Source organism: Scyliorhinus canicula, chromosome 7 (assembly GCF_902713615.1).
Source record: "Scyliorhinus canicula chromosome 7, sScyCan1.1, whole genome shotgun sequence".
NCBI lineage: Eukaryota > Metazoa > Chordata > Chondrichthyes > Carcharhiniformes > Scyliorhinidae > Scyliorhinus > Scyliorhinus canicula.
The window spans coordinates 53,266,011-53,410,189 of record NC_052152.1 but is presented as its reverse complement, the minus strand read 5'-3'; the positions used below and the strand labels follow the sequence as shown (position 1 = coordinate 53,410,189).

Below are 144,179 nucleotides of genomic sequence, written 5' to 3'. Positions count from 1 at the left end.
CAAAGTGATCTCTGGCTTTGTTTGGGCGGACAAGACTCCGTGGAGTGGAGTCGGGGAGAGGGCGGGCTGGCGCTGCCAAATTTTAGTAACTATTACTGGGTGGCGAATATAGCCATGATCAGAAAGTGGGTGGTGGGGGGAGGGATCGGCATGGGAGCGTATAGAGGCGGCTTCATGCAAGGGCACCGGTTTGGGGGCGTTGGTAACTGCGCCTCTGCCGTTCCCGCCGGCATGGTACTCCACCAGCCCCGTGATGGTGACGGCCCTGAGAGTCTGGGGGCAATGGAGGAGACATGTGGGAGCAGAGGGAGCATTGGTCTGGTCGCCAATCTGTAATAATCACCAGTTTGCCTCGGGAAGTATCGATGGGGGGTTCCAGATATGGTTGAGAGCAGGGAGGATGGGGTGTATGTTTATAGAGGGGAGCTTTTTGAGTATGAGGGCGTGGAGGAGATGTTTGGGCTGGCGAGGGGAAATGAATTCAGGTATCTGTAGGTGCGGGACTTCCTACGTAAACAGGTGTCAACCTTCCCGCTCTTACCGCTAAGGGGGATTCAGGACAGGGTAGTTTCCAGAGGGTGGGTGGGTGGGAGCGTCTCGGACATTTACAAGGAACTTATGGCGTCAGAGAAGACGCAGACCGAGGAGCTGAAGCGCAAGTAGAGGAGGAGCTGGGAGGAGAGGTAGAGGATAGTCTATGGGCGGACGCGTTGAGTAGAGTCAACGCATCCGCAACATGTGCCAAGCTCAGCCTAATAAAATTTAAGGTCGTCCACCAGGCTCACATGACAGTGGCCCAGATGAGCAGATTCTTTGGAGTGGAAGACAGGTGTGCAAAATGTGTAGGAGGACCAGAGAACCATGTCCACATGTTCTGGACATGTCCGAAGCTTAGGGGATTTTGGCAGGGGTTTGCAGATGTCATTTCCACGGTGTTAAAAACAAGGGTGGCACTGAGTCCAGAGGTGGCGATTTTCGGGGTGTCGGAAGACCCGGGAATCCAGGAGGAGAAAGAGGCAGACATTCTGGCCTTTGCTTCCCTGGTAGCCCGGAGACGGATACTATTAGCTTGGAGGGTCTCAAAGCCCCCACATTCGGACATGGCTAGCTTCCTCGGTTTGGAGAAAATCAAGTTTGCCTTGAGAGGGTCAATGTTAGGGTTCACCCGGAGGTGGCAACCGTCGTCGACTTCTTCGCGGAAATTTAATCGTCAGCAGAAGAGGGGGGGGGGGTTAGTTTAGCTTTGAGTAGGGGGTTAATAAAGGTGGGACCTGTAAGGGAGGGAGATGGGCCGAATGGCCTTACTTCCGCTCCTATGTCTTATGGTCTTATAGGAATTAAGGGCTATGGGGAGAGAGCGGGTAAATGGAGTTGAAATCAACCATGATTGAATGGTGGAGTGGACTCGATGGGCCGAATGGCCTTACTTCCGCTCCTATGTCTTATGGTCTCATGGTCTTTTGCACTATGTTTATAGTTTCATGTACATTGTTTATTGTATTGTTGGTATAACACCAAAAAATACCTCAATAAAATGTTTATTTTTTTTTAATGTATCCTTTTTGGAGGATTATGATTTGGTTTAATCTAATATGATTAAGGTTTATGCTTTCTTTTTACTTATAGATCAGTTCGAAGTAATAAAATCACCATTCTAAGAATGCTTCAGGACATGGATAACATTGAGCAAGAAAAGGCTTTGTCAAGCAGGAATAATGAGTAAGGGGTCAATGGTCTTACAGATAAAAGGATAGCTTCTCTCACACACAAATAAGCCAACAATCAATAGATTAGTAGAAAACTGAAAAATCAACTTGCATCAAGTCCCATCCACCCACCGTCCCGGTGCTCACTGACCTACATTGGTAATAGTGAAGCATAAAAAGACTTGCATTTATATTGTGCTCTTCACAACCATTAGGGCTGGAACAGGCCAGTACGATTCTCAGTTCCCATCGGCAGAGCACCCCCTGCTCATGGGTTTCCCAGTGACTTGAGATGTCTTCAATGGGAAATCCCATTTCCAAGCGGCGGGAAGAGAGAATTCCACCGTCAATGAACGGTGCGCCACCAAAAAACAAACTCCCACAATCAGCAATATGGGAATGATAGATAATCTGTTTTCTTTTGTGCTGCTGCTAGTGGGACAAATATTGGTCAGGATACCTCCCCTATATTTCTTCAAATTAGTGGAATCTTTAACATCCACCTAAAAAGGCAGAAGGGCCTAAATTCAGTGCCTCATTTTAGTGTTAGCACTGCACATCCTCAGTATTTCATTGGAGAGTCTGCCTATATTTTTGTAACTTCTGGAGTGAGACTTGAACCTTCTGACTCACAGACGAGAGTGCTACCAACGGAGACACGGTTGGCATAGCAACACCTCAGATTTTAAAATTCTCATCCTTGTTATCAATTCCCTTCCTGGTCTACAGCCTCTCCATCTCTGTCATCTCCTCCAGCCCCAGAAATACTGAAAGACGTGCTTGTTAGGTGTATTGAACATTCTGAATTCTCCTCAGTGAACCCGAACAGGCACCGTAGTGTGGTGACTAGGGGATTTTCACAGTAAGTTCCTAACTTGTGACACTAATAAAGATTATTAGTATTAATATTTTGAGATATCTGCATTCTTGGTATTCTGACCAGAGCATCATCAATTGTAATTCCTTCAAGGTTTGTGGCTATGCCTTCAGTTGGCAAGACCCTAGGCACTAGAATTTCCTCCCAACACCTCTCCGATATTTTGCTTCTCTTTCGTCCTTTAAAGCATTCCTTAAAATCTATCCCTTTAACCTGGCTTTTAGTTACTTGCCTAAATATCTAAATGCTCCTGAAAATTTTGAATTTGGTGAATTCACAGTGGCTTTAATGTTCTTTATTGTGGAGCAGACCTTTCATTTCATCTCCAGTGCCAGCAAAGGACAGGCTTTGAGACATCAGGCTTTTCAAATACAAGACCAACAACTGTCTGCTCCTGTAACCAGACCTCCACCAGACACTCTTCCACTTCAGTAATGTTGCACTGTGCTCTAGTTATTCTTCCTGTTCACAGAAAAACACCATGGGACTTTCTACTGTAATAAAAGTGCTGTACAACTGCAAGTCGTTGTTGTAAAGTGTAGGAGAACTCATATCACACCACAATGAATCATTAAGATTTCAAGGATGGGTGTGAGTGGCTAAAGTCCTATAAAAATCATAAACTCTCCTTCATAATTTGTAGCCTGACTCAAAATCAAAAGGATTGAGAATGATTAAGTCTCAACTCAGAGTGAAAGCGAATAATATCATTTATTTCCAGGTAAGAATGTTACCTCAGATAGTGAGTGTGTCAAGATTTGATCAAACTCTATTAAGGTGAATTGTAAACAAACAAATTAGTGTCAAGTCAAAGAACATGACAAAGTTGTCTACCACAGGATCTGAAAAGCAATAATATGACAGGAGGCAAATTGAAGGTCTACAATGGACGAGGAACTAAATCTCAGTTCAGGAATGCAGGAAACTGTTTCTGGGATTATCCTACCAGTAGTACAAGTAACCATGATGACCGTCAAAGAAGCACTTCAAAAGAACTTAACCGGTGTAGCCAGTAGTGAGGTGTTGGTCAATGCAATGACCAAGACAGGGGAGCCGTATACAACTACATTGACCCACATAACGATGTTGGTGGATGGAAAAAATATGAAGTTAAAATCAGTGGCAGCACGGTAGCACGGTAGTACAAGTGGATAGCACTGTGGCTTCACAGTGCCAGGATCCCAGGTTCGATTTCCTGCTGGGTCACTGTGCGGAGTCTGTATGTTCTCCCCGTGTGTGCGTGGGTTTCCTCCGGGTGCTCTGGTTTCCTCCCACAGTCCAAAGACGTGCAGGTTAGGTGGATTGGCCATGTTAAATTGCCCTCAGTGACCAAAAAGGTTAGGAGGGGTTACGGGGATAGGGTGGAAATGAAGGCTTAAGTGGGTCGGTGCAGGCTCGATGGGCCAGAATGGCCTCCTTCTGCACTGTATGTTCTATGACTAAGTAATGAAAAGTGGACAGCAGGATCATAGTGTGATGTTAAGAAAATAAAGTTAGTTTTAAGGGATGTATATTTGCATTAGTAAACATTAGAAATAAGGTATAGTTTTAAGTGGGTTTAATTTAATATTTCTGTGCCTGGGAGGATAAAACCTATAGTTAGATTCATGCTGGACAAAAGTGTTTGTATGGGTGGGTGTTGGTTTCAATTCCAACTATGAATCTATTGTGTTAGAGAGGGCTACGGCATGATGAATAAATGGAACTAGCAGGGGTTGCTTAGCAACTTGAGACCCTTGTAAAGATTTTAAAAAGCTTTTAACTGAATTTGTGGGCAGTTGGAGACAGGGCCTCAGGGAGTGAACATGTCTTAATCCTGCCAGAAGAAAGATTGGACAGGATGGGAGCTGCAAAGAGACAGGTTTTCTAAAGTACACGTTATAGTCCATATAACCAAGTAATAACAAATTAGGACATAAAGAATGTTTAATGCGGCTGGAGCTAAATGAACAGAGACCAAGGTATTGTTCAGAAGAATTGAAGAAAGAGTAAACAAAATTTTCTGAGTTAAAGAGACAATTGTAGTAATCAGACTTAAAGTGGGACAGCAGCCTTAAAAGGTGAAAAAAAGACTGATGCCAATTTAATACAGTCTGGAATTAAAAGTTAAATAAATTGTGAGCAGTTTGCAAAGCAGTCAAGACAAAGAAATTCTAAAGGAGTTGGTGTAATCCAGTCCAGGAAGACTGGGGGCGGGATTCTCTCAGCCCAGGGCCGGGCCGGAGAATCCCCGCGACTGGTGCGAATGCGCCATGCGCCCCAATGCTGGCACGAGATTCTCCGCAGAGCGGAGAATTGGCACCATTGGCACCAGCTTGGTTGGTGTACCGCCGGTCAGGGCCGCTCTACACAGCCGGATCGCCGATTCTCGGCCCGAGATGGGCCGAGCAGCCCTCGTAAAAGCGGCGAGTCCCACAGCCGCCGTCCACACGTGCTCTCAGCCGGCGAGAATTTGGCATGGAAGGGTCGTGGGGGGCGGCATGTGGTGGGGGGAGGGGGGTGCGATCCCGTGGAGGTCCTCTGATGTGGCCTGCGATCGGGGCCGACCGATCGGCGGGCCGGCCTCTCTGGCTGGCGGCTACCTTTCTTCCACGCCGCCCTGTGTAGTCCTGCGCCATGTTGCGTCGGGGCCGGCGCGTTGAAGGAAATCACTGTGGCATACGCACGATGGCGCTGGTGCCACTCTGCATGTGTTGGCGCCGGTGCCACTGCACCAGCGCTGATCCCACCGGGATCAGCAGCTGGAGCGGCGTGAACCACTCCAGTGCCGTGCTGTAAGGGCCATAATTGCTGATCCTGAGGCTGCATTGACGCCATCGAGAAACTCCACGGCGTTTCCGACGGCGTCAACACTTAGCCTCAGGATCACAGAATACCCCCCTGGATTCATTGTTAGAAGTGGAACAGAAGCTTTGTTTAAAAGCGTAATTTGGAAAACCTGGTCTGGATTTTGGAATGCAAACTGCTTACGGAAAGCATTGAATAATAAAATCCCTACAGTGCAGAAAGAGGCCATTTGGCCTATCGAGTCTGCACCAACCATTCAGAAAACCACCCTACTAAGGCCTAATCCCCCCCACCCTGGAACTCCACTTCAAGGGGCAATTTAGCATGCCCAATCCAAGGAACCTGCACTTCTTTGGACTGTAGGAGGAAACCAAAGCACACGGAGGGAACCCACGCAGATGCGGGAAGAAAGTGCAAACTCCACAAAGACAGTTACCCGAGGTCAGAATCGAACCCAGGTCCCTGGTGCTGGAAGTCAGCTTTGAGGCAACATAATTATGAGAGAAGAATTTAAAGCTTTTCTGTGGGATTGGAGTTTTGAAACTGTCATGTGACAATCGTCTGGGTGGATTCTGAGGAAAAAAACTCAGACACTAACTTGAGTTCAGAGTGGAGATTGTGTATTTGACCATAGCCAATCGAGGTGCTTAAAATGGACTTTTGTGTTAATGGGTCCATTGTAGTTTAAGATGTGCTTTTCAATCAGTGTTCATCTTAAAATCAGTGTGTATTTGTTAATCTCGGCAGAGGGGTAAAAGGACTATTGTATAATAATCCAACTTTCCATGTTTAATAAATGGTTTTGTCATTTTGTTAAAACTAATTCCCGATCTTGTGACTGTTCCTCCACGATCTATAAAAGAACGTTACGCCGTTTTGAGCCAGGGTTCGACTCTGGAATCTTGCTGCCCAGTTATAACATCAACAGGGGTCATAACAGTGAGAAAGAAGAAATCCAGAAAAATCTGTCTGTGATTCTGTAAATTGAAGAACTTATTCCCTTGCTGGAGGGAGAGGAGCTTTTCAAATTAGCATAGATGGCCGGGTAAAGAATAAAGAATTCCTGGAGAGAAAGGGTGGAAGCTGCTGTGGCATATCGCTCACTTCTGTGTGGCGAGAACTGCAAGTGATTTGATCGTGAGAAAGTTTTCTTGGAGAAGATAAAGCCTCAAACCTGAACCTGGATGTAATGGGACTGGCCAGGGTCAGTTAATGCTGTGAGCATCTCAGAGGAATTTCAAAATTGCTTGTGCAGGGGGACTCAGGGTTAATATGGGGTGTTTGCTACTGGCTCCATGGTTTTAAAGGTGAACAGTGATGATATCAACTGTTTTGCAGAAACTGATCCGGGTTTCTGTTTTGGGTTTTGAACTGGTTTCCTGTGGATTACCACTCCAGACAACTGCGGCTGGATTCTCCTCACCCCGACGCCAAAATCGTGTTCGGCGACAGGGCGGAGAATCCGTTTTCCCACATGGAGTCAGGACAGGCATCGTTTCCGCTATTCTCCACCCACCGAAAAGCGGCGCACTCGCGGCGAGTATCCACCGCCTCAGGCCATTACCTTAGGCCCGCTCCGCTATTCTCCGTCCCCGACCGGCCGAATTCCCGACGGCGTGGTTCTAACCTGGTCCTGCCTTTCGGGAAACTCGCGAGATGTCTGAGGACTCAGTCTGCAGTCGCCACAGTCAGGGAAAGGCCAATCAGAGGGCAGGGGGGCATCATCTGGGACAGGGGGGCATGATTTGGGACTGGGGGGCTATGTGTGTGGGTGGTCTGGGTCAGGCGAGCCACTGATGCCGGGCACTATTTCACCATTCCAGGTCCGTGGGCTGAGTCCGCCACGGAGCATGGGCCGGCTGCTGGAGGCCGCCGTTGTGCGCATGCGCGGCCTCTGACCCGGAAGTGCGGAGGGAGCTGCGAGCTCCATGACAGCTGCCTGCTAGCCCTAGCAAGACGGTGAATCTCTGGCCTTTTGACACCAATTTTTCTGGGGTAAAAGACCACAGTTTTCACAACGGCGTGGAGACATAGTCCCAAAAACGGAGAATCCAGCCACTGGCACTAAGAACGCCAGAAGCTAAGACACAAGGGCAGGAGTAGGCCATACCACCCCTCAAACCTGCTGCACCAGTAAATAGGGTTGAACTTTTATATCAACTCCAATTTTCTGCCCTCCCCATATCCTTCATTCCTCTAAACTCCAGAGAAGCGAAGACCCATTTTATTGTTTTGGTCAACCTTTGCTGATTTTTAAAACCCGCTCAATCCTCAGGCTTACTCTTCAGCCATGGTAGAAGCCTCTTCTTTTTTTTATCTAATACTCTGCTTGCTGTCTCATGAGCCACAGTTGTACCAATTTTCCAGTGCAGTTTTGATTCCACAAGGGAGTGCTTATCATTTTAAATCATTCCTGAGATGTGAGGATCACTGGCAAGGCCAACAATTATTGCTCCTCCCCAATTGCCTATCAGCAAGTGGTGAAGCTGCCTTCTTGAAGCTCTGCAGTCTGTGCAGTGAAGGAACTCCCACCGTGCTGATGAGGGAAGAGTTCTAGGATTTGGACCAAGCAATGGTGAAGGAACGATGATATATTTCTAAATCAGCATAAAGTGTAACTAGAAGAGGAACCTGCAGGTGGTGGTGCATTCTCGTACTTGCTACCCTTATCCTTTTAGACGGGAGAGCTCATGGGCTGCATTCTCCAGCAGCAGGATCCTCCCCTTCGCCAGTAGCGCACTCATGCCCACGGATTTTCCGACGGCATGGGGTTCCCACAGTGGGAAACCCCATTGAACGGCTGGCGGGATGGAGATAGAATTCTTTGTCCCATATCCGGTACTTCCGTGTATGCCCCAAATTCACTCCGACTATGCAGTTCTTGCTGTTCTCAACCTTTTCCTGTGGACCTTCTTCACTATCCGATGTACTATCTGAACTGGCACTGTGTTTCTGTGCCCTCCATTTTTGAACTTCATGTTCCCAATCCATTGTCTTGACTCCCTCCCCTGAATGCTATACATTCAACCAATATTTATACTTTCCAGTGGCCTTCCCTGCTCTACTAATAACAGTTGCATCCTTCCAGTGACTAGACCCTTCAGGCAAGTATGTCACTTTTGCACCAACTTTTGGCAGTTGTCCTTTCGGAAAAATGGCCTGTTCTAATTCATCGGAAGTGTTGTGTTCCTCGAAAGAAACCCTGTCTATATCAGTTAACTGGTCCTCATAGTTTTGTAACACGTGCGTGCCAGATGACTCTGGTTCCTCGTCATGTCTGTCTGCTCTGTCTAAATTGGAAAATTTGTAATCTGTACCCATTATCCTTGATAAATGTACCCTGACAGTTTGATTGCCATGTTGCAAAATATTTGTTTTGCCATCTATACCCATGACCTTCTCTGGGCCTTTCCATTCATTAAAATTGTCTCTATTGTAGTATATTATGTCTCCTTGCTGAAAAACAGTATCTGATGGCCGTACATTATGTCTGAAAGTTCTGCGAATTCTTTCAGAGACTTCTGCTTCCATAAAAGCTTTTCTACTGCTATGTAATGCATTTAAATGCTCAGGAAAGGCAGAGCGAATTGTAGTCCCTTCCCAAGCTGGAGGCTGGTCACCTAAAATGGACGGAATTTTAGGTTTTCTACCAAACACTAATTGATAGGGACTATAGCCCCCAACCATCTGCAATGAATTCTTTGCATGTATCGCCCATGCTAAAGCTAAATTTAGCTTGCAGTTTGGTCTATCTGCCAAAATTTTCTGGAGCATGTCATCTATTACCGCATGGTTTCGTGCACACACACCATTACTAAATGGGCTTTCCGCAGCAGCATTCCTAACTCTGATATTCATGTTTTCACACATATCCCTAAACTCATCATTAGCAAATTCTCCCCCATTGTCCGTAAAGAATTTTGCTGGTGGACCCATTCCTGTCCCGATCCATTTTTCCACAATTTTGTCCAAAATTACTCTCTTTTCTACAAAATCTACAAAATGCAAAATAAATATATTATTTGCTTTATCCCAGATCTTAAGGTCCATTGCCACAATGTCGTTAAAATCCATGGCCAAAGGTAGAGTTACTATCGGTCATGCTGGTGTCCTTCTGTACTACCTACAAACTTCACAGCAATCACTAACCTGTTCTATCAGTTTAGTATAGTCTTCATCCCTTACCCCTGCATCCTTTAATAAATTTTTCAGCCTCTGCGGAGATGGATGTGCAAATTGCCTATGCAGTTTTGATACAACAAGCTTTTTACCAGCTAAAGTCCAATTTTCAACTGCCATTAACACATCCTTAACAACTGTACTTGAAATATTATTTGTCAGTAATGGAATACAATAGTGTCCTGACTGTGTAAATTGTAAGTCCACCGTCTTTCCAAAAACTGTTGCCTTATCCTGTTCCATATCCAGTTTCATGTGTGCTTTCTTCATCGATGGTCTGCTCAGAAGCAAAGGTATCTCACTTGATACAACATCCGTGCTAATGAAATGATTCACTCGGCAATATTGCAAGGGATCACCACTCTTTTCAGTGACTTCAGAGTATTATCATTCCCAAACCTGAAATTTGTGGAACTTTCAAATTCCTTAACCTTGTTGTGATTTTCAGCATTCAAGGAGTCCAGGTAACATTTTAACCAATCAAATCCACATACAGTAGATGTGCAGCCACTGTCCAATATGGCACAATTGAAGGATTCTGCAACCAACACCCTCATTACTGGTGTAAAACTGCTTGTTAATAGGACAATGCCTTCTTTCTGGTCACTATCTTTTTCCTCTTCTGACTCTTCCGTGTCATGTGTCGCTTCAAATACTCATAATAACGAGTTGGCCAGTTGAAAGCATAATGGTATAGAGAGTCACATCGAAAACATCGATTTATCATACCCCGGGCATTTCTGGGGTTCATCCTCCTATTGTAGGTTCTAACTGGGTTTCTGCCTTCATAATTTCCAGGTCCCGATCTCCTTCTATAGTCTTGGAACCTCTTTGTAGCAGTACGATTTCGCCATCCTGTTAGTAGTGTATCTTCCATATTCTGCTTTATTGCAGACTGACCTATTTGGGTCATCAGAGCCATCGGAATCGAATGTTTCCCCAGAAACTTTTTAAAAGTTTTTGACATCTGATCGAATAAGGTATCCTTATCCGCAAACTGAAACCCTGTCAAAACCAGGAGCCTATCCATGTTCCTCACTCTAGCACAGTCAAGTAATTTAAAGGCCAACACAGACTGTGGAAATTCAGGTTGTGTTTCTGCAGCCTTTTATATAGTCTGCCAAATTCCATTATATAGTCTTCTATGGAGAATTCCTCTATTTTCCAGAACCTATCAAAATCCGACCATGCTTCACACACACTTAACAAGTTATCCTTTTTATAAATCTTATCCATATAATGTAATAGTCTCCAGACCTTCTTCTGAGTCTAACTCTTCCAATTCCAGCTCAGAAAACACCTTGTTTCGGATTTTACTGTCATTAGGTAGGGAAAGAGCCAGTGCCATACCTTGTTTTTTTTTCCCAAGGCAGTTACCTTAGTCCACATAACTACTGCACTTCTCCATTGATCGTACGATCCCCTTTCAGAAAATAAGGGAGGATAGTCATATCCAGCCATCCTTATCCTAGGTTCAGCCATATATCTTTTTTTTCTCTTCTCACTCACTCCTTGGTTTGGTCTGGAAAAGTTGTATCTTTCAACCCTTCACATTTGCACAGCAACCGTCCTCTGCTACCATTTGTTAGATATTCAGCTGCTGTTGTATAAAGGGTCAAAGGTTCTTCTCCTTTGCACAAACACCTTTATTTCACTCTAACAGACTCTGCCCAAAACGCTATCTTCACATCACTGGACACAAAGGCTCTTTACATATCTGTCAATTATTGGATACTTAACATAAATGGAACAACTAATTGGAATGTTTCTTCACCCATTACTTAACACTCGGATCGTGGGTACGCTGCTGTACACAGAGTTAGAGACCTGCTCGGGTTGTGTACACACTGCTCTACACAGGGTTAGAGACCTGCTCGGGTCGTGTGGTTGCTGCTGTATACAGGGTTAGAGGCCTGCTCGGATCGTGTGTACGCTGCTGTATACAGGGTTAGGGACCTGCTCGGCTGGACATTGAGGCCTGTTACCTGGATGTCATGTGTCACTCACTTTTCCAGGTGTTAGTAGCTCATTAATGTGCTTTCGGTGCCCATGTCATCTGAATGAATCCCTGATTGCTGACCTCTGCGCCCACCTTTATCCATGCCACCTTGACCTGACTGGGAGAATTTATTTGTGCAGAAGGAGGGAAGAGCTCATCTCTTCTCTCTGCAACAGCCTCAGGAGAGGCATTGGAAAACGTTGGGCTGCCAAGGGATGCCGGCTGAGACCAGTGTTGACTCACTGAGCACCCTGCCGCAACATATCTCCAGGCAATATCAAACCCTGTTACAGCTGCTGCTTACTTCTAAAGTTCACGCTCTGTCACAAGCTCTTGTCCCAGATCTCCCCTGGCATCTCTAATTGGGCACCAAACTCACCTGCAGGCCAGTTAGAATATGTTTTGCATTTTAAAATCATATTCTGTCACTGACGCAGTGCGGGGATCCATAAATGGTCCAGCCACCAGTTCCCAACGAATTCAATTGTGCATCACATAAAATTAAGTGGCCCAGAAGTTAAAATAATAATAAAATAATAATCTTTATTAGTGTCACAAGTAGGCTTACATCAACACTGCAATGAAGGTACTGTGAAAATCTCTTAGTCACCACACTCCGCGCCTGTTCGGGTACACAGAGGAAGAATTCAGAATGTCCAATTCACCTAACAGCACGTCTTTCGGGACTTAACCGCAGCACCCGGAGGAAACCCACACAGACACTGTTAACTGTTAACCGTGAACCTAAGAGGACAAGCCAGAACCTAATCTGTGTGGGGGTGGGACAGTCCTTTTTTATTCCTGGTGTCTTGATCCTTTTAATATGGCGATTTGCTTGGCACGTGTATCGTGTGGTGAGTCAGGGAATAGGTCAGACCAGTTTTGCAAAGTGATCTTCTAACTAAAATTTAGTTACTAAATGCTTCCTGAGCCAGCCTTGGATACCTAATAAACAGTCTGAAATGTGTCAGATTTCTGGGCCACTACACACTACTATCATTGCTATTCCCTCCAGGATTGTACAGAGTAACTAAGCACTCAGCAAAGCTCAATTTACTACTAGTGTACCATATACAAGATATAATCTATGCTGTATACCGTGAACACGTGTCAATGTGTTGCAACTGAAGAACATATACAGCGGATTATTGCATAGAATTTCAGTAACCAAAAGATAGCTATCTTGGCACAAGTGATAGAAGCATATTAAATGAGCCCACAAAACCATGCAGGCTATATGACCATACATAAATTAGAGGCAAATCATGGTCATATTTGGTATCTAGTGCCTGCAGGGATCACTAATGATGGAACCATCAATTCACCAGACACGTGTTTCCGATATGAATATAGGCTTTAATCGACTTACTACAGAGCCAGCCTGTTACCCGTTGATGAACTGTCAGTGAACTGCAGGCTGACTCTGGTCAAGGGTATTTATACAGCAGCACTAGGGGGAGAAGTCATGGGTGGAGCCAAGGGTGGAGCCCTGTACAAGCTCCTGAGCATTCCCAGAGCTACTCCCCCTAGTGGTCGGATAACGCTACTGCGCTTACAAAGACATAGTGTGAATTATCATATGACATTCACCACAACTAAATAGTCATCAGATGTGGGAAACTGACCAATCTTTTTGCTTCCTTAGCCTTGAGAAGGTAAGGCCATTGATAGCATCCCCACCAAACACTGTCAACCCCATTATGATCTCCTAACCAAGGATTCAACCTGAAACCTCTTGACCTCTTTGGTTAAGTACACAGCAAATATTTTATTTCCCATTAAAGATAAAGCAGAAATACTGAAAAGTGGAAGTTATATTTATTCCATAAAGTAAAATTATTGCGGCAACTTCAACCTAGATCACACATTTTGCACAAGGAAATGAGATTGTCCTATTCCAATTCCTTTTTTTGTAATTTCTTTCCTTTAATGTCCAAATTGGAAGTTGGATGATAGTTTTTCCTTATGGCTTAATAAATACCTACAGGAAGTTGGTTCAGGAGAAATGGATTTTATTCCGGATCCTTGGCAAAACATGACAGACAGAAAACCATCGTTCCTCTGTTTCAGCTAGATTTGCACCTCAGTCCTGGAGCTTAAACTGACTATTTTCTAACACAACATATGGCACAATCATCTAAAGGGGAAAGAGAGCCTACATTTCATCTGTCGTATTGGATTGCACTGAGGTTTCAGAAAAGGAAAGAACTTTCTTCCCACGCAAAGTACCATTTTCCTTTAGCACTCGTATCCTTGTGTTGACAAGGTTGATTGAGCTAACTGGAGTTTAACTTCAGTGCTGGAACAATGCAGCTGCCATCCTTTTAACATCTCTACCACCCTTGAAATTGCGATCAGTATAACCCATGTGACAGAGCAAGCTTTTATAAGCTACACAAATGGACAGATTTCCAAGTGAAAGTCCTCAGGCTAAAAATTCGATTAGGCCTGTTAGCGGGTGCAGAGATTTTGATGCATAATTGCTTCACGTCTAGTCGAGTTGAGGCAATTTGTATTGCTCATCTCAAGGATTGCGCTCTGCAGACAAGTGTGAAATGCACTGCCGATTGACTGCATGCTCAGTATGGAGGCGTGTGTGGCTACCATGACTGAGAGCAAGCCTGCACTTCACAAGGGGAAGGGGCACTCATGTCACAGTAGCCACTGGAACTGTGTCAAAAAGGCTTTGAAGGAATACAGGTGGCTGCACATGAAACATACAGCCAGAGAGAAGGCTACCAGATTCTCTGATGTGGCACTGGAAGCCTCCCACAAGGAGCCAGGAGACTCCCCAAGTACACCCTGAGAAGGGAATGGGAGCATATGGCCATGGAGGTGAATGGTCAGAGACTGGCTCTGAGGATCTGGAAGCAATGCTGGAAAAAATTCAATAATCTCACAGGCGTAGTTAAGGTCAATCTTAAATATCTCTTACCCAATGCACCATAAACACCATTGCTCATCCATCAGCAGTCAGTAACCATGCCTAAATTTAGATGCCTCTCCTCACCCGCATACATTTACTGTTGCTGTCAGCCTCAGACCCTAGCTTCCAGATATTGTTGTTACTTGGCTTTGGCAGGCACATCACCCAAATAAATTGACTGACATTCTTCCCTTTCTCTTGCATGGCAAGGTCATACATAACTGCAGGGAGCAGCAGAGAAACAGCAGGTGACAGGCACTGACTACAGAACTCTTTGAAGGAGATGGTGTTCCTCATTATAGCATCCGGCATGTTCAGGATCATGGTAAGCCCCTGTCTTACACAAATTCTCAAATTTCTCTTGCCCCTCATCCTCTTAACTGATAAATAGGCATATGATGTGGATAGAATGACCATGGGCCTACTGACTTCCACCCAACTGACCTTTCCTTACTCCAAATGTGCCTTTGTGCACCAGATAGCCAAATCCTGCTGCCTTGCCAGCCAGTGCAGCCTCAGCAGGAAAGGCATGAACAAAAGTAGACGCCTAATGAAGAAACATTTTAAATTGTTTGAAACTTACAACCAGCAGCTCAGATCCTGGAACTTGGCGTAACTTAAAGGGCGGAATCAAATCAGGATCAGCATGTGGAAAATCACCAGGCATGACTGAGCTGCAGGCAAGCCAGGAGGACAGGATAGTACATATGCCAGCTCAACGGAGGGCAAGGACACATACAACTTCAGCTTCAGGGGATGCAGATGGGGCACAAGAGATCACTGGTGAGAATGCGCATGGAAATGCTTTGTGCATTGGCAGACCAACCAGACAGCCTGTTGTCATTGTCAAGGAGTGTGGAGGTGTCTGGCTCCAACTTGGCTAAGGGCCTCATGCATGAGCTTGAACCAACCTTTTCAGTGTGGTAGTGGTGGCCAAGTCTGTGACAGAATTTTCAGGCCCACCTGCGACGCAGCATCTGATAACCAATGTCTTGGCTTCCGTTGGAGCAGAGACAGAATCCATCCAACGTGTAGGTGATGCAGTGGAAGCTCAGCCTGAGATCATGAAATCCTTGCGTCTTGCAAAACCATCCCAGCATGGATCTCAGTACTCAAAGGGGCTTGCAGGGCATCGCAGCAGTCCAGCAAATTGGTGTTCCAGCAGCTTACTAGGATGGCTGGGGCGAGTGCTATCATTGAAGATGAAAGGCAGACGCCGATTCTTCTGACTGCCTGTGGGACCCCCACTTTCAGCATCATAAAGAGCCTAACATATTCCGCGGCGCCAGACTCCAAGACGTTCGAAGAGCAAGTGGCACTCGTAGCAAACCACTACTGTACAGAGGTACTGATTCAATACAGCCGAGAGGACTCCAGGGGTGTCTGTTACTGAGTTCTTGGCGGGATTAAGCAGACTGGTGGCATTTTGTACCAATGGGCCATCCCTACAGGAGATGCTGTGGGACCGCCTTGTATGCAGAGTAAATAATAGGGTGACCCAGCGGAAGCTGATCTGTTGTTGGACCTAAAAAAGAACTTTGAGATCTCACTCTCATGGGGAAGTGAAGAGAAGGGAGTCCAGGAGCTCCAGGGGATGTTAGAGATGGAGATGAACAGCACAGGACACTCTCCATTCCAACGAACAGCACCCCATAGAACTGTGACCCCGAATACCGTCGGGGCCAGGCTCATTGGCCAAGGGCCACTACAGCCAAGAGGGACACCTCCCCGGAATCGATCGAGGATGTTCCAAGGTGGTACAGCACTTATGGATGGCGAAGCGGCAGGGATTGGAAACCACAGGTCAGACAGCAAACTCACCGCTCTACCTGAGGGAGACGTCAGTCCAGAGCTAGGGCCTTTCACTTCGAAAAACCTGAGGAAACCCGAGCCATAGTGGGCACGATGATAATCCTGGTTGCTCATGGATTACAGTCCATTAGAATCATAGAATCCACAGTGCAGAAGGAGGCCATTCAGCCCATCGAGTCTGCACTGGCTCTTGGAAAGAGCACCCCACCCAAGATCAACAACTCCACCCTATCCCCATAACCCAGTAACCCCATCCAACACTAAGGGCAATTTTGGACACTAAGGGCAATTTATCATGGCCAATCCACCTAACTTGTACATCTTTGGACTGTGGGAGGAAACCGGAGCACCCAGAGGAAACCAATGCACACACGGGGAGGATGTGCATACCCCGGACAGACAGTGACCTAAGCCGGAATCAAACCTGGGACCCTGGAGCTGTGAAGCGATTGTGCTATCCACAATGCTACCGTGCTGCCCCCAATAGTGTCAATAGCTGTCAATAGTAGTGTGGGGCCCTGGACCCAGTCTGTTGAGTCGTGACGGGCTACAACGTCTCCTGTTGGACTGGCAACAGATATTCCGGTTGGGCACCGGAGGACTTTACAAAGTCTTGGGAAAGTACCCAGCGCCACGGAAAGGGAGCACCTGGACAATCTGGAGGAAGTCCTCCGCCGGTTTTCCGAGATGGGTGCCTGCAGCAAGAGCAGAAACTGCGTTTTCTATGCCAAGGAAGTTACATACTTGGGTTAAAGCGTGGATCAGGATGGGCTGCACCCGGTTGAGGAGAAGATGCAGGCAATAAAGCATTCCCCCACCCCGGAAAATGCAACAGTTATAGTAGTTCTTAGGTCTCATAAACTAATACGGGAAATTTATTCCTGGCCTAGCGACCATCCTCACCCCACTACATGCATTTCTGAAGAAGCCCCGAGAATGGATGTGGAGAGCACCTCAGGGTGAAGCAGCAGCTAACGTCGTTGGGGTCATGGACACATTATGACTCCTCCAAACTCCTATTTGTGACATGTGACACCTCGCCTTACGGAATCGGAGCAGTGTTGTTTCATCACGTGGCTGACGGTAGGGAAATGCCGCAATTACGCTCACATTGAAAAATAGTGTTGGCCGTCATATTTGTGGTGAAGAAATTTTCATCAATATATGTATGGAGAAAGGATGGACATCCGAAACGTCAGGGAAGGTGCTCTTTGGATTCCAGGGACAATGGTACAACAGACCGGACCAGTTTTGTACCAGCTGAAGGTGCGCAAAAGAAGTGTGGTAGCACCTTGACCACCCCAGGAGCCTGTGTTCGGCCATGCTCCATCAGAAGAAATGTCTTCCAGCCACATTGCTGCAACACATGGAGGCCTCAGGGTGTCTCCCTCTGGGGTCCCTGACACTGAGATGAGTGAGGTGGTGGACTCTGACTCTGAGATGGAAACCCAGGCATTTGTGGCATCCGACGGCGACCTTGCCATGTATCAGTTGCAAGCTGTACCCCCCTAGTGGTCAACGTGAAAAAGGCATTCCCAAAATGCTACATCCCGCTCCCCCCAGCCCCAACCCAGCCCCGCAGCCACTGGAAGTGCTACCGTGGGCAAAGAGGAGCAGATGACCTCCTGCTCTCCCTTCGTCAGAGGTACTTACAGAGAGGTTATAACCCCCACAAGTCCCACGGGGATGACCCAATTAATATCCCGTGAGCCTTGTAGAGGACGAGCTCCTTCACTAAGGGGCAGAGGCCCATCAACAGGCTAGTGAATCCAGCACCATAAATGTCGGCCCAGGTAGGAGATGAGCTCCAGAGAAGTCCTAACTGGGACTATTACGTGTAAATATGTTCTTCTGGGAATTAAACCATTTTCTGATTCCCCTTTCTGGGTTCCTCCATGACTACTAAACCACTATTAGTGAAAGCAGGCTTTCTGCTGACTGGCCTCAAAACTCCTCTGGCTTGCTTGTCACAATCCAACACCACTCCTTTCCTAATCCTAAAGCTTTCAAAATGTCTTCAACAACTCATGGCATAGTACTTCCACTCTGCAGCAGCAGAAGTAAGTCAACAGCGCCGGCCCTAGGGTTGCTGGTGCCCCGGGCAAGCTGAACTTCGGCGCCCTTGGGGGCGGGGCCGGGGGGTAGGGGGGGGCGGGGCCGGGGGGGGCTGGGGGGGTAGGGGGCGGGGGGCCGGGGGGGGCGGGGGGACGGGGGGGGTAGGGGGGCGGGGGGCCGGGGGGCCGGGGGGGTAGGGGGCGGGGGACCGGGGGGTAGGGGGGCGGGGGGCCGGGGGGGTAGGGGGGCCGGGGGGGTAGGGGGCGGGGGGCCGGGGGGGTAGGGGGCCGGGGGGGTAGGGGGCGGGGGGTTAGGGGGGCGGGGGGCCGGGGGGGTAGGGGGGCCGGGGGGGGTAGGGGGGCGGGGGGCCGGGGGGGTAGGGGGGCCGGGGGGGTAGGGGGGCGGGGGGCCGGGGGGTAGGGGGTCGGGGGGCCGAGGGGGGGTAGGGGGGCGGGGGGCCGAGGGGGGGGCGGGGCCGAGCCCGAGGTGGGGGGGGCCGAGCCCGAGGCGGGGGGGGGCCGAGCCCGAGGTGGGGGGGGCGGGCCCGAGGCGGGGGGGCGGGGCCGAGGGCGGACGGAGGGGGGGCCGGACGGAGGGGGGCGGGAGGGGGGGGACAGAGGGGGCGGGGGGGCGGGAGGGGGGGGCGGAGGGGGCCGCCCTGGGGGAGGGCGGCCACCGCGCATGCGCTGGTTGGCACCGGCCCAACTGCGCATGCGCGGGACCCGAGTCTCTGGCGCCCCCTAGCACATGGCGCCCCGGGCGACTGCCCGAGTTGCCGGTGCCTTGGGCCGGCCCTGTAAGTCAAAGAACCTCACCCACCCATAGTAATACCTTTATAAAGTAAGAAGTCTTACAACACCAGGTTAAAGTCCAACATGTTTGTTTCAAACACTAGTTTTCGGAGCACTGCTCCTTCCTCCTTCCTCTTCATTCACCTGAGGAAGGAGCAGTGCTCCGAAAGCTAGTATTTGAAACAAACATGTTGGACTTTAACCTGGTGTTGTAAGACTTCTTACTGTGCTCACCCCAGTCCAACGCCGGCATCTCCACATCATGGCCTTTATAAAGTGCCAACAGGAGTGAGGGGATGTCCCAAATGTTGCTGAACGCATAATTGTTGGAAAGGTTTGAAAGAGGGTGTTAACAGGATGAAAATGTGGGTTAGGCACCAAATCAGCATTAGACACTGTTCGATGTAGTGATCTGCCATGTCTGCTTTCTTCTGGCACATACCTGCACGAAGTACCTTACAATCATGGCACAGCACGCAGGACTGTGCCAGAAGTGGCTGAAAGCCATTCTGCCACCCCTTAATGATCTCTGCATTTCTGTAGCGCCTCCACAAATGGCACCATCAAATTTTATAGCCTACTATTTTCTCTTTCTCGACCAGAACAGAGCTCTTTAAATTCTGATGGTGCTACAGATTGCAATGTTTCCACTGATCTTTGTTGGACATATTTTGCTATTAACTAATTAAATGCCTCGTTTATATCACTTACATGGTTACAAATACATTTATTGAGGATTTGAGCTGCTTGATTATTTTCAATTGCTTTCCTTTCGTTTTCGTCCTTTCGATATTTTTCCAAAGTAACAATGTTCAGCATTACCAGCAGCCACCTTTGCTGGGTTTCCTCTGGTAGGAGAGAGTTTGGAGCACAGCATTGATCTCTGAAACTGTCATGTCTAGAGGGCTGGGAGTGATTGATTTTTCAGTGCTGGAGTGTATTAATAGCTTTGATCATTGTGGCACAAAGATTAACCAATTGGATTCCTAACAAAGTGCTTATGATGTGCTCTCCACATACTCACAGAATCACTGGTTAAAGAGTCTCCTGAGTTTTCATATGGCATTTTTTTAAACATGTAGTTGACAGACCTCAAACAAATTCATTTCAATTCTCCTTTGTACCTTAGCACTGGATAATTCAACATGCCTACTAACTGTTTCCGAGATCTTCTCAATTTATCCTCACGTTTAATATACGTAAGAAGGTTGCAATTTAATTCAAACTTGCTGAATGTAACATCTTTTTGCAAAACTAAGAACTCTCCATTGACCTGCAAGTACTAATTCCCTCGGGCAGCACGGTGACGCAGTGGTTAGCACTGCTGCCTCACGGCGCCGAGGTCCCAGGTTCGATCCCGGCTCTGGGTCACTGTCCGTGTGGAGTTTGCACATTCTCCCCGTGTTTGCGTGGGTTTTGCCCCCACAACCCAAAAATGTGCAGACGAGGTGGACTGGCCACGCTAAATTGCCCCTTAATTGGAAAAATGAATTGGATACACTGAATTTAAAATAATTTTTTTTAATAAAAAAAAATACTAATTCCCTCATGCCAACCCAGCTATGTCATTCTGAGGTAACTTTGAATTTGTCACAATATTAGATCCTAAATGCCAAAACACATGCCCAACACTTTCCATTTCCTGTTTTCTACCATGGCTCATAGTTTTTGAATTGCCTTCAGTGGCAAGGAAATAATGAAAAAAATGAAAATCGCTTATTGTCACAAGTAGGCTTCAATGAAGTTACTGTGAAAAGCCCCTAGTCGCCACATTCCGGCGCCTGTCCGGGGAGGCTGGTACGGGAATTGAACCGTGCTGCTGGCCTGCTTGGTCTGCTTTAAAAGCCAGCGATTTAGCTGAGTGAGCTAAACCAGCCCCTGATAGCGCTCAGCATTCACCATGGCTAACAACTGCCCAGAAATCTCTTGCAAGCTTTTGAACTTGGAACTTGCTGCCCGATCCAGCACACTCCTTCTATTGGAGATCTAATGATATTCCCTTGGGAACAGCAAGATTTTTTAAACAATCAATTTGAGGATCATTTACGCCAGGAATGGGCGACAGGAAAGCAACTGAAATGCCTGGAAGATTGGAAATTAGGAAGATTCACAAAGAACGACTGAAATTGCAATATATCTTTCCAGGTCAATGACCAGAGACACTGGTCTACAGTTTCCCTGTGCTCAAAAAAAAGATGCAGCAGGCTGGAATACAGGCAGGTTTGCTTGATTGCACATGGCAATCTAGGGCAGAGGAATACCGAAAGGAGAGTTGAAATTCTGGAGGTGGATTTTTGGTGAAGACATTCAGAGAAAACATTGTTTGAGAGAAGATTCCAAGGTATGTCCTTTGAGAGTGGAGTTTGGAAACACTCGTAGGAAAGCCAAAGTTCCAGTGAGGCCAGTTAGCTCACGGTGTAACAAGCATCTGGGAGGACTTGATGTGAAATCCACAGAAGTTATATCAGTGGCATCTGTCACTTGGTTTCAGAGTTTGGTATGTCTGACCAAATTTTGCCTGTTAGTTTACATGGGCTGTGTACAAACTGATAACATTAGAGGATAAGATACATTTTATAACTAGTGTTGTCCTTACAAATCTGTATATACCTGTATCAGGTTAAAAGTTAATCAGCAGTCTTGTGGCCCTCTGCATCTATGTCCAGTATTAATATCAGCTGCATTCATAACAGTTGAACACTGTTAGGCCCTCTATGATTATCAACACAAAATCTGTGTCAATGTTTTAAAAACATTGTACAGAGTTTTCATAAATATTGTTGATATATTTAAAAGATAATGAGTGCGATTTACCATCCGCGTTCCGCCAGAATCGGGACAGGATGCGGCTGGTAGATCCCAAGAGAGACCTCTCCTTGGATTCCAGTTGAAATGCCTGGCAAGATCGAACGAGATCTCGTGAGACCTCACAATCTGGGTCCCGTCCACAATGGGCGTGACCCAGCTTCACATATTTAAAATAATAATAATCTTTATTATTGTCACAAGTAGGCTTAACACTGCAATGAAGTTTCTGTGAAAATCCTCTGGTCGCCACATTCCGGCGCCTGCTCAGGTACACTGAGGGAGAATTCAGATTGTCCAATTCACCTAACAAGCACGTCTTTCGGGACTTGTGGGAGGAAACCGGAGCACCTGGAGGAAACCCACGCAGACACAGGGAGAACGTGCAGACTCCGTACACACAATGACCCAAGTGGGAATCAAACTTGGGACCCTGGCGCTGTGAAGCAGCAGTGCTAACTACTGTGCTACTGTGTTCACTTAGCTATGCTGCTGCCGGATCTAACTGGCACCCGGCATCTATCAGCCTCGCTGAGGAGACCCCAGCCAGGTGCCGTTTGGCACTGGTCCCCACAAACGGCACTGAGGGTGGTCTACCAGGTGATCGGAGGCCCCAGGATGGTCAGCTTCTGGCCAGGCTGGCACTCTGGCACTGCCGGTGCCACCTGGGCACCTTGGTACTGCCAGTCTGGCACCCTGGCAGTGCCACCTGGGTGCTAGCCTGGCATTGCCAGGGCACCCAGGTAACATTGCCCGGCTGAGTGCCAGGCTGGCAGTGCCAAGGTGCCAAGCTAGCATTTTGCCCGCACCTGGGATCAGGCTCGGGAATGCCCTGCTGGTAAGTGGTGGGGTGCAAGGGGCTCGATGACTCCCCAACAGGTGAGTTGGGGCATTGGGGAGGTCCAAGGGTCGAGTCAGGGGTTCAAAAGATCGGGGGTCGAGGGATCAGGCTGCCATCTCATCCTGCACCGATGAGTGGATTTTAGCATCCCCAACCTTTGAAGTGGGCTTGATGCACACCCGCATGATGCGATCGCAACTCCATTATTGGAGAAATGCAGAAATGGAATTTGGACAAGTCTAGAGGTGGCTCGGTGGGGTACAGAAAGAGTAAGGTCAGCACCTAGATTTAATGATGCATTGCTGCAATTACTGCTGGGTACAGTCAGGAGCAATAATGGGACTGTAAAACCTGCTGCTGTCAAAACAAAAGACATTGTTGAAGGCAGATGAAGAGATGAGCCACGGAGCACTGTGATCATGCCTCTTAGAGGGGCAGCACGGTGGTACAGTGGTTAGTACTGCTGCCTCACAGTGCCAGGGACCCGGGTTCAATTCCTACTTTGGGTGACCGTCTGTGTGGAGTTTGCACATTCTCCCCGTGTCTGCGTGGGGTTCCTCTGGGAGCTCCGGTTTCCTCCCACAGTCCAAAGATGTGCAGGTTAGGTAGATTGGCCATGCCAAATTGCCCTAAGTGTCCAAAACTGCCCTTAGTGTTGGGTGGGATGACTGGGTTATGGGGTTATGGGGATAGGGTGGAGGTGTGGGCTTGGGTAGGGTGCTCTTTCCAAGAGCCGGTGCAGACTCGATGGGCCGAATGGCCTCCTTCTGCACTGTAACTTCTAGGATTCTATGAAATGCCATGGTAGGGCTCCACACATACCAAGCTGGTCCAACGGGTGGTCCACCAGGTGCAGAGAGAAGCAGGAAGGGAGGAGGACCTCCTTGTGAGTCTGGTCAAGCTGGACATTAATATGTCCAGGCAGCAGGTGGTCGAGAGGTTAGATGGGGTTGCCTGGGTGGTGTGCTCTTTTGGAGGGTCAGTGCAGACTCAATGGGCCAAATGGCCTCCTTCTGCACTGTGGCAATACTATGAGATTTTATGCTGTGGAGGAAGCAGGAAAAGTAAGTATATTTGTGGATTCACCTGTAACCCATGCAGTTCAACCACCACTAACACCATCCTCGCGCCCCCTCCCCACCCCATTCAGCCTAGACACGTGAATCACATCACATCATTCCTCAAACCCACTACAGCTTGAGCACAACCCATCCTTGACTTGATATGACCTTCCACATCTCCCCTGTATCTATCCACCAACTAGATCCAAATCACTGAGCAATGCAATGCAAAGATGCCATGGTCACCCTCACTGAATGCATCAGGTGGCTATGTGACCTTCAGACACTCATGGTGGGTATCTTGGTTCACCCTTTGTTGAAAAAGAGAGCATAAAACGCAAGCAAGAGGGAAAGAACAGAGCTAGGTTTCTACGAATAGTCCAACTAAAAGATGAAAAGGAGGATGGCATGGAGATAAGTGTCACTTGAGATTTAGAAAACTCGCAGATGCCTAGAGAGTAATTAGAAATACCTCTGATACACATTTTCGCCAATGACAGAACAAGGAAAAGATAGAAAGAGTATTCGCAACATGGTCATACCTATATTTCACCCCTTTTGTCTTCCAATCTTCTTCTCAGGAATACTTTATTCTTTCTGAGGGTGCATTATCACAGCATGTATTGTCAGGTACCAATAGAAACACTCACACTTTGGTGAGTTCAATTACGGAGTTAGTTGGGTTATCACTTAGTGAATCATATTTCACAAATGAGCTCTGGGGGCCAGAACAACCATCGCAAATGCACATTGGTGTTGTGGGGTGTGCATGAAGGGTGAGGGGGGTGGTGAAATCTACTTCAAACTCTGCTCCGCTTGACACAGATATTCAACTTCAATGAGCATCAATGAGAAGGAGAATGCTAGCCACTTGCAGACCTGCTATGCACGATCTCTGTAACAGCAGAGAAGGTGGAGGAGTCCTCCTTGAACAGCAGTAGATTGGTGACCCAGGAAATTATGAGAATGTCTACCGTGGAGAGAATGGCTGTCTCCATGGAACTTTTGACAGGGCTCACAAATGGGGCCTGAGGGTGGTAACCACAGCAGGCAGGAAATAATTTGTTGCCTTAAAACAATACAACAAAAACATGCCCGCAAAGTATTATTTAACTGAGGTATTATTTAAATGGTGATAGTTTGGGAAATGTTGACGCACAGAGGGATCTGGGTGTCCTTGGACACCAGTCACTGAAAGCATGCATACAGGTGCAGCAAGCAGTTAGGAAGGCGAATGGTATGTTGGCCTTCAGTACAAAAGGACTCGAGTAGAGGAGCAAGACTGTCTTACTGCAGCTGTACAGGGCGGGAGTGAGGGCACACCTGGAATATTGTGTGCACTTTTAGCCTCCTTATCTAAGAAATTATATGCTTGCCATAGCCATAGAGGGAGAGCAATGAAAGTTTACCAGACTGATTCCTGGGATGATAGGATTGTCCTATGAGGTGAGATTGGGTTGAATGGGCCTATATTCACTGGAATTTAGAAGAATGAGAGGGAATCTAATTGAAACACATAAAATTCAGACAGGGCTGAACAGGCTGGATACAGGGATGTCATTTCCTCCGGCGATGGGTCTAGAATAGAGTGTCACAGTCTCAAGATACGGGGTAGGCCATTGAGGACTGAGATGAGAAGAAACATCTTCACCCAGAGAGTGGTGAATCTATGGAGTTTTCTACCAGAGAAGTCAGTGGAGGCCAAGTCACTGAATATATCTGCAAAAGAATCCGATTTCTGGGCTCTAAAGGCATCAAGGAGCATGGGGAGAGCGTGGGAGTATGGTGTTGAGATGGAGGATCAGCCATGATCACATCGAATGACAGATTAGGCTCAAATGGTCAAACTCCATAGGTTCAGGAAGGCAACCAGGAGATTCAGTGAAGAATTACTGTACCCATCATTTTACCTCATCTCTCATCTCTTGCCCTGCAAGGTCCATGTTGAACAGTTTTTGACAGGGCTCCTGAGGGGCTCCACAACCCAGTGAGCATTGGGCAAAATAAAGCACATTAGCAGTCAGTGCAGGGTTTGGAGTCTGCCTCTCCCTCTGCTAAGACATATGGATGCATCACAAAGTAATAGGAACTATCAGTTAAAGACATTGTAATTCACCAAAAAAATGGGTTATGGGCATCGCTGGCTGGGCTAGCATTTATTGCTTTGAATGGAATTGGTTACGAGGCCATTTACGATTTAACCAGTCACATACAGACCAAACCAGGGAAGGATAGTAGAATTCCTTCCCTAAAGGGCATTAGTGAACCAGATATTTTTTTAATAACAATTAACAATGATTTCATGGTCACCATTAGACATTTCATTCCAGATTTTCATTACATTCAAATTTCACCATCTGTGACGGTGGGATTCGAACCAAGGTCCCCAGAGCATTGCCCTGGGTCTCTGGATTACTGGTCCAGTGACAATGCCAACACGCCACCCCCTCCCTCAAAAGGTTTAACATAACGTCATGGCTTTTTACAATGCCAAATAAAATTCATTTGTTAGCATCACTTCTCATTATTGCATCCTGAGTGCCAACTCACTCTGTCATCTGTTTCAGGATAAGTGTCAGCACATGACGGGTCCCATGGTGGATTATGCAGAAGCTGAAAGTTGATTTTGTTTCAAGTGAGGGGGTCGCGTTTCCTTTCATTTGTTACTTGTTTCGGTCAGAACAACTCGCTGAACTTACAAGGCTATCTCTGCAAACCTGTGCAGCAACTCTGATTTGGTGATCGGCATCCCATCTTCATATCCCTCCTCATTTTCTATGCTGTCCTTGATTTGAAGATGAGTGACGAGCCCATTGCCCTCTTCCATTTGCACCTATTTGCTGTGCACTGTTGTGAAGGACACAGAAGTGCGTTATTATTTTACACTCCCTCACAGTGAGTATTAAAGGCCACCAATCTAGACACTGGAACTGTACCTTCAACTTTCTGATGGCTTTCTTAAGGATGGCTTCCTTAATGACAGAACTGATGGTCAAGTGACTCTTATAGCTCCCTTGTGCCCCGAATGGCGGGGTTCCTCCCTGGTGTTAGCAATCAAGTTTAAAGTGGATTTTTTTTTAATGTATTCGTTGACGGGATGTGGGGTCACTGGCTGGGTCAGCACTTATTGCCCACCCCTGAAGGCATTTAAGAGTCAACCACATTGCTGTGGGTCTGGAGTCGCATGTGGTCCAGATTAAGTAAGGATGGCAGATTTCCTTCCCTAAAGGACATTAGTGAACCAGATGTTTTTTTACGACAATCAACAATGGTTTCATGGGGAGGAATTCTCCGACCCCCCGAAGGGTCGGGGAATCGCCCGGGGCCTTCGTAAATCCCGCCCCCGCCGTAGCCGGAATTCTCCGCCACCCGGGAATCGGCGGGGGCGGGAATCACATCACGCCGGTCGGCGGGCCCCCCGCGATGATTCTCCAGCCCACGATGGGCCGAAGTCCCGCCGCTGTCAGGCCACTCGCGCCGACGTGGTTTAAACCATCTCTGGTGCCAACAGGAGCAGATGGCGCAAGCAGGCCCTGGGGTCCTGGAGGGGGGGGCGATCTGACCCCGGGGGTGACCCCACGGTGGCCTGGCCCGCGATTGGGGCCCACCGATCGGCGGGCGGGCCTGTGCCGTGTGGGCACACTTTTTCTTCCGCCGCCGCCACGGCCTCCACCATGGCGGAGGCGGAAGAGACCCTCTCCACTGCGCATGCGCCGGAGTGGCACCAGTGGCCGCTGATGCTCCGGCGCACGTGCAGACTCACACTGACCGGCGAAGGCCTTTCAGCCAGCCCCGACGCCGGTCGGCCAAACGCCAAAAGCGAAAAGTGCAGAGGATACTGGAAGTCTGCAGAGGGATTTGGATAGGTTAAGTGAATGGGCTAGGGTCTGGCAGATGGAATACAACATTGACAAATGTGAGGTTATCCATTTTGATAGGAATGACAGCAAACGGGATTATTATTTAAACGATAAAATATTAAAGCATGCCGCTGTGCAGAGAGACCTGGGTGTGCTAGTGCATGAGTCACAGAAAGTTGGTTTACAAGTGCAACAGGTGATTAAGAAGGCAAATGGAATTTTGTCCTTCATTGCTAGAGGGATGGAGTTTAAGACTAGGGAGGTTATGTTGCAATTGTATAAGGTGTTAGTGAGGCCACACCTGGAGTATTATGTTCAGTTTTGGTCTCCTTACTTGAGAAAGGACATACTGGGGTTGAAGGGGTTGGATTATGAGGAGAGGTTGAGTAGACTGGGACTGTACTCGTTGGAATTTAGAAGAATGAGGGGGGATCTTATAGAAATATTAAAAATTATGAAGGGAATAGATAGGATAGATGCGGGCAGGTTGTTTCCACTGGCAGGTGAAAGCAGGGGACATAGCCTCAAAATAAGGGGAAGTAGATTTAGGACTGAGTTTAGGAGGAACTTCTTCACCCAAAGGGTTGTGAATCTATGGAATTCCTTGCCCAGTGAAGCAGTTGAGGCTCCATCATCAAATGTTTTTAAGGTAAAGATAGATAGTTTTTTGAAGAAGAAAGGGATTAAGGGTTATGGTGTTCGGGCCGGAAAGTGGAGCTGAGTCCACAAAAGATCAGCCATGATCTCATTGAATGGCGGAGCAGGCTCGAGGGGCCAGATGGCCTACTCCTGCTCCTAGTTCTTATGTTCTTAAGACCCCCCTAAGCCTTCTCTCCTGTATGGAGAACAAATCCAGCCTAACCAGCCTCTCTTCATAGCTAAAACACTCCAGCCCAGTAAACATGCTGTTGAATCTCCATTGCACCTTTTCTACAGTGGTTAGCACTGTTGCTTTACAGCACCATGGTCCCAGGTTCGGTTCCCGGCTTGGGTTACTGTCTGTGTGGAGTCTGCACATTCTCCCCGTGTCTGAGTGGGTTTCCTCCGGGTGCTTCAGTTTCCTCCCACAAGTCCCGCAAGATGTGTTGTTAGGTGAATTGGACTTTCTGAATTCTCCCTCTGTGTACCCGAACAGGCGTCGGAGTGTGGCGACTAGGGGATTCACAGTAACTTCATTGCACTGTTGATGTAAGCCTACTTGTGACAATAATAAAGTTTATTATTACTTCTTTAGTATACTGCACAGAGTGCTCTAGCTGTGGCCCAATGAGAGTTTTATACAGTTCCATCACAACTTTCCTGCTCTTATATTCTATGCCTCAGCTAATAAAGGCAAGTATCCCATATACCTTTTTAACAACCTTCCCTACCTGTCCTGCTGCCTTCAGGGGCCAATGGACATGCAAGCCAAGGTCCATCTGGACCTCTGTGCTTCTTAGCATCCTGTCGTTCATTCATTGTATATTCCCTTGCCTTGTTTGTCCTCCCAACATGAATCAACTCAAACTTTACAGGGTTAAATTCCATTTTCCTCCTTGCTATTTACCACACCATTAATTTTTGTGTCACTTGCAAACTTACTGGTCATACCCCTCACGTTTCTATCTAGATCATTAATGTACACTACAAACAGCAAAGGACCTAGCAGCGATCCATATGGTACACCACTGGGCACAGGTTTTCAGTCACAAAAACAACCATCAACTAATACCCTTGCCTCCTGCCTCTAAGACAGTTTGCCCTGCAGTCCATGGACCCTTACATTCCTGATCAGCCAAACGCCTTACTGAAGTCCAAGTCGACTATGTCAACTTTACAACCCTCATCTACACACCTAGTCACCTCCACAAAAACTTCAATCAATTTTTTGGACACAATCTCTCTTTGACAAAGCTATGCTGACTATCTTTGATTAATCCTTGCCTCTCTAAATGGAGATTAATTCTATCCCTCAGAATTTTTACCAATAATTTCCCTACCACTGATGTTAGACTCACTGGCCTGTAAATACCTTGGGCTGGATTATCTGCAGCCCTGCGCCAAAATCAAATTCGGTGCGGGGCGGAGAATGGCGATTTACGATGAAATCGGGACCGGCGCCGCTGAAGCGATGCTCCGGTCCCTGGAGAATCGCTCGGGAATCGCTCGCATGCGATCTACATGGCGCGGCTGGGGGGTCCCCCTGCGATTCTCCGTGCAAAACTGGGCAAGTTCCCAACGCTGTTCTAACCATGTATCGGCCATCAGGAACCTTGCGGGGGTATCGATCACCAGGGGGGGCCTCATGAATGGCAGGGGAGCGATCGGTCGGCAAGGATCTGTGGGCGCATGCAATCTCGAGGGGGGCCTACATTTCGGACCTGCCTCTGCGGTCCAAGTCTGCCATGTCTCACAGGGCAGACGTTGCAGGCCACCGCAATGCGCATGCGCGCAGTCCTGACCAGAAGTGCGGGGCCCCGTATCCGAAGCCAGAGCTGCGAGGAGCACTTCGGGGCCTTGCCAGCCCCTGCAAGGTAGGAGAATCGCTCAGGACTTTCTTAAGGAAAGTCCAGAGTGAAACACCAGCATTTTTACACTGGCGTGGGGACATAGCCCCAGTTTTGGAGAATCCAGCCCCTGTTTTTTCCCTACTTCCCTTCTTGAATAATGATACTACAATAGCTGTCCTCCAGTCCTTTGGCACCTCACTTGTGACCAGAGAAAATTTGAAAATTATCAGAGCCCCTGCGCAATCTCCTCTCTTGCCTCACACAGCAGCCAAGGATACATCTCATCTGGGCCTAGGGATTTATCCACTTTTACGCCGCTAATACCTCCTTCCCTCTCAATGTTAATCTGTTTAATTATGTCAAAGACTCCCTTCCTGCTTTCTAAACGTAACATGGTTCTTCTCCGTAGTGAACACAAATGCAAAATACTCATTTAATACCTCACCTACATCTTATGGCTCCACACACAGGTTGCCACTTTGGTCTCTAATGGGCCCGCCTCTTCCCCTGGTTACCCTGTTGCCCTTCATATTCTTCTAAAATGCCTTGGGGTTTCTTTTATTTTTCCCACAGGTGTTTTATATTGCCTCCTCTTTGCTTTCCTGATTTCCTTTTTAAATACACTCCCTACACTTTCTATACTCTAAGCCATCCACTGTTTTTAGCAACCCCCGCCCCCACTTATCTGCCATAATCCTTCCTTTTTGCCCTTATCCAATCCTGTATTTCCCTTGACATCCAGTGTTCTCTGGACCTTTTGGTCCCACCCTTTACCTTACAGGAACATGATGGTTTTGTAATCGCTCTATTTCCTTTTTGATGTGGATTTTCATGGAAGTAGATTTTCCCAGTCCACTTTGGCCAGATCCTGACTTATCCTATTAAAATCCCCAAGTCAGAACCTTTATTTCCGATCCAAATTTGTCCTTTTCTATATCCACCTTAAATCTTACTGAGTTATGGTCAGTTTTACCAAAATGCTCCCCCATCGACACTTTTACCAGCTGCCCGTCTTAATTCCCTAAAATTGGTCAAGTACAAGTCCCTTCTTGTAGGGCCTTCTACGTGCTGGCTCAGAAATCATTCCTGGATGCATTTTTATAATTCCACTCCCTCTAAGCCTTTCACAATCTGCCTTTCCCAATTAACATTAGGGAAGTTGAAATCCCTTACTATTATTACTCTATTGTTTTTACACTTCTCTGAGATTTGCTTATATAACTGCTCTTCTATCTCTCCCTGACTGTTTGAGGTCTATAAAACACTCCCAGCAATGTGATTGCCCCCTCTGTGTTTTTTAAGTTCCACCCATATGGCCTCAATTTAGAAACCTGCTAAGAACTCCAACCCTATTACTTAATAATAGCTGTTGGGAGTTTCTTATTTTTAATTACATTTTTCCATTTTAGGTTGTAAATTCCCAGTGTACAACGCAATTTGCATTCCAGCTTCTGGGGGAAGAGGAAGTAATCCAGTTCATGCGATAAGTACCATGGACCAATGTTCCTGAAAAATTCAGATCAACAATTTTTTCCTGAGATGCTGATAGACCAAAATGAATAACTTTACACTTACCCATATCATACACTCTGTTACCTTGTTGTCCACACAATAAACTGTCATAGGGCTCGACCTAACCAAATTGGGACAGAGTCCCGTGACGAGCACAATTAGCTGAGTGTTTCCCTTTACTCGCAGCATCGAGAAACACCACGCTACCTATTTGGGGTCTCAGTGGGGAACTCCCTGCTGATGCTGCATTTAGTCCCATTTCCTACAATGAGGAGCTCAGCTCGACGAAGCCTCTCAGTGCAGGAAGAGATCGGGACGCCCCAACACATCCCCCGCATCCCCCAAAGCCCCAACTCACCTGTAAGGGCCCCCCCTCACCTCACCTCACATGCGCAGGGCACCCCTGGGCCCAATCCCCGTCACAGGAAAATGTTAGCCTGGCACCTTGGCACTGCCAGGCTATCAGGAGCACTGCCAGGGTTCCAGGCTGACACTGCCAAGGTGGCAGGCTGGCAGGACCAAGGTGCCCGGGTGGCACCAGCACTGCAGATTCTACATCCACTCTGCCTTTCAACTGCTTATCTGGTGTCTGAGCAGAGATTCTGGCTGTATTGTGAAGAGAGTTCTCAGGCTGGGTTTTTCCCAGCCATTCAGACAGGGGATTAAACTGTTACAGACCAGGGCCACACGGTGGCGCAGTGGGTTAGCCCTGTTGCCTCACGGCGCTGAGGTCCCAGGTTCGATCCCGGCTCTGGGTCACTGTCCGTGTGGAGTTTGCACATTCTCCCCGTGTTTGCGTGGGTTTCACCCCCACAACCCAAAGATGTGCAGGGTAGGTGGATTGGCCATTCTAAATTGCCCCTTAATTGAAAAAAAAACAAAAAACTGTTACAGACCTGGTGGGGGAAATTGCTCGCAGCCTTTTAAACCAGTCATTATTTTTACAGGTCTGGCTACTGACTGCAGTCTTAGAAACAGGTGTGATTGCCGCAGGCATGGCTGGAAGCCTCTTAAATCTCCAGGCAAAGAGAGCTGAGAAAGAAAGCTGAGAGTGAATGAGTTTCAAAGCTGCTTCATGCCTGGATCTTTCATAGAACTCGGGACAAAATAGAGTTCTTCACATGACCCGCCTTTCATCCGGAAGATTCGGAATGGCTCCAACCCTCGTAAGCAAGAACAGGAGATGTCTCAGAATTTCAGACACATTGATTGGCTGCTTGCCAAGTCCATCAAACAGACATCATGAGCTGTGCCACAGTGCACAAAGGGAAGACCTGGGCCAGTACATTAGACCAGGGGTGTTTTCAGTTCGACTAAACCGACCAAGGTCTGAAGTTTAAACAAAACTGTAATGCTGCAGGGACAGTGATTGAAAAGAGAAACATGAAACAGACAAAGATTTACCAAGTTCCTTACAATAATTACAGTGGAAGGATCTAAAGGGTTCACACAAGCTAACACTGCATTTTATCGCTATTGCTCTTAATAATGATTCATGCTGCAGACATATCGAATTATATTTGTAACCCGATGCCAATAAAAGGCGCTATTATTTTACTTGGACCTTCTGTGATTGCCGTATCGTGAAATAGGAGAAAACAAATCTCATGTGTGATTGAGGGGGATAGATAGATGAGAAAATAGAGGCCCAGAAACAGGAACAGCATCAGGGTGCATGATTTCTCTCCCTGGCCCTGCTGGGCTGTCCATCCTATTGTCTACCCATCCACCACAGTCACAAGGAATTCTCAGAGCCAAGTCCCACTCAAAGCTGAGTTTTGACACCAGATTGACACCAGAAGCTGTCAATCTGCAAGCAAATTTAAGAGTCTGTCAGTGTTGAAAACAAAGGGGTTGTTTTGCACACTGGGCTAAATCGCTGGCTTTGAAAGCAGATCAAGGCAGGCCAGCAGCACGGTTCGATTCCCGTAACAGCCTCCCCGAACAGGCGCCGGAATGTGGTGACTAGGGGCTTTTCACAGTAACTTCATTGAAGCCTACTCGTGACAATAAGTGATTTTCATTTTTCACTTTTTCAATAGGACACATACGAGTTTTAAATTCACAGTTCCAATTCTAATAATACCCTTGAGACCAAATAACCCTTATGTTCAACAAATCACACATTTTAGGTGCCAGTCCACTTGTGCTGTTCCACTGACCCACCCCCTTGGGTCCAAAATTAACTCCAACTACACCACTAGCTTTAACATCAATCTAAAGTTCTTAGATTGTAGGATTGATTTCTTTACATCTCACATGCTATGTTTAAATTCAAAAACACCCCAGGGAAGTGAATAGAAGTGGCAGAACTCTTCAAATGCTTTTACCGTCTGAGTAAATGAAATGATACATTCACTCTCCAGAATCAAGTTTACATCACTGATGTTACAGGCAGCTGTCATTTAAAAATGTAAATTGGATTAGTAAGTGCCTCAATAATGGGAAACAAAGGGTGATTGCCAATGGTAATAATTCTAATTGGACAGCTGTGACCAACACTGTTCCCCAGGGATCAGCCTGGGGAGGGCCTAGTTGTTCCTGAAATCCATTAATAACCTCAACAAAGATTGTAAGTAGATATTGTGTTTATGGAAATCAGCAGATTATATGGGGGGAGAAAAAAACAAAGCGGTAGAAATTAATCTGAGACCACATGGTTATGGACATAAATAGGTGGCAAAATAGATGGTCCCTTGTTATCATAAAATGTCAGCAATATTGGTTGGTTGGCAATGCAGCTAATGGAGACCAGGAAAATATAGGTCATTCTGATGCAACTTAAAGACACCCTGCACCTCTTAAAAAGACGGAAGATTTACATTTATATAGCCCCTTTCACTGTCAGGAGGTGCCAAAGCACTTTACAGTGCATTTTTAATGTGGAGTCACTGTTGTAATGTCGGAAACACAACAGCCAATTTGCATAAAGCAAGCTCCCACACAGACAGCAGATAATGACCAGATAATTTATTTCTTGTGAAGTTGTGAAGTTGATTAAGAGATAAATATTGGCCGGGTGGTACATCATGACTGCAAGTAAGATGGCAGGCAGAGGAGAAGCTGGAACTTCCCTCTCACAACCTGACACCCTGGTTTTTAGATGCTGCGTTTGAGGTGTTGGTGGAGGAGATGAGGAAATAATTGGGACAACCACTTCCCACCAAGTGGGGAAAAAAGTCTTCAAACAAGAAGCTTAGCAGTGCACAGAGCAGGCCAGTGCCTGGCGAACCACCCCACAGATCTGACTGTGCCGCAGAAGGTTAAATAACCCAACTATTGCTTGTTCCTTGATCCTGCACTCTCACAGAATCACAGAATAATACAGTGCAGAAGACACATGAAAGACACCTGACCTGCCTACCTAATCCCATTTGCCAGCATTTGGTCCATATCCTTGAATGTTATGGCATGACAAGGGCTCATCCAGGTACTTTCTAAAGGATATGAGGCAACCTACCTCTACCACCCTCCCAGGCAATGCATTCCAGACCGTCAGCACCCTCTGGGTAAAAATGTTTTCCCTCAAATCCCCCCTAAACCTCCTGCTCCTCACCTTGAACTTGTGACCCTTCGTAAATGACCCTTCAACAAAGAGGAACAGCTGCTCCCTATCCATCCTGACCATGTCCCTCTTAATCTTGTACACCTTGTTCAGGTCCCCCCTCGGCCTTCTCTACTCCAGCGAAAACAACCCAAGCCTATCCAACCTCGCTTCATAGCTAAAATGTTCCATACCAGGCAACATCCTGATGAATTGCCTCTGCATCCCCAAATGGCCACAGTACTCCAGCTGTGTCCTCACCAAACTTCGACACAACTCCAACCTGACCTTAATCAGCAGTAATCTGATGTTCAACTTGGGTTCACAGCCACTCAGCTCCTGACCTCATTACAGTCTTGAATCAAACATGAACAAAAGAGCTGAAGTACAGGTGAGAGTGACTTCCCTTGATATCAAGGCAGCATTTGGCCCAGTGAGGCATCAAGGAGCTTTAGCAAAACTGGAGTCAATGGGTATCAGGGGAAACTCTCTGCTGGGTCAAACCATATGTAGCACAAAAGAAGATGGTTGTAATTGTTAGAAATCAATCATCACAATCCTGGGACATGGCTGCAGGAGTTCCTCAGGGTAGTGTCCAAGGCCCAACCATCCTCAGCTACTTCATCAATAGTCTTCCCTCTATCATACATTCAGAAGTAGGATGTTTACTGATGAGTTCACAATGTTCAGCACCATTTACGACTCCTCAAATACTGAAGCAGTCCATGTCCATGTGCAGAAAGACCCAGATAGTATTCAAGCTTGAGTTGTTCAGTGGCAAGTAATACTTGGGCCACACAAGTCGCAGGCAATGACCATCTCAGACAAGAGAGACTCTAACCACCTCCTCTTGACATTCAATGGCATTACCGTCGCTGAATTCCCCACTATCAACATCCTGGGGGTTATCATTGACCAGAAACTGATTTGGACTCGTCACCCAAATGCTTTGGCTATAAGAGGAGGTCAGAGGCTAGGAATCTTGGGGAGAATAATTTACCTCCTGATTCCCCAAAGGCTGTCCAACTTTTACAAGGCAAAAGTCAGGCTGGAATACTCTCCACTTGCTGGATGAGTGCAGCTCCAACAATATCCAGGACAAAGCAACCTGTTTGATTGGCATCCTATGCACCACCTTCAACATTCACTCCCTCCATAACCAAAGTAAAGTGGCAGCAGTGTATGCCATCTATAAAATGCACTGCAGCAACTCACCAAGGCTCTTTTGTTGGAACTTTCCAAGCATACAACTTCAATCGCCTAGAAAAACCAGGGCAGCAGAGGCATGGGAACACCACCACCTGCAGTTCCCCTCCCAGCCACATACCATCCTGACTCGGAAATTCATCACCATTCCTTCACTGTCACTGGATCAAAACCCTGGAACACCCTTCCTAACAGCACTGTTTTTGTGCGTACACTATATAGACTCCAGCTATTCAAGGTGGCGGCTCACCAACTCAAGCGCAATTAGAGATGGACAATAAATGGTAGTGATGACCACATCCCGTCAATGAATAAATAAAAACATATAGTCAATGATGACACATCCGGAACGCTCTGGAGTGAAGAATGCCAAAGATTCATAACCCTTTCAGTGCAACAATGTCTCCCTGTCTCAGTCTTGAGAATGATCAGCTGCTGTCTGAGACTGGCCAACCTTTTCTACATTCCCCAGCCAAAGAAAACAATTCTCAGTATCTACCACAGCAAGTCGCTTCAGAGTCTTGAATATTTCAGTGAGATTTACTCTCATCCTTCTAAACTACAGCGAATATAAACACAATTTACTCAGCCTCTCAGCAGAGGACAACTGCCTCATCCATGACACCAATCTACTGACCATTGGCTATATTAGCCCTTAATTCCCTCTCCGGCCAGTGACCTAAGTTGCTGGCGCGCCTCACATGCTCGCCACGATGACCCGGAGGTACGAGCGTACAGGAAGCGGGCGGCTTTCAAACTCCTGGCTGTTTTTAAAAAAAGTTTAGAGTACCCAATTCATTTGTACCAATTAAAAGGCAATTTAGCGTGGCCAATCCACCTACCCTGCACATCTTTGGGTTGTGGGAGCAAAGCCCACGCAAACACGGTGAGAATGTGCAAACTCCACACGGGCAGTTAACCAGAGCTGGGATCGAACCTGGGACCTCGGCGTCGTGAGGCAGCAGTGCTAACCACTGCGCCACTGTGCTGCCCCCTGGCTGTTTTCGCTGGAGCTGCTGAATGAACAATGCAGCTAGGTGTTAACTTGAACCACTTACCCGGATTTTTGGTGAGTTTTTACACCTTTTTATTTACACTGAAAAGTTTCAGTCTAGCAGAGGCAGGAGACATTGGGAGACAATGTTTTGGTAGGTTAATGTTTTATATTATTAGTGTTTAGCATTTCTAAATATGCTTAAAATGCAAATAAAATGAAAGGAAGATTATATAGATATTTTTTAAACCTTGGTTTGTCATGAGGCTGTTAATTCCATTACAAGGATACTTTACTGTATAAGGTGAGTCTGAAGCCACAGAAGATGAAAGAATGTTTTTTTTTTAACTTTGGCTTGTCATGAGGATGTTAATTTCATTAAAGGAACTATAATGGATAGAATGCGGTGATCACTTGCTAACGGATATGATTGTCCACTTAAGATACTCCATGTTACTGATCACGGGTTCTGTGGGCCCTGCGGAGTTGGTTTTGGATGATAATGGCCTTGATATTGGTGCTACTGACTCCTTCAAGGACACTAGTCCTCCCAGCTGATTCAGAGCTAAAGTACATTTGGACTTTGCAATGTATTTTAAGCTGAGTTGTTTACGAGTCTCACTGATGTAATATTCATCCTTAGAAGCCTCGGTGATTACTTCAAAAGCTTTAACAAAGTTTAATGCCTTAGTATATATAAGCTAATCCTGTAAGCTAATGTGAACTATCTCTCTGACAGGTTTTGCAGTGAATCAATAACCCACCAGTAAGGGTGTTCTGCCAAATTACATCCCGAAATGATGTCAGAAGAGATGTGTGCCAGGACACTGCGCTTCAGCAGCAGATGTTGAGCTTGTCAATTAACAATTGCTATGTCAAAACCCTTCCCCCCTCCCTCCCCTCTTCCCTCCCCTCACTCCCCTTCCTCCCTCTTCCCTCCCTCCATCCCCTCTTCCTTCCACCCTCTTCCCTCCATCCTTCCTCTCCCTTTACAAATAGACGGAACCATTGTGTTTAAGTGAGAAAATATATTTTATTGTAAGAAATTTGGAAACGTTGAGGTAGTTTTATGCCATTGTTAGCTGATAAAGTTAAATGTTAAGCTAAATGAAATGAAAATCGCTTATTGTCACGAGTAGGCTTCAATTAAGTTACTGTGAAAAGCCCCTAGTCGCCACATTCTGGCACCTGTTCGGGGAGGCTGGTACGGGAATTGAACCGTGCTGCTGGCCTGCCTTGGTCTGCTTTCAAAGCCAGGGATTTAGCCCAGTGTGCTAACTGGTTTCAAAGTTTAGTATTTATATATTTATTTTTTAGTAAATGTTACACATTAAACTTAAATGTTAACTGGTTTCAAAGTTTTGTATTTCTAAAATTATTTTTTAGTAAATCTTACGCATTAAACTTAACAAGCTTCATACTGAAACACCATGAACACAACATTTAATTCTGAGATCATTATAAATGAATAAGATAATTGAAGTAAACACATCAGGGACATATTTAACATGGTAACATGGTGACACACTAGTTTGCACTGCTGCCTCACAACACCAGGCACCCCTGTTCAATTCGGACTTTATGTGATTGTATGGTGACGGCGAGAATGTACAAAGTCCACACATACAGTCACCCAAGGCCGGAATTGAACTTATATCCCTGGTGCTGTGAGGCAGCAGTGCTCACCACTGTGCCATCATGCCTCCACCATTTCCTTCAGGTGTTTCGGTCTCCTCCCACAATCCAAAGATGGGCAAGTTAGTTATTCACTTAGAAATAATCGCTTCAATCATAACCAAAATTTTAAAATACTTTAAAAGAATAACAACAATAGTAATGCCTGTTTAAAAGTTGCCTGTTGTTTTCAATCTAAATTTATTGTTTAAATGCTTGCGCTCAAGGGGCATTCCCATGTTGGCTGTGTTATGAGGGGGCAGGCTACTCTCCTGTGCCACGCTGAAGCCTAGCAGAACGGGGAGCTGGAGGCCCGAGGCTGCCGAGTAGAAAGGAAGATTGGATGCATCATCGGAGTGCAGGTCAGTTGCAGATTTCTCTTTCAAAATTGGCGGCCCACCGCTAGCTGGAAGTTAGGGGCCATTGTCTCCAATGGAAGTATATTCTTCCTTCAAAATGGAGACTAAAATTGCACACAGTATTCCAAGTGTGGTCTCAACAAATACCCATACAATTGTAGCAAGACTTCTTTGTTCCTGTTCTCCAATCCCCTTGCAATAAATGCCAACATGCCATTTGCTTTTCTAATTGCTTATTGTACCTCCATGTTAACCTTTTGTGCTCCTTGAATCCAAATCTCTTTGATTATCAATATTTAGAAGTTTCATGGCTTTTAAAAAGTATTGTTTTTTTTATTCTTTTGACCAAAATGAATAACTTTACACTTACCCATATCATACACTCTGTTACCTTGTTGTCCACACAATAAACTGTCATAGGGCTCGACCTAACCAAATTGGGACAGAGTCCTGCGACGAGCACAATTAGCTGAGTGTTTCCCTCTACTCGCAGCATCGAGAAACACCACGCTATCTATTTGGGGTCTCAGTGGGGAACTCCCTGCCGATGCTGCGTTTAGCCCCATTTCCTGCAATGAGGAGCTCCACTCGACGAAGCCTCTCAGTGCAGGAAGAGATTGGGACGCCCCAACACATCCCCCACATCCCCCAAAGCCCCAACTCACCTGTAAGGGCCCCCCCGCACCTCACCTCACATGCACAGGGCACCCCGGGCCCGATCCCCGTCACAGGAAAAATGCTAGCCTGGCACCTTGGCACTGCCAGGCTGTCAGGAGCACTGCCAAGTTGCCAGGCTGACATTGCCAAGGTGGCAGGCTGGCAGGACCAAGGTGCCCGGGTGGCACCAGCACTGCTAGGGTGCCATCCTGTCCAGTGGGTCACCACCTAGGGGCTTCCGATCCCCTGGAAGACCACAACAAGTACCGTTCCATCTGGTCCCCATTTGTGGGGAGTAGCACTGGACGCCGCTCACCCGAGGTCTTGTAGGCAATGGGACGTGATCCCAACACTTCGAGTAGATCAGGGGAGCTTATATTAGAGTGAAACTAGCCGTCCGGCTCTAATATGTAGATTTGCAAAAGAGTGATCTCGCCCACAATAGGCAGGATTCAGATCGCAACGTCTCACAAGATTACATCAGATCTCACGAGGCGTGGCAAGCCATGTAGATCCCGGAAGAGGGATCTCCCGGCATCTACAGTCCGCACTGCACCTCGTTTTGGACGCAATGCAGCTGGTAGATCGCGCTCTGTATTTCTTTGCTGCATTTTAGTGCCCTCCTCATAGCTTGAATTTGCACCTTGTTTTGTATCATCGGAAAATTGAGATGCATTATTCTCTGCCTCTTCATCTAAATCATTAATATGGATTGGAAGTAGCAGAGGCCCTAGCACTGAACCTTGTGGCACTTGTTACAAAACCCTGGGCAAGTGTAGTCAATACTAGCCCCACTTTCCCGGAGTCACAACATAAGTGAATTTGCCAATAGTTTTTATGAAAATACACAAGGGGCTCGATTCTGCGATTTGGAGGCTATGTCCAGAAGTCCGTAGTGTTTTAGGTGGGAAAAATCGGCGCCGCCCCAGGACCGATCCCCTGACTGGTGAGGGGATAGCAGCCGTGCCATTTAAAAGTGCAGCCTCCATGGCATAAATGGCCGGAGAATTGCCGGGTCCGTGACTGTGCATGTGCACGGCGACGACCTGCAGCGGTCGCACCGTACAACATGGCCCCGGCCGTGCATGGACCTGATCTTGCCAGATAATGCCCCCCTGGACCTCCCATCGCGCCCCCCCCCCCCACCAGCACCCCCCCCCCCCCTCCCCCCAGCCATCGATGAAGCCTCCCCAGCAAGCAGCATGGCTCCCACCGACTGTGGCAACGTTAGACACAGTCCGCAGCCATCACGCTGGGTTCCCGACCGTTGAGCCCACACGTCAACTGGACGTCAGGAACGCGGCCCATCGGGAATGGGGGAGTGGCTTCAGATGATGTCCTGAGGCTGTCCCAACGGCATGGGGCACGCTCCGTGAGCATGCGAAGAAAGACACCGCCCCCGATTCCATCATAAAAAGGGATTCGCCGCCCGATTGACGATTACAAAATCGGCATTGGGGAACGAAGAATCCCACTCGTCTTTAGCCCTTGGCTGCCCAATAATTACAGTCACCAGGTTTGCAAGTTTAAACACAATTACTGTTTATTTCTCACCGGAACAAATATAGAATATGCAGTAGAACAACTAGTTAATGGTGAGAAAATACCTGACTCCCCTTAACTGTCCGGAACTTCTACACACACACACACATACACACAGATGACAAACAAACAGAGAGGAAGGGAAAGGGTGAAAAATAATACAGGTTAAGGTCAAAGGTAAAAGTCCTTATTTCAGATGACGAGTTCTTCAGTGCACTCTCTTCAAGGTATGTGTGGGGCTTAAAGTCTCTGGCCTACAGTTTGTAATATTCCTCTTTGTAGCTCTGCAGTATATCTTACTCACAGCTGTTCTAGGAGAGGCCTCTGGCTTTACAGCGGCCTGCTTCTTGCAGAGAGAGTGTTATCAGGTTCTGGGTTCTCTTTGCACTGCCTTTTCTGGAGAGAGAGAAAGAGAGAGAGCGCGAACATTGGATTTTAGAGAGAATTCATCCGATAGAATCATAGAATTTACAGTGCAGAAGGAGGCCATTTGGCCCACCGAGTCTGCACCGGCCCTTGGAAAGAGCACCCTGCTTAAGCCCACACCTCCACCCTATCCTCGCAATCCAGTAACCCCACCTAACCTTTTGGACACTAAGGGGCAATTTATCATGGCCAATCCACCTAACCTTCACATCTTTGGACTGTGGGAGGAAAGCGGAGTGTCCGGAGGAAACCCACGCAGACACGGTGAGGAAGTTCAAATCCTTCACATATAGTCACCAGAAGCTGGAGAGAGAGAGAGAGGGAAAGGGAGAGGGAGAGGGAGAGAGAGGAAGAGGAAGAGGAAGAGAGAGAGAAAGAGGAAGAGGGAGAGGGAGAGAGAGGAAAGAGGGAGAGACAGAGAGGGAGAGAGAGAAATGGAGAGGGAGAGAGGAAGAGGGAGAGGGGGAGAGTGAGAGGAGAGGGAAAGGGAGAGGGAGAGAGGAAGAGGGAGAGAGGAAGAGAGTTAGTATTGCTCCATCCAGCTTGCAGAATTAAAAGTGAAATGAGAAAACCAGCCTTACGGCTGAAAAGCACCTCGGAGGACAAATATCCAATCACCATCTGTTGTTGGGCAGAATACAGCCTTTCTGGCTCATTCATTGGCGACTAGCCAAGTCAATCAAATTGAGTAAGCACTCAGATGTCAGCCAATCTGCAATCACTTGCCACAAACAGCACTGTCTTCTGAAATGTGCTTGCTTGTATTAAAGGCTACTTCGCCTTAAAGTCACAGGTCAATCTCCAACCCAGACCTCTGCTCAAATTACAGGCACAGGTTCATTAATCTTCCATGGATCAAAATGTAATAGCAAAAATGAAAAATAAGGGAATAGACAGGAACAAACAGGAGGGCCCTCGTATATTCCATTAGTCACAACCTGCCAATATGAAAGTGCTGCATTTACCCCAACTCTCTGCTTCTTGTCCATTAACTGACCATCAATATATGCTAATACATCACCACAACTCTTGAACCTTTTCTCTACTGATATTAATTATCCTAATTTCCTCCCTCTTATTAAACATCTAAGCTACCTTCTATTTCTGGTATGTAACTTGTGCCCTCTACTTTCAAGGCAGCACAAGTTATTTGTTCAATATTCCAGCCATTTCCTCATTCCCCATGACAATTTATCCTACCTCTACTTCTAAGGCACCAATATTCAATTTAGCTACTCTCTTCCTTTTTGTATACTTGTAAAAACTCTCACAATCAACCATTTTTTTTTCGTCCTGGCTAGTTTACTCTAATATTCTATTTTTCCCTTTTTAATAACTTCTTGATGGTTCTTTGTTTTTTTTTTAATAAACACTCCCAATCTTCAGACATACCCCTATTCTTTGCAACATTGTAAGCCTTTTCTTTTCATCTAATATCATCCTTAGCTTCCTGAGTAAACCATGAATGGATTTTTATTGTTGGGCTTTTGTTTTGCAATGGAATATATTTTAGTTTCTTTTGTGTTTTTTCTCTAAATGGTTCCCACTGTTTAGTTCCCACCATAATTTTTGTCTATTTTCCTCAATCAACCATAGCAGCTGACCCCTCATTCCTTTGTAATGGGCTTTGTTTAACATTAAGATCCTTGTTTGTGATTTGAGTATGTTGTTTTCAAACTTGGATGTGGAATTCAATTGTATTATGATCATTATTTCCCAATTAATATTTTACTCTGACATTAGCCAGAATTTTCTGGCCATTCCAGCCAGTGGAACCTTCTCCTACTGATGTATGCACACAACAGGAAACCCCGTTAACAGTGGCAGGATCAGAAAATCTTGCCACCGACATATGGCCGCCACCTCTGCCTCCGTGATGCACACCAGCAAGGCTGCAGATAATCCCACCCGTTATTAATTAACCCTGCCTCATTGTAGATGTAAATTTTAGAGGAGGAGACAAGAGAAATTGTACTGGGGGAATAAGGAATTGGAAGAGACGCTGAACAGATTTTTGTGTCTGTCTTCACAAAGAAACAAAACGTACCAGTGAAAATGGGGAACCAAGGGTCTTATAAGAAGAACTTCAGGTAATTAATGTTGCTAAAGAAAAAGTACTGGAGAAGTTAATGAGACTAAAAGCTGACAAATTCCCTCAATTTGATGATCTACATCCTATGTTTCTTAAAGAGCTGACAACAACAATAGTGAATGTATTGGTTTGGATCGTTCGGAGACGAGAACTGAACACAGCACTCTAGGCACGGTCACACAAAATGCAGTAATACCTTCTTACTCTGTACTCACATTTCCTGCAATAAAGACCAGCATATTTGTCTCTGGTTTGCAACACCTGTATGCAACATTATGTTTTCTGTACAAGGGCACCAAAATCCCTCTAAACACCAACATTTAATAGTTTTCAACCATTTAACGCATATTGAAATTTTATATTATTCTAAGTGAGTGAAAAAACTTACATTTCTCCACATTATATTATTATAGCTCCCTGCCTCCATACTTTACCGTATCTATATTGTGATACACAAAGATAAATTTCACTTTAAATGGTTGACACAACAAAGGTGCATCTTGCACAAGGATATTCATCACTCCACACACAAAAGTGACAGTACAAAGCTACATAGTCCAGAATATGCTGTTATATATTCACGTGGGGTAGGTCAGGAATCTTATACAACAACAATTTTCACCTTTCCAGATAGTATTATCATCAACGAGGGACATCTCTCCCTCTCGGATCACAATCATTCTGATAACGTAATTTTCCAGAGTTCCTTTACAGCCAACAAACCAATAGCACTTAGCTCACAGTCTGGCTACTTTTGTGTTAACACCCAGTCTTTTCGTATCTCCGAAATATTCAGACTGATTTCCAGATTTTAAGCTTTTTGAACCAGCACCCCTTATTCTGCAACAATGCCCTCTGGTCCTAAATACTCCCATGAGTGGAAATATCCTCCAAACCGTTACCCTGCTTAAAGCCCCGAGAAATCCTAGGGGTGCGATTGGGTAGATCAGGGGCCTCAGCGGGGAACATGCCTGTGAAGCTGCACTTAGTCCTGTTTTCTGCACTGAGGTGCTCCACTCACTGGAACTCCTCAGTGCAGAAAGAGATTGGGATGCCATTTTTAAATGGCGTCCTGATCTCTTGACCCCCCGATGAAATGCCCGCCATGGGCATCGGAGGAGTTCATGGGGGGTCGGGGACCCTCCCATAGTACGTTGGGCTGGGTGGCGGGGGGGGGGGGGGGGGGGAGGGTTTTGGGGGTCGCTTTGGGGGCCTCAGAGATCGGGATGCCATTTACAAATGGGGAGTTGCGGTGTCCGGAGCTCCCTACTATACAAAATAGATCCATGTGCAGTCTCAACCACACATTCCCCTTATGCAACGCCAGGAAAAAGGTGGCTAAACGCCCTCGCTAAGGAACTCTGTTCCCTTTTAGGAGAATGTCTTTCACAAAATCATTAATATGTACTGTGAAGAACTGAGACCCCCTTATCACTAATCACTGCTTCCTTTTAGTTAGCCAATCCTCTATCCATGCCAGAATATTACCTCCAACACCAAGGGCGGGATTCTGGGGTCGGCGATGCTGAAATCACATTCGGCGATCGGCCGGAGAATCGAAGTTACCGACCAAATCAGGAGCGGCACCGCTTTAGCGATGCTCCGCCCCCTTCAAAGCGGCGTATCGATGACCTCGGGGCATTGCCTGAGGACGGCCCCCAAAGCTCCGCCCCCGACCGGCCGCGTTCCCGATGGCGTTGGTCTCCCATGGTCTCATCCGCTGGGAACTCGGCATGGCGGCTGCGAACTCAGAAGTGCCGCCACAGTCGGGGGAGGATCGATCCCTGGGCAGGAGTGACTTTACCAGGGCTGGGCACACTGTGGGAGGGTGGTCCGGGGTGCGCGGGCCGGCCAAAGGGCGGGCACTATTTCGCAGGCCGGGTCCGTGAATGGCGGCCCCCTTGTTGCACGGCGTGGCTGCTGCAGGCCGCCACCGTGCGCATGCGCTGCCACGGATCCGACAATTCTCCGGGCCGTATCATAGAACATAGAACATACAGTGCAGAAGGAAGCTATTCGGCCCATCGAGTCTGCACCGACCCACTTAAGCCCTCACTTCCACCCTATCCCCGTAATCTAATAACCCCTCCTAATCTTTTTGGTCAGTAAGGGCAATTTATCATGGCCAATCCACCTAACTTGCACATCTTTAGACTGTGGGACGAAACCGGAGCACCCGGAGGAAACCCATGCAGACATGGGGAGAATGTACAGACTCCGCACAGACGGTGACCTAGCGAGAAATCAAACCTGGGTCCCTGGCACAGTGAAGCCACAGTGCTATCCACTTGTGCTACCGTGCTGCTATCAGCAGCTAGAGCCGGGTGCTCTATGCTGCTGGCAATCTAGCCTCCAGCTACACAGAGGATCAGTGACCATTTTGTGCCGAATGTTTGGGCATAAAACACCATCCTTCCCATGCCGGCATGAGGACATAACCTCACAATCGGAGAATCCAGCCCCATGAGTTCCTATCTTTCTAAGTAGCCTTTGTGTGGCACCTTATCAAATGTCTTTTGAAAATCCAAATATACAACATTCACTGATTTTCCTCCATATACCCTGGCTGATATCTCCTCAAAAAACCCTAACAAACTTGCCAGACATGATTTCCCCTCCATGAAACCATGCTGACTGTTTGATCAGATTATTACTTTCCAAATGCACTGCTATTCTCTCCTTAATAATGGATTCTAATTTTTTCCAATAATTGAAGTTAGGCTAACTGGCCTGTAATTTCCTGCATTTTGCCTCCCATAATTAGTCTCATAGGGCGGGATTCTCTCTCAGCACGGGGCCAGGCCGGAGAATCCCAGCGACCGACAACGAATCGTGCCACGCCGGCACGCGATTCTCTGCAGTGCGCCATTGGCGCCGGTGTGGCTGGCAAGGCGCCGGTCGGGGGCCGCTCCATGCGGCCGGCCTGCCGATTCTCGGCCCGAGATGGACCGAGCGGCCGTCATAAAAACGGCGAGTCCCACCGTCGCCATCCACACCTGCTCTCAGCCGGCGGGAACTTGGCGTGGAAGGTTCAGGGGGTGGCCTGTGCGGGGGGGGGGGGGGAGGGGGGGTTCCGACCCCGGGGGGCCTCCGATGTGGCCTGGCCCGCGATCGGGGCCCACCGATCAGCAGGCCTGCCTCTCAGGCTGGGGGCCTTGTTTATTCCGCGCGAGCCCCTGTAGTCCTGCGCCATGTTACGTCGGGGCCGGCGCATTGAACGAAGGCACTGCTTATGCGTGCGTTGGTGCCGGCGCCACTGCGCATGCGCGGATCCCGCGGTGCCCAGTTCGCGTCGGGATCAGCAGCTGGAGCGGCGTGAACCGCTCCAGTGCTGTGCTGCCCCCTGTAGGGGCCAGAATTGCTGATCCTGAGGCCATGTTGACGCCGTCGAGAAACGCGACGGCGTTTCCGACGGCATCAACACTTATTAGCCTCAGGATCACAGAATCCCACCTGTAGTTTCAGGGTTTTTTTTCATTTGAAGTAGGGGCTCAGTGACACAGTGGTTAGAATTGCTGCCTCACAGCACCAGGGACCCTGGTTCAATTCTGGCCTTGGGTGACTGTCTATGTGGAGTTTGCACATAGTTTGAACTCTACTCACAGTTCAAAGATGTGCAGGTTAGTTGGATTGGCCATGCTAAATTGCCCCTTAGTGTCCCATGGTGAGGCTCTACAAGATTATGAAGGGCATGGATAGAGTGGATGGGCAGTTACTCTTTCCCAGGGTGGAGGAGTCAGTCACCAGGGGGCACAGGTTTAAGGTCCTTGGGACAACGTTTGGAGGAGATGTTTGAGGCAGGTTTTTTACACAGAAGGTGGTGAGTGCCTGGCACGCGTTGCCAGGAGAGGTTGTGGAAGCAGATACATTAACGGCTTTCAAAAGGTTTGAAAGGCTTGACAAATAGATGGATAGGAAGAGTATAGATATGGCACTAGGAAATGCTGAGCGTTTTGGCCAAGGCTGGTATCATGACCAGTACAGGCTTGGAGGGCCGAAAGGCCTGTTCCTGTGCTGTATTGTTCTTTGTTAGGCGGTTTACAGGGAAGGGTGGGGGCGTGAAGCACTGAAGGGATTCTATGACATATATATGCACATACTTTTTGGAAGTTACTGTTGAATCTGCTTCCACCACCCCTTCATGCAACGTGTAGTGTAATGTTTTCTACCCCGTAAATCTTTGCAAATGATCTTAAATTGGAGACCTCTGGTTATTGACCTATCTGTAAGGGGAGAGTTTCTCCCTATCTAAGCTATCACAATTCCTCATGATCTTGAACACTTCTGTGAAACTTCTTTTTAACTTTCTGAGCTCAAAGAAGAACAATCCCAACTTTTCCGGTCCCTCCACATAATTTAAAACAAGTGACTGGAGAATTTGAATGCATTTAAAATAACCAATTGTATCTTTCAACAGATCACTGCAAAACAAATATGCGCAAGTTGACTGAAAACAGAAAATATTTCACTATAAGATGGCATTTTTAAGGCAAATAGAACAGCATAAAAATAATGTGTAAATTATCTATAAGACCAAGGAAATCATACTGACAGTCTATGAAGAGTACAGTATTAACATTTTGTCGCTGTAGTTTTGAAATATCAAGACCAGCAGAAAAAAAAATCAAAGATAAAACCAAAGTTTAAATGAACGAGCCTTCAAGAGAGAAAGCCTTTCCTTAGGTTTATTGGAGAATAAAGAGCGGAGATCTCTCTCTCTCTCTGGAAGCAAAAAATGTATCTTCAACAGAGTGCAGATGGGGACAAAGCCAACTCTAGAATTCTACTGAAGACCACCTCACTTCAACATTCGCAACATTTCACAATCTGCGCCTCACGAACAAACAAGGAACTTACTTGTACATTCTTCTAACTTTTATTTGGACTCTTAACTTTTAGACTTCTAACCTTTGTGCGCTGACGTGATTTTATTATTTTCTTGGGCTTTAATAACTGATAAACTTACTCTTTCTTTGGCTCAAGAAAACCTGATTTGAGGGGCTGTTTAGCACACTGGGCTAAATCGCTGGCTTTGAAAGCAGACCAAGCAGGCCAGCAGCACGGTTCGATTCCCGTAACAGCCTCCCCGAACAGGCGCCGGATGTGGTGACTAGGGGCTTTTCACAGTAACTTCATTTGAAGCCTACTCGTGACAATAAGTGATTTTCATTTCATTTCATTTCCTTGGTTAAAAAAAAAGTAAATACATTTGGAAAGGAATAAATAGGTACGGGGAAAATTATTTCTAAAATCTTTGTTGCAATCATCCGAGGGGGCTGAATGAAGAGGGAGCCAGCTCACTCCTCCTCACCCAGCTGGAATAAAGTGGGAAATCGTCAGGCCCAGCATAATTCCTTTTTAGTATCAAAAAGATGTTCACTTAAATAATCAATTGCCACTTCGCGAAATGGTGGGCAGCATGGTAGCAGAGTGGTTAGAACTATGGCTTCACAGCACCAGGGTCCCAGGTTTGATTCCGGCTTGGGTCACTGTCTGTGGGGAGTCTGCAGGTTCTCCCCGTGTCTGCGTGGGTTTCCTCCGGGTGCTCCGGTTTCCTCCTACAAGTCCCGAAAGACGTGCTGTTAGGTAATTTGAACATTCTGAATTCTCCCCGTGTACCCGAACAGGCGCCGGAATGTGAAGACTTGGGGGTTTTCACAGTAACTTCATTGCATTGTTAATGTAAGCCAACTTGTGACAATAAAGATTATTTTTATAGAATAAAGACTTGAAAGAAGCGTTCAAGAAATAAATACCTGAACAGATATCCAGCAGAGGATTGTGAAGCTAATGTTGAGGTGAAGAAAATGGTTTCTGTCAGTCATAGAATCATAGAAATTGCAAAAGGAGGCCATTCGGCCCATCGAGTCAGCACCGGCCCTTGGAAAGGGCACCCTACTCAAGCCCACACCTCCACCCTATCCCTGTAAACCAATTTAACCTTTTTGGACGCTAAGGGCAATTTAGCATGGCTAATCCACTTAACCCGCACATCTTTGGACTTTGAGAGGAAACCGGAGCACCCGGAGGAAACCCACGCTGACACCGAGTGAACGTGCAGACTCCACACAGACAGTGACCCAAGCCGAGAATCGAACCTGGGACCTTGGAGCTGTGAAGCAACTGTTCTAACCGCTGTGCTACCATGCTGCCCCACCATGACTATGGGTTAGTGCCTGGGCAATCGAGATGAATTGAATAATTTCCTCCTTTATGACTAGGTGTGCTGTACTTTTTCTCGAAATCTATTTGATGATAAGCTGTAGGATGTTGTTTAGACATCTTCCATTCTATGAACTGATTTCTAAGAGCTAAATCTCGCCAATGTTAGTTTTATTTTCCTGTACAGAGTGGTTTATATTGCACGAAATAATGCATAGATCAGCTTTTAAAAGAAAATTCTAGGGAAGAAATACTCTTCTTTGCAATGGTGTACATTCACAAAATACATATACTTCAAATAATATGTGCACCATTTTTGTGTATCACAGTTCAGATAGATGAGAAGTTGCAAACAAAAACAAATTTTACAGATATCTTCAAGGTATCTGAAAGCTGGAATGCTGAATTTGAAGCAAACAAGTCTGATGGGTTGTTTTGCTGGTGTTTAATTGCAAGGAGGGAAGAAGTTTCCTAACACTGGGAATCTGGGAAGCGGGGGGGGGGGGGGGATACTAAACAAAATAAACTAGGCACCGCAAGAGTTACTCCAATGAGAGTTGATGAATTGTGTCAGTGAGAATGGAATCTGTAGTGATTTCTGTATATGAATATACATGATCAATGTATGTAAATGTAGCACAGTCAATTCAACACTAGGGGCGAAATTCTCCCCCCCCCCCCCAACGACGGGTGGGAGAATAGGGGGAGGGCCTTCCCGACTTTTTTGACGCCCTCCCGCTATTCTCCCCCCCCCCCCCCCCGCCGAAATCCCGACAAGAATCGCTGCCGCCGTTTTTTTACGGCCGGCAGCGATTCTCAGCTGTTAGAAGGGCCGAAGTCCCAGCCCTTTACGACCTTTTTACGAACGGCAAACACACCTGGTCCTGCCGTTCGTAAAAACGTCGTGACAAACTCGCAAAAAATAACCATGGCACCGATTGGCACGGCCGTACCACGGCCGTGCCAAGGGTGCCATGGGCCCGCGATCGGTGGGCACCGATCGCGGGCAGCGGGCCCGATGCCCGCGCACTATTTGTCCTTCCGCCGCCCCGCAGTATCAATACGCGGGGCGGCTGAGGGGCAACCCGGCCCGCGCATGCGCGGGTTTCGCGCAAAAACGCGATGACGTCACCCGCGCATGCGCGGGTGGAGTCTTCCCACCTGCGCATGCGCGGCTGACGTCATATGACGCGTCAGCCGGCGCTAACTCCGGCAAGCGGGCTTAACGATTTTCGTTAAGCCCGACTTGTCGGAGCCTCCGACGTCGGGCTGCTAGCCCCGACGGGGGACCAGAATCGGTCCCCCGTCGGGAAGGGGCGCGCTGCCGTAAAACCCGCCCGGGTTTTACGGCAGTTTTACGATTTCTCCCGTTTTGGGAGAATTTCGCCCTAGATGTCTCACTATCAGATGGTATAAGAACAATTTTCCCACTCTTTCTGAGAGAGTGTGCTTCAGGAGAGTGAATAGACAAGTCCTAGATTAGAGAGAGAGAGAGAGAAGTTACAAGTTATTTCATTATTACATTGTACAGTTAGTTGGTTATCTTTATTCTATTTTATTTCTTTTACTAGTTGAGTATTAAGTACAAAAGACTCACAAATATTATTTATGTTACTCATAAAATTAGTTCATCTTTAAAAGAAGACTATTGTTTATTTCATCAACTCGGCTGGTTCAAAGAGTAATATATATACTGTATGAACACATTTTTATCATTTAACGTGTTGGCCATCCCACTTCATCCCCTTCCCAATTGAAAGTGCAGATTAAACTACAAATAACAAGTATAGATAACAGTGCACTGGTATATATTTGGATGCAACATTATTACCTACAGTAGGAATAGTTAACAGAAGGGCCAGCAAAACATAAACTGTAGATCCTTTCAGTGCTAATCCCCATGTTTATTGGCTGTTTATCTTCTATTCAACTGCAGGCTTAGGGCGCGAACCTAATTGGTATTTTGAATAAGTAAAGGACATTCTCAGAACGCGCGAAATGTGTAGAATTAATGGCTAATCGGGTTCATTCGTTAATTTCTAAATTCTCATGCAGTTTCTATTGACTGCCTCCAGCTTGACGACTCTATCGAATGCGAGCCTCCGGCGCTAGGACCTCGCGGAACCTGATGGACAAAAAAAAGTGAAAGTCAGAAGCGATTCCTGCTCGACAGGCTGGAGTGTTGGCTATTTGTGGATGTCCAAGTAACGGCAGGGAATTGTTTCCAACTACACGGTTTACGGTAAATCTACATTTGACCGATTTGTCCAGCTAACTGGGACAATTCAGCAGGAAAGGGCTGGAACAGAGAAGTCCTGATGGTGAACCAGAAAGAAGGGCAGAGGAACACAGAGAGTATTAAAACGTCGAAAGCGAAAAGAGAGATACAGTAATGAATTAAAGACGTGAAATGGAGAACACTAACTTCAGAAACTAAAGGAGAGAGGGAGGGGGTGGGGAAGCAATACAGTAGTAGGAAATAGCAATTCACTGGAGGGAGCCTAAAATGTAGAAACCGAGAGAGGGGAGGGGAGGGGGCAGGGGAACAGTGAGAACATCACAAAACTAAAGTAGAGCCGGCGAAGAGAAGAGTAAGGGACCCGAATCAGAGGGCACCGAGAGAAAGAGAAGAAAAGTGGTCAAAACTAGAAAGAATTTGGGAGCATTTTTCTGGATGGAGAGTATGTAGGAAAATACTGAAACATGGGAATAATTTCATAGAAACACTGCAATGTTAACAGGGAAAATTATAATTATGTAGGAATTGGAGATTGCAATAATATAGACCTGGAAGTTATATAATGACTTGCATTTTTCTTTTTCAAATGAACAGAATTTAACCAGAAGAATAATAGCGGAATATATTAAATAACAGGAGAAGTGAAGAACTCTTGACAGAAATGGTTGAGTTTACTGAAGAGGATCTGGACTTTTACCTTCTGAATCAGGTTGGTGTGAGTTGGAATGCAGTGAAGTCAACGTCAGGGAGGGTGATGATTGTTCATGTTAAAGAGGAACATTTGTTAATAATCAGAATGGCTAAATTAGTTTCGGAGTTTTTATTGTTAATGATGGATTTATGACTATTGCCTTTTCATCCTCCGCATGGTAGCACAGTGGTTAGCACAATTGCTTCACAGCTCCAGGGTCCCAGGTTTGATTCCCGGCTTGGATCACTGTCTGTACGGAGTCTGCACATTCTCCCCATGTGTACGTGGGTTTCCTCCGGGTGCTCCGGTTTCCTCCCACAGTTCAAAGATGTGGCCATGCTAAATTGTCCTTTGTGTTCAAAATTGCCCTTAGTGTGGTGGGGTTACTGGGTGATGGGGTGGAGGTGTGGACCTTGGGTAGGGTGCTCTTTCCAAGAGCCAGTGCAGACTCAATGGGCCGAATGGCCTCCTTCTGGACTGTACATTCTATGAATCTATGATACTTATTTGGTTTTGACTGCATCTTTGGCAGTGTTTCCTTCAACTCCTTTCCTTCTTTTACTTGTTTTACTTTATTTTCTACTGTAAATTTACAGCCTTGTGGGATTTATCTTCTATCGCTGCAATTTGCAGTTATGGAGTGCCTTAATCAGTGTAAAAGGCCCCATGTGAAACCTCACCAGTGTAATCAGGCCATAACTAATACCAAGCTTTTAAAATCGGGTCATCAAAAGCTTGGCCAAGAAAGAGAGTTTTAAGCAGCATCGTAAAGTTGGAGAGAAAGGCAGAGGGGTTTAGGAAGGACATTTCAGAGCTGACAGGCTGACCATAACAGTGAGGTGAAGGAAATGGCGATTACACAAGTGGCCACAGTTGGAGGAATGCAATGTTTGTGGAGTGTTGTGGGGCTGGAAGAGAACAGGAGGGGTGATGTCATGTGATTTGAACAGGGGTCTGATGATTTAAGATCTGGTGGACTGGTAGCCAATGTAGGTCAGACCGCTCGGGTGATTTGGAGAACATTAGAACCTGGGCGACAGAGTTTATGATGAGCATTACGTGTGTGAGGGGTAGAAGATGGGGTGCTGCCCATGAGCGCCCAGTCTGAAGCTAACAACCCACACAAGAGTTTTATTGATATTCTGGTAGAAGGAGGTGCTCGCCTTGATGCAGAGGATGTCGGCTCAGGATCTTAATGCAGGGTTATCTAGGATGCTGAGGTTGCAAACAGTAAGATTAAGTTTGTGGCGAGGGAGAGGAATGGAATGGGTCGCTAGGGACTGGAGTTTGTGGCAGGGAACAAATTTGATGGTTTTGATCTTCTCCATGTTTAGTGGATACAAGTTTCAGCTCCATCCAATACTGGGTGTTGAAGGAAAACGTCAAATCTCTTTGCAGTGAGGTAGAACACCAGTATGGACTGGTTGGCCATTTGTAATTGGAAAAGGAGACAGCTTTTCCACTCAGCTGGAGCAGAGGTATGGTGTGCTGACAGAATCAGTGATTGCAGACCTGTCAATGAGGATGAGGAGGGTTAGTGCAGCGTGGTCACCAAAGGGTGAAATTTGTGACTTTGATTAGGGTCAGTTCAGCACTGTGACAGGAGTGAAAACCTGATCGGACAAGTTCAAACTTGAAGTCACAGGAAGATAGCCACTGATGAGAAATTAAGTCTGACTGCTTAGACTCGTATGTGTGAAGAAAACCCTCATTTAGGTGAGGTGCCAATAGGTGACTAGACCCTTTGGAACTGAGTACTTCAATGTCTTCAAAAATAGAAGGGGAACATTTGTTGAAGAAAAGAAAGAACGCCCGTGTAATATTCTGCCATGTTTTCTCTAGTTTAATAATCTTGAAAACAAAAAAAATAAATGGCCTTTTTAGCTTGTCCTCCACATTAATCCTTAATAATATTGCTATCCCATACACATTCTCGGTAGCAAGTGTCAGCTGCCTTGGCTCCACCCTCTGGACCTTGCTTCCTATATCTTGCCAGCCTGGTCCCTGTCATCCACTTTCAAAGTTTCCTCATTTAATTCTTCAACTTTTTTCACCTTTTGTGAATTTGGATTATTTAACCTCGTTAGCTGTGCTATTGATGTGGAAACGCTCCACGTAAAGACAGGCCTTGGAATAACACACAGAACACTGTGTCAGGGACAGTGGTTTAAATATTAGTCAAGGCTGATATTGTGTGCATTACTGATTTTATACCATTTCTCGCTAGTACAGAGCTTGAATATGGCTAAAAAGAGAGATGTTGCTGAAGCTTTTCATCTTGCACCTGGCAAGCTCATAAATGTCATTTCAAATGATCACAGCACTTTGTACTACAGGAGAAATGGAGGCTAATTGGTTAAGGAATTGCAATGGAGAAAAGAATGGGGAAACTATGTGCACCCCAAGTTCCTGAGGAATCAAAAAATGAATGCAAGACAAAAGCCTTCGGACAATGTCTCTGTCTCTCTCACTCTGTAGGATTACTGACTTGTTGGATACCTCACTAATGGAACTACCTCTACTTTTGTCACTCCCTATTGGCTGACCATAAAGTTCAGAGTAGCATTGGAATGAGCTGTGAAGATTACCACAGAACAGGGAGTGGAGGCTGCAAAGAATGATAAAAGAAAAAGTTTTTATCACTTTTGCACATTGATAATTGAACGCAAGTAAGATCTCATGTCTTGTTGAATGGGAACTCTGTGATGCACTATCAATTACTACGAGATGAGAGTAGAGAATAATAGAGGCTTTATTAAGCAGAGATGCGTGGCCTCCTGCAGCTGCTACCAGAATGGGAGCAGCTCTGGTGTGCACACACATTTATACTCCGCCTACTGGGCGGAGCCAGCAGGCAGGGATTTACCCCGTACCTCTAGTACAGGAGCCTTACCGTACTACATCTACTATATGGTTACTACATCTACAAACAGTGGTAACTACCACACTCTGCTAAAGCTCACTTAATCTAAAATAACTAATAATTCCATTGTTATCTCATTATTTGATGCCATCCCAGTTCAATAGCTTTACGACTTGGAGCTTGCTCAATAGTGGATGATTGCAAATAAAAAACCAAATTAAACATGCGAATACCCAAAAATGAGGTAGATTTTTGTCTTCAGTAATCCAGGGGATTAATGGAATGAAAATCAGGCTGACAATTTGCTAAGGTATTGCCTAGACCGCATAGAAATTCTACCCCTTGTCTCTAGCTGTCTGCCAGGCTTAAAAGACTTGGATGAGTTAACAGTTTTCGGCTTAATGTTGATAAAATCATTGAATCTTCACATTGTCCAATTTCTGTAGTAAAAGCAAACTGCTGCAGATGTTGCAAATCTGAAATAAAAACAGGGAGTGCTGGGGAAACGCGGCAGGTCTCAGAAGGTCACAGAAGTTGCCAGACCTGCTGAGTTTATCTGGAATTTCTGTTATTTCCAATATCTGTAATGTTTCTCGAGCCAGCTGTCCTACTGTGGACATAAACTTTTATATGATATATTATTGCAGGTGATGTTATCCAACCTACATCCTGCACACTTCTAGTCCTGTCCCCAGCAATTCCAAATGTTCCAGGTGTCAAATCCCCCGCTGTAGCTTACTTTAGTGAACTCCCCTATGTTAACTGTGGCAGGGTGGGTTTTCACCAGGCGCTCCAGATTCCTCCCACTCTGGTTTCCTCCCACCAGTCCTGAAAGATGTGCTTGTTGGGTGAATTAGACATTCTGAATTCTCCTTCAGTGTACCCAAACAGGTGCCGAGTGTGGCGACTAGGGGCTTTTCACAGTAACTTCATTGCAGTGTTAATGTCAGCCTACTTGTGACAGTAATAAAGATTATTATGAGGAAAAGATACTTCACTCCAGGAATGATTCCCCTGACAAACAGGGATGTGCTATGTTAAAACAAACTATTATTAACACAGCATTAAACTACAGTAACATCACAGAAAATAGCTTACATTTAGCTGTTAAAACTATTATTAACAATAAAGGGAAACACTTTAACTTCTAACTGATACCTTCTCCATCTCCAGACAAGTGGAACCCATCACGGTCAAAGACCATTTGTAAATACAGTTAGCAAACAGAGATACTTGTACACTTGAATAAAGGTTTCTTTGAAATATTGCTTGAAGAGAGAGAGAGATCCTGTCATGAAACAGCCTGCAGATCATTCTGTGTCAGACTGCATGCTTAACCTGACAGCCTTTTTTGCAAAAGCTGCTGTTCAGCTCAAAAGCTCCCAGTAAAACCAAAAACTAAACTGCCTGCTACAGACCTGGCTCCTCCCATGAATTACATTTCTATCCCACTAACTGGGTTATGACCATCTTACCAAGGCTAACCACAACCCCTCAATTATCTAAACCCCAGGGAACCTTCTTTCAATAAACAAATATAGGGTAAACAATATGCATGGCTGGAATTAATGACAATCTCACTTTTACAACATCTTAATTTCACCTTCTGCAGCCACAGTGTCTGGAAGCCTTAATCTAGATTATTTGACAATATTACTGCAACAGATATACATACCTGAAATTGGGCATTTTAAAACATTCTAGCAACTGATAGAAAATACAAACTATATCCCAATTTCTTGCATTCATCACACCTATCCTGCATCCCCACAAACACCACCTTAGCTGGAAATGTCAGCCTTTCCAATAATTATTTTCTTATTTTTTGCCTTTTGATGTTGTTCCATTGCCAAAAAGGAGGAAGACTGTCAGGGGTACACTGGATGGGATAACGCTTTGATTTTTGTTTCTCTTCCTGTTTGTGGTAGAAAGGCCCCCTTTGTGGTATGGAGCTCAAAGATTGCCCACAGTTAGTTCAAAGATATGACCAGGATAGTAATTTAGAGCATGGAGAATTATACATTGTTGAGGTGAGGTTGGCGATTAAACCTAATGTTAGGGCAGAGCACAAATTTAAATGTACATCTGACCTATTAAATGCTAGATTTAATTTGAGAATGTTTGTGTGTAGGGGGCAGAGTGGCGCAGAGGAAGAGTGCTGGGCCCATAACCCAATGGTCGATGGATTGAAACCATTCTCTGCTATCTACCTTTTCCATTAAAGCAAAAAAAAATATTCAGCTGCTCCCCACAAATATATCTCATATTTCTGTGGGAGGCACGGTGGCACAGTGGTTAGCAATGCTGCCTCATGGCACCAAGATCCCGGGATCGATCCCGGCTGTGGGTCACTGTCCGTGTAAAGTTTGTACATTCTCCCCGTGACTGCGTGGGTTTTACCTCCACAACCCAAAAGATGTGCAGGGTAGGTGGATTGGCCATGCTAAATTGCCCCTTAATTGGAAAAACAATTGGATGCTCTGAATTTATTTTAAAATAAGAGAATGTTTGTGTAAAATGGAAAATGCTTCCAGTAACTTCCCTACTGTCCCTTCACTGAGTAAGGTTTGTGTTTGCACTTGTCCTGTGGTACTGTAATAAACATTAGAGCTAACAGCCTGGCATCACCCGTCAGCAGGTTAAAAGGAACAACTGACTGAAGCCAAGTGACTCATGGGATCATAGTCAATTGATGCCCAGAATATGCGCACTCGTATACTGTAACTCTGCTATGTGATATCTTGCTCAAAAGAGAGCTAGAATTCTCTGAACAAATTTCTTTGTCAGGTGGATCTGCGTCGTCGGGAAGTTTCAAAGACTGAAGGAGAGGTTTATGCCATTGTTCAGGAACTGACTTCTGCGATCAGCACAGAGGATAGTCGCTTTCAGCCCATTTCTCATTCTGGAATTAACAACGAAAACATCAAGGTAATATCTAGATTAGAATCTCTGCTAACCTAACCTAATCTTTCTGAATCCCAGGGAAGTTCAATCCATGAACAATCTTTGCATGCAATTACTGAAGTGATAAGTCTACTTGCAAAATTCTGTTTAAATTTTCTTTTTGTTACTTTGAAGAATAGTTGTGGTATAAACAAGATTATTCTTTATCACAGTGACGTCAGTATGAAACGTGGTGGGAAAATGACTATTCAGCTAATTGGCTTTCGGAAACCGTGGCGGAATTCTCTTTTTGGGGAAAAAAAAATGTGACCTCCAGGTTGGAAACGAGGTGAGATTCCACCAGTGGATTGGCACAATCCCGATTACAAACCACCCACACTTCAAATGTTTTTGGAACCGGGGTGATTCGCGCTATGGGATCCGAAGAAGCAGCAAGGCTAGTTCCTCTGTGGCCAGGGTACCATTTTTAAAGGGCTCCCCAATCTCGGAATAACACTACAGGCTTTGCCCCCCTGGCAATGCCAAACTGCTGCCTGGCCACCTGGGAGCGACAAAGTCCTCCAAGACACCCCAGCGTGGTCGTCATGGCTATCCAGAGAATTCAACAGTGGCTGCGAGCAGATCCTCATTGAGGAACCCTTGGACTTCAAAGTCTGAGTGGTGCCAGCTACTACTATAGTGGAACAAGGTCCCCCAGTGCAGGCATGCTGTTCGGGCATCGGAGGTTGAAAAAGAGCCACTATGAAAAAATGCTCTCCCTGCACACCTTCTCTTTCAAACACTTCATAGTGGGAAAACAAAACACTCAAGACATGAGTGTCTTGAAGAGAGGAAGCATCTCCGAGTTAATGGACTGTGAAGTGCTATAAAAACAAGCAACACCAGCCTCCTTTTGAGATAGCCTTCAGCTGTCAATCAATAGACACACAAATTAATGGAGTGTAAAATAAATGCAAACAACCAAGTACAAAGGGAAAACTTCAATGGGGAGTGTAATGTTTCTCCAAGAAACCAGCTGCAAAATGGCTCTTGTCCTATGAGAGGATTTTAGGACATTCATGGTGAAGCTGTGCTTTACCCTGTTATGGGGTGTGAAACAGGATAGAAAGCAGGCTTCAAGATTTCACAGACCCAAAGAGCCCTCCTAAACCCCCAGCTCCCTTGAATGACCGCTGGAGAATCTCCTCCAATATAACTTTGAAATAAGGATGTAATGGAATCATTAGCATGTGCACCCTATTTCATTCTGATGGTAGAATACTTGTCACCCAATTTGAAGCTGTGACCAGCCAATGACTGGAACAGGACTAATGTCATTTGGAGGGGATTTTAGTATATCTTGGACTGATTGTTCAGTGGTTTGACCCAGGAAAACACTTCATCGTGGAGCAAGCGGAAAAACAGGACTGGTCTTCTGCACAATCAATGGTTCTTTACTGATCATGGGGAGTCATTACAATGTGTCAAAAGTCCTTCCTGTTTATTTCCTTTTGTAATTTTATTATTTTGGTCCATGGGCCCATGATCGAATCGAATGTATCTTTAATCAGAAGACTCCAGGTTGAAGCAGCCTGCTTATCAGGACACTGTTCCCAGAATTTGATTTGAAGAAGAGAGGCCAGACTCCTCAGCACTGAGTGGATCTAAGAAACTAGGTTTGGAGAGAGTCTGATCGATTGGTTGGCCATTGGCTTGGCTAGGGACTGTGTTCTGCCCAACAGCAGTCAGTGATTGATTGGTTCCTGCGTGACGCTTTCTGAGAGAACTGGGCAGAGACGTTCAGACTTTGGAAGTGAAAGGAACGTTTGCCCGCTCGCTCTCCCTCCTCCCTTGTTTGCTGAAGTTAAATTGCTGTATTGTTCTGAAAGCAGTGAGTGCCTGGCACATCCTTTTTTGGTGAACCTGGAATATTGCTGTGTCTGCGGATAAAGTAGACAACCTTGTCAGAGAAAACCACCTCCAGATTATAAGGAAGAATCAAAATGAAAATGGGACTGCAGAAATACACCAACTAGAAGTCATCCCAGAGCATCAAAGATCCTGAACCTTTTAATTTTATTATTTTCTTTCCCTTTCATTCACCCTTTCCCTTCTCTGTGCCTTTGTTTAATTATAATACTGTACATTATAAAAGGTCACTTGTGTTAAAGTTACAAACCTGGTGACTGCCGTTTATTGGGCTCAACCAAGTGCCTCTGATGTTTTGCGACTCTGGGTCACGTGGGGCTAGAATTAACTGTGCACTAGCCCAGGGTGTTGTGACAAATGATTGTGGAGAAGGAATGGGTTTTGCATGTACCACTGAAGAAAGAAGTTTGTTAAAAGGTAATTTTCTGGAAAAGGAATCCAAATAGATTGATTTAAATGGACAATGAAATGTTCCGAGAAATAGGGATGTTCTTCTGTATATTGGATCCCCGTGTAGCACTTGAAATTGTCCAGCACAGATGTTTTTAATTGAGAAGGATTGTGCAAGAGATGAGTTGTTTTGTGATGTTACAAATGCCTTATGTGACCAGCCATGTTAAAAAAGACTGCCACACGCTAAAGTGACGATTTCCTTTTTGCCATCTGTGATGAACTCAAAATTATTTTTATTTTTCTGCTTTTTTTTTTCTTTTTGTATTCCTGATCAACATTGGGTAAAATTTTTCCTGGAGGTTTCTGAACTCTGTTGTCAGAATTAAATGGAGATCAGAAACCTGCCCTGTGTAGGAAACAGTCACTTAATATGGCTTTCCCTGCAGTGACCAGAGGGCAGATTTGTGGTCCAATTAAGGACGCTGGGTAGACTCCAAGCTAGAGGCCTTCCAGCATGAAATAGACTTTGCCTCTTGACATTTGTTGGCATTACCATCACTGAATCTCCCGCTATCAACATCCTGGGAGTTGCTATTGAACAGAAGTTGAACTGGACTAGCCATATAAATATTGCGGCTACAAGATCATCAGAGGCTGAGAATTCTGAAACTAGTAATTCCCCTCCTGTCTTCCCCAAAACCTGTCCACGATCTGCAAGACACAAGTCAGGGTGTCATGGAATGCTCTCCCCTTGCCTGGATGAGTGCACTCAACCGACACTCAAGACGATTGACACCACCCAGGCCAAAGTAGCCTGCTTGATTGGCACCCTTGCTCTGCCCCTTCTGAAATGGCGTCATCGTGTCTTGCGCCTTTGCAATGGCGTTGGCGCATCATCGGCTGGCCGTCCCGTGATCCTCCGCCCCCAAATGTTGACAAAACATTCACTCCCTCTACCATCTACAAGATGCACTGCAGGAACTCACCAAGCATCCTTAGACAGCATGTTCCAAACCTATGACCAATCCAACGGGGAACCCATTCATTCTATTTCACATGCCCCTACTCTGTACCCACCTAACAACAGGGTGTGAACAGGGATTTGTAAAATTCAGACCAATGTATATCTTGTAGGCTCTTTATTTCCACAAAGGGCAGCTTGCCTATCCCATCCACGTCTCCCCATGGACCTTTATGCAGAATGGAATTGGAGGGAAAGAGGTAAATAACTTTAATGTCCGGCTCATTGTAGAAATAAGGAAATGAGTCTCTGGAATGGAGTGTGATTTTGTTCCACTGTCCCAAGTAAAGAACGGTCCAATGCCAAATCATTGCACAAGTTTGGGCAGGATTCGAAGAAAGAAAGTGGATTGGGTAATCTTTTTCATTGGTTTCAGTCAGAATTTGTTTGCTAATGAAAATGCACATTGTCACTTCAACTTTATCAAAGACATTATCAAGTTCTATAGAAGGAAGCCCTAGAGAACTTGCGCAAACAGGCTGATTTAAGTATATAAAGTAATGAAGGTTAACAGTCTCTCTGCATTGCTGAATTCACAAGTGACAATTCAATCACTTTTAATGCTAAGTGAATCCTTTGCTATGAATTTGAGTCAGGTTTGAAAAAACGTAGGCATTTTGACAAAAGCAGAACAATGGCTTGTCTTCCCATTAACAATATCGAAATGGATGGGAATAGAACAAACGAAAGTAAACCTTTGCGTCTGGATTCTCTGTTTCAACGACTAAGTGTTGATGCCAACGGAGCATGTGTGGTCTTTTATGACCAAAAATTCTGTGTGAAACCCTCATTGATTCCGGGACCGGTGAGGGGCTAGCACTGGCGCTGGGTGAAGCTCCCACACCAAAAACGGCCTGAGAATGGCCGGGTCTCTGTCTGTGCATGTACATAGCTGAATACTTGCAACGGTCACACCGTACAACATGGAAGTGGCTGGGCGCAGACCCGAACCACCATCCACGACCCCACAGCGCACCCACCACCAGTGGCACGGATCCCGGCCGAATGTGGCAGCGCTGGATACAGTCCACAGCCACTACGCTGTGTTCCCGCACGGCTGAGACGACACTTGTCCCATTCTGTCGGGAAATCGGCCGATTGGGGGCAGAGCATCATGGGAGGACCAGCCGATGATGCGCCAACACCATTGCAAAGGCGCATGACACGATGACGCCATTTCAGAAGGGGCAGAGCATAGCTGACCTGCGTCAAACAGGCACCGGCATCCATTTCGGCGTCTGAGTCGATTTTTGCCCGATCGCCGATTACGATATTGGCAACTGAGAATCCCGCCATGGACTTCAGAAAGCATTCGATATAGTGCCACATGGCAGGTTGGTGAACAAATTAAAAAATATATGGGATTGATCAGTCGTTGGCAGCATGGATTAGAAGTTGGCTAAGAGATAGGAAATAGAGGGGCAGCACGGTAGCATTGTGGATAGCACAATCACTTCACAGCTCCAGGGTCCCAGGTTTGATTCCGGCTTGGATCACTGTCTGTGCAGAGTCTGCATATCCTCCCCGTGTGTGCGTGGGTTTCCTCCGGGTGCTCCGGTTTCCTCACACAGTCCAAAGATGTGCAGGTTAGGTGGATTGGCCATGATAAATTGCCCTTAGTGTCCAAAATTGCCCTTAGTGTTGGGTGGGGTTACTGGGTTATGGGGATAGGGTGGAGGTGTTAACCTTAGGTAGGGTGCTCTTTCCAGGAGCCTGTGCAGACTCGATGGGCCGAATGGCCTCCTTCTGCACTGTAAATTCTATGATTCTAGATGGGCATTTCTCAGACTGGAGATGAGGTGAAAGTGGTGTTCCCCAGGGCTCTGTGTTGGGACCCTTGCTTTTCTTTACATAAATGATTTAGAAGTAGGTGTTGAGTGAAAAATTTAATTTGCAGGCAATACTAAGCTAGGGAGAATAGTGAATTGTGAGGATGATGTTGAGCAACTTTAGAGGGACGTTGACAAGTTGGCCAAATTGACAGACACCTGGCAGATGAACTTGAATGCAGCGATATGTAAGGTAATGCATTGGTCGAAGAAACATGGGGCGATAATATAGGCTCAATAGTACAACTTTGAGGCTGACATCTGGATGAGGGCTCTTTAATAATTGCCAACGGTTGAGAATATTCACCCTGCTCTGAATTGCTCTAACTTCAGTATATGAAGAGTTAAATTCAAAGTCTGCGTTAACTTACTCCTGCTACACCAAAAACATATTATCAATGACTCTCTTCAGTGTCTGAAAAACCGCTCCGAATGGCTTTGACCTGACAAAGTGAGAGGTGCAAAGGCACATTTCTGGTTAAACTATTTATCTAATTTCAATTTATTTTAGAATCATAGGGGTTTGGAGTGGGATTGCGCAGCTTCAAAACTTTTATCTACATCGACTGCGCACAGGAGTTTGGAGGAGCAAAAAAGTACGTTGCCACCAGCTAGCTTTTACTACCCTTGGTGCTGATGCATCTCTTCTACCTGATCCCTGCACCACTTTTAATGTAATGAACATTGAAGCAGTAGACAGGAAAATATCAACTGCTTCACCATCCAGGCTGTTCCTTGCGGTTTGGATGTTGAGTGTCACAAGATATGCACACTCCCCACCCCACACATCAGGAGTAGGCAATTCAGCCCCTGAAGCCGGCTCCACCTTTGAATAAGATCATGGCTGATCTCATCTCGGCCTCAACGCCACTTTCCTGACCGTTTTCCATAACCCTTCAACCCATTACTAATTAAATATCTGACTATCTCCTCCAATTTACTCAAAAGCGTGGCATCCACTGCATGCTGAATTCCATAGAGAAGAGGCCTAAACTGCTCAATCTCTCAGGACAAACCCCTCATCTCTGATCTAGTGAACCTCCTCTGAACTGCCTATAATGTAACTACATTTCTCCTCAAATTAGGGGACCAAAACTGTGCACAGCACTTCAGATGCAGTCTCACCAATGCCTTGTAAAGTTGTAACAACACTTCCCTACTTTTATACTCTAGCCCTTTAGCTATAAAAGCCAAAATTTCATTTGCCTTCCATATTACCTGCATACTAGTTTTCTGAGATTCATGCCTGAATCTGCACTGAACACTTTTCTCCATTTCGATAAGTTGCCTTATCATTTTTCTGACCAAAATGGATAACCTTCCACTTATCCACGTTAAACTCCATCTGCCATATTTTGGCCCACTCCCCTAACCTACCTATATATCCATTTGTAAATGTCTTATTTCCTCCTTGCAACTTACTATCCCACCTATTTTAGTGCCATCTGCAAATTGACTTCTATCCCTAGAGGGCGACACGGTGGCACAGTGGTGGTTAGCATTGTTGCTCACGGCGGCAGGGACTCCGGTTCATTATATCCTTGGATCACTGTCTGTGTGGAGTTTGTACGTTCTCCCCGTGTCTGCTTGGGTTTCCTCCGGTTTTCCTCCCACAGTCCAAAGATGTGCAGGTTAGGTGGATTGGCCAAGCTTAATTGTCCAGGATGTGCAGGTTAGGTTATGCCATTATGGGCTGAGGGGCGAGTGGGTCTGGGTAGAGTAGTCATTCAAAGGGTCGGAAAGAAATAAAGATAACTGAGATACAAAAAATTAAGGAAATACTTTCTGCTTTGCTGTGAATTTAACATTTAAACTGAATGAATACTGGAGCTTAATGTCAATCAAGACCATATAATGCAAACTCTAAATATTTTAAACTGTAATTGAGTCAAAGCAAATATTGTTCTCATTTGGATTTTGGATACTGTTGCATAAGTTGTGCCATTCAAAAGAATTTGAGTTGGCATGGAACTTGCCACAATTAAACGTACAGCAAACAATGTAGCTGGCGTGATATTTCCATTTAGTTGTCTTCCCTCCCCTGAGGTAATGTGTACCACTCGCACCTCTACACATTCCAGTAAAATAATTATTTACAAGCAGTAGGTTTCAGGCTAATTATCCGTCAAAATTCTTTGACCTAAGATTAACTCTTCACGGCTGAGTGCATTTGACGCCTATAATAGCACTGACTCCTACTCCACTTTTATTGACATAATTTCAGTCCGAAATAAAGTAAATTCTTCTTGAATGGGCCAAAAATCACAGTGCGTGCCATTCCTGCTCCTTATTTGCTTTACCAGCATAATTGTTTAGCCTTTTGCATGAGCGGCCTAGGTACACATCTCTTTCAAGTGGGAGCCTACTTATAAAATGCTATATTGATGTACTAAGGGGAATCACTGCAAGCTGATCCACAAGACAGTGTTTCTTTTTCTTTGCGCTCGCTTGCAGTCCAACGGAAGCTCACGTTCTCCCACAATTGTCTACTCCCTCACTCTTTATGCACACAACTTCTGGCTTGGTTTAAGGATTTCTCCCTTTGGTAAGGTAAAGTCACCATTGCCCCAGATGACCTTTGAAGGGGAGAACTGACTGTGGTGGTTTAACCTGAGGATCACCACGCCTCGGGCGACAGGAAAGGTTGAGAAGGTGGAGGCCTTCATGCATAACACTTTGATATACTGCTTACAACTGGCTGGCTGGTGGTAACTCAGTAAGGCTTAGTCCTTCAAATGGCTTGGGCTTCAAGGCAAGGACTTTGAGAAAGGGCTTGTTCCAGAGGTTCCTGCATGCAACAGCGGATGTGGTTGAAGTGGCTGCTTGCTCCATGTCCCTGTACCTGGACCGACTAGGAGACCGGACAAGTTACCCTGAGCACTTTGTCTGGAATCCATGTGGCGTTGGCGCTGAAATTCCGGTGGGGTCCCCTGGTTTGAAGTAGCGCAGTTGGGTGCGTGACCAGCGTGCGTCACAGCGGTCCTGTCGATGGCGGATCCATGCACCAATGTCCAGTATGACTAGGCTGAGGCATGTCTTGAGCCATCACCCCATCAGCATCTCCTCCAGTACCACGCCCGTGGTGGCATGAGGGGGTCTTCCAGTAGCTAAAAAGAAACTGGGCGAGCCGTGTCTCCCAGGATCTGGTGGTCAACTTCTTTATGGCCTGCTTGAAGGTTTGGACTGCAGGTTCAAGGCTGGGTGATACCGGTCAGTCCACACGTGTCGGATGCTGTTCAATGCCATGAATAACTTGAATTCTCTGCTGGTGAATTGGACTGAGCAGCGTGGCTAAGTTGGGGTTGAATTGGACTGAGCAGCGTGGCTAAGGTGGGGATGAATTGGACTGAGCAGCGTGGCTAGGTTGGGGATGAATTGGACTGAGCAGCGTGGCTAAGTTGGGGATGAATTGGACTGAGCAGCGTGGCTAAGGTGGGGATGAATTGGACTGAGCAGCGTGGCTAAGTTGGGGATGAATTGGACTGAGCAGCGTGGCTAAGTTGGGGTTGAATTGGACTGAGCAGCGTGGCTAAGGTGGGGATGAATTGGACTGAGCAGCGTGGCTAAGTTGGGGATGAATTGGACTGAGCAGCGTGGCTAAGTTGGGGATGAATTGGACTGAGCAGCGTGGCTAAGTTGGGGATGAATTGGACTGAGCAGCGTGGCTAAGGTGGGGATGAATTGGACTGAGCAGCGTGGCTAAGGTGGGGATGAATTGGACTGAGCAGCGTGGCTAAGTTGGGGTTGAATTGGACTGAGCAGCGTGGCTAAGTTGGGGTTGAATTGGACTGAGCAGCGTGGCTAAGTTGGGGATGAATTGGACTGAGCAGCGTGGCTAAGTTGGGGTTGAATTGGACTGAGCAGCGTGGCTTGGTTGGGGATGAATTGGACTGAGCAGCGTGGCTAAGTTGGGGATGAATTGGACTGAGCAGCGTGGCTAAGGTGGGGATGAATTTTCTGTAGTAATTGATGTGTCATAAAGAGCGGAGCTTGGTCTAACCTTGAGGGTTGGGAGCCTGTCAGATGACCCGCACCTGGTCTTCCACTGGGTGAAGGCTGTGACTGTCTACCCGATACCCTGTATAGGTGACCTCGGTGCATTAAAAGTGCACTTCTTGCTCTGAAGGCGGATGCCAGCCTGTTCGAACCGTATGAGGACTTCACCAGATTTTCCAAGTGCTCCTTGTCCGAGGCCCCAGCGATGAGGACATCGTCCAGGTATACCGCCACCCTCAGTAGACCAGGTAGGATGTTTGCCACCACTCGCTGGAAAATCGTACAGGCCAATGAAAGTCCAAATGATAACTGGGTGTATTTGTGCAACCCTCTTTGGGTGTTAATGGTGACGAGCCTCTGGGAGCCTGGATCTAGGGCCAGCTGCAGATACGCATGGCTCATGTTGAGTTTTGTTATCTTGTCACTGCTGAACTTGGTGTACAGACCCTTGACTAGGTAACTGTCGGAAGTAGAAACCCGGTTCAATGTCCTCTTGTAGTCTCCACACAGGCACATGGATCCGTCAGGTTTTAATGCCGGGACCACTGGCACAGCCCAGTCAGCGAAGTGGACCAGGCGGATGATCACCAGGCATTCCAAGTGATCCAACTCCGCAATGATCTTGGGCATAGTGCATATGATAAGGGGCGGACGTGAAAATAGCGGGGTTGTGCGTTTTCACCCACACTAATTTTTGCCACTGCGCCTTTTATGATGCTGAGGCCTTCAGCGAAAACTCCTGGAAATGTCGGCAGCATTCCTTCAGGCCGTGGAAGCACATACAGCAAACACGCTTTAAATTGCATAGTCACGGCCCAATAAACTGGGTCCTCTAACATAGACCACCAGCAAGGGCAAGCATGCTGACTGGTCCCCATACGTCACGGTTACGTGGGTGGTGCCTTCGATGGCCAAGGGCTCCCCAGTATATGTTGCCAAACTGGCATCAATGTCTCAAAGCCCCAAGGGCTGGAGACTGAACTGAATCATGGCAAATGTCTGGCGGGTGACTGATGACCGAGATTATCGCTCAGGTGTAGAGTTTCATATCAATGTGGTGCCTAGTTCTCTTCAGTGCTATTTGGATTGATGTGACCTGGGGGCTGTAATGCAATGCAACTACTGGTCTGGTCCTCTACATAATATGTCTGGCCTCTAGGAGGATGATATCGCCTTGGGGGGTTGATTGGGAATAGTGCCTTCACCGGGCTTGCCTGGTGTCCCTGCCCGGTCACCGGGTCCAGCCAGCTCCCTGTGGCTGCCATATTGGTGTTCCGGCTTGGGGAATCATTTTGGTCACTCCCGGGTTTGTCATGGCAATGTTTCCTGCAGCAGCTCCCGCCTTGTGGAGGCTCATGCCCCTTGGGTCTGGTCACAGTCGCTCTGACAACTGAGGTTCACGGCCGCCAGGGCCTGAAGCTCTTGAACCCATGCCCTGCACTTTCCCAGGTAATGGTGATGTCTACCGCCCATTGGAGGGTTAAGTGAGCCTCCGTTAGCAGTTTACACTGGGTGTCGGTATCACGGAGTCTACAGGCTAAATGGTCCCTCAGCGATTTGTACAAACTCGCAAGAGGAGGTGAACGTTCTCAAGCATGCCAAGATGTCGCCGTTGGATTCCCCTCGGGCTTGCGAGGTTGTGTGGAAACATTTCCGGATGACCGTTATTGGGGGCTGGAGGTTCAGATGTGCCTCGACCAAGGCTGCCATTTATAGTCCGGCCTGTCCGGGTGGGTGAGGTTTTTTATTAGCATATAGGTGGATCCCCTGACTCTGGTCAGTAGTATAATAGTTTGTTGCTCATCCCCCACCTCAATGGCATTGGACCGAAAATACTGTAGCTGCTCCATGTACTGGATCCAGTCATTGGTACCAGCATCGAACTGTTCAAGTTGCCCGGTGTGCGACTCTCTGCTCAGAGTGGAGGCCTCTCTGAGCCTGGACGAAATGGGTTAGCGGTATAATTCATGATGGCTATGGCACCTCCACTTTACACTCATTGCTAGTGTAGAATCCAGCGGGAGAGACAGACACAGGAACTATGACACTATGAATCAGTGTTTGACTTTTCCATGAGAAGTAGTTGGTGAAACATCGCGGCAGTTTGAGATTTGTAACTTCAGCAGTTGAACTCCGAGGAATTGTCCTGCTTCCTTTTCAGATGTGGCTTTTCTTACAGCAATCCGAGAGAGAGTAAAACTTTCATTTTTTACCTGTCCGAACAGGGGTGATTGCTTCTGACTTTTTTTTATTTGTTCATGGGACATGGGCGTCACAGGCTGTGCCAGCATTTATTGCCCATCCCTAATTGCCTTTTGCAGGGGCAGTTAACAGTCAACTACATTTCTTTGGGTCTGGAGTCACATGTAGGCCAGACCGGGTAAGGATGACAGATTCCCTTCCCTAAAGGACATTAGTGAACCAGATGGGTTTTTTCGACAATCGGCAATAGTTTCATGGTCATCACTAGACTTTTTAAATTCCATATATTAATTGAATTCAAATTTCACCATCTGCAGTAGCAGGATTTCAATCGGAGTCCCCAGAGCATGATTCTGGGTCCCTGGTTTACTGAGAAGGGACAATAAGTCTCCTGTGTATTCCTCGAAGAGAACCAAAACAGACCTGGGACATGGAGGATTTGATTTTTGCGGAGATAATAATTGGCTTCCATTATCTCCACAGTAGATTATTCAGTTGCTTTGTGCCTTTGATATGTCCTTGTTTGGAAAAAGGGTGTAATATTCCATTGTCCCTCAGGACTTTCAATTTAGTATCATCCACCATGGAAGAAATTCAGACAGTGATTGAATTTGCACTCTCTGAATTTACACCCTCAGCCATGGCCCTTATGTTTTTTTAATTTAAAGAGCCAAAATCCTTTTTGTTTTGTTCCAATTAAGGGGCAATTTACCATGGCAAATCCACCTAACCTGTACGTCTTTGGACTGTGGGAGGAAACCGGAGCACCCGGAGGAAACCCACGCATACACTGGGAGAACGTGCAGACTCCACACAGACAGTGACCCAAGCCGGGAATCTAACCTGGGATCCTGGTGCTGTGAAGCCACAGTGCTAACCACTATGCTACAGTGCTGCCCTAGCAATTTCCTCTCTTGCCTCCCACACAGACACAGGGAGAAAGTGCAACTCCACATAGTCATTGGAGGCCAGAATTGAACCTGGGTCCCTGGAGCTGGTGAGGCAGCAGTGAGAACCACTGTGCCACCCATCCAGGGACAAGATGGCAGAAATATAGGATAAAAGCAAATTACTGCGGATGCTGGAATCTGAAACCGAAGAGAAAATGCTGGAAAATCTCAGCAGGTCTGGCAGCATCTGTTGGGAGAGAAAAGAGCTAACGTTTCAAAGCTGACAAAGGGTCACCTGGACTCAAAGTTAGCTCTCTTCTTTTAAGAATGGGCTTGGAACCCTGGGGGACTCTGCCTCCGGCTCCGCCCACCAGGGAGTCGTATATAAGGGGCCACCCTGTAGGTGGCACCCAGTAAACACCCGTCTCGGCAACAGGCTAGTTCTCTGCTTATTAAATCCTTCTTTTACCGTTCTACTCTTTTGTGTCGTTATTGAGGGTACTACAATTTAATAAGCAGAATTACGTTAGGATGGACACAGGTCTCAAGCCAGAGAAGCTCAACCTGGAAGCACGGACACCGGAGGCAAAAAAAATGTTTAAGTACTGGCTCCGCTGCTTCGGGGTCTACCTGGAATCCTCGGAGACTCCCATCCTAGGGCCACGCAAGCTGTGCCTACTCCACGCTCGGGTGAGTCACAGAATCTCTGCCATGATCGAGAAGGCGACTACTTACGACGAGGAGGTCGACATCCTACCCAAGCGTTTTGTCAAACCCATAAATGAGGTACATGCCCAGCATCTGCTCTCTACCTGCTGGCAGCGCTTAGGGGAAACTCTAGACAAGTTCGTGGAAAAGCTCGCCAGGAACTGCAGTCATCAGGATGTGACGGCGGAAGTTCGCATGAACCTGCACATCCGAGACGCATTCGTGTCCGGCATCCGTTCCACCTATATCAGGCAGCGACGACTCGAAAATGGAGCTAAAGACCTCCAGGACGCGGTAACGCTCACCGCCTCGCTGTAAGTGGCCCGCCACAACCTAGGCACATACCCCGTGGACCCTGCGAGCCCCTCTGACTTCCCCAGACTCGGCCACGCTAAGGGCCTGCACCGCGCGGCGACCCGCCCAGACCGGGGGCACCCCGTGCTTTTTCTGTGGACAGGGCCAGCACCCACGTCCACGCTGCCCAGCCCGCTCTGCCATTTGCAGCGACTGCAGGAAGAAGGGGCATTTCGTGAGGGTCTGCCTGACCAGGCCCAGGGCCCAGAAACAAAAAGATCACCAGGCTCGGAAATCGGGCTCACAGGCCTGCAGGCCTCGCAACGCGGCTGCGCACTGACCGGACCCTCCCCTTTCTGACGCGTCATCTGCCTCGTGCGAGACATGGGGCGGCCATCTTGGCGGTGGCCATCTTCTGGGCCTGACACATGTGACCAGCGGCGGCCATTTTGTGAATCTGATTCGGCTGAGGACTCAGACTACCCGCAACTGGGAGCGATCACACTCGACCAAACGCGGCCAAAGCACCTGCAGAATTCCATGATGCAGGTTCAGGTCAACGGGCGCGATACTCCCTGCCTCTTCGAATCCGGGAGCACGGAGAGCTTTATCCACCAAGAAACGGTAAGGCGCTGTTCCTTGCGCACCTGTCCCGCGTCCCAAACCATAGCCCTTGCCTCCGGGTCCCACTCGGTCCAAATCAAGGGGTATTGTATTGCGGATCTCTCGATCCAGGGTGCCGAATACGCTTGTTTCAAACTCTGTATCCTCCCTCACCTCTGTGCCCCCCTGCTGCTCAGTCTGGAATTCCAATGCAGCCACAGAAGTCTGACACTGAAGTTCGGCGGACCCTTGCCCCCACCCCTCCCCCTCACACAGTATGCAGCCTTGCGGCACTGAAAGTCGCACCCCCCTCTCTATTCGCGGACCTCACCCCCGACTGTAAGCCCGTCGCCACTAGGAGCCGGTGGTACAGTGCCCAAGACGTGACTTTTTTTTATCAAGTCAGAGGTCCAGCGTTTATTGGGAGAGGGGGTCACTGAGGCTAGCAACAGCCCCTGGAGAGCACAAGTGGTGGTAGTATGATCCGGGGAAAAGAAACGGATGGCCGTGGACTATAGCCAGACCATAAACCGCTTCACGCAGCTCGATGCGAACCCCCTTTCCCGCATAGCAGAGATGGTCAATCAGATCACACAATATCGTGTATTCTCCACTGTCGACCTCGAATCCGCCTACCACCAGCTCCCTATCCGACCGATAGACCGCCCCTTTCCTGCTTTCAAAGCAGCTGGCCGGCTCTTCCACTTCCTCAGGGTCCCCTTCGGCGTCACAAATGGGGTCTCCATCTTCCAGAGGGCGATGGACCAAATGGTGGACAAGTACAGCTTGCGGGCTACATACCCGTACTTGGACAACGTCACCACCTGTGGCCATGATCAGCAGGACCATGACACGAACCTCAAAGTTCCTCCAGACAGCCCGAGCCCTCAACCTGACCTACAACAAGGAAAAATGCGTTTTCAACACAACCCGACTAGCCATCCTCGGCCATGTCGTGGAGAACGGGGTCCTAGGACCCGACCCCGACTGCATGTGCCCCGTTAAGGAACTTCCCCTCCCCCGTAGCCTTAAGGCCCTCAAACAGTGCTTGGGGCTTTTCTCCTATTACGCCCGGTGGGTCCCCCAAATATGCGGATAAAGCCCGACCACTCATAAAGACCACAACATTTCCCCTGATGGCTGAGGCCCGGTCGGCCTTCAGTCGCATCAAGGCCTACATCATCAAGGCCGCTATGCACGTGGTGGACGAAACCATCCCTTTCCAGGTAGAGAGCCATGCGTCAGACATCGCCCTGGCTGCTACCCTCAACCAGGCAGACAGGCCAGTAGCATTCTTCTCCAGAACCCTCACCGCCTCCGAGATTTGGCACTCTGCAGTCGAAAAGGAGGCGCAAGCCATTGTGGAGGCTGTGCGGCACCGAAGGCACTACCTAGCCGGTAGGAGGTTCACCCTCGTCACTGACCAACAGTCAGTCGCCTTCATGTTTGTTAACGCACAACAGGGCAAAATTAAAAATGATAAAATCTTGAGGTGGAGGATCGAACTCTCCACCTACACGTAGGATATCAAGTATCGTCCAGGGGAGCTCAACAAGCCACTAGATGCCCTGTCCTGCGGCACATGCGCCAACGCGCAGGAGGATCGCTTGCGGGCCATCCACAATGACCTCTGTCACCCGGGGGTTACCCAGCTCGCCCACTTTATCAAGTCCCGCAACCTACCTTACTCCACCAAGGAGGTCAAGGCCATGACTAGGGCCTGCCAGATCTGTGCGAAGTGCAAACCGCACTTCTACTGGCCAGACAAGGTTCGCCTCGTAAAGGCCTTGGGGGCCCTTTGAGCAACTAAGCGTGGACTTCAAAGACCCCCCTCCCGTCCACCAACCGCAATATCTACTTCCTAACCGTCGTCGACGAGTTCTCCCACTTCCCATCCACCGTCCCCTGTCCCGACATGACCTCGTGATAAAGGCACTGCACAGCATCTTCACACTGTTTGGTTTCCCCGCTTATATCCACAGCGACCGGGGTACATCGTTCATGAGCGATGAACTGCTCATGTATCTGCTCAGCAAGGGCATTGCCTCGAGCAGAACGACCAGCTATAACCCGCGGGGAAACGGGCAGGTGGAGAGGGAGAACGCAACAGTTTGGAAGGCTGTCCTCCTAGCCCTACGGTCAAGAAGTCTCCCAACCACCCGCTGGCAGGAGGTCCTACCCGATGCCCTGCACTCCATTAGGTCGCTCCTCTGCACGGCCACGAATGAGACCCCTCACAATCGCATGTTTGCCTTCCCCAGGAAGTAGACCTCCAGGGTCTCACTTCCACCTTGGCTGACGACTCCGAGACTTCTCCGGAGGCACGCGAGCAGCCATAAAACGGGCCCCTGGTCGAGAGGGTCCGACTACCACATGCGAACCCCCGATACGCCTATGTCGAGCACCCCGATGGCAGGCAAGACACAGTTTCCCTCCGGGATCTGGCACCCGCTGGTTCCCTCACTACAGACGCCCCCCCCCCCCCCCCCCCTTCATGGTTTCCCTGCGGGACCTGGCACCCGCTGATGCCCCCCCCAGGTCCCCCTCTACGTCGGTAGACATCGACCCCCCCCCCCCCCACACACACACTCCACGGCGGCACCGCTATCCCCCCTGCGCCCCGGCCCCCTACCCCGACCCAGACCAAAGCTCCGACCACCGTGCTCCCGGATGTACCCGCACCGAAGACGTCCGTGTCCGACGCACCACCGCCCAAGCTGAGAATGTCGACGAGGACGATCAGGCCACCGAAAAGACTAGACATGTGATTCCACTTCACCCCCTGTGGTGGTATGTATGTGAGCACTGCCATTGGTGCAGAGCATGAGTTTCCCATTGGCTCTGGCTGGTCATGTGCCTCTCGTCCGATTGGCTGGGACTAGTCATGTGACTGCTCACCAATTGGTCGAGAGGCAAGTAGACCCCGCCTCCGAGGTGGGGTATAAGTACCCAGAGTTCCCGGCGGTCAGCCTTACTCTGGAGTCGACCACCAGGCTAACAACTAGCTGATTAAAGCCACAGTTTGGATCTTAATCGTGTCTCGAGTCCAATTGAATTTTGGAATGGAGCTACGCATCAAGCCTGACTGCCTCCGCACCAGCCCGCATGCTTCAAATGCGTCTGCGATCTTTAAACACTGGCAGGCGTGTTTTAATAGTTACCTGACGACTGCAGCCGGCAAGCCCACCAAGGAGCAGAAACTCCACATCCTCCACTCATGCGTGGGCACAGCGATCTACTCAATGATTGAGGACAAAAGCGATTTTGATGCTGCCATGGAGATTCTCAAAGGACACTTTCTCCGGCTGGTCAACGAAGTATCCGCACGGCATCTCCTGACGACTAGACAACAGTTCCCTGGTGAGTCACTCGATGAGTTTTACCAGGCCGTCGCAGCTCTAGGGTGAACGTGCGCATGTCTCCAAGTTTCGGCGACTGAGCACATGGAACTTCTAATTAGAGACGCTTACGTTGCTGGCATGCAGTCTCCTTCCATCCGACAACGATTGCTGGAGAAGAACGCCCTCAGCCTAGCTGAGGCACGGACTCTTGCAACCTCCCTGGAGGTTGCTGACCTGAACGCCCGCGCATACGCCCCCAAGCCTGCGCTGCGGGTCACTCCGACAAATTAGCGGGGCCCCATTGCTATTTTTGCGGTCTCTCCAAGCACCCCCGCCCGCGCTGCCTGGCCCGCTCCGCTCTGTGCAAGAGCTGCGGGATTAAGGGCCACCACGCGGTGGTATGCCAGACCCAAGTCGGTCGCTGCTGTTCCACGCAGCGACCGCGGATTGCCCCCTCCCCCCCCCCCCGCCCCCCCCCCGGGCCCCCCTAGGGCCCAGCGCGCGCACCAACCTCTCCAACCCGCCTCCCGGCCCCCGCAACGGCCCCACGGTCCTCCCGACCCTCGCTCCCAGCTGCTCCGACCGGCCCGCAGAGGCCGCTGACACTGCCCCCAGCCGCCACGAGGTTCCAACGGGCGCCGCCATCTTGGGACCCCGACTCCACGTGCGGGTCCTGGGCGCCGCCATCTTGGGACCCCGACTCCACGTGCGGGTCCTGGGCGCCGCCATCTTGGGCCAAAATGGAAGGCCCTGCCAGCGATTACTCTGCCACCGAGGATGACCTGGAACTCTCACCACGACTTGCTTCCATCACTCTCGACCAGTCGCGACCACGCACGCTCGCCCAGACTACGACAACTATCCAGCTCAACGGACACAAAACAAGATGCCTGCTGGACTCCGGGAGCACGGAAAGTTTTGTTCGCCCCGACACGGTAAGACGCTGCGTGCTCCCCATCCATCCAGTTAAGCATAAGATTTAATTGGCCTCGGGTTCGCACTCCATCCAAATCACCGGGTGCTGCATAGCGGACCTCACGGTCCAGGGGAGGGTTTTCAAAAACTTCAAACTCCTCATCCTGCCCCGTCTATGCGCTCCGGCACTCTTGGGCCTGGATTTCCAATGCAACCTGCAGAGCTTAACCTTTCAATTCGGCAGCCCTATTCCCCCTCTTACTGTTTGCATCCTCGCTTCCCTCAAAGTGGACCCCCCTTCCTTGTTTGCTAATCTCACCCCAGATTGTAAACCTGTCGCCACTCGGAGCAGACGATACAGTGCCCAGGACCGGACCTTCATCGGGTCCGAGGTCCAGAGGCTCCTTAAGGAAGGAGTTATCGAGGCCAGCAACAGTCCCTGGCGAGCCCAAGTGCTGGTAGTTCGGACTGGGGAGAAAAACCGGATGGTCATCGATTACAGTCAGACCATCAACAGGTTTACGCAGCTGGACGCTTACCCTCTCCCCCGTATTTCCGACCTGTTTAACAGGATCGCAAAATACAAAGTCTTCTGCACGGTGGACCTTAAGTCCGCCTACCACCAGCTCCCCATCCGCGTGAGTGACCGAAAGTACACCGTGTTTGAGGCAGATGGGCGCCTCTACCACTTCCTCAAGGTTCTATTCGGTGTCACAAATGGAGTCTCGGTCTTCCAACGGGAAATGGACCGAATGGTCGACAAGCACGGTTTACGGGCCACCTTCCTGTATCTCGATAACGTCACCACTTGCGGCCACGACCAGCAGGACCACGACATCAACCTCCAAAAATTCCTCCGAACCGCAAAACTCCTTAATTTAACTTACAATAAGGATAAGTGCGTGTTTAGCACCGACCGTCTAGCCATCCTTGGCTACGTAGTGCGTAATGGAGTGATAGGGCCCGATCCCGAACGCATGCGCCCCTTGATGGAACTCCCCCCTCCCCCAACTCCCTCAAATCCCTCAAACGCTGCCTGGGCTTCTTCTCCTATTACGCCCAGTGGGTCCCCAACTACGCCGTCAAAGCCCGCCCCCTCATCCAGTCCATCTCCTTTCCCCTGTCGGTGGAGGCCCGCCAGGCCTTTAGCCGCATCAAAGCGGATATCGCAAAGGCCACGATGCATGCTATCGACAAGTCTGTCCCATTCCAGGTCGAGAGCGACGCATCTGACGTAGCTCTGGCGGCCACCCTGAACCAAGCGGGCAGACCTGTGGCCTTCTTTTCACGTACCCTCCACGCTTCCGAAAGAGTGCCCCCACTGCACAGGCCCGCCCGCAGATCGGTGGGCCCAGATCGTGGGCCAGGCCACCGTGGCCCCCCCCCCCCCCCCCCCCCCCCCCACCCCCGAGGACCGCCCCCGCTGACTTGCCTGCCAGGTCCCGCCATGTGGGACCATGTCTAACCCACGCCAGCGGGACTAGCTAAAAACGGACGGCCGCTCGGCCCATCGGGGAGAATTGCCGGGGGGGCCGTTGCCAATGGCCCCCGAGCGGTGTGGCATGAACCCCGCCTCCGCCTGAAAACCGACACCGGAGTATACGGCGGGCGGCGGGGTGGGATTCGCGCTGCCCTCCCCCGGGGGAGGGTCGGAGAATCCTGCTGCAGATCTCCCAGATATTGCCTTTCGCTTCCAAATGTTGCTGCACGCATCTTAAATATTACAGGCTCCTGACACTGCACCCTTTACAGATGCTGTTGCACTGTTGAACTGGATGGAGTATCAGGAAAGTTGAAGACAGACATTTTGTCTTTACCAATTTGGGTGAATGCACTTTCTAAAATTGGTGCTTATATATCAGGGGCCTCACGGTAGCATGGTGGTTAGCATCAATGCTTCACAGCTCCAGGGTCCCAGGTTCGATTCCCGGCTGGGTCACTGTCTGTGTGGAGTCTGCACGTCCTCCCCGTGTGTGCGTGGGTTTCCTCCGGGTGCTCCGGTTTCCTCCCACAATCCAAAGATGTGCGGGTTAGGTGGATTGGCCATGCTAAATTGCCCGTAGTGTAAGGTTAATGGGGGGATTGTTGGGTTACGGGTATAGGGGTTACGTGGGTTTAAGTAGGGTGATCATTGTTCGGCACAACATCGAGGGCCGAAGGGCCTGTTCTGTGCTGTACTGTTCTATGTTCTATGTTCTATGTTCTATATAACCACTGAGTCCCCGTATTTAAAGAAGCTTCTAGTTTCAGTAATGTGGCACAGGGCAGTCTCAATGGCATGTACAAAGGGCATGATTCGGGCTTCATGGAAGGGAGTCAATGATTGTCGGCTTCAGACGCAAGTGTTAAATATGGGACAAAGTCCAATGCCCTCTCCAGGTTAGTACTGGAGACGATTGTACCTTGCAGCTATGTGTTTATAATAATCAATCTTGCTCTTTCCCTCACTGCATTAAACAGGTCCTAAATTTGCAGATCACCAAAATTGGCACTTTTATGGACTGTGGTGGATAATAATGGATTTCAAGAGGACATGCACAGGCTAGTGAATGGGCAGACACGTGACAGATATAATTTTAATGAAGAGAAGTGTGATGTGAGACATTTTTGTAGGAAGAACTCGAAAAGGCATTATGAAATAAAGGGTAAAATTCTAAAGAGGTGCAGGAGCATAAGGGCGTGGGGTACAGATGCACAAATTGTTGGAAGATGGCAGGACAGGTTGAGAAAGTAGGTAATAAAACATGGCCCTGAGCTTTATTAATACATTAGAAAAGTGAGGAAGCTATTATGAACCTTTCTAAAATACAATAATCTCAACTGGAATATTATGTTCAGTCCAGGGCACCTACAAAGGATGTGGAGGTATTTGATATGGTGCAGAAAGATGTATGAGAATGGTTCCAAGAATGAGGAAGATATAAATTACGAAGGTAGATTGGAGAAGCTGAGGCAGCTCTCTTTTTGAGAAGAGAAGGTTGAGAGGTGACTTTTGTACAGTTGTTTAAGGGAAAACAATCTGTTCCCATTGGTGGAAGGGTCAAGAATCAGAACACTGCTTTAAGATAAATGGCAAAGGACCGGATGTAAAATGAGGAGAAATCTTTTTAAATAGCGAGTGGGTAGGATCCAGAATGCACTACCTGAGAATATGGTCGACCCAAATGAGGGACTGGATAATTATCTTAAGAAATTGTTTACATGATAACATGTAGAGCAGTGGAAGCAATGTAAATGTATCTCATTCCTCCACTTGTTCTTACCATTCAGAATACCTTCTGAAACCTAGATTGCATTCCATATGACAGTATATAGACACACACAATGTTTTTTTTTAAAGAACCAATTGTTCATCTCCAAAGACTAGGAGCTGCACCTAAAGTGGACATGCAGGTATCCACAAAGGAGCAAAGTTTTGAGCCCAGTCTACATGGCACCTCTTTAAGCTGCCATCAAAACGATGAGCCCAGCACCTCCTGCTGTTGTAAGAGAATCTGCAGGGTGATAAAAATGTTAAAGGCATCAAAGGAAAGGCACAGTGGTCTTAAACAGAACTGTAATGTGAGTGAATTGTTTTTATCACTGATGAAATATTTCAAAATGATTTGGAGCAAGATGGAAGAATGTTTGTGCAAAGGAGGGGTCAAAGATCTCTGCATGTCAACTATTTTGAGGGTGTCGGTTACAGAAAGGTAACTCTTAAAGAAGTTTTTCATCTTCAGTAGGTTAACAGCAAGTCTTTACTAGCTATTTATATCCATATCTCTAGTAAAGTTATCTCCATATCTAGGTCTTTGCTTATCTCTGCTCAATAACTCACTGATCCTGGATCTGGGTCATGTGCCTTATATCACTGAGCATTACTGTACTCGGTCCCACGTTAACCCTGTATATGCCAGACCCTTATACTACATGAACCAGCAACAGAATTGATTTATTGTCAAAGAGCCTTCTCGCTGCCGTCCCAAGTGGTATCTAGGTGCTCTTTTAATTTCCTTTTTTTATGTTCTAAGAACAAGGAAAATCATACTTTGCTGCAGATCTGATGTTGTTGCCAGAACCCTCCTTTTCTGATCCATAAATTTCAACTCGCTGAGCTTGAAACAATACTGAAAGCAAATGTGATGCAAATTACTGCTGTCATAGAAATGGCCAAGACAAAAGAGATATAACCTCCGGATTTCATTCCTAGATAATGTTGTCTAAATAAGTCATGTAGGTTCAGCCACTAAGTTTTGACGTGTTCACAGTGAGCCCACAGGAGCACTATGTACAACTGAGCAATCAGTGGCACTGGCTTCATGGCAATCAGTGTCGCATTACCTCAAAAGACCTGAACTATCTTATTTTTCTGCATTTTCTTTTGTTTCTAGTGAGATTTCAAGACAATAACATGGACATTCAAATTTGTTTTTCTCGGTTGTTTTCCATTACTGAAAATTAAAAGTTTTCGACCAGGTGGCTAGATATAGCACTTAGGGAGAATGGGTTGAACAGCTATGGGGAGAAAACAGGATTAGGCTATTGAGTTGGATGATCAGCCATGATCGTGATGAATGGCGGAGCAGGCCCGAAGGGCCAAAAGGCCTCCTCCTGCTCCTATCTTCTTTGTGTCTATGTTTTGTATGGAAAGAGATGTGCGTTTTCTTGGAATGCATATCCCAAATAAACCATTCTGCAGCAATATTTCATTAGTTTAAAGGTTATTTCTTACCTCAAATTAACAGCATCACAAACTTGATCTTGTTAACATGTGGGTGTTTGCACACACACATACAAGGATTGGATACAGATAAATATAGTGCACTTTTGCAGATTACAATTAATTTAATCTCCTGAGTTATGATTTCCAGTCTCGCTTGTGGTTTCTTGAATGGATTCAATGATGTCCCAGTCTAGGGCGGTATGATGGTTAGCACTGCTGCCTCAGTGTCAGGGATCCGGGTTCGATTCTGACCTTGGTGACTGTGTGTGGAGTTTGCACATTCTTCCTGTATCTCCGTGGGTTTCCTCCGGCTGCTCCAATTTCCTCCCACAGTCCAGAGACCGGTTAGATGGATTGGCTATGCTAAATTGTCCCTAGGTGGGGTTACGAGGTCAGAGTGTTCTTTCAGAGGGTTGGTGCCAACTCGATGGGCCAAATGATCTCTTTCTGCACTGTAGGGATTCGATGATTGGGGGTCTCGCAAAGCAAAGGGATCACAGCAGGTTTTGTGATTTCTTGTAGATTGAGAACTTGACTTGCAATAATTTTTAGTGTCTGTTTCTTAGAATGGCTGACATCGGAGAGTTCTGATGTACTTGCTGGGTCCTGGGATAATAGAGTGCAGTCGCTAAAAACAATTTCACATGACTTAAAGAACAAAGAAAATTACAGCACAGGAACAGGCCCTTCGGCCCTTCCAGCCTGCGCCGATCCAGATCCTTTATCTAAACCTGTCTCCTATTTTCCAAGGTCTACTTTCCTCTGTTCCCGCCCATTCATATACCTGTCTAGACTTTGGTTTACACTTCTGAGACTCAGCAGTCTAGATTGAATCATGGCTTTTTGAATACAATGTGAATTTGATAGAGGCCATTGAATTTTGATTTTCCTCTTTGTCCAGTATGAAACATGGAGATTTGCAGTTTGGAAACTCCATAGTGTTTAGACCTTAACTCCTCCTTAGATGTATGAATTCCACAAATGCCTGGGAGGTACCGTCGCTCATGTCCACACCTAATTAGGGTATTCTCTGGAGACTTGTTATGATCTGCAGTCCAAATCATATAACTTGCAGAAGCATATGACTAACAACTTCTTTTGTGTCCAATTTCTTTGAAATATTGTCACAATGTTCATAATATGACATGCCTGCACTAGACAGAGCCAAAGGAAGATTTGAAGAAGGGGTTGAGGAAACCTGTGCATTTAAATACTTTACAAATATCTAAGAATTTTCTGTATTGGAATAAATATTTGATATTACAAATTTATCTTGTATTCTGAAAAGTTTTCCATTTTCTCTAACAGCTTTGTAAGAGATTTCTTACTCTCGCTTCTGATTTTAAATTCATGGTTTGATTTTTATCTTTCTTTCTAAAGAGCATGTTCCATTTGTTTTGCTAGGACCAGCAAGCTGTAGTGGCTAAATGGTCATCTATTCTGACAGGAAAACGAGCCCAACATGCTTCTATCCAGGTACACATCACAGTGATTAGCTCCCACAGCCCATCCTCGCATCCCAACATTTTTCCAGTCCCCCACTTCCTCGACTCCAGTTCCTAGTGCATCATAATACCCTCCTGTAATTTGATCTGCACCTCCTGCTTATTGAACTCCAGATTACCATGATCTTTTCCTAGTCCATCCTGACTATGCGTCTGACTTTTCTTTTAAATTCCATCCCACCATTTTGTACAATTAACTTGCTGTTTGTGTGAAACCAAAATATTAAATGTTCCACACCCTTTCTTCTGCCTGAGTAAAAATGATCAGTTCTTCCCATGATGCTCCTATATGTGTCTGAGTGATTTGATGACAAAAATGTGTTGTTAAGTTCATAGTGAAAAGAACAAAACAAATACTTGCCCACGAATAGTTTGCATGTGGATTGACGTTTGGTCCGCAGAGTTTGAAGATATCTGTGAGCATTTCTAAAAATTGGGACATAAAGCTGAGCAACCATAAATTAAATCCTCCTGCAGCCTTTCAATTCTTCTCCTCTGCAGGCATTGGCAATATTGCTATTAGTGTATGGATTAGAACATTAATATGAAAACAGCAGTCCATGTCCAAATGCAGCAAGACCTGGACAATATTCAGCCTTAGGCTGATATGTGGTAAGTTACATTCGCGCCACACTAGTGTCAGGCATAACCATTTCTGATTTAATAAGGGGCTGGTTTAGCACAGGGCCAAATCGCTGGCTTTGAAAGCAGACCAAGGCAGTCCAGCAGCACGGTTCAATTCCCGTACCAGCTTCCCCGAACAGGTGCCGGAATGTGGCGACTAGGGGCTTTTCACAGTAACTTCATTTGAAGCCTACTTGTGACAATAAGTGATTTTTCATTTCATTTCCTCCAGGAGAGTATCTTGCCATCACCCCTTGATGTTCAATTGCATTACCAATGCTGAATCCCCCACAATCAACATCCTGGGGGTTACCATTGATCAGAATCTAAACTGGACTAGCCACATTAATACTATGGCTACCAAAGCAGATCAAAGGCTAGGAATCTTACAGCGAGTAACTCACCTCCTGAACCCCCTATGTCCACCATCTACAAGCCACAAGTCAGGAATGTAATGGAATACTATCCATTTGCCTGATGAGAGCAGCTCCAACAACAGCACTGCCTGGAGGTTCCCCTCCAAGTCACTCACCATCTTGACTTGGAAATATATCGCTGTCTGTTCACTGTCGCATGGGTCAAATTCCTGGAACTCCCTCCTAACAGCACTGTGGGTGCTCCTACACCTCAGGGACTGAAGCAGTTCAAGAAGGCAACTCACCACCAGTTCTAACTGGCAACTAGGGATGGGCAATAAATGCTGGCCTAATTAGCGATTCCCTCATCCCATAGATGATTTTTAAAATTTCAATTGCATATAATGGATTCGACTTCTGAAGTATGGCAAATATGCAACAACAGTAAAAGCAAAAATGGGATGAGAACCACCTGTAATAAAATCTTCAATTTTCAGTACTCTTTGACATGCATCATGATGCATCCACTCTGCTAAATTTATCTCACACAGGGCTCCCTTACTATGTCTGTAGTTCTAATACATTAGAAAGTGATGCAAATTAATTAGGAGTAGGGCCCCTCCAGTCTGCTCTGCTATTCAATGAGATCACGATTGATTTGATCACAAATGCAACTCCACATTTCCACCTACCCCCGATATAATCATTAACCACCCCCCCCCCCCCCCCCCCCCCATGCTTATCAAGAATCTATCTACCTCTGCCTTAAAAATACTCCGACTTTGCTTTCACTGCTTTTTGAAGAATAGAGTTCTGAAGATTCATGACGCTTAGAAAGAAAATAATTCTCAATTTTCCTTGGAACAAAGACCATTGAGAGGATGGCATGATTTATGGTATACAAAATAGTGAGGGATAAAGATCGAGTAGACAGCACGAACCTGTTGCCCTTGGCAGAGAGTTAAAGTGGCAGAAGGATTAGAGGGGCCATGAGGAAAGACCTTTTTACGCAGGGGGTGGTGGGTGTCTGGAATTCACTGCCTGAGGTGGTGGTGGAGGCAGAAGCTTAAAATCTTTTTAAAAAGTAATTGGATCTGCACCTTAAAGTGTTGTAAGCTGCAGGGCTATGGGCTATAGGCCATGTGCAGTGAGATGGGATTAGAAAGGGCAACTGTGTGTCTTTTGGTTGGTATGGACAGGATGAACCTACTGGGCCCCCTTGCGTGCCGTATTATTTCTATGGTTCTATCTTTGTTTCTATTAAGCCATCTCATTATAAGTCATCCTGAAATGAAGAGCTTGTCTTATGAGGAACGGTTGAGGACTCTGGGTCTGTACTCGTTGGAGTTTAGAAGGATGAGGGGGAATCTTATTGAAACTTGCAGGATACTGCAAGGCCGAGATAGAGTGGACATGAAGAGGAGGTTTCCACTTGTAGGGAAAAACTAGAAGCAGAGGATGCAATCTCAGACTAAAGGGACAATCCTTTAAAACAGAGAGGAGGAGGAATTTCTTCAGCCAGAGGGTGATGAATCTGTGGAACTCATTGCCGTAGAAGGCTGTGGAGGCCAAATCACTGAGTATCTTTAAGACAGAGATGGATAGGTTTTTGATTAATAAGGAAATGAGGGGTTATGGGAGAAGGCAGGAGAATGGGGATGAGAAAAATATCAGCCGTGATTGAATGGCGGAGCAGATTCGATGGGCCCAGTGGCCTAATTCTGCTCCTATGTCTGATGGTCTTATTTACTCTCCTCAACTCCAGTAGATACAAGCCTAGCCAATCCAATATTTCCTCTTAAGATAACCTGCCCATTCCAGATATTAGTCTCGTAAACCTTCTCTGAGCTGCTTCCAATGCATTTACAGCCTTCCTCAAATAATAAAGAATGGAAATAGTGATGTTTTCCATATCATTCACGGTATTTTCCCCCAAAATCAAGTTCTCGATTAAAATTAGTTTCCTTTCACCAAAGGTGAATTTGATCAGCAAACCTCTTATCCTAATAAAAGCAAACACCTATTGCTGAGAGTTTTGTTCTCGGTTGAATGCAATAAAACTGTTAGTTCTTTTTGACTATCACTAGTTGTACACGTATCAAAGAATGCTGCAGCAATGTAGACCTATTCTCAAAATCAAATCTCCCAAATCAGATTGTAATAAAATAGACTTTTATGATACTCATTATTATAAGACACCCTATAGACATTCATTCCCATGTCCAACACAATGTGTAGGATTTTCCGGCCGTTCCTGCCGGTGGGATCTTCTGGACCTGTTGATGTTGATCTCCCCCCACCCCCTCCCAAACCACTGTGGGTTCCCCGGTGACAGTGAAAGGATCGGAAGATCTGACCAATGGCAGGCTGCCTCCACCACTGCAAAATAAGCTGGGGGGGGGGGGGGGGGGGGGGGGGGGGGTTGCATAAAATCCTGCTGAATGACTACTTGAATTAAGAGGCTGACCGATATGTGATATGTGGTGTCGTAATACACCAGTCCCGAAGTGTAGAAAATCCGTGAAGGAAAAATGCAAAGAGGAAATATGTTTGATATGTGGACAGAGAATCATTTTGTTTTTGGCTAATTAATTTTAAATGCCCTCCAGTGTACAACCCTTTTATTTATGTGCCTTTTGTTTACAAAATAAATCATCTTGCCAAACGCTCTGTATGCATTGATTTAACTTTTTATTCTATTTTACACATTACTATGCTCTGGCTCAATTATAATCTTACTCTCATAAACAAGCTATTGATTATTAATGACATTGGTGTCATCACATCTGTGATACATGGGACAGCGCATGTGTTTTGCCTCTAGCTGCTTCTGTCAGCCATGCTGTCTGATTTTCGCTGTGCTCATTCAGACATATTTTTGCAAAAGCAATGGTGTAGCTAATCATTCTAGCTGAGGCACTTTGCATCTAGTTTGTCATATTCTCAAATTCATAATCATAACTAAATAGAAGAAAACCCAATTACTTCAGTTGCGTGTTCAAGCCTCAGTACCGACTGTAATGCTTGAAAGGGAATGCTAGTTTCCAAGTGGTGTTCTGCTTTCTCTCAGGTTCAGTCACCAACACAGTTTTTCATTATGGTTCCGGTCCGAGGTCTGGCAGCTTACACAGAACGGAAGGTACGCCAGTGGCGCTATTATACCTTGACTGGTTCCAAACTCATCTCGCCTGTTCAAGAGCCCGAGAAGCTTCATCAGTGGTTGGAGGTGGATCAGTTCCTTAAGAGTTCTCAAGAATGGCACCAGTCAGATGTGACTATTGAAGGTGACATTGTTCCTTCGAAAGTAGTTGCTATCTTTAAAGCACTGCTTGAGAAACCACTCCAGGCCTCAAATTTTCACGGTAAGTAGAGGATCAAAATGATCCGTTTAATTTTAAACATTGACTAAGATATAGATTTTGCAGTCAGCAGCAAAGCAAGGGTGTTCATCGCCGACCTTGAAAGCTGCCCAAAAGATCCAGTGATGCCTTTGGCATGTTTTTCCCTAATTAATGCAGTTAATACGCTTTTAAAACTTAGTTGCACCTCATTTGACTAGGTGTAGATTTTTCAAAAGGCTTTTACAGCAAAACTATCATTGTAAGAGTGGAAGTTTGCCAAATCATAATTGCAATGATTGCAGTCTGTGGTAACCTCTATGGTGCATCCCAATGAGGAACATAGACTGTACAAATGTTTGTCAAACATGCAATATTTATCCCTCAATCAACACCACAAAAACATATTATCTGATCATTGTGAGACTGCTGTTTGTGGGAGCTTGATGATGTGTACATATTGGCTGGTACATTTCCTACATTACAACACAGACCATACTTCAAAAGTACCAGGATAAAAGGTGCTATGAGATGTATGATAGTCATGAAAAACACTATATAAATGCAAGTCTTTATTTTCTAATTTCACCACAATGTATTTGATCACCTCGCTTTGAGCCTGGCATTGAAATATTGTTTACTTTTAGAAATTTCCACAAAATGTTCCACACAATGGATTGATCCAGTTAGTACAGTACATTACTGTTCTAAAATCTATATCTACGATGAACAGAGATTGTGTGATGGTAGTAGCTAAACCACAAGTTAATGAATGTGTTACATAGTGATCTATCCTCATTATCCAGTGAGTAAACTGTCTGGTACCAAGCCACAGTATATGTTGGTCTTTGCCAAGTTAGCTATTCTCACCTGGGCAATAGGCTTCAGGGCCATGGAGGAGAAAGTTCATCCTAGTTTCCTACTTCCGATCACTGACCCATCACACTGGCATGTGTGTGGATATTAGTTAAGGTTATGATTGGGTTGAGATCTGTTCCCTGTCATGATGAAAAAGCATGCAGAAACCCTTTGGGTGGATTTTAATCAATTAAAAAGCAATTATGCTCTTGCTTATTTTACACTGTTGCCAACATCCTCATTGTCTGCTCACAAGTGAAGTATGATGACTACTGAGGTATTTTGAGATCTGTGAAACAACACCCCATCATCATAAACTGCACATTCAGGAGAGGAGAAAATATGGAGAAAGCTTTTAATAATGGCTTATGTAGAAGACTTCAGTAAAACTATGATAGAGCAGTGAGAGATCAGACACGATCATTATTTTGCTCTGAACTCTGAGGCGACCAGGCACGGAAACCAGGGTTGGATTTACAGCCCTTTGTGAGATGAGATGGGCAGGAAACATGGCAAGGAGAAGGCATCAGGAGAGGTGCTGCCATCTTCCATCTGCAATGGCATATTACCGCAGTGCTTCCGTCTGCTGAGGTTGAGGGGGGGGGGGGGGGGGAATGGTGTTGTGTTTTTTTTTATACCTCTTGAGTTCTGAGTTGGATTTTAACCAGGCATGCTCGTTGGAAGAGCTGACTCTTCATATTGTTGCACTGACCCCAGTGGTGGGAACTTCAGTGGCACAACCACCCATTGGTCACCTCCCACTCCTGGCATTTTACCAGTGATGGGTGAACTGCTGCTACATGGGGCGATACCAGGCAAATCCTGCGGGTTCTTGGGGATGTCCCTCCTTTATGGCCACTTCAGAGCCAACATGGGAGACCCCAGGCGAAAATGGCTCCTTCCGCGGCTAACGTGCCACTGCTGAATATGTACTCTGCCCAACAATTGATAGGCCGCTGGTTTGGCTGCGGTTGCTGAAAAATTCTTGCCGTGGGTTCAAGGATGCCTCACATGTAGATGGCCTCTTCCTCAGCTTTCATCGTGGCCACCATTAGTGGTGCCTGTTCTACCTGTTAAATGCCACCTCAGGCTCCCTCTCGGACCGGCATGTGGTTGGCCCTCGTTTCCAGTCTTGGTTGTGGGACATCTGCCCTGGTCAAAACATTCTGTCCCAGGTTTTGGTATGAAGTGTAAATTGGTCCAAAGAGATCAACTCTCCAAAGTCTTGGGTTAATAAGCACCTTGGACAAAAGTTCTTGATAGACCTATTGAGACAGCTTTGGCTGGGGAGTCCTTTGGGAACATAATCCAGGACTTGGGAAACTCAGCAGCTGGAGAGTGGCAAAGACAGCTTCAGGGAGAAGTCAAGTGCTTTCTTTTCACTCGCCCATACTCGATCTCTTCGACCCAAGGGAATGATAACCATGGAATGCCTACCCACCTCCCTGTCACCGGGAGAGGAATCAAACCATCTGGGGCCATATTCACCCCTCCTACGGGTTAGGAATCTGTCCTTATCAATGCTTCCATTAGCAGCCACATGCAACTTATCTATGGCCCCCCACAATGCCTGTCCATTAATTTAATTTCCAAGGCAAGCCATCTGTCAAAGCGAAGTAAGACTGTTGGTGGAAGCAGGTGATGCTGGTGATTTTGATGGGGGAGTGGGGTTGGAATTGCCGATCACTTTAATTCAGTGTCATCAGGTTCTTCACCCTTCCACCAATGGAACAATTTCCCCTTATCTACTCTGTCCATACCCATTATGGTTATGAAAACGTCCATCAAATCCCCTCGCAATCTTCTTCCTGAGCTGTGTAGTCACACCTTCTCCAAACTATTCACCTAACTGAAACCCCGCATCCTCAGAACCATTCTCATGAATATTTCCTGCAAACAGCACTCCTTCCTAAAGTACAGTGCTCAGAATGCCCACAATATTTCATTTGAGGCTGGATAATTGTCTTTACAAAAGTTTATCATCTCTTTTATTGCTTCTATGCCTCTATTGATGAAATTCAAGATCCCATTTGCCTTTTTAACCACTTGCTCACTGTCAGTTTATCATCCTCGGCTCCTGCACTCCTGTTAGAATTGTATCCTTTATTTTATATTGCCTTACTACCAAAATGTACCACTTCACACTTCTTTGCAATAAATCTCATGTGCTCTATGTCAGCCTATTCCACCAGCCTAGGTGCTCTAGAATTCTATCACTATCCTCTTCAAAGTTCACAACATTTCCAAGCTTTGTATCATCTGCAAATTTTGAAATTGTGCCCTGTACACCAAAATCTAGGTCATTCCTCTAGATTAGGAAAAGTAGTCATAGTGTCAACCTCTGGAGAACCCCACTATGCACCAACCTCCAGTCTGAAAACCAACCATTCATCACTACTTTCTGTTTCCTGTTACAGAGCCAACTTTGTATCCATGCTGCAGTTATCCCTTTTATTGCATGGGTTTCGGCTTTACTGGCAAACCCATTATATGGCACTTTATGCAAATTTTGGAAGTTCACATACACCACATCAACCATACTGCCTGATCATCTTTAACTGCTACCTCACACTGCTGCCTCATTAAAATACCTGATGAAGTTAATTTTATCACAATTTGTTTGAACAAGCATTTACATTCTTCAAACCTCTGGAACCAGGAGGATTAAGGAAGTTAGAAGATTGTGGCCAGTACCTATATGATTTCCATTCCTAATCTGAGTAACCTCAAATGCTTCCCATCCAGTCCTGGTGCCTTATCCACTAAGTATAAGTACTGTCGGCCTTATACTTTCGCTTGGGCCAGTTTGTTTAGTCTCAACTATTCTCTTTCACCATAACATTGGCAGAACCTTCTTCCTTGTTAAAGGCAGATATAATGTACCCATTTATTGCCCATCATGTATATCCCATGTTTGTTTCCTAGTTGGCTCCACCTCTCCTCTTACTACCCTTTGACAATTTCTAGCCTATTGAAGGCTTGTGGATTCCCTTTTATGTTAGCTGCCAATCTCTTTTCATGCTCTCTACTTCTCATTTTCTTTCTCACCTCTCCTCTGAACTTGCTACATTCAGATTAGTTCTTTCTTATATTATCAACCTGACCTCTGGCATATGCAGTTCTTTTTGCTGCTTCACGTTTCTCTTTCTCTTTCATCACTTGAAGCTCTGCCTTTGTTTGTCCACCTTTCCCCACTCTATCCGAAACATCCCCACTTTAAAGACAGCCCATTCTTCTCTTGTAGTTTTGCCTGCATGACTTTGGGTGGGATGTGGGCGGGACTGGAAATTCCCATCCAAAGTCTACAGGCTGCCGCCGATTTGTGTGACAGGCGGGACCAGAAGATCCCGCCCTTGGATCCAGTTTATCTGGGACAGATCTGTTTTCAACCCACTGAAACTGGCCCTCCTCTAACTAACTATTTTTTACTCTGATTGTTCTTTAGCTAACCTAAACCATATAATATTGTGATCATAATTTCATAGATGTTCCCCAATGGACATTTGATCCACTTGATCCTCCTCGTTCCCCAGAACCAGATTCAGAAATTCTTCCTTATCAGACCTATCACATAGTGTACTGTTCAGAACTATTCTCCTGAACACACTTCAGAAACTCCTCTCCCTCTCTGCCCTTTACGGTATTACTATCACAAGTCTATGCTGGGACTTGATATTATGCCTTGATGACAAAATAGTCCACAAACTCTTTGGACATTTTAGAGCTGAAGGCAATGTCAGGGTCACAGATTTTAGGAAGCAAGTTTGGAGGTAACCTTTGCTCTCCAGGGTAATGCTGGAGTACTGGTATAAGAAGCCCAATATATTTAATGCCATCCAGGCAGGTCTGATGATGAATGATTAAGCCAGTTTGCACCCTTTGGACTTGAGGAAGTAAAGACAATGTCACTGGCAAATAGCCAAAATGGAGATGGTGAAGGTTTTATTGGGCACAGGGCTATCAAAGCAGAAGGTGAAGGAATAGCTGAGCAAATCGATGGTTGTAGAAGTATTGTAGTGAGTGGAGGGCAAGTTGGAAGTTTGAAATTGTAGTTATATGTGATTATGGGAAAGAGTTTCTTTTTCCATGGTTGGATACCAGAAGGTGTGGTGTTGGAAGAGGGTAAGTGACATAGTGAGGGCCACAAGGAAATGATCAATGATTAAGACCATAGGCATAGGGGCAGCACGGTGGCCTAGTGGTTAGCACAACCGCCTCACGGCGCTGAGGTCCCAGGTTCGATCCCGGCTCTGGGTCACTGTCCGTGTGGAGTTTGCACATTCTCCCCGTGTCTGCGTGGGTTTCGCCCCCACAACCCAAAAATGTGCAGAGTAGGTGGATTGGCCACACTAAATTGCCCCTTAATTGGAAAAAATAATTGGGTAATCTAAATTTATAAAAAAAAAAGAAGAAAATAAAAAGAAAAAAAAAAAAAAAAAAAAAAGACCATAGGCATCGAGGAGGAAGGAGTAAGTCAGGTTTCCATTCGAGATTGGTGTTCAGATGATTATTTGGGAGAATAGCACTGTACAGGCCAGCACAATAGTTAGAGATTCTACCACCAGTTGTCAATCTCTCTCTGGTTATAGGTTGTTGTTTCCTTCCCAAAGAATGCAGAAGTTGGGAATGACCCCAGGTTGCCATGAGATGCAGTCAAGCCTGCTGTATGGACAGGCGCATGTACAAATCAATGATGTCTGACATAAGGGGCAGGATGCTTTGACCCCCCGCAGAATCGCCGGCGGTCGGCGTGAATCCTGCCCCCGCCGGCTGCCGAATTCTCCAGCACCGGAGAATCGGCGGGGGCGAGAATTGCACCGCACCGGTCCGCGCCCCCGCCCCCCCTGGCGATTCTCCGACCCGCGATGGGCCGAAGACCCGCTCGTTCTATGCAGGTCCTGCCGGCATAAATTGGACTAGGTCCCTTACTGGCGGGACCTAGCGGCGCGGAGGCTCCAGGGTCCTGGGGGCGTGGGGGGGGTGGGGCGATACCGCCCCAGGGGGTGCCCCCCACGGTGGCCTGGCCCGCGATCGGGGCCCACCGATCTGCGGGGCGGGCCTGTGCCGTGGGGGCACTCTATTCCTACGCGTCAGCCACGTAAGCCTCCGCCATAGCCGACGCATAGGTGAAAACCTCCACGCATGCGCAGGGATGACGTCAACAACCGTTGACGTCCCGCGCATGCGCGGTCCCGCGCCGGCCGGTGGAGTCCCTTCAGCCCCGGCTGGCACGGCACCAAAGGCCTTCCACGCCGGCCGGCGGGGCACCAACCACTCCGGGGTGGGCCTAGCCCCTAGTTCACGCCACTCCGTCCCGCCAGGTATGGGAGAATCCCGCCCAAGGTTTCAAACTAAGTGCTTGTGTGCAAGTTTGTAAATAAAGGATCATGTTCAGGTGATGGTTGTGATGTGCTGAATGGTATCTGGGCAATAAATGGAACTATTTTAACACAGGCTGAGAAAAGGGCTCTTTAAATCAGCTCAGCAGCTATTGTGATTTGTTACTGGTATTCAAAAACCAGAGTGTAAAAATAGATGGAGTACATCTAGTAGAACATAATTTACTTCATAGAGGAAAAAAACCTTGGAACCTTGGCAATGAAGTGATGCTTGTTCACTCATGAGTGAAATAATCTCAATGGGCTGCATTTTATGGGGGGGGGGGGGGGGGGGGGGGGGGTGGACTGCTTGCCCTGCCAGAAGTTAACAGTGGCATTTCCACCCCTCGGTGGAAGCTGCAGGCCAATCTGATTGGTCGGTAGCCCCATCAGGCCCAATGGTGCCAGATCCCAGAAGTGGGCACGACTGGGATTGCAGGAAGAAGCCCAAACAGGATCATAGCTGCCCAGATAGGTCAGTCCCAGGATTCTAGGGCAGGAAGGGATCATAAAGCCCAGCGAGGGAGAAGAGGCAGGGTGTGGCTGGGTTTTGTAGGACATGCAGTGCGGAACTAAAGGGCATGGTAACATTTTGGGGGTTCCCTGCCCCCTCACCATTGAGCACACGGCAATCCCACTCTCAGCCCCCCTTGCCCCCCCATTCTCGTGTAGGCTTTAAATAAAAATGCCCTGACCACTCCAACCTAAATGCTTATGCCACCCCCATCCTCCCACCCCACAACCAAAAACACACTTGGGTGGGGGAGAGAGGGGGGGGGGGGGGGGGGGGGGGTGGGGGGGGGGGAGGGAGACGCATGTAAAATCCAGCTGTGGCATACCATTATGCTACAATATGCACACCACACTTTCTTTGTGTATGAGCTAAATATAATATGCAGTGATTTTGGTGAAACACATGGGAAATTGTCATGAAGGTGCAATTAAGTTAGAATGCATTATACATCAATGAATAACCAATTATTTCCACGCAGAGTAGGTTATGTACAGAAGGTACATTTAAAATGTATTCATGCCCTCCCATCCATCTCTGCACGGAAGCCTGCAGGTATACCAATGCTATTTCACAAAAGTTGTCCTCTGACTTGTATTATGTTGCTGAGGAAGCCTGCCTATTGATCTTCGGATTTCCCAGGTTTACTGTTTCGCAATCCTTTCTGCGTCATGACACAATGTAAAAGATCAGCACTATAAAACCGATTAACAGGTGTAACTCAGTTAAGGCAATGTTGTACGCTAATTACGCTGTGAGATAAATTAATTAATGCAGTAGAAGTCTGTTTGTACCAATCTCAATCAGGCTGATTGCTCAAAGCACACCTTGCCTGCAACCAGATACAATTATGTCATTTTAAACAATGGGTAGGATTTTAATGCTGGCTATTTAGTCCGGATTTGGCCCCTGCTCAATCCAATTTATACCATCATTTCTGATTGAAAATTGTGAGCTGAAACAGTTGGTGGTTTAATGCTGGCGACCGAAAGGACCTGCTTCACTGCATTTAGTTCCTCTGAGCAATTGCTTTAACTAGGTGAATATAATGATGAGTCCTGGAAAGCATAATGCCACAGCATCAAGGGAAATAAGTAGAGTTTCAACAGTCTCGAGTTCCAAGCCGTTTTGTTTGAGTAATAGCCTAGTTACATTGCCAAGAGCAAACCACAGAGTCTCCAGAAGGAATATGCCAGTGGAAATGCTGCCAATTACACTCTGACAGATGGAAATTCATTCCGGGTGTGTATCTATGCATGTGGGGCCAGATTGTTTGGCATCTTGCAGATACCCATTAGTCACCTGTGGTGAGAACTTTCATAACACATAAATGTTGCACTTGATTAGTTTCTTGTCAACATCAAAGTTTTCTGCTCTGCTTCACCATTGGAACTGAGAAAGCAGGATGAGTGACAAATCTTAACTCTCCCAGATTGCATGCAAAATGTAGTCTCATTTGGCAAAATCAAATCTGGATTTGGGCAAACTATTCATTATTTAAAAATCTAACAGGATGCGCAACGGGGCAAAACGTTCCCTCTGCATAGACAAGCCTATTTTGGAACATCAAGGCTTCAGAATGTTTTTTCTAGTTGTGCCTCTTTAAAAAGTAATAAGTTCCTTTTTCAAAATGTGATATGTGTTTGAGTCCCTGATGATTTTATGAAATTCTTACTGAATAGTGACTCCTTACAAGATTTTTATTTAGATTTGATTACACTCTAACTATAAGTATTTAAAACCGCACCCTTATGCTGAGATAATTGAATGGATTTTTGATTAAAATATGTAAGTTGTTGTAAAAATGATTTCTTTCTCCTCACCTTTCCTTTCGTTTGCACTATTTTCTTTATTCTCTCTTCCCCCTCTCTCTCTCTCTCCCCCTCTCTCTCTTCCCCCTCTCTCGCTTCCCCCTCCCTCTCTTCCCCCTCTCTTTCTTTCTCCCCCCACTCTCTCCCCACTCACTCTCTTTCTCCCCCCTCACTCTCTTACTCCCTTCCTCTCTTAACCCGTAATGCACTATCAATTACCACAAAGACGAGAATAGTGGAACAATCGAGGCTTTATTGAGCAAGATGTTGTGCCTCCTGTAGCTGGAACCAGAATGGCTGCAGCACAGGAGAGTACACACATTTATACGCCGCCTGCTGGGCGGAGCCAGCAGGCAGGGATTTACCCTTGTACCTCTAATATACGGGCAGTGCCGTAATATATGTAATGTACTACTAGTGGTAACTACCACATTCACCTCCTGTTTTAAAGAAAAAAAAGAGTCCGGCGGGGGTGGTGGAAAATATTACCAATTAAGTCTGTCGGGGGCCTTAACCCTCCTGCGATCGCCTCAGCCATGGTGGTGATGTGGGCGCCGACTTGGTCACCTGCGACTCCGGGAGCGTGTCGTCCTTGTCTTCGTCACCCCTAAGTGGAACCAGTGGGAGGACGGATCCTGCTGGGGAGGGGGCTGCGGTGAGGTTCGCTGGAGGGATGGTGAGTGGTGCAGGGGTGAAAGAGGCAACCGGGGGGAGAGGGGGCGGTGTCAGGTCGGGGGTCATGGGTGGGGATCCAGCGGGTGCCAGGTCCCGGAGGGAGACTAAGTCCTGGCGCCCGTCAGGGTGTGCCACATAGGCGTAGTGCGGGTTAGCATGTAAGAGGTGGACTTTTTCAACCAAGGGGTCTGACTTATGGGTCCGCACATGCTTCCAAAGGAGGACGGGTCCAGGAACTGTCAGCCATGTTGGGAGCGAGACTCCGGAGGTGGGCTTTCTGGGGAAGGCAAACACATGTTCGTGAGGGGTCTCGTTAGCTGCAGTGCAGAGGAGCGATCGGATGGAGTGGAGCGCGTCGGGGAGTGCCTCCTGCCAGCGGGAGACCGGGAGATTTATGGACTGCAGGGCCAGCAGGACGGCCTTCTAGACCAGGGGTGGGCAAACTGCGGCCCGCCACAGGTCTTTATGCGGCCCACCAAGATCAAGTCATAAAAAAAAAAGGTTAATGGGGGAGGCTGTTGGGTTACTGGTATAGGGTGGATACGTTGACTTGAGTAGGGTGATCATTGCTCGGCACAACATCGAGGGCCGAAGGGCCTGTTCTGTGCTGTACTGTTCTATGTTCTATATGAGGCGCCCAGAATCATAACCGGGTGAAGCGCCATTTTTGAAAAGTAGAGAAAAAGAGGGCTAAAGGCAGGATGCCGCCGGGGGAAGCGCTGAGGTATTTTTTCTTTAAACTGAGTTACTTTGTTTTCCAAATAAATGTGTTTCATGTAAAGTTTCTACTTTAAAATATTAATTAATAAAAATTAATTGCTTTTTTGTCCTTTAAAAACCTTTTATTTTGGCTATTTTAAATATTAATTATTTTACTTAATATACTATGCGGCCCTTTAAAATTGTGAATTTCTGAATGTGGCCCTTGCACGGAAAAGTTTGCCCACCCCTGTTCTAGACCGTCCCGTTCTCCCTCTCCACCTGCCCGTTTCTCCGGGGGTTGTAGCTGGTCGTCCTGCTCGAGGCGATGCCCTTGCTGAGCAGGAACTGACAGCTCATCGCTCATAAAAGGGGATCCCCGATCGCTGTGGATGTGGGTGGGGAAACCGAACGGAATGAAGATGCTATGCAGGGCTTTCATTACCGTGGCGGAAGTCTTATCAGGGCATGGGATGGCAAAAGGGAACCGGGAGTACTCATCAATCACATTCAGAAAGTACGTGTTGCGGTCGGTGGAGAGGAGAAGCCCTTTAAAGTCCACGCTGAGGCGTTCGAAAGGGCGGGAGGCCTTCACCAGGTGCGCTCGATCTGGCTGGTAGAAGTGCGGCTTGCACTCTGCGCCGACTTGGCAGTCTCTGATGGCTGTCCTGACCTCCTCAATGGAGTAGGGCAGGTTGCGGGCCTTGTGGAAATGGAAGAACCGGGTGACCGCCAGGTGGCAGAGGTCATAGTGGAGAGCCCGGAATCGGTCCACTTGTTCGCTGGCACATGTACCGTGGGATAGGGAAACAGGGGGCTCGTTGAGCTTCCCCGGGCGATACAAAATCTCGTAACTAAAGGTGGAGAGCTAGATTCTCCACCTCAAGATCTTGTCATTTTTGATTTTGCCCCGCTGTGTATTATTGAACATGAAGGCAACCGACCGTTGGTCAGTGAGGAGAGTGAATCTCCTGCCGGCCAGGTAATGCCTCCAATGTCACACAGCTTCCAAATGGCTTGGGCCTCCTTTTTGACAGAGGAGTGCCGAATTTCGGAGGCATGGAGGGTGCGGGAAAAGAAGGCCACGGGCCTGCCCGCCTGGTTGAGGGTGGCGGCCAGAGCGACGTCTGATGCATCGCTCTCCACCTGAAAGGGGAGGGACTTGTCAACCGTGTGCATCGTGGCCTTGGCGATGTCTGCCTTGATGCAGTTGAAGGCCTGGCGGGCCTCAGCCGCCAGGGGGAAAACTGTGGATTAAATGAGTGGGCGGGCCTTGTCCACATCATTAGGGACCTACTGAGCGTAATAGGAGAAAAACCCCAGGCATAGGTTCAGGGCCTTGGGGCAGTGGGGGAGAGGGAGTTCCAGGAGGGGGCGCATGAGGTCGGGGTCGGGCTCTAGGACTCCATTTTCCACGACATAGCCAAGGATGGCTAAGCGGTTGGTGCGGTACACCCATTTCTCCTTATTGTCTGTGAGATTAAGGAGTTTGGCGGTCTGGAGGAATTTTTGGAGGTTTGCATCGTGGTCCTGCTGATCGTGGCCGCAGATGGTGACGTTATTTAGGTACGGGAACGTGGCCCGCAGTCCGTACCGGTCAACCATTCGGTCCATCTCTCACTGGAAGACCGAGACCCCATTAGTGACGCCGATGGGAACCGTAAGGAAGTGATAGAGGTGGCCATCTGCTTTGAATGCAGAATATTGGCGGTCCTCAGGGCGGATGGGGAGCTGGTGGTAGGCGGACTTCATGTCCACTGTGGAAAAGACCCAGTACTGTGCAATGTCAGATATGCATGGGAGGGGCTACGCCTCGAGCTACGTGTACCGATTGATGGTCTGACTGTAGTCGATGACCATCCTGTGCTTCTCCCCAGTCTTTGCTACTCCCACTTGAGCTCTCCAGGGGCTGTTGCTGGCCTCAATGACCCCTTCCTGCAGAAGCTGTTGGATCTCCGACCTGATCAAGGTCCTGTCCTGGGCATTGTACCATCTGCTCCTGGTGACGACGGGTTTGCAATCCGGGGTGAGGTTCGCAAACAGGGAAAGTGGGTCGCCTTAAGGGTTGTGAGGCTGCAGACGGTGAGGGCGGGTAGAGGTCCGTCGAATTTTAAAGTTCGGCTTTGGAGATGGCACTGAAAATCCAGGCCGAGTAACAGGGCAGCGCAGAGGTGGGGAGGACATAGAGCCGGAAGTTGCTAAACTCTATGCCTTGGACGGTGAGGGTCGCGATGCAGTACCCCCGGATTTCCACGGAATGGGATCTGGAGGCTAGGGAGATTTTCTGGGTGACTGGGTGTACCGGGAGGAAGCAGCGCCTTACCGAAGTGGGGTGGATGACGTTCTCTGTGCTCCCGGAGTCAAAAAGGCAGATCGTCTCATGCCCATTGATCTTCACCGTCATTATCGCTGTCGCGAGGTTGCGGGACCAGGCCTGGTCCAGAGTGATAGAGGCGAGCTGCGGCAGATGCTGGGAGGTCCTGGGCTGGTCAGCGGTGGCGGAGGGTGATGAACGGCCAGACGAGCAGGGGTCCTGAGACACCGTCCAAAATGGCGCCGAAGATGGCAGCGCCCACGGTGTGTACATGGCGGGCGGCATCAAAGATAGTGGCGCCCACGGGCCGCACGTGGCTCGAGGTGAGGAAGATGGCGGTGCCCACGGGCAGCACGTAGCTTGCGATGAGGAAGATGGCGGCGCCCCTGGGTCGCACGAGGGGGATGTTGGGGCCAGGAAACAGCGGCGACCGACCGGGCCTGGCAAACAGAAGCGAAATGTCCTTTCTTCCCACACTCGTTGCAGGTAGCACTCCGCGCCAGGCAGCGGTGCCTGGGATGTTTGTTTTGCCCGCAAAAATTAACACTTTTGGAGGGGGGGGGGGCCCAGAGTTGGCTGGATGCTGCGCGGTGCAGGCTTGCGGTGAGCTGGAGTCGGCAGCTGCTGGGGCCCACGATGCCCACAAGGGTGCCGCGCGGTCGGGGGCGTAGGACTGAATGCTACGGGAGGCCACTTCTAACGAGTTAGCGAGCTGCCTCGTTCCCGCAAGATCGAGCGTACCCCCTTCCAGTAGCCGCTGGCGGACGTACGCAGACCTCATGCCCGTGACGTAAGCATCTGTAATTAAATGTTCTGTGTGCTGGACTGCCAAAACTGCCTGGCAGTCACAGTTCCTACCCAGGATGTGCAGGGCACGCCAGAAATCATCCAGAGACTCCCGAGTTGCTGTCTCGTGGCCAGGAGGTGCCTGGCATATACTTTATTTACTGGTCGAAAGTAATGTCACTTCAGGAGCTCCATCGCTTCGGAGTAGTTGGGTGCATCCCGGATGAGTGGAAAATGTCAGGGCTCACCCATGAATAGAGGATTTGGAGCTTCTGTGAGTCCCAGGGTTCCTCAGCGGCTGCTCTGAGGTAGCTTTCGAAGCAGGCTAGCCAGTGGTCAAAGGTGGACGTAGCATTGGCTTCTTGAGGGCTCAGCTGCAGGCGATCAGGCTTGATGCGGAGATCCATCGTTTAAAAAATCTTGCTCAATAAATTGATGGACTATCAATTACCACAAAGACGAGAATAGTGGAACAATCGAGGCTTTATTGACCAAGATGTTGTGCCTCTTGTAGCTGGAACCAGAATGGCTGCAGCACAGGAGAGCACACACATTTATACACTGCCTACTGGGCGGAGCCAGCAGGCAGGGATTTACCCTTGTACCTCTAATATACGGGCAGTGCCGTAATACATGTAATATACTACTAGTGGTGATCTACCACACCCCCTCCCTCTCTTACGCCCTTCCTCTCTTGCCCCCTCCCTCTCTTACCCCTCCCTCTCTTACCCCCTCCCTCTCTTACCCCCTCACTCTCTTACCCCCCTCTCTTACCCCCTCCCTCTCTTACCCCCTCCCTCTCTTACCCCCTCCCTCTCTTACCCCCTCCCTCTCTTACCCCCTCCCCTCTTACCCCCACCCCCACCCTCCCTCTCTTACCCCCACCCTCCCTCTCTTGCCCCCACCCTCCCTCTCTTGCCCCCACCCTCCCTCTCTTGACCCCACCCTCCCTCTCTGACCTCACCCTCCCTCGCTGACCTCACCCTCCCTCTCTGACCTCACCCTCCCTCTCTGACCCCCACCCTCCCCCTCTGACCCCTCCCTCCCTTTCCCCCTCCCTCCCTTTCCCCCTCCCTTCCTTTCCCCTCCCTCTCTTTTCCCCCTCCCTCTCTTTTTCCCCTCACTCTCTTTTCCCCCTCACTCTCCTTTCCCCCTCGCTCTCTTTCCCCCTCGCTCTCTTTCCCCCTCGCTCTCTTTCCCCCTCGCTCTCTTTCCCCCTCGCTCTCTTTCCCCCTCACTCTCTTTCCCCCTCACTCTCTTTCCCCCTCACTCTCTTTCCCCCTCGCTCTCTTTCCCCCTCACTCTCTTTCCCCCTCACTCTCTTTCCCCCTCACTCTCTTTCCCCCTCACTCTCTTTCCCCCTCACTCTCTTTCCCCTCACTCTCTTTCCCCCTCACTCTCTTTCCCCCTCACCTCTCTTTCCCCCTCACTCTCTTTCCCCCTCCTCTCTTTCCCCTCACTCTCTTTTCCCCCTCACTCTCTTTCCCCCTCACCTCTCTTTCCCCCTCACTCTCTTTCCCCCTCACTCTCTTTCCCCTCACTCTCTTTCCCCCTCACTCTCTTTCCCCCTCACTCTCTTTCCCCCTCACTCTCTTTCCCCCTCACTCTCTTTCCCCCTCACTCTCTTTCCCCCTCACTCTCTTTCCCCCTCACTCTCTTTTCCCCTCACTCTCTTTCCCCCCTCACTCTCTTTCCCCCTCACTCTCTTTCCCCCTCACTCTCTTTCCCCCTCACTCTCTTTCCCCCTCATTCTCTTTCCCCCTCACTCTCTTTCCCCCTCACTCTCCTTTCCCCCTCACTCTCCTTTCCCCCTCACTCTCCTTTCCCCCCTCACTCTCCTTCCCCCTCACTCTCCTTCCCCCCTCACGCTCTTTCCCCCCTCACTCTCTTTCCCCCTCACTCTCTTTCCCCCTCACTCTCTTTCCCCCTCACTCTCTTTCCCCCCTCACTCTCTTTCCCCCCCTCACTCTCTTTTCCCCTCACTCTCTTTTCCCCCTCACTCTCTTTTCCCCCTCACTCTCTTTTCCCCCTCACTCTCTTTTCCCCCTCACTCTCTTTTCCCCCTCACTCTCTTTTCCCCCCTCACTCTCTTTCCCCCTCACTCTCTTTTCCCCCTCACTCTCTTTTCCCCCTCACTCTCTTTTCCCCCTCACTCTCTTTTCCCCCTCACTCTCTTTTCCCCCCTCACTCTCTTTTCCCCCTCACTCTCTTTTCCCCCTCACTCTCTTTTCCCCCTCACTCTCTTTTCCCCCTCACTCTCTTTTCCCCCTCACTCTCTTTTCCCCCTCACTCTCTTTTCCCCCTCACTCTCTTTTCCCCCTCACTCTCTTTCCCCCTCACTCTCTTTCCCCCTCACTCTCTTTTCCCCCTCACTCTCTTTTCCCCCCTCACTCTCTTTTCCCCCTCACTCTCTTTTCCCCCTCACTCTCTTTTCCCCCTCACTCTCTTTTCCCCCACTCTCTTCCCCTCCCTCTCTTTTCCCCCTCACTCTCTTTTCCCCCTCACTCTCTTTTTCCCCCTCACTCTCTTTTCCCCCTCACTCTCTTTTCCCCCCCTCACTCTCTTTTCCCCCTCACTCTCTTTTCCCCCTCACTCTCTTTTCCCCCTCACTCTCCCCCTCCCCTCCCTCTTCCCCTTCCCTCTCTCTTCCTCTTCCCTCCTTCTTCACCTTCCCTCCTTCTTTACCCCTCCCCTCCCCTCCCTCTTTACCCCTCCCCTCCCTCTTTCTCTCCTCCACTTTGGTTTTCTTTGTTCTCCTTCTCGTACGTGATAATGCCTTCAAACATCAACCTATTGAGTAAGCAAAATTCTATTCTGTCTCCAGGAAAACTCAATGTTCTGGAAAGCGTTGGCCCGACAATACGACTTGCTGTGGAAACAACTGAGCAGCATGTTGAAGTGGAGATTGTGCCAGCCATTGAAATCGCCAATCTCTGGCCCAAAAAAGCACGTTGGCCACGGTTTCTGAAACGCTGGCCGTCAAAAGAAAAGGCTCGAACTGTCAAGGTACTAAATGAAGAAAATGCACTTTAACATTATAAAAACTTGCTGGTAAATCTTTCTGTCTTAAGGGAGATCTCTTATTTTTGAACTATGTTCCCTAGCTCTTGTCTCTCCCACAAGGGGAAACAGCCTTTCAGCATCTCCCTGTCCAGGATCTTATATGTTTCTTTAAGATAACCTCTCAATCTTCTAAACCTCTCGTCCCTCTTATGGTGAACTTGATTTTTCTAGGTGGAGGAGCCCTGCCAAGTTGCCGAACTTGGCAGAATTAGGAACAAACCTGTGGTTGTCGCAAATTGACACCCACAGGGACGTGCTTTCCATCCGACAGTGTTGCTGACATTGATTCCACATCCTCGGCGCGATACAACCACCGGGCTCGTGGGGTACCTGGCCTGCGAGAACGGAAAAGGTGCCAACAATAGCACCCTCAAACCCCAGTATCATCTTATTCACCCTACTAAAAAAAGACTTGGGAATCAAAATCAGGAGATTCTGAAACATAGAACAAACATTTCTGCACCCTTCCCGCCAACGACAAAGGCAACTCATCTCACCTCCTCTCATTCACTCCACCAGTTTTTCCAGATTCAACTTGTAAGCTGGGCCCAGCTCTGCGCCACATGTATCCCAAGATACCGAAAGCCCGCCCCTATCAACCGAAATGGAAGCCTCCTTAGACGTGTATCCCCAGTTACCTGAACTTGGTTTGGGTCTTTTTAAATGCTAGTTCTTCCAGCTCTGCTCCTCCCTCTCGGGGATTCACCGGGTATTTTTTGCTCTTTCCCAAGTTGAGTTTGTAACCTGAGAAGGCACCAAACATCCTACGAAGTCCTGTTATCTTTCCCATGCTGGCTAGGGGGTTTGACAAGCAGAGGAGCAGGTCATCCGCATCGAGGGAAACTCTTGTGATCACTGCCCCCTCTTCAAACGCCCGTCCACCACTCCGCCTATCGAAGGGCGATGGCCAGTGGTCCAATTGCCAATGCGAACAGAAGCCGGAATAGTGAGCACCCCTGCAGCGTTCCCCTGTGCAGTCGAAAGTATCTGGAGCTGGTAGCATTCGGCCGTATGCTTGCTGTGGGTGCTTCACCCACACGGTGAACCTTGTACCAAACCCAAACCGTTCAAGCACCTCCATTAGGCACCGCCATTCTACACAACTGCAAGCTTTCTCAGCGTCCAGGGAGACGATCACCTCTGGTGCCCTCTGCCCAGGTGGGGTTATTATTCCATTCAACAGGCGGTCGATGTTCACTGTTAGTTGTCTGCCCTTCACAAACCCGGTCTGATCTTCCTCGATTATGTCAGGCAGGCAGCTTTCCAGGTGCCTCACCAGTGCTTTCGCTTGGACTTTTGCATCAGTTTTTAAGCGAGAGATGGATCTGTATGATCCACACTCTGTTGGCCTTTGTCCTTGTTGGGGATCAGTGAGATTGAGGCCTGGGCCAGTGTGGGTGGCAGGGCCCACTTTGACAGTGAGTCGTTGAACGTCTCCCACACGTGCAGCTCTGCAAATTTTTTATAAAAGTGTACTGGGAGTCCTCCTGGCACTTACCCTGGCTGCATGGAATCGATGCATTCCACAATTTCATCCAGTTCTAGTGGTGCTTTCAGCCCTTGTTTCCTGTCCTCCCCCACCACCGGTATGTTTAGTCTGTCCGGCCCCCCCCCCCCCCCCCCCCCCCCCCCCCCCCGGTTGGGGTCGAGTACTGCCGGTCCACCTCCAGTATGGAGTCCATCAGCCGCTGCTTGGCTGCTGTTTCATTCCTGTCCTGTCCCTCAGGTATGATTTTGCCCCTGATCACTGCCTTCAGTGCTTCCCAGAATGTGGAAGGTGAGACTTCCCTGTTCTGGTTACAGGTTACATAACTGTCGATGGCTTGGGATATCTTTCTGCAAAATTCCTTGTCGGTGAGGGGGTGTTAGGCCCAGCCCTTCTCCAAACCATGCAATGTGGCACGTGATCAGAAACTACAATTGGAGTAATCCGCCTTTGTTACCCCTGGAAGCACCCTTTCTCTACGACAAAGGTTTATAAGTGAGTAGGCCTTGTGCAAGTGGGAGAAGTAGGAGAATTGTTTTTTACTCAGGTGCATAGATAAGGTAAATAGTCAACATCTTTTCCCAAAGGTAGAGGACTCTAAAACTAGAGGAGGTGAGAGGGAAGAGATACAAAAGGGACCAGGGGGGAAATCTTTTCACACAGGGTGGTGAGCATCTGGAACGAGCTGCCAGAGGCAGTGGTAGAGGCGGGTACAATTTTATCCTTTTTAAAAAAAACAGTTAGACAGTTATATGGGCAGGGTGGGTATAGAGGGATATGGGCCAAATGTGGGCAAGTGGGACTGGCTTAGTGATAGAAACTGGGCGGCATGGACAAGCTGGGCCGAAGGGCCTGTTTCCATGCTGTAAACATCTATGACTCCTCCCCACCTGCTCCATAAAGGCGTTCACTTCTCATGTCATACCTGAGAAGTTCCTGTCCTGGGTTGGACCTGACCATTGTCGGGACCCGACACTTCACCACGATAAGTCAATGGATGTCTGGGTCCTGGATTTCGGCCATATTTTCTTTGACGAGTTCTGCGCCGTCCCAGTTCGGGGCATATATCTTTATCAAGACTAAAGAGGTCCCTTCTAGGGTCCCGCTGACCATAAGGTGTCATGCCCCTGGGTCCGTCACCATGCTCGTCACTAAATGAAACTGTCCTGTTGATTAGTATGGCCGTCCCCTTTGTCCTGGTGTCAAAACATGAATGAAACATTTGTCCTACCCAACCCTTCCTTCGCCGCAGTCGGTTCATCTCTCTTGGATGTGTGTTCTTAAGAAAGCTACGCCTACCCTTAGACTCTTGAGATGGCCGAGGACTCTGGATCTCTTCACCGACCCGATGAGGCCCCTCACGTTCAATGGCAACACCCCCATGGGGTCAACCATACTCGCCCTCTGGGCTTGTCCCTGTTCATCTGACAGTCTATTCAAGATGGCTGCCGACTACTTCCTCATTTTCTCCATCTCCACATGTCATCCTATGCAACCAGTGCTCTATCCTCCACTCCCAAGCCCCCAGCTGTCCCCTTCCTCGCCCCTTGGCTTTACCCGCTTCTGTATCTCCCTGACCTCCCGTGTTCGTCCTTTGTTTCACCTGAAGTTCACTCTGCCAGGGCTTCCCTCCTTGGGGGAGGCACGCCACAGCTGCCTCCTTCGCTGTACCAGCCTGCTCATTAGTGTAGCAGCTCCCTTAACAGTCGGATTCCCCTATTTAACCCCTGTCTACTCCTCTTCCCCCCCCCCCCCCCCCGGCTCTGTGGTTGCACATTCCGCTCTCTAATTCTTGCAGCCCGCATTCTGGCAATTGCCCTCTATCATTGATTGCCTGGCCCATTTTTCTGGACAAACTTGTTGGTCGTCTCCTGGGCATCAAAATATTGTTTGTTACCCTGGTACATGACCCAAAGCTTTGCAGGGCAGAGCATGCCAAACTGCATCCAACTTTTGTAGAGCACAGGTTTGGCACCGTTGAATTCTGCCCTGCGCTTGGCCAGGTCAGCGCCAATGTCCGGGTACAAACGGATGGAATGTCCTTCCCACTTGTACCCTCTCCCGCTCTTCGTCCACCTCTGGATACGCTCTTTGTCCTGGTACTTTGCAGCCTCATGATTATCGCCCACGGTGGTTCCCCAGGCCTGGGCTGCTGCCGAAGCGGCCTGTGGGCGTGGTTTATTTCCAGGGGTTGATGAAGTCACCCTCACCGACCAGCTTCCCGAGCTTCGCTGTTATGTATTCTGTGGGGTTTCTCCACTCCGTTTCCTCCGGCAGCCCCACGATTCTCTGGTTTTGCCTGCACGATCGCTTCTCTTGGTCGTCAACTTTATCCTTCAATCCCTTCTGAGTCTTGACCAGCCTTGGCATCTCGGCCTCGAGTGCCACAGTCTGGTCCCCTTGGCCCGTGGTGGCTTTTTCGAGGTCCCGTGCTGTCTTTACCTGGGCCTCGAGCCTTCTCTCCATATCGTCCATTGCCTCCCTTGTGGGGGCCGTCGCTGCCGCGACGACTGCCAGAAAGTCTTTTCTCATCTCGCCTCACTATCCAGATGTGGTTTCACCAAAACCCTATACAACTGCAGAAAAACAGTCCTACTTTTATATTCCACTCCCCTTGCAATAAACAACACATTCTATTTGCCTTGATAATGATTTGCTGACCGGCTTACTAACTTGTGATTCATGTACCAGGATAGCCGGATTCCTCTGTATCTCAGAGATCTGCAATTTCTCCGTATTTAAATAATATGCTGCTTTTCTACTCTTTCTGCTAAAGTGAACAAGCCCATTGTAATGTATCTGTGTCCCATTACAGGCTCCTTGTGTCCTCTGCACAAATTACTATCCGACCTATCTTTGTGTCATTTAATGCAGGTCATTGAAATAAATTGTAACCAGCACTGATCACAGTCCACTACACGCATCAGATCTTTCTAATCCAAAAATGACCTATTTGTGTCTCCTCCCTGTTTCCTGTTAGCTATCTTCTATACATATACCATAAACTCTTACTTTGTGCAGTAACATTTTGGTGTGGCATCTTGCCAAATGCCTTTTGGAAATCTAAATGCAGCACTTTCACTGCTTCCCCTTTATCCGCATTTCTTGCTGTATAAACCTAAAAGAATGAATCAAACGTGGTTTCCCTTTCTCAAAACCATGTTGACTCTGCCTGATTGCATTGAGATTTTCCAAGTGCCCCACTATAATCTCTTTCATAATAAACTCCAGCAATTTCTTTGCACAGATGTTAAGCCAACTGCCCTGTAGTTTCCTGCTTTCTGTCTCTCTCCTTTCTTGAATAGAGGAGTCACAATTGTTATTTTCAAACCTGATGGGACCTTTCCAGAATCTAGGAAATTTGGGGGGAAATTAAACCAATGCATCTATGTTTTTAAGACTCTAGGATAAAATCCATCAGGAACTGTGGACTTGTCAGTTTTTAGTTTAAATGATTTTCTGAGTACCTCCCTTTCCCTGGTGAGTGCAAGCATTTTAAGTTCTTCCCTTCCTTTCACCTTGGGCACAAGGCTCCCAAAGTGTGGTCTCTGGTGGGGAAAGAAGTTGTGATTCCCATTGGGTGGATCAGTGTGATCCAGACTGTATTTCACCCACACAGAAAATGTTTTTGGAGCCAGGGATGATTCGCGCCGTGGTACTCAAAGAAACCGACATGCCAGATCCTCCAGATTGGGACGCCAGTTTTAAAGGGTGCCCCGATCTGAGAATAATACTACAGCACCACCCCCCAGTCCCCCAATCACTGGCAAGACCCCCCCCCCCCACTTTCAGGTCCACTCCTCAGGCCCTGCCCCTTGGCAGTGCCAGGTGCATAGTGCCATGTGGCAGCACTCCAACAGAGAACCTTGTCTTTCTAAGAAGGACTTCAGAACAGAGGAAATCCAGCAGAGAGAAACAATCGTTAGAAACAACACCTACTCAAAAGAAGAAATACTTAATCGACAGTGAAGAGCTATCAAAACAAACAAAGCAAATCCCTCTTTGAGATAGCCTGGATGTATCGATCAAGAGGCTTGTAAAATGTAATGGACAGTGAAATTGAACGTAAACAATGTAGTTCAAAGCATTTAGGTTTCTGAGCAAAGCCAGAGGCTTGAAAAAGTTTAAGGGGAATGAAATTGAATGTGAAAAAAGCACATCAAAGGTTTCTAACACATCAAAGGGAAGAGTTTTACAAATCATCGATATTGACATGCTGGGAGAGAATTTAAAGGTTTTCATGGCTACAGCGGACAGACTTGCCACATGAACCCCATCCCAGGAAAGACCCCCCCCCCCCTCCACCACCTGAGCCCCTCTAGTCCAGCCCAATCCCTCCCCCTGACCCGCATCTTGCATGAAGGACCCCCTTTGATACCCTAGAGGTAAGTGTAAAGAGAGTACTCACCCACTTGCTCCCCGCTGTGTGTTCCTGGCACTTGGTTCCTGATTTTAGGGATCAGTAATGATTCCCACCCATGGAACCTCCAGCTGGGGGAGCAGCAGCATCCTTGGACGGCGCAGTACTTCATGTCCATGGATGCAAATCAGTTTTGATCAGGTTCTCCCTTTTCTGGGCAAGAACTTGATTGCACCAGGGGAGAGGGCCGGGAGACACGCGTCGGGTTTGACACCAGGCGAGAATCCCATTTTGGGCTTCACGCCCGATTTAACGGACCAGTGAGAATCCTGGCTATGGGTAGTTGCGCCGGGCCAGGGGGGCAGTGTATGAATATGCGGAGAAGGCAAGTGGGATGCTGGCCCATCAGTTGAGGAAACAGGCAGTGGCTAGGGAAATTGGTACATTGAGGGACAAGGGGGGGTATGGTGACGATGATCCAGAGGGGGTGAGTGGGTGTTTGAGACCTTCTATAGGAGCCTTTATGAGTCGGCCCCTGACAGGGGAAGAGGCGTTGAAGTGGTTCCTGGATGGGTTGGTGTTTCCCAGCGTGCAGGGCCTGGAGACCTCGATTGGGTGGCGCGAGGTGATGGATAACATGGGGGCGATGCAGGCGGGGAAGGCCCTGAGTGGACGGATTCCAGTGGAGTTTATCAGACTTTCGGGGGGTTGGTGGGTGGGGGGGGGGGGGGGGGGGGGGGGGGGGTGGTGGCTTGCGTTGTCGATTTGCTAAATTAATATTGGGCTGCAAACATTGCGATGATGAGGAAAAGGGCCGTGGAGTACTGGACAGCCTTCTTCGAGGCTATGTCCAAAGTGGTGGGGGTGAGGGTGGAGCCATGCCTGATAGTGGCGGTCTTCAGGGTTTCAGACCAGCCAGATCTATTCCTGGGGAGGTGGGCGGACGCCCTTGCCTTTGCCTCCCTGATCTACGCCCGCCGTAGAATCCTGTTTGGCTGGCGGTCAGCAGCACCGCCCAGAGCTGCAGACTGGCTGTCCGACCTCTCGGAATCTCTCCAAATGGAGAAAATCAAATTCGCCATCCAAGGGTCAGACGACGGCTTCCACAAAACGTGTGAGCCATTCATGCAACTGTTCCGGGACCTGTTTGTGGCCAACGAACAAGAGGAAGAATAGCCGGGTGGCCAAGAATCAGGGGAAAATGGACGGGAATCGGGGGAAGGTAGCCGGGGGAGGGGGGAGGGCTACGGATTCGATATGGGGGTTTGTTCTCATGGTTTTATGCTTATTTCTTTTTCTTGTTAATTTATTGTTTTTGTATTGGAGGGGAGGGGTTACTGTTTTTCTCTGTTGTGATAAAATTTGTTGTTGAAAACTTGAATAAAAATTATTTCAAAAAAAAATGTTGGAGGGACTCCAAGCCGCCAGAGGCAGGGGTGTGGGTGAGCGACCTGACAGAATTACTGTGGTTAGAGAAGATCAAGTTTGCTCTGCAGGGGTTGGTGGAAGCGTTCACTCAGAGGTGGAAACCGGTCATCGATTTCTTGAAGGAGGATTGAGGGGTCGGGGGAGTGGTTTAAAAGGAAAAGGCGGGACGTGGTTGAGAGTTGGTATCAGAAGGGCTGGCGAGTTGGTGTTGTTGAGTGGATATTTTTTAAATGTATTTTATTACAAACATGTATCGAAATAGGTTACAGCAAATAGGGTTGTTGGGTGGATTGATGTTCTTTTGATATTTGTTTTTTTTGTATGAAAAGCCTTGCATAAAAATGTTTTGGTTTTTTTTTTAAATCCCCATTCTCACTCTGTAGAGGGCCAATACTCAGTTTCTTTTTAAATACCTGTCGAACTCTTATTGTTTTTGTGTTCCTAGCTAACTTTCTCTTATGCTCTAATTTCTCCCTCTTATTAATAATTTTGTCAATTTTTGCTGTTCTTTATGTTCTTCCCAATCTTCTGATCTGCCACTTGTCTTTGTGGAATTATATGCTTCCGTGATACCATCCTTACCTTCCTTAGTTAGCCATGGATCATGTGTCTTTTCTTCTCACTGGAATGTATATTTTCTGAATATTCTGACGTACCTCCTTAAATGTCTGTCACTGCATTTCTACTAACTTATCCTTTAACCTAATTTCCCAGTTCACTTTAGCCAACTCTGTCTTCATGCCCTCATAATTGCTCTTATTTAAGTTTAAAACTCTAGTCTTGGATCTAGTCTTAGAGGTCTACGGCACAGAAAAGGTCCTTCGGCCCATTGGGTCTGCACCGGTCAAAAACACCCGCCAAAGTATTCTAATCCCATTTTCCAGCACTTGGCCTATTGCCTTGTGTGCCTTGCTATCACAAGTGTCCATCTAAATACTTCTTAAATGTTACGAGGGTCTCTGCCTCCCCCACCCTTTCAGTCAGTGAGTTCCAAACCTCCCCACCCTCTGGGTGAAAAGAGTTTTCCTCACAGCCCCTCTAAACCTTTTGCCCTTACTTTAAATCTAAGTGTCCTGGTCATTGATCCCACATCCAAAGGGAAAAGTTTCTTCTTGTCTACTCCATCTATGTACCTCCTAATTTTATACATCTCCATCTACTGCTGTCTCTCAAATTGAATATGAAATTCAATCATACCATTACTGTTACCTAGTGGTACCTTAATATGAGGTTGTTGATTGATCCTGTCTCATTGCACATTACCAGCTATCCCTGCAGTAATAAATGAAATCTCCTGGTCTTGAGATAAATGATTTCTTCTTGGAAAAGAAGAAATGATATGGAAAAGATGGTCAACATTATGACTAATTGGTGGAACCAAACCAAATGTTTTTCTGACATTTCATTATGGCTTCTGAGAGAAAATTGTCTGATTGTTGTCAGTATGATCATCTTTCACTTCTCATCTAATATGTGCAACGTTATTTTTCAACAATTTTTGTTTGTTTTTGGTGCTTGATGGGTTACTGAAGCCAGTTCTCAGCCAATCAAAGACCATTTTATATTTGTCCTGATTAGAGGGAAAGTAATTAGAATGGAATAAATTGGGTGGGGAATAAGTTATCTATGTTTAAAATTAAGATGGGAAGGCGAGACTCAAGAATGTGAGGAGAACATGAGCAGAAGTAAAGTATTAAAATAATTATAAATGTTTTTGCTTTTTAGCTTAGGGTTATTACATTAATAAATTTCTGCCTAACATATCAGCGTACCCTTAATAGTGTTTTTTTATGTATAAATGCACCAAATTTAATTACAGGTTTCCATAAAATTACATTTTTTTTTACAAATAAACACAAAATATGTTATCAGTCAGAAAACATACACGTGAATACCAGAAAAATCAAAAAAAATGTAGATGAATAGACCAGAAATTGCCTGTGGACAAATGCTTTTATTCAATAAATTAGTGTTGCAAAGTCTTCTTCGCACATTTTAAAAGGACCTGTGAAGCTTTGGAAAAGAAGTCCAGCTTGTTCTTTATAGATACAGTAATAAGTCTTACAACACCAGGTTAAAGTCCAATATGTTTGTTTCAAACACTAACTTTGGGAGCACTGCTCCTTCCTCAGGTGAATGATTCAGCTGAGGAAGGAGCAGTGCTCCGAAAGCTAGTGTTTGAAACAAACCTGTTGGACTTTAACCTGGTGTTGTAAGACTTCTTACTGTGCTCACTCCAGTCCAACGCCGGCATCTCCACGTCTTTTTAGATAAACATCGAGGTATATACCTTATCATTGGTGAACATAGATTTACTCAAGTTTCTGTAGGCATATGACCACAACTCAGAAAATCTGTGTTCACTGAAAAAAGTGATTCTTTGCAAAAAGGATTAATAAGAATAATTCCAGTGTCTACATTTGTGCATTCAGAGGGGATTGATGTTCAGGTAGATGGTCCTCTGATGTTTCATCTGACTGGATTTCTCTTGGAAGTTCCTCAGCATGTCTGTTGAAATAATCCGTAGTGATTGATTTGGTCCAATAACTTGAATTGTTTTCAAGGTTTGATGACTTCCTCTTTTAGCTGGTGCTGGTTTAGCTAACCAGGCTAAATCGCTGGCTTTTAAAGCAGACCAAGCAGGCCAGCAGCACGGTTCAATTCCCGTACCAGCCTCCCCGGACAGGCGCCGGAATGTGGCGACTAGGGGCTTTTCACAGTAACTTCATTGAAGCCTACTTGTGACAATAAGCGATTTTCATTTCATTTTCATTTTCATTTTTCTGCATACAGCACGCTGTAAGTAAAAACAGTGACCCAAATGGCATGCCACACATTCTTGAATGTCTTGTGATCTTATCGAAAGACCTCAAAAGTTGTTGCTCATCTCTTAATGTGTGCTCCAGGTGCCTTGGGTGGTGGCCAGAGCATCAACTTTTATTTAAATAAATAATAGAAGATCAGCATATAGAGACTAGAAGCTCCACACCACCATGATGTACACACTGTAGACATAGTGAAGATCTCGGAGCAGTGGTAGAGGTTCAATCATAAGCACAAAGCACAGGGCTGCAAAGGAAGGCAGCCTTAGAGTTCCTGTTTTCTACCCTAACTGGGAACTTTCTTTTTTTTTCACCTCTCCCAGTCTCCTTGGCTTCTGCTGCCTTCTTTGTGTTTTTGCTTTTTGCTCTGGTGCTCAGGGTCTTTGTCTTCAACTCTGTGGTCAGCGTTTCCAATTCACTAGTGTTCTTTAACCACAAAATGGGTAAATTCTAATTGGGGTCGGCAGTCAGTCTGAGGGTTAAAATCGTGGGCTGGATTCTCCGATTCCCCCAGCCGCGTGTTTCTGGTTGGCGCGCTGTTCGCTGGAGACAGGGTTCTTCCATTGCTTGTCGATGGATTTTCCCATTGAAGCCATCCCACTCCACCAGGAAACCCACGGGCGGGGGTGCACTGCCGGCAGGAACAGGGAATCCCAATGCCCAGAGAATTCCGACCCATGTTTTTTTATTGTTTCAGTTTAGAACCATAAAAGAACCTCAAAATAGGCACCTGGCATCTGTTACTCCACTAGGATTAACATACAAAGATGTGTAGAGCCCTTTTTGTTTGATTTTAAAACTTTCTTGTCTTTAGACATAATTGTAATTAACTTAGAAGAACATGAACCCTGAAAAATAGATTCAGTTGACCCACAATAATTCACCAGAGAAGGATGGCTACCTTTATATCTGAGGTCCTGACTGAAATATCCACCAGTTAGTTGGCTGTGGCTATTACTCAAGACTAATATCCTGAGCGCTAACCAACTGCAATATGTTTGATTTAGTGTACCCATCTTCCACCAGCAGCCTTTTCACAATTTAAATAGCTTCCATAAAAAATAAAACTGTCTGTATTTCCAGTCCAATAGTCCAGGTATTCTTTACTGGATGTATTCCTTAACTAGGATAAACCTGTATGCCACGCCTCAAGATACCAGAGTGTGCCACCAGGATGAGACCTCAGTTTAATGTATTCTATATTACAATAGTGGTCTCAAGATTCTACCTTGCACTGATCAATGACTCTGTAAATGTAAAGCCATGATGTGGAGATGCTGGCGTTGGACTGGGGTGAGCACAGTAAGAAGTCTTACAACACCAGGTTAAAGTCCATCATGTTTGTTTCAAACATGAGCTTTCAGAGCACTGCTCCTTCCTCAGGTGAATAGAACAGTACAGCACAGAACAGGCCCTTCGGCCCTCAATGTTGTGCCGAGCCATGATCACCCTACTCAAACCCACGTATCCACCCTATACCCATAACCCAACAACCCCCCCCCCCCCCCCCCTAACCTTACTTTTATTAGGACACTACGGGCAATTTAGCATGGCCAATCCACCTAACCCGCACATCTTTGGACTGTGGGAGGAAACCGGAGCACCCGGAGGAAACCCACGCACACAGGGGGAGGACGTGCAGACTCCACACAGACAGTGACCCAGCTGGGAATCAAACCTGGGACCCTGGAGCTGTGAAGCATTTATGCTAACCACCATGCTACCCTGCTGCCCTGCAATGAAGAGGTATGTTTCAGAAACATTTATAAGCATTGTCTGGCATCTCTGACTTTGTCTATATAAATGTTTCTGGAACATACCTCTTCATTCACCTGAGGAAGGAGCAGAGCTCCGAAAGCTCGTGTTTGAAACAAACCTGTTGGACTTTAACCTGGTGTTGTAAGACTTCTTACTCTGTAAATGTAACAATAGGTAACCAAATGATTACAGTGGGATCACAAAGTGAAGTGATAGCTCTTAACTGAACACAGAGGAATCCCGAGTATTAACCTTTCAGGCTAAATTTCCCCTACTGAAAACCCATCCACTATCCAGGAGGGATCACTCGATGCACAGATATCGGCCACCCACTAATATGCTGAGCCACAATTTACACATATCCAATAAGAAAGGTTGCAGACACCTTTCCTCCTTCCTACCAGCCTGGTGCATGTTGAGGCCTTTCTACCCATTCTGATGGGCATGGTTTTGTCTTCCTCCATTCCCTCAACTAGTTACCTCTACACTATTGGTAAACAAATCTTTAACCCCTTCTCTTTCCCCCCCACCGTCTGCTGAGTAGATTTGCCTCCTTCACTCTCCTTTGCCCTGCCGTATGGAGCTCGGATCAGGAACTCAATTTGTGAAATGAGAACAGAGCAACCTGAAGAGTTCTTGGCGGATGTTAGTTGGAATTCAGTGAGTCCAAATGACAGTCGATTATCAGGGAACCTGAAGCACCAGCAGCCAAGTGGAATGAGCAACAAATTCCAACTGGAAATAATTTACCCGATGAGTGAATACAACCCCTTCCCAAACCTAGACTTTAATGTAATCATTGAGCAGGAATTATATCCCTCATTAAGTGATTGATTTACTTCTTTCCGCCCCACCCTCCCTGCTGGCTACATTTTTCCAGTTCAAACCGATCAATTCGCTGCCACCCTCGCAACTAATTCCATCCTCTTCCTGCACCCCCCTCTCTAGCACCACACCAACTGGCTTCACAAACTAAACCTATCCTGCATAATTTCACCTTTAACAATATTGCCTCCTTTCCTTGGCTGCATTTCCCATCTACAGTCTACCGTCTCCTCCCATTTACTCACTGGGATTCTCTGTCCGTGGGCTCCTCCGCTTCGCCGGCAGCGCACTCACGCCTGGGGATTTCCCGATGGCATGGGGGTGCTCACAATGGGAAACCCCATTGGCCGGTTGGCGGGACAGGGGATCCTGCTGCCAGTGGCGGCATGCCCCACCAGAAAACTGGTATGGCGGGACGGAGAATCCCGCCTGATGTATTTCCCCAAAAGCTGGCTATCTCCTGACTCAATCTCTGTATTCCCATTGATTTTAAATTCTCCTCCTTAATACTCTCTCCTTTTCCCCTACTCTCTCCCTCGTTCCTTTCTTCTCCAGTCTCCCTTCATCCATCCTTCCTTCTTCTCTCCCCTCCTCTTCCTCTCACTTCATCCTCTTGCTTCCTTTCCCCTCCTCGTCCTCAGTGTCTTCCGTTTCCCTGTACCTCTTCATCCCTTTCCTCCTCCTCTCCTGCTGTCTTCTCTCTCCTGTCCCCCCCCCCCCCCTCCTATTTACCTCTACCTCTTTCTCCTGCCTTGACCACCTCGTTGGTTCAATTGCGCTAGACCATCTAACCATGCCATGACCTGAAAAATTCAAATTGGTATTCTGCGCCGTGGGAAATCAGTATATTAAAAATCCAATTGAGTTGAACTTCGCTCACGAGGAGTTGAATTCACAGGATAGTCGGGATGGCAGATATTGATTAAATTTAAGAGAAAGTGTCTGAACCAATACGCTATAAACAATGAAAGATAATGTGACCAGTGGGATCATTGACACTCATTGCTGCAGTGTCAACTCCATTAATTTATACCAGCGGGGATAATTGCCAAGTCAAGGTTTTAAAAATCTGAGAGCTGTGAAGAGCAAGAAATAATAGTCAAACACCAAAGTGCTGTGAGAAGGTTGGAATACAAGAGATGGGGATTAGGAAATTAGCTTCAACAGTAACAATAATATGCAGTTAGCACCTTTAATATTGTAAAATGTCCCCAGGCGAACAACAGGAGTGGAATTAGGCAAGATTTGGCACAAAGGGGGATTAGTATAGTTTGTTCATTATTTTTACATTAACAGAAGCTATATTGATGTATGTAAGTATATGCAGTCATGATTATTGTTCTGTAAAATCACTTAATGGAAAACTGTGCATTGGGAACTGGGAGACACCGCAAATAGAAGGCAACTTTTGACAACTTCTGGCATGTTCCATGCCAATCCCTTGTTCCAGAATCACTAAGATTGAGCAGCTTGTAGCGTCAGTCAGGGTCTAACTCTGAGTCGATGTCTGACCTCCCCATCTAAACCTTGCCGTCATGTCGTTGCCCTCTCTTAAACACAAATAGCTGAATGTGTTCAAGAGCCTCCCTACAATCACCATTAAAGGGATCACTGTTCAACTTCCAGGAGAGGGACTCTTGACTTTCTTTTCCTGAAGCAGTGAGTGCAACTGTGTACGGTGTCAAAGGAGGAGTTGGCATTAGTTCTTTCAGTTTGATAGAAGTGGTGCTGGACATTTGCAAAGGGCGGTGTAGTTTTGGAAGGACTCTTAAGCAGAAAGCTAATTGCCAGCATGAGATCTGGAGTTGTAGTTCCCCCTGGACTACAGCATGATTGAGAACAGAGGAGTTGCTCACAAATAAAGGTGAGAAGGGCTCTCGACGGAAGGTTTTTATATGCTGATGGTCTTCTCCGAGCAATTCCCCTACCTCCATCTCCACCAGAAGCAATATCTGCAGAGGCAACAGTTCACCAAGGAGGTGTCCATTGAACTATGCCACCTCTTCAAACTGGATCTGGAGCAGCAGGGCAAGAGAACATATTGCTGCCAGTGACCATGATGATCATGGCGGTCCTCCATTTCTGTACCAGTGGATTCTTCCGGGCCGGAGCCAGTGAATTCCCAACATCTTCCAGTTTGCTGTGCATTGCTAAAGCAGATAGCTGACAGAGGCCCTGTATACCAGGACAGGGGATTTCATTATATTCTCTCTACCCAGAGAGAAGCAGGAAGGGTGAGCATTTGTTTTTTCCAGGGTGGGGGAATTCCCAATGATGCAGGGAACCAGCAACTAAACATCCACTGCCCTCAGAACCCTGCGTCTCAATGGGAAGATGTTTCATAATTACAAAGGGTTCCACACCCTCTATATAAAGTTGGTGTGTGACCATGTTCTGTGCATTGTGTTAGTATATTCCTGCCATGCTGGCAACAGTCATGGTGCTTCCATCATGTGCCAGTCATCTGTTCCTGCCATCTTCCAGCCACTGTGCAGCTAGGCTATAAGCTATATCTGCTCTACACATGATTAATGAATCTTCTCCACCGCATAGACAGTGGGCGGGATTTACCCTCTGTTCACGCTGGCAGGATATTCTGGTCCCATGCCAGCACACGGGTTTCCCGGCAACTAGGGGTGCAGTTAATAGAAAATCCCATTGGCAACAGTGGGACCGGTAGAACCCGCTGGCGGGCTGGTGGGTAAATCCCACCCAGTGCTCCTATAATGACAACCATGCTGTGAACAGGGAGCAAACCATTAGTGCTGATTCAATGGGTCTGTTACCCGGACTGCTTGGGAGGATGCTCGGCCTCGGGCACCTGTTGGTGCATGTCTCGCCAATAATGGCACTTTGCTGCATCCTGCGCAACTGACAATCATGAGGGCACAGCCCAGTGACCTTTCCATCTATCTGTCCTGGACCATCACAGTTCGTCTTGGCCAAAGGTTACTTCAAACCACTCATTCCTCACCGACTTCATCCGTTAATATATACTAAATCAAACTATTTTTCTTTATTCAGTGCCTGCCTTGTAGGTGCTTTTGTCTAGCTTTGCATTCAAATACAGTACTACCCTGGTGGCTGCAGTATGATTGATAGAAGGCTGCTGACTTTCAACAAGGGCGACTACAGATGGTTTTGTAGGATGCCCTTGGGCAGCTCTTGAGCCTCGAGTGCCTGGCTTTGGACCCCACCACCTTGGCATGGGTGGCAATAGTTCAGAATGCCTGACTGATGGGAGCGCCAGAGGTGCTGGCTGAGCCCCAATGGTGGGATTCGAATGCTGTCATTCAAGGAGAGGACAGCAGGTTCCCACTGCCTCGGTCATGGCCGTAGAATCATGAGAGGCCAGGCCAATAATGCTGAACAGCATCTCCTCCAAGGGGGAGTGTGAACTTTCAGCCACGCCTGAACCCCTCAATTCTTTGTTCCCTTCTGTTACCTGTCACCTGGTCCTGCAAGAGATGGGGAGTGTGTTGCAATGTATAACGTGAGAGCCCTGTTATGGCTGAGTGATTGGAGATATGTGGAAGCTATGAGATGTGGATATGAGGTTTGCAGTTTGTGCGATATTGAGATGGAGCATATGAATGTTGGGTACGTGTCCTCATTGCTAGAGATTGTTACTGGATGCTGATGGGAATGTGGTGCATGGAGCAATGTGTGAGGCTGGTGATGCAATTGGTGAGATACAGCATTTGAAGATATATTCAATGACCTTTACCACTTGTGTGAAATCATTAAATTTCTTGCAAAAGTCCAGGTCCTCTGGGCCAGATTCCTGACACTGATCTCCTTGGCCACCTACTTTCCTTCACACTGTCTTGGCTGGAGGACAGAATTGTCAGCGCAAATAGTGTCATGTACCATCAGAATCGCCCCTTGTCTCGCTATTACTATTGGATGTGTTCAGGGAAGAGGTTGCAATCCCTCAGATGGAGGATAAATCAGTTCTTGAACTCATTTGTGCCCTTGTTTATAAGACTTTTTAACAGGAATTGGATGAATGGATGAGGATATGCATTCGTGGTGGGGCTCACCAACCGATGAATGCATTGAGTGACTAATGCAGAATGTTAGATATATTGTATTATAAACATTTAGCAATTTAAGGGTGAGAGTGTGTTTGAATGCAGTATTCATGTTTAAACAAAATCTTGCTTTGAAAGACCAGAAAGCTTTTTAGGAGCTAGAGGTGAAATTGACCATAAACCAAGGGCCTGGGCTCCTTCACTGTTTGATTAGGGGGGAGTCCCTGGGGAGTTAATGTGTTTTCAGCCTGAGAGCTGATTTGTTTTCAGCTTGGGGTGATGATGTCATTGTTGGGTGGAACTACGGTATTCAGATATTTTGAGAGAGCTTTGGAATTGAGCTCTGAAATGACCACCAGTAAGGCATTTTGTTCTCCCAGTAGGTTTAAAAAGATGCATAGTATTTAAATCAGTGCATACTTTTCTGAGGACAAGGGGAAAGTAGTAACAAATCAACTGAAACAGCTTTTTGAAGATATCCAGGCAGAGTCTGCAGGGATTCTAACAGGGGCCAAATCTGTTCTGGAAAGCAAGTATTACTCTGCGCCATTGGGATGTGGGAAGGATTGAGAGCTGTATGTTTTTCTCTTTCTCCATGTTTAATTGGGAATAGAGATATAACTAAGGGTACTGCATTTACTGTATTGAGTAGTATTGTTTATTGTAAGCTATTTTCAAGGTGATGTTTAATATTGTGTTAATAAAGTTTGGTTTTAAAATACCAAATCCCTATTTCTTTGTGCAATCACTCCTGGAGTGAAGTATTCTTTCCACACAGTCTTACAAAATAAACTGGATGTCCAGTATCCTAGCCACTGTTTGGGTCTGGGCTGGGATTGTAATTGGAATCGCTCTTAAATACATTTAAAATAAAGTCAGACCTCTCGGGTAATTGTCTTTCTTTTAATTTTAACTATTCATTTATATATTTTTTTGAAGGAATGTGCTCTGGGAAACTCCGGGAAGAAAATGCCCGTTCCGGCAACTGTGCCCAAATCGGAAACTCTTAATCATATTGCCATTCCTCGATTTGTTACATCTGTTCCTTCTTTTAGTATATTCCCTGGAATTTTAATCTCCAGCATTTACCAATGCACATGCCATTGGGCAGCACGGTGGTCAGAAACTGAGATAGTGGGACTATTTTAGCTGACATCCCAGCCAGGCTGGATGCGAGGGGAGGTGGTTTATGAAGAGGGGCAAAGGGGATTAAAGCCATTTGTTTACCAGCCTATGTTCAGTTATTTTCTTCTCTCTTGAAAGCCCTCTTTCATTCCATTAAAGATAGTGTTGGCGGGGGGATTTTCTGCCCATTCCTGTTGGAGGGAGCTTCTGGTCCCACCGAAGGTACCCACCCCACAGCGTGTCCCCGAGGAAAGGACTGGTGAGCCATGCAAATCGTAATAGTCGTTGGCAGGAGTGGACGGTCCCACCGGCAGCCAAAGACGCGTCGCTTCGGCTGCTGTAGAACATGTCTTTGGGGGGAGGGGAGGGGCTGGATAATCCCGCCCAATTGGGACCTGAGACGGAAGGTCGGTAGTTTCTCGCCACTGGTCAGTGTCTCAACGCACAGCATGTTGGCGCCTCAGGGCTATTTGTGAAGATGCCAGATTTTGGGGGGGGTGGTGGGGAGTCTAAAAACCCCTTGCAGACCAGTAGCTAATTAGGCTTCTTCAGTGCCTATTAGAGTCACTTTCTGATGCTAACTCAATTTTCCAGTTGGCATGTACATTCCCTGCTGAGGCCGAAACTTGGCTGAGGGATGGAGGTGGCCTCCTGGCAGCCTTCTCTCAATAATTAAGTCTCCCCCACACTCAATAAACAAGGAGCCACAGGCCACCCTGTGGCAGGTTTTCCATGCACAATGATGGCCTGATACCTGTGGCCTCTTATTTTATAGTTTGCAAAAATTATTCAGGTGGTGCCTCCATCTTGTGGCTCCCTATCTGTTTCACCTATCTCTACCTTGCCTGTTTCCACCTCTGATGGTGAGTCTTCCAATCCTAGTGCTGAACTGGGCCTCCTATTGGCATCCCGACCACTGTCCTTCGTTGCATGGGAAGGGTCACCACTTCCTCAAAACATTTTCCAGCATCCCACTACCAATAGATCCAGGTTATTGATCTGGAATTTTTTTTTTTCTGCTTATTGTCACGAGTAGGCTTCAATGAAGTTACTGTGAAAAGCCCCTAGTCGCCACATTCCACTCGGCATTGGTTTTGCACCCCTGGAATGAAATTCCAGACGAATATCCATAGAAGCATAGAATCCCTACAGTACAGAAGGAGGCCATTCAGCCCACCGAGTCTGCACCGACCCTCTGAAAAAGCTCCCTACTTCATCCCACTCCCCCATTTTATCCCTGTAACCCCACCTAAACTGCACATCTTTGGACAGTAATTTAGTGTGGCCAATCCAGTGAGAGGAAACCAGAGCACCCGGAGGAAACCCATGCAGACACGGGGAAGATAGTCACCCAAGTTCGGAATTAAACCCAGGTCCCTGGTCCTGTGAGGCAGCAGTGCTAACCACTGTGTCACCGTGTCACCCTTTATCTGTTCCTGTGCTGTACGCTTTTTCCTTAATGGTGTATCGGGTTTGTGTTGTTAGGAGAAGCTCTATCAGGAGAGGAAATTAAAACCTTCATATTGGAATGTTAAAATGTGTTTAGTAAATCTATTAGCGATCTATTATTTAATACCCAATGCTTTCGACCTTGGCAGTCTTTTGGATTTAATTTATTGGCAAGATCGAATTACCACTGGCAGCTCTCATTCACACGTGCGGAGAGGGAGCTATTGGAGGATATGGATGAAGATGGAGGCTACCGTCTAAGATGTTTACAGGTCATAAGAAAGCTGAAAGAAGATCACTGGTGCCCTGGAAATAAACCAGTCATCACATTCTATCACCTACAGGTAACCAATGTGCTCTGGTTTACGAAGCAGATGATTTATAATGTTACTATTATAATGTTACATCATTTTAACAAAGTGGATTTACAGAGAAATGGAGGATGGTAGTTTAGCTTAACCTAACCTATGGCTTCTAGAAGCATCACTGAAAGGGGAGGTATATTACAATCACTGATAAAAGTATATTCTAAGACCATCACAGCTGTGAACCTGTCCAGATGCTTCCTTTACTTACCTATGATTCCAAGTTCTAAATCCTTCCTTCAGATCTATAGTCATGCCTAAGTCAGGAGAAAGCACTAAGAATCTCGTGGCCTCTGGTTCCAGGCTGACATCTTTCCTTCTTGCCAACATTCCATTATGGACTCTGCTTTTATGCCAATCTGCCTTTTAATCTTCAGGCAGTTTCCTTAATCTCATTGGGGATAAGCTTACTGTAATGACTGATATAATAATATTTACAGTATGTGCACCAGATCCGGTTCACCCATCACTCTGGTGTTTGCCGATCTACATTACAGGGGCTGGTTTAGCTCACTGGGCTAAATCGCTGGCTTTGAAAACAGACCAAGCAGGCCAGCAGCACGGTTCGATTCCCGTACCAGCCTCCCCGGACAGGCGCCGGAATTTGGGGACTAGGGGCTTTTCACAATAACTTCATTGAAGCCTACTCGTGACAATAAGCGATTTTCATTTTCATTTTCATTTTCATTTCACATTAGCTCCCAATTAAACCTCGATTTACAACTCTCATGAGCTGAATTCTCCGCTGTCGGGATTCTCCGTTTTGCCAGCATCCCACGGGTTTCCGCACAACGTGGGGCTGCCCCACAATGGGAAACCCCATTGACCAGAACTCTGGTGTGGCGGGACGGTGAAACCCGCCCCATACCTCTGAGATATCGGCACTACTTCAATTCTGGCTTCTTGAGCATCCCCAATTTTAATCGCTTTTTAGCACTAGTGCCTCCACGTGTGGCTGCCAATGTCTTAAGCTCTATAACTCCTTCTCTAAAGTCAGTGCTTCTCTAATTCTCTTTTCTCCTTTACGATACTCATTAAAATCTACCTCTTTGAGGAACCTTTTGATCATCTCTCCTAATATCTCTCATGTGGCACGACGTCAAATTTTGTTCGATAATGCTCCCATGAAGCATATGATCAAATGTACGAACAAAATGAATCAGTAGCCTGCTCGGCCCCTTGAACCTGCGCCACCATTCAATATGTCATGGCTGGCCTGCTTGTAACTTCAACCCTACATTCCTGCCTACACCTGAAGCCCCCCCCCCCAGTCTTGATGATTGAACCAAAAGGGGGCCAGAAGCAACATGATGTGGGGTTTATATTCCATGGTGTGTCGGGAAGCCCCAACTATGGTGAACTAAGGACATGAGTAGAGGAGAGGAAGAAAAGTTAAAGATAGCATCTTATGGTCAATACTGTAGGTTGAATGCAGAAGCAGAAACCCACATTTTAAAGGAAGGGGGCTGGTTTAGCACAGTGGGCTAAACAGCTGGCTTGTAGTGCAGAACAAGGCCATCAGCGCAGGTTCAATTCCTTGTACCGGCCTCCCCGAACAGCTGCTGGAATGTGGCGACTCGGGGCTTTTCACAGTAACTTCATTGAAGCCTACGTGTGACAATAAGTGATTATTATTATTAAAATTAAATCTCACTCATCAGCTCTAGGCCTCAATAGAGTTTCATTAATAAAGTGTTAACTACTTCCTTTCTCCTTCCCAGACACTCTTGTTTTGGACCTGCGAGAAATATCCACGATCTAAAGATTGGAAAAATTTCCAGAAATGCTTTCTGCGCTTGGTAAAGAAACTTCAGAAGTGTGTACTACAGCGATACCTCCGACATTACTTTGTGAAAAGCTTTAATCTGCTTAAATATGCTAACACAAGTGAACTGGATGTAACATCTCAGAAAATTAACAATTTCTTAATTAACCCTGGCGTGTACTTCCACTAAATTCTACTGACTTTTTAAATGATTGACAGGTTTCAATGTGCCAAATCTTGCTGATTTTGAGACTCTCCATTTTTACCTGAATTAAGAGTTACGAGTTAATATTAATACTGAGAAGAACAATGGAAATTACTAATGGCATTATTATCGTACGAGTCGTATGAGTATTTGTATCAGATTCCTCTGTGATATTCTCGTGGTGGCATAACCTCCATTAATATGTGAAAGGGGCAAATGTAATAGGATCATGTTATGAATTCATGCAGTAACATTGCTGATAGTATTTCTGTCCTATAATGTGCATAAAAGGTTTAGACATCTTTATTTGAGATGTTTCTTTGCTTTGTACTTTTATGCCTTGAAGAATAATAATGTTCAGTTTAAAATTTCATTTGTTCCTACTGTGCGACACTTTAAAAAAAATGTTTGACCTGTAGCCATTATTTAGTGTTTAATAAATCGTTCTGTTACAAAGGGCTGCGCAATGTCATTGAGTTCATGAAATGCACATTTATCCTTCAGCAAAATCTCACTGAATTAAAGACAGATGTTCTGTGCCTGTGATTTAAGCCGTAGGTTCATTGTTCTTTTTTCACCTTTACGAAGATGCATGTATTTCCAATTGAACATCTTGAGCCAAAAAAGTACTCTTTTGCCCTTGCAAGTACAAATGCTAATTCTAATTGAATTTACAAAGCCAGTAAAATCGAACAAATTCCAATTCTGTCTTTATAATTGTTGAAATTATTGGGCAAAGTGCCCAATTGCTTGGAAATGTATGTTGTGGATAATATATATGCATCATTTAATGGACAAAATTCTCCTTTTGGAAGGCTAGATGTTGACACTGTGGAGCAATTCAGGACTGCTAATAGGCCAACAATCTGCCCACATGAGAAATTCTCATGCCCATTGGCATCGGATTCACTGGGGCCAGAATTGGTGCTGGAGAATTTGACAAGCTAGTGCTGCTTATAAGCACTGCACTCCCCACACACCCTCATTCCAGGCAAGAAGGTGGCCCAGAGAAGAGCAGTACCAGGCTTCACCGACTCACAGCTCGATACAATGTTGGATGTGGGAGAAGAGGGATACCCATTTCCCTAGGTGGGCAGAAGACTCCCACTAGTGGTCGTCACCCCAATTTGGGAAGAGGTGGCCGAGCGCTAACTGACCTGGGCCAGTCACAGAGTGACCTGACCGAGGCAGTGAGGGACATGACTCACTTGTTGAGGGACATGGTCCATTCTCTGTGCTCCATGGTTCCACCTGGAAGCAGCAATAGGCTAGCTCAGGCTCCATGCCAGGTTCTTCCTTGTTCATCCTCCTCATCAGATGAGGACTGGTGTTCTTCCTCCTCCTCCAGCATATCCCCCTCTACTGGATGATGTGCAGGATACAGCAGGCCAGCAAGGTGTTCAAGACTCTCCTGGGGCTATATTGGAGAGCCCCACCGGAGTGGTCCAGGCATTGGAAGCGCATCTTGAGAACGCTGATGCACTTCTCAATGATGCCCCTGGTTGCTGCATAGACATAGTTACAACAGTTCTCTTCATTGATCTGGGGCCTTCGGATAGGTGTAATAGCCAAGACCTCAGCGGGTAACCCTTGCTGCCCAAGAGTAACCCTTCACACAAGGGAGTATATGGAAGGCTCCGGGATGCAACGGGTGCACCCAGGACATATGCGTTGTGCATGCTGCCACGATATGGACACAAATGTGCATGATGTGCAGCTGGTAGTAACACACCAGCTGCACATTCAGGGAATGGAACCCCTTTCTACTGATGAGCTGGTGCTCTTAGGGGGACATGTGTGCCATCAATTGCCCCTGGACCTGATGCGTGCTGGCAACGGTGGCAAATCCTGCTGCCTAGGCCCCCTGATGTGCTTGGTCCAGAATGAAGTTTATATAATCTACTACCCAGGTGCATAGGGTACCCATCACAGCGTGGATGCATCTATGTACAGATGTCTGAGAGTTCCCAGACTCGTCCCCGCTTGACCCCTGGAAAGGTTCAGAGGCATAAATGTTCAGGGCGACCGTCACTTTGCCGGTCACTGGGAGTGGGTATTCACCTCCATACCCCGTGCCATAATCTCGCATGGTCTCCCTGGTTAGCCAAAACCTTGGTGGCACACGCAGTCCAGCATCTTCTTGAAGGACAGACGCGGACGGTATACATATGGCCTGAAGCAGCGCTTCCTTCGCACCTTGTCAGCCTATTGGACAGCCGGCACTCAAGCCTCACGGGCTGGCCCATGCTCTTCCAGTGCAGGCTCCTCCCGTGCAGGGTCCTTCCCGAGCGGGTCCTGTGCCTCCAGCCTCCGTGCATCCACAACGGCAGCCACGGCCATGTAGATTGCAAACATTCCTGGCTGTGCTCCGAAATTCATTCTCCAGGGGGGAACAGAGAAGACGTGTTTGCACGATGAGTTTCCCTTCCCAGTCCAAATCCAACAGCTACACAGTGACCTTGAGTTGCACTTCAGTTCCATCCTCCACATGTACCCCCAAATCAACCCCCACCCCTCAGCCGTTCCCCCCCGATACGTTGTCTTCCACACTGCATCCCTGTCCCCATCAATGAGTGGTACCAGGGAGTCTCTATCCTCACCACCCGTCCCTGACAATAGGGGCACCGGTAGCTGCCACAACCAGTGGCAGCGATAGGCTCTGCGGCCCCTGTCCTGCATCCCAACTGGGGTCTCCTGTGGATGTCATCATTCGGGGGCCATGTTTTATCCCCACCTGGTTGTGGGGTGGAAGGATCATAATGTACAACCAAGAGCCACCATGCTTAGAGGCTTATGTGTGGGCATAGCCTACTGATGGGGGTGAGGCAGGGAAGTGTGAGTCTGCTGGGAGCTTAGCTTCAGTGCGATGTGGGTCCTGGGTGTGACAAACTGTCCGGGTGCAGGATGGGTGGGAGCAGGGGTGCGGTGGGCAGGCAGGGCTTGGAGACAGCTAGTGGTCTTGAGCAATGGGCTAGCTGATAGTGTAACTGTTGAGGCATCTGCCCTAAGAGGGGCAGTGTGCCATGGAGTATGTCAAAGGCCATGGTGCATGTGTCCTTTGGGCTGAGCTCTGCTATTGCCCTGCTTCCCCTGCAGTGGGGCTGTGCTTCTGATGAGCACACTGAGGAGTGGCAGCACCTCGTGTGCCACTGATTGAGCTTGGCCACACCCATCCCGTTGATGGGTCAGCTGGGGCATGAGGGTTTCCAGAGGTGTGGCCTGGGTGGGCTCTCAAATGACCAGAGGCTCTGTGAACATTTACAGGACACAGTGAGTAGTCCACAGAATGAGCAGCAAGGGGCCTGTAACTTGTACCAAATAATAATAATCTTTCTTATTGTCTCAAGTAGGCTGACATTATCATTGCAATGAAGTTACTGTGAAAATCCCCTAGTCGCCACACTCCGGTGCCTTTGTTTTGCATGTGGGAGCAGAGGCCTTTAGGCATGATGTATGGTTATGTTATTTGATGCTCTCGAACCTAAGACTACCCTTAGGAGATTCCTGGATTCCATAAAATCCTGTTCAGGTACACAGGGAGAAGTGAGAATGTCCAATTCACCGAACAAGCACGTCTTTCAGGGACTTGTGGGAGAAACCGACGGAAACACATGCAGAAATGGGGAAAACGTGCAGACTCCACCGCGCAGTGACCCAAGCTGGGAATTCAACCCGGGTCGCTGGTGCTGTGAAGCAACAGTGCTAACCACTTTGCTGTGGGTGTATTTAAAACAAATGCTACAGCAATGGCTGCCTGAGCCAGGCCACCCCGATCCCAAGGGGGACTGGCCGAATCCACGGAGCTGTCACCAAGTCGCTCCCCGTTTTCCCCCCGCTGGTCACCCCCCAGCAGACGCTACAATTTTAACAGGTTTTTCAAACGGCTTACCCTCTCTTCCTCCCCCCAGCAGCCATGCTGCCCAGTCCACTTTTGTAAATACCTGTGGTAAAACACGGCCCGTGACTTCTACCTGAGGGGGTGGAGCATTGCAGAGGCCCAGAGAAAATGCAGTAATCACGTTTAAATGAATGCAAATGCAGGTTTGCGGGCTGAAAACCTTTTTATCGCCACCTGTGAGAGATCGGAGCATGGCGCCCGAATCAATGCGGTCCTCTATTTTGGTCGGATACCTGACTCTCCGCCCGATCATGGTTCCGATTTGAGGTGCCGTGAGGTTTATAATTTAGCCCAATCTGTTTCCAAGGTTCATATCCCAGACAATGCCCATCAGTCATCGCATCACCTCTTGCCAATGTGCTTCTGCTTAAAATGATTGGTTGGATCCACCCTCTCACCAGATCATTGTGTGTAGAAACCATCCAGTGGCATATAGCGTAAACAGGAAAGGCATCTGCTGTCTACTATTCCTACTCTCTGTCACTGTAGAGAATTTCATTATAGGGCATGTTATGATCCTGGACTAGCCCCCAACCTTTTGGTATGATTTGCTTAGGGACCTGTAATGTTTTGTTTAAAGAAGACAAAATTTGTGGAATAAAGCTACAAGCATTCACAGTTGGTGAACAAACAAAATAGATTTTACTATATAAGAGTCAGAAAAGTAAAACAATTTACAATGTTTAGCGTATATTCTAGCATTCAAAATTAACGTAAGGTACACGTGAATTAACATGCAAACTATGGTCGAACACGCCATACTGCACAATACATGGCAGATGCTACCAAGACTGACTTCATGGATTTCTAGGCAACCCACCCAGATATCAGTGTTCATTGTGGGTTATCCAATTTTTTGAAACTCTGTCTCTGGCATCAGTGATTTCAAACTTTTCACTTTTGAAGATAAAATCTCTGACTTCCCTCAAAGCCACTCTGACTCGGACTGCCTTAGCAATTGCTCACATCCTATGCTTCCAATCTCAGCTTTCAAGACTACGTCTGGATTCCAAAGTCTGCACTCCAGCACAACTCACAGGCAAAGCCTCAGCTCCTTAGTGTCACTGAGAAGTATATCAGTGCTCCAAAGGGTTACCTTTGCCCTAATGGTCCACAGCACAGAGTCACTTACATTTCACTGCTTTTTCAGCTCTCCAGGGCTTATTCCGACCCCTTACTGTTTGCAGCCTGTCAACCACAGCACTTCTACTGTTGAATCCTCCTTCTTTGCTTTTCTCCCCAGTGGTACACCCCGGTGGATCGTAGTGGTGGTCTGTTCCTGGTAGGCTTCTCCTCCTGATTGTCACCTCCCAGTGGCTCTTTCGCTGATTCTCTCTTTATCTCTCCCTTGAACTGCTCCCTGTCTCAGACCTCTTCACGTTACAGAGCCCAACTCCCAGATCCCATGAATTGGTTTTCGTGACAATTTTTGTCCCATGCAGGCTCCTTGGGCATTTGCCTCCAGCACAAAGAGCTCAGAACACTGAACAGTGCATGCATAGCCTGCTCCCCAACATGCTCAAAATCTTACAGTCTGCTGGGAAAAGAAGCCCCCGGTAAGTTCATATTTCTTGACACCCTGAAATTCTGCAGTATGTATATGCCTTAGTGGTCCCACTGGAATTTGTAGAATAAATTGAGAACATATCTAATTGCCATGGGGCATGTGGGCGTGAGGACCGCTATGTGCTGTCGGGGTCTATCTGCCCCACTTGGTTGGATATTTAGTGCCTGTCTGTCTGTGAAAGTCTTACAAGGTCCCAAAAACGGCTGATTCCCAGCAAAGACACAATGAACTGAATGGCCTCCTTCTGTGACATACATTTTAACGTTCCTGTTTCCTGTAGGATACTCCAAGGAGGAAACTGCTTCCCTTGAACCGCTGCATTTGTTGGGGAGATAGTTCTCCCTTAATGCCATTTGTGTAGAGAATTCTAGAATATCCATCGAACAACACCCAAGGGACAACAAGATATCTGACGCAAGATGTTGAATGACAAGGAGCACTTGGTGATGATGATGCTCCTCCTTTGGCATTGCTCCATTTATCCTTGTCGCTAAAGATCTCCAGAAAACAAAATAATATTTAAATAACCTTGGTGAGTTAGTAAATCCTGTCGATTGTACAACCACAGCTTGCTGGTGATGGGTGGGGTGAACATTGAATCCAGTAGCAAGGACATCAATAAAACAAACTGCGCAGTCCCAGATAGTTTCAAAGTTCTTGAGTGTTATTGTGAGTACATCATCCAGGTACATGTTTGGGTAAGTCTCCATCACATTGATAGAATTCAGTATAATATGCTTCTTCTTAATACAAATGATAAGCTTTCTGTTTATGTATGTCATAATCTGTTTAACCACTGATATTGGATTGGATTTGTTTATTTTCATGTGTACTGAGGTAGAGTGAAAAGTATTGTTCTGCATGCAGCTCAGGCAGATCATTTCGTACATGAAAAAAATACATAGGACAAACATAAAATACACAATGTAAATACATAGACACAGGCATTGGAAGCATACAGGAGTGTCGTACTACTCAGTAGAGAAGATGTGTGAAGAGGTCAGTTCAGTCCATAAGAGGGCCATGTAGAAGCCTGGTAACAGCAGGGAAGAAGCTGTTTTTGAATCTATATGATTGAAGAACAAGTTTCCACTCACCCCAAACCTCTCCTGTCCTCCACGGAACTTGATGCTGAACGCGAAGGAGAATTTGAAAGGAATTCTGGGGCAGCTGGGATGACCTGAGTGTCAGAATTCACTAAAAAGTTTGAACATGAAATGGATGTGGTATTTTATTCTGTAGCTTTCTGTGATGGGAGAAAATTCAGTTTCAATTGAATTGTACTTTTCTATTTTCCGTCATTGTTGCTATTTGTTCTTGCATTAATCTGCATAAACAGCAGAGAATGAAGATACAATGATTTAAGTTGGCTCTTTCCAGGTTGCCTGGTTAAGTGGTAGTCAATCATTATGTCATCCAGTTTTCAGAAGGTTCCAAAGACGTGCAATACTTTCAGATAGTTTGCACTGAAACCAAAACATAATCTACTAATTAATGCTTCAGATTATTACGTGATGTCCTTTGATTGTGATATTTGCAGTGATTTGGTACACTGTTGAAATCTTCCATGACACTTGCTGATCAAAATCAGACTTGTCCAACCTGTGGCCAGAAGGCTGTGTGCAGATGGTGAAGTCCCCCGGAACGCGTGTTGAATTGCTGATAAGGCGGCTCAGTGAGTTGGAAGATTTCTTCAGGGGCCTGCTTCTTCAATCACAACCTGATTTTCTCCAACATTTGCAATACAAAGGAGGTTTCTTTTTTTTTAAGTTATCATTGACCTTTTAAAGCCTTTATTAGACATACTACATAGGTTTTGTTACTTCAATGCAGTGTATAGCGGGTACGACCATAGAAATGCCATTGCTTGGCAGGGTGAACATGTGGCTCTATAAGGGTTGTTTGGGGCCATACCTTGTCATGGGGAAATTAGGGATTCGGGGGCATAGCTTGGCATGGGGGCATGCGGGACCATAGAAGGTGGGTGGGGGGCATGAGGTGGCATGGATGGGATGGGTCGAAGAATCCCCGGGGAGCGGCGCGAATCCCGCTCCGCTGCCCCAATGCCGGCTGCCGTATTCTCCGGCACTGGTTTTCAGGCAGGGGCGGGATTCACGTCACGCGGTCGGGGGCTGTTGGCAGCGCCCCCCCCCCCCCCCCGGAAATTCTCCGGGTCCCGATGGGCTGAGCGGCCGTCCATTTTTGACCAGTCCCGCCGGTGTGGGTAACGCATGGTCCCAGACGGCGGGACTTGACATGTAAGTCAGCGGAGGTGGTCCTTGGGGGGGTCGAGGGGGGATCCGACCCCGGGGGGGGGCACGGTGGCCTGGCCCGCAATCGGGGCCCACCAATCTGAGGGCGGGCCTGTGCCGTGAGGGAATTCCTTCCTTCCGCGCCGGCTCCTGTAGGGCTCTGCCATGGCCAGCGCGAAGAAGACAACCCCCCCCCATACATGCGCCAAAACACATCGGCAGTTCCGCGCATGCGTGAGATCACACCGGCCCTTCGGCGCATGCGCGAACTCATGCAGTCCCTTCGGTGCCGGTTGGAGCAACACCAACCCCTCCAACATCCACCTAGACCCCAGAAGTGCAGAGAATGGTGCTGTTGATGCCGGAGTGGTTGGCGCCGGTTGTCTTGCCGGCGTAGGGACTTAGTCCCCAGAAGGGAGAATCTCGGCTGAGGAGTTTGTGTGAGGGTAGCAGGTGTGGGGTGAGAGCTGGAGGGCCTTTCTGTTTTTAGTATAAATGGATCAAAGTTCCACAGCACCGAGATGGGCCCTTTGAACAGCCTGCCTCGGCACCCAGCAGCCCCTGTGGCTGCCTCCAAACTGTTTACCGGGTCAGTTTGCTCAGCTGCGGCCTGCACCCATCCTGGCTCATCCCCCCCAAACCCCACAATGAAATGGCCATCCATGCGGGCAGTTGAAGCAAGTAGGCCGGGCTGGAAATTTTCCTGACTCCTAAAACCCACCTCAAGGGTGAGAATTCAGCCCAGTTTCCACTTGCAGGGAATGTCGTCAATATAAGATAGTCGTTCTGAAATCCAGTGAGTGGTTGACCCAATAGTAAGAGACTGGGCTAGTAATCGAGAGCCTCGGGCAATGCTTCGGGGACCCAGGTTCGAATCCCACCATGGCAAATTTGACTTAAATATAAATATGAAATTAAAAGTCTAATGATAACCATGCAACAATGCCAATGGTTGTAAAAACCCAACTGGTTCCTTCCTTTAGGAAGGAAATCTGCCAAGCTTACCTGGTCTGGCCTACATGTGACTCCAGATCCATAGTAATGTGATAGACACTTAAATACCCTCTGAAATGGCCAAGCAGACCTCTGAGGTCAAGATGTTGGTGCAGCCAGCTACACCTACTCCCATGAAACAATTTTTTTTTTAAAGTATTTAACGGGAATTTAATGAGCATATGAGGGAGAAGGGAATAGAGAATTAAATTATAGATTTAGGAAAGGAGAAATGGGAGAAAGCTCAAGTGGAGTTTAAATGCCAGCATGGACTGGATGGGCTGTATATTTCTGTGCCATATATCCTATGTAACCCAAAGTAATGTAGTCCTATGCATGTCTGTTTGTCAGTGTCAATGCCCATCTTGAATAAGGTTTGTCAAAATCATCTAACTTCAGAGCACCTAGACATTCGTTCCTACATTTTGTAACACTAATGAAAACACCACTCAACCTGTGATGTGATTTGGAAGAAGTCCACAGCAGGGTTCATTTTAATGGCTTCTTTTCTCACTTTCTTTTGGCAGTGGAGACAAGCTATCAGATTCAATATAAATCAAATGATTATAGCTGGAATGGAATAAAAGTTTCCAACAGCATATTACAATATTCCACAGTTTCTTTCAATTCTCTGCAAAAGGCATATTTCACAAAATAAAATATACAAGGGAAGGTGAAGCGATAATTAACTGACAAATTACAACGACCTAGGCATTTTCTTCCCAGGGGTAAAGAAAGGAGCATGTTCTGTCTTGGGCCTCTAGTGCAGGCATCAATCACTCTCAGGTCAGGTTATCACAGGTACAGCAACTTATCATGACCAGCGGCATAATGAGGAAAGAACTACAATGGGCATTTGAAGGTTGACCATTCATCTCTGTTGTGCAAGAATAAATGTCGGGTAACTGGATGCCAATCAAGTGACCGAACCTGCAGGAATTAGCTCAACTAGATTTGGAACCCCTAGCTGAGAGCCCCGTCTGCGGTGATATGCGTACATGCATATCTGTATATAACTGTACAAATATGTAAAGCCATTTATCAATGTATGTCATCACGGATGACACGGATCGCGGATAGGACCTCCGGCCAGTGGGTGGCGCCAGACATGCATCATTGGTTGACACAACTCAGCAGTTGGTGGTAGTATGGACAGTAGGACAGTCACACGTAGAGTAGCTCCCAAGGAACTTGAATAACTTATTTGTATATAGATCTGTGAGTTACCTTCCCACGTGTTTAACAACAAAACATTGTTCTAGTTGAACACATTCATGTTCTGTTTGTGTCTTCGTCATCGGGGGAGCCATGGAACACAACACCGTCCACCAAAAGTTGTTTGGGGTGGGGGCATACCTTGGCCTGGGGCACTGTTCTGTTCCTGTTGTGTTTTATTTTCAGGCGTTCATCTGAGCTGGTGGTCAGAGATCTGCCTGAAGCTGGCGGGGTCTCCTTTAAATATGCTGATCAGGATCTGATTGCACGTCCCTGCTAGGTAAAAATAGTGGGGTGAGGAGCTTGATCCGGAGAGGCCGAAACAATAAGTTTTCTTCAACTTTTCCTTAAAAAAAAAACTTTCCATGTTGGTCTCCAAGTTAAAATCTATCCATTTTGAGACTTGTCAGAGTTGTAATCAATAGTATGTAAGTCTTAAGTCTTTATTTAACAGTTCTTGCAGATAGCAAACAATATTCCTTTCATTTACTGTTTAGAAGAAATGGGAAAATGAATTATCTCCAGAAATTGCACATCTGGGAGTAACTGTTGAGTGATTTATTTCGAGCCTATAATTTTTCTTCAAAACATGTGTTACATAATTGTTGTACTCCATCTTTCCAGTAGATGGCAGTTTGTGCCAGGATAAAGACACCTAAAGTCACAGGCTGGATGGAGTACAGTACACTGGCGGACTTTTAACAAGAAGTGGAAATCCACTCCCAGAATAAAGCATGTATCATCCAAGCTATACATATATCAATCGTAAGAGAGACAAACAAAAAATGCTGCCAATACTGTTAACCTCCAGTTGACTTGACTGCATTATTGAGGGGAAACGTTTCAGGATCAGTATTGTCTGCTTGGTTAAAGAAATTTGAGGGCTGGCGAGCATATTATTTTGGAAAGCAAACAGACATACATGGGAATCCTAATCATTGTTTTTGACAGCCATCACAGTGTACAACCTCTGCCACTCTTGGATTGAGTGTTTTTAAACACCCAGTGAGAAAAATTTATAAGCAGGACATTTGGAAGACCTGTTTGAAATGTTTCTTGAATACTCATTTGGCTTCATTTGCAGTTCAGAATGGAATAAGATCTTAGGCAGGATAAAAGGTATTAAATTACGTAATTAAGAAATTCTCAGAGGTTTGTGGTAATTATTCCAAAGTAGTCTCAGAGTTGAGGGAAGGTTGATGGGGAAGGCACATGAAGACCCCCCTTCTCAAACTTGCCCTCGTCTGAGGTGTGATGACCCTCAGGGTAAATCACCACCAGTCAGCTCTCCCCCCTCAAAGGGGAAAAGCAGCCTATGGTCATCTGAGACTATGGCGACTTCACCTCACCTTATTGACTACAAGCGAACATGGTGCCTATTTTCAGAAGTGCTTAAAAATAGACTCAGGCAAAAACAACCAATTTGTTATGTAAAATAATAGAATTGACATAATAGCCTAGGAAACAGCAGTTCATAAGGATTCTGAAAGGAAAGACCCTGCCTAACCTCCCTTGACGTCTTCGAGAAAGGAATCACTCATTTGGAATTGGAAAGTGTTATCCCATTGTGTATCTTGGCTCTCACAAGGCTTTTACCACCTTTTCTGGTAATACTCTTTCCAAACTACATATCTCTTTATCTCGCGCCATTAAAGATTGACTTGCTCCTATTTCCCTTAAAATCTTAATCTCCTTACTTACTCCACCCTGTACACACAAGTTAACCTGCTTATCGACCAACCTCTGAACAGGCTGGACACTCTGTTGCACCTTTTCCACTGGGACAATGTTTTTTCTTCCCACTTTAATAAACCCTGCTTATCCTGTTTTACCAAATCTGTCTTCCCAGTACTTAAAGCACTAATGCTGCGACTTGGCATGTCCAACTTTATTACAATAAAAACACTTTTTCTTATCTCTCTTCCATTATCAAATGGGTTCCTTTTTACTCTGACGCACACTCTCCTTAACATCACCAACTAAACCTCCTTTGCATTAACTACCTGTGAATTTCCCATTCTCCAGTTTCTATCCTTCACAGATTGAAATTTATATGCAAAACTAGACGTTTTGCTTTGCGAACCAATTCAAAATCATCTGCCATTTCTGCCGCCAGTTTAGCAGTTTTAAACCTTTGCTCTTCCACATGAATTCGCACTACTGTGGGAAGTGAATCTTTAAATTTCTCCAAAGTAATTGCTACCTTGTCATCTGTCTGGTCTATTTTTAATGCTCTTATCCACCCATCAAAATTATTTTGTTCAATTCTTTCGAATTCTATATATGTCTGACCTGGTTCTTTCCTTAGATTTCTAAACTTTAGCCTGTAGGCTTCTGGCACTGGTTCATATGGCACTTAATATATTTTTTCTCATCTCATCATAATCCCTAAATACCTCCTCTGATAGTGATGCAAACGCTTCACTAACTCTACCTACTAACTTTGTTTGAACCAACATTACCCACATGCGGCTGGATTCTCCATTCCTGAGACAAGTGACTGGGACAGGGGCTGGTTTAGCTCACTGGGCTAAATAGCTGGCTTTTAAAGCAGGCCAGCAGCACGGTTCGATTCCCGTACCAGCCTCCCCGGACAGGCGCCGGAATGTGGCGACTAGGGGCTTTTCACAGTAACTTCATTGAAGCCTACTCGTGACAATAAGCGATTTTCATTTTCATTTCAAGTGTTGACACCGGGGCAGGATCCGTGGACCTCCATGACAGCAAAACTGGCGCTGCATCTGGACCGATTCAGCGACTGTTGAGGGGTTAGCACCGGCGCCACGTTGGAACACAATCGATTCCAATGAGAAAGGAGGCAGGATTTGCCGGATTCGCAATTTACACTCAGGAGGCTGACAAGCTGCAGCCGCATATACACATTTCACTCCCTACACACACCATCCCGGCCAACCAGATGGCAGCGAGGAGAGCGGCACCAAGGTTCACAGGTGCCGAGCTCGAGATACTGCTAGACATCGTGGAGGAGAAGCCAATGACCCTGTACCCCAGCCCGGGAAGGAGGCTGCCAGCCACTGCAGTTCGCCGTGCCTGGGCACAGGTGGCAGAGGCGGTGTATGCCATGAGCAACACCGTTCGGATGGGCCAGCAGTGCCATAAAAAACTGCACGACCTCCTCAGGTCAGCCAGGGTGAGTAGGTAATACTGTGCCCCTGGCAGTAATCCACATCCCACACCCCGTGACCCTACCACCACCTTCGCCCCCCCCCCCCCTCCCCCCCCCCCCCCCCCCCCCCCCCGCACAGAGTTCAGCCAAACCCACCCTGCACCACATGTCAACAACTATACTGGCCGCCACGGCTGGGGGTCCTTGGCCACTGAAGGCACCAGCTATCCACCCTCTGGGCTACACGCGTCAGACTGTCTAACACTGTGTATTTTCTGTGTCGGGATCGATAATTACACTGATTGTCCATCACAGCTGTCTCCCAACACCCTTCACCATCCAGAGTCACTCACCTCGGTTTGGCATGTTAGTTAAGAGGCTCCTGAGGTACTATTTGGTATTATTTGCCAATCCAAGAGGGGTAGAGGTTGTGCACTGTGATGGCTGTCAAAAACAATGATGAAGATTCCCATGCATGTCTGCTGGCTTTCCAAAATAATATGCTCACCAGCCCTCAAATTTCTTTACCCAGTAGCAACCCCTGAGGGAGCAGGAGGCAGGCCGACCCCAGGAACTAGCTGCCGTCCAGACAGGTTTCAGGCTCTGGAACGGACAGTCCCATTGATCATAGAGATGCAGTCGTAGAGCCAGGGACTGCATGAGGGGTTTCAGCGAGCATCAAGTGCCTGCAGACGCAGATGGAGGAGTCCAACTGTGTGCAGGAGCAGGAGGTGGTGCCGGCCATGCGTGCCACCCAAGCCAACACCGCACGAGTGGCTGTAGATCAGCATGTCCAGTCCTGGGGCAATCTGCACAGGCAGTGGCTGAGGCCCAGGACAGGGTTGCCCTCTCACAGGCAGCCATGTGCCAGAGCCACCTGGACATTGCTGCAGCACTCCTGAGAATGACCCAGTCATGGGCTCAGTATTGGCGGCATTGTCCAGGTGCTGGCCGACATGTCACAGACACAGAGGGAGGTGACTGGTCCCAGAGGGAGCTGGCGCTGTCACTGGCTGATATGGCACAGACCCAGAAGGTGGCACAGTCAATGGGTGATGTGGCGTAGTCCCAGACGAAGGTGGTTCACTCCCTGTGCTCCAGGCCGCAAGCATGCAGACCCTGGCCGAGATGAGAGTGGACCTCCAGGACTGGCAGCGGCAGGTGGGGGGGGAGGGGGGGGGGTGCCTCAGGGGATAGCTTGGCTCGCACCCCAGTCCCATGGAGTAGCCCGGGGCCATCGGGTACCCAGAGAGAAGAGTTTGTGATGAGGCCCATACCGGTGACTCCCGCAGGGCAGGTGTTGGAACACCACAACACCCCTTACTCAACCGGCGGCTCCTTGAATGACAAGGCGTTGCCTGTTCATGCGAGGCCTAATGCAGCACCTCCTCCTCGTCCTCCTCGGCCTGTTCAATGTCCAGATCTCCATCCTCAGTTGCTGCCTCCTGTTCCGCTGCTGCATGCTCCTTTGCCGTAGCTTCCTCCTCCTCAAACATGTGCAGTCCCAGGACATCCCCCAGGGCTGCAGTGACTAGGAGAAAGACCACCATTGCTGGTTGAATTCCAATGTCTATTGTCTGAAGGGGGTGAACAGCCAACATGTTAGCATGGTGCATACTCCGTGCCCAACTAGGTCCAACGTGCTACACGGTGGCCCTGGTTGGCACAATGGACTCTGCCCCACATACCCTGGCCATCCCCCTTCCCCTGGGCCTGTCGATGCCCGGCACCATGTGTGCCATCTAGCCCTGGTGCCTGTCCCTGCTGGCAGGAGCACTGTCGGCTGGTGCTGTCCTTGCCAGCGGAACACTCCGCACCCCGTCCGGCATCCCCTGTAGAGTCTATTATGGGCAGTGTGCTTGGATGGGTGGCGTGATGCCCTGCCGGCAGGTAGTCACCGTTTGGGGGGAGGGTTTGCTATGGTGGAGGGTGGGGTGTGGGTGATGGGTGGGAGAGTTAGGCTGAGATCTGAATTCCCCCTAGTGGAGGCGGGCAATTGTGGCGGCCCTGGAGAATACAGGTCATGCCGGTTAATTATATGCAAACGGCTTTTACTGTACGTGCGGAGTGGGAGGTGCAATGATGGCTGTCGAGGCACCGGCGATTTGGTGTGAAACCGGCACCCGCCACGATTTTGGGTTCAAAACCGATTTTCTGCCCAATCGCATTTCCCGATTCGGGCGTCTGCCGACAGAGGATCCCGCCCATGGACTTTGGCCTATTAAGTGTTTATCCACTTTCTCAATGCTTCCATGTCTTTCTCATCAAATCTTGGTAATGCTTGAATATATTTAAACATATCTCGACTTAAATTTTGACTAGGAAGCATCTCTCCTTCCCCAGACCTTCCTCAGCTTTTGCCTTTAACTCCAACATTTTACATTGATTCTACTTGCAGTTCTAATTTCCGAAGTTCAAATTCTCTCTTTTTCCTCATTCCTTTCTTCATTGGCTAATCATTCCATTTCTACTTCAAGCTTCCTCCTTCTCATTTCCTTTTGCAATGCCCTCTCTTTTTCCTTTCCTTCCATTTCCATTTTCTTCACTTCTATTTGTAATTGAGTTCTAGCTAATTCCAATGATTCAGGCTGTGACTCCGGCAAATTTAACTCTTGAGCTTTAGCTTGTATTATCTCGACCTTCCTCACCCTTTAGATAAGGTTAATTGCAGCTTCTCCACCAAACCCAAAAGTTCTGTCTCAGTTTCCTTTGTAAACTATCCCGAGTAATCTCTTCCACATCCAGGAAATGGTTTGCAACTGAAAGAGTCACTCCCTATTTAAAGTTCAAAACCTGAAAAAATGCAATTGTTCCACTCACATTCTTTTTTTTTTTTCTTTTTTTTTTAAATAAATTTAGATTAGCCAATTATTTTTTCCAATTAAGGGGCAATTTAGCGTGGCCAATCCACCTACTCTGCACATTTTTGGGTTGTGGGGGCGAAACCCACGCAGACACGGGGAGAATGTGCAAACTCCACACGGACAGTGACCCAGCCACTCACATTCACTGGGCTGGATTCTCTGCAGCCCCGCGCTGAAATAGCGTTTGGCGCCGGTGAGGAGAATCAAAGTTTATGACGGGATCGGGCCAGGCGCTGACCCGCAATTTTCCGGGCCCCGAATATCCGTGCATCTGCGAATTACAGCACGCAGCTCGAGGGACCATTGCCAGAGGTCCGTCCAGCGATACTCCACTCCTAGCAGACCCATCGGCGTGGTCACATATGGCCGGTCGGGAACCTTGAGTGCCGGCTGCGGACTCAGTCCGCGGCCGCCTTCATGTGGAGCGGTGGGATTGAGCACCGGGGGGAGGCCTTATGGGCGGCCGGGGCAGCGATCGGGCCAAAAGGACCCTCGGGCATGCGGCCATCGGTGGGGGGGGGCTTGTTTATTGGCGTTCGTCCGCGGTCCAAGTCCGACACGGTGCTCGGAGCAGCCGCTGGACGCCGCCGCCATGCGCGGTCTGGGAACCGGAGGTGCGTTGCCCGTATCCGCAGCTAAAGCTACGTGAAGCACTCCGGTTGCTGCTGGCCCCTTGAAGGTAAGTGAATTGGTTATTTTTGATCTCGGAAACTCTTGAGTACAATGCCTGCGTTTTTACGCCGGCATGGGGACATAGCCCCATTTTGGGAGAATCCAGCCCACCGTCTTTAAGTTCAATAACCCCAAGCCAAACAAGGTATGATACTTAAGATCGCAGACGTGCCTCCAATTTTATTACGATCCCAGACCAGTGCCCAACAGTGGTCCAAAACCCCAATATTTTAATTTATTTTGTAACACTGACTGGAAGGAATACTTTGCTCCAGGAGTGATTGCATGAAGAAATAGGGATTTGGTATATTAAAACAGAACTTTATTATTGACACAGTATTAAACTCTTTAACATCACACCCGAAAATAGCTTACCATTACCCCTTAAACAATACCACTCAAAACAGTACAGTAAATGCAATACCCTTAATTACTATCTCTATTCCCAATTGCAAGGAAAAAACATACAGCTTTCAATCCCTCCTATATCCCTATGGCACAGAGTAATATTTGTTTTCTAGGACCAATTTTACTCTTGGTAGAACCCCTGTTGACTCTGGCTGGATGACTTCATACAATCTGTTCAACTGATTTGTTTCAGCTGCCCCCTCTTCCTCAGACAAGTCTGCACTGCTTTAAATGCTATTAATCATTTTTTAACTGTCCTACATTGAGAGAAAACTGTCTTACTTGTGGACTCCACATTAGCCAGATCAGAACTCAATGCCAAAGCTTTCTCAAAATGTTTGAATACATTAGTTCCATCCAGCAATGACATCATCTCCCCAGCCTGAAAACACATTAACTCCGCCCCCCAATCAAACAACAGTGCCTCAGCCCAGGCTTATATATATTTTTAAACAATATTTTATAACAAACTTGTATCAAAGCAGGTTACAGCAAGTGAACACCCCAGGAAACATACTTCCCAACAATCAACTATACAGTCTGTGACTTCCGGTTGCGGCTATGACCAGCTAAGTCGCACATTTGGCAGCTCCTGCGACAAAGGTGTTTAAGGGCCGATTGGAGGGCCCCGACGGTACTGTAAAGACGAATCCCGGTGGGGGAAGGCTCCCTGAGGAGAGTGAGACCAACTTTATGGTCGGTACTCGGAGTGGGGCGACAAAAAAAGCGGCAGCAGCTCCCCGAAAAAAGCGGGGGAAGAGGACCAAAATGGCGGCCGGTGGCGCACTAGAAGATTGGAGAAAATGGGCGGAGGAGCAGCAGGCCGCTCTCCTCCGGTGTTTTACGGAGCTGAAAGTGGAACTCTTAGAGTCTATGAACGCGACGACCACAAGGCTGATGGGGGCCCAGGCGACCCAAGAGGCGTCGATAAGAGAGCTGCAGCAGGAGATGACTGCAAGGGAGGAGGAGGCCACGGTCCTCGTGGGAAAGGTGGAGGTGCACGAGGCACTCCACCTGAAATGGCAGAGCCGCTTTGAGGAGCTGGACACTCGAATGAGGCGGAAGAACTTGAGGATCCTGGGCCTAGCAGAAGGCCTGGAGGGGCCTGATCTCCCGAAATATGTAGCGGAGATGCTGAGCTCCCTGATGGGAGAGGGGGCCGGTCCATCGCCCCTGGAGCTGGAAGAAGCATATCGGGTCATGGCTAGGCGGCCTAGGGCGAACGAGCCCCCGAGGGCGGTGCTGGTGCGATTCCAGCGTTTCTGTGATCGGGAGAAAGTGCTGAGGTGGGCCAAGAGGGAGAAAAGCAGCAAATGGGAGAATTCGACGGTGCGGATATATCAGGACTGGAGTGCGGAGGTGGCAAAGCGGCGGGCCCGGTTTAACCGGACGAAGGCGGTGCTGCACGCAAAGAGGATCAAGTTCGGAATGCTGCAGCCAGCGCGCTTGTGGGTCACCTACAAGGACCAGCACCATTACTTTGAGACCCCAGAGGAGGCATGGACTTTTGTTCGGGAGGAAAAGCTGGACCTGAACTAGAACTTGGGAACGCCGGCGGTCGAGGCCGCCCGAGTACCCTTGACTGATCAAGTGGCCCATGTCTTTCTTAGGCCAGGTCGGAACTTGGTTAAAGTTGATGGATCGTTTGGTTTCTTTGAAACTTGTGTTATGGGGGGTTTCTTTGTTCCTTTTTGTGTGTCTCTTCCCGTTGCCAACTTCCCTTAATTATTGTTGTTGTAGGGGGGGCTTTTTTTACTGTTTTTTGATCTGTTCTTTAAGGGTTAT

General features: G+C 47.3%; 1 protein-coding gene across 5 annotated transcripts; it reads left to right on the top strand.

Annotated features, from left to right (window-relative positions):
• Positions 1-52,440: 52,440 nt before the first annotated feature.
• Positions 52,441-125,858, top strand: mab21l3 (mab-21-like 3). Of its 5 annotated transcripts, none has more exons than XM_038802029.1 (8): positions 52,441-52,598; positions 53,190-53,304; positions 58,937-59,077; positions 83,263-83,334; positions 87,414-87,705; positions 103,538-103,719; positions 123,213-123,407; positions 125,150-125,858. In XM_038802029.1, the coding sequence occupies exons 2-8, from the start codon at positions 53,257-53,259 to the stop codon at positions 125,381-125,383; spliced, it is 1,164 nt and encodes a 387-aa protein (XP_038657957.1). In that variant the 5' UTR covers positions 52,441-52,598; positions 53,190-53,256; the 3' UTR covers positions 125,384-125,858. The 5 variants fall into 5 exon arrangements, with proteins under 5 accessions (XP_038657957.1, XP_038657960.1, XP_038657958.1 ...); XM_038802030.1 differs by lacking the exon at positions 52,441-52,598 and adding an exon at positions 52,615-52,745; XM_038802031.1 differs by lacking the exon at positions 52,441-52,598 and adding an exon at positions 52,899-53,037.
• Positions 125,859-144,179: the final 18,321 nt, after the last annotated feature.

What these genes read in the sequence shown, in the direction of transcription:
- mab21l3 (XM_038802029.1), top strand. Translation starts at nt 53,257, where the DNA reads ATGGTTGAGTTTACTGAAGAGGATCTGGACTTTTACCTTCTGAATCAG. An exon ending in TTAACAACGAAAACATCAAG is followed by an intron (nt 59,078 to 83,262) that starts GTAATATCTAGA and finishes TTGTTTTGCTAG; the next exon opens with GACCAGCAAGCTGTAGTGGC. An exon ending in CCCAACATGCTTCTATCCAG is followed by an intron (nt 83,335 to 87,413) that starts GTACACATCACA and finishes GCTTTCTCTCAG; the next exon opens with GTTCAGTCACCAACACAGTT.